Consider the following 144,179-nt stretch of genomic DNA (forward strand, 5'->3'; position numbering starts at 1 on the left):
TAGAAGGTCTCTAGTAGACCAAAAATACAGAAGGTAGACTTTATCAAATTTCATATTGTACATTATACCCTTAAGGCATGCATTCAGTGAAGAGATGGATAAATATAGGGAAAGTTTTCCTTCACCCACAGTGAAGGGTTCACCCACGAATTTATGATCATTACTCCTTCCCCCCACCCATATATGTTGGAGGTCCGAATGCTCTTCCGTGTTCCCAGACACCAATCCAAGTGCAATGAAGACCATTGGCTTAAGAAAAAATGAACTCACCCCAATTTGAAGACCTCAAACTCTCTTGGAAGTCAATAATAGACTGAACATTCCTTGGACAAAGCTCAACTGGCCCTATAGCTCCTGCAAACACAACACAAGTAAATTGAATTATTTGCAAAAGAGCACAAGGATAAACAAGAAGCTGCTTGATAACCTTACATTCATAATTCTTTGAGTTAGACACTGCGAGGAAGCCGCTGCAACTCCAAAGCCACAAGTGAAGCAGCATTAGCAACTCCAGGTATACTACAGCGTCTAAGATCAGATATAATGACTTCAATTCTGGTAATCTCTGGTATTGAAATTGATAATATCATTGCCTGAGACAAGTACTGCCTACACGAGTAACCAACAGCATGCAGCATGCGTAGCAACATTAAACCGGAAGCCACACGGCGCAATGAATCCAAGACCATAGTAACCTTTGGAAGATTAGTCAACAGACCCATAGTGCCTTCCCTCGGTGCTGCCTTGAGTAACAAAATCACACATTCAGATGCCAAATCTGCGACCTGTGCTTCATGAGATGCACACAACTCCAGGAACACACCAACATTACTGCCAAACTCAGCAATATCCTTTATGTAGTCCTGCTGCTCAAGTGCACTGCTTGTGTCAAACGAAATGTCACCTAACAATGCTGGTTCTTTAGAATAGACAAAGCCTTTTCTACTGCCAATGGCATGTAATAGGAATGCTTTACACAGATCAAGAGTTGGTTCAACAAAATCGTCCATCTCCTTTGCATTCACAAACTCCAGCAGATTGCCAATCTTCCTGACTACTCTTAATTGAGAGAGTATCTTAGTTTCCATTTCAGGGGCAGATGCCAGAGCGAGGCAAAGCTTAACATTGTTGACATTTGCAGTAGAGAGGTCACCAAGCAGAAACTCAAAGCACTGGGATACCATTTCTTGATGCAAAATATCTGAAATTTTTATGTAATTGAACTCAATAAGCATCACAAGAAGCTTCTGTGCATACATGGGAATAGGATCTTCATCCTGAACAAAACTGGTGTAGAGAGGGAGAAAATGAGCACGTGATATGCACTTTAGATCCTCTGTTCTTTGCCCATCTTCTGATGGTTCATCCAAGAAAATGACCATCACATCAAACATAATTTTCAGGCACAAGAATCTGGCATCTCCATCTTTGTTGCCTTTGTACAGCACAGTTAAACTCAGGAGTATTTGATGGATAAAAATGTTAGGCTGTTCAAGAACAACTGAGGGCTCCTCTGCAATAGACTCCAAAACTCGCAGGAGTGTAATTTGGAAGTCATCTCTGCCCTGCATCCGAGTGACATCAAGTATTTATCACATTCCCTCCAATTATATGAGGAATATCATGTCTGCATATAATTGTTCATACATAGAAGCCACCCAAGGAAGCCTCCCAATATGGCCCATCAAATTGAGCCACTAGGATGAGTGATCTGGCAATTCTAACCATGGGATGGATAGGGTACTGTATGGATTTGTCATGTGTCAAATTTCAGACCAAAACTCAATCATTTAACCAAATGTTTATGCATGTGGATAGGGGACCTTGTGCCTTCCTGTACACAAATTTGCAGCCCATATGATCTGCCACATGGCAGACACAGGGCCTTACGGCAAGGGTTTTTCCAGTGAGACATTCAGGAAACAAGTGCCAGTTTTTTCTAGTTGATTCTGAAATCGCAACAATAACTAGATCTTGCTTCATGCCTCAACCAATCATAATTTCCAAACTCAGTTAATATCTGGAAGGCTTGTTGAGTATTGAAAATTTGCCTGGTCAATCCAAGGCTTCAGTCATCTTATTTGTTTCTCTACTTTCAGAAATTTCATGAGCTATTTACTTCAGTCATCTTATTTGTTTCCCAAACCAGATAACCACTAGAAGCTTATGGGCAAATAGTGAGTTGACTTCTTTATGCATACTTGATATGCTAAGAAATTGTAAGCCAATATTAGCCAGGTACAGGAAGGATATGACAGTTGTGGCATATTGTACCTAAGAAGCAAACTGTAGGATGCAAGTTATGGACCCTAATTAGTCGATGTGTCAGTCAAATGGCAGACATGGTTAGATGAACTCTTCAGTTCAACTTGTTTGAATTGTTCAGAAATTTTTCGAAGGAAAAAAAAATTCCTCATAGAGGATATGGTCACAGACGATCATGCAAAACAAAATGAAGATTCAGACACTCAGCCAGCAAACTCAAACCTGGAAAGATGACTCCACAAGCTTGATGAGATTTGCCAATTGCTGCAAGACCTGATGAGTTACAACTCTGTTCTTGAAAGATGAGCTTCCAAGAAGATGGAGGACAACAGGGAACAAATGAAGATTTGTCTTTGGCATGGCACGACCAGTAAGAGTGGCAATCTGCCCATGGCGTCTCCCTCCCATAATTTGTTGAATATCTCCAGATATGGTATCCAGTAAGCCTGGAATGGTTGTCGCCACAACTTGCACAAAGGCCTCCATACACTGCTGCACATAGCTATCCTTTTCTTTCACCAATCTATCTACCATGGAGAGAAATTTTGCATTGCAAAAGAAATGGGGAAGCCACCTCCGACCATTCTTACAAAGGAGGGCCACGAAAACGAGCGCCTTTCCCCGGAGGATCTCACTTCCCTGCTCAATTAGAGAGATCAGACTAGGAACAAGATGTTTGTCCTCCAATAAAGGCTGTAGTTGCCTGCCAATGTTTGTGAACGTATGGCTTCCAAGCAAGGCCATGCTTAGAAGGTTCAAGCTGATTTGCTGCTCACGGGGGCTGCCTTTGACCAGCGCAGATGCAGTTTCCTTGAAAGAGAGCTTCTCTATTACTGGTTGTATGGTAGGGGCACTGAAACGAACCAGGCGCACCAAACATGATCCAGCAGTGAGCCTTGTGCTTTCCTGTTTCCCAGATGCCTTAAATATGTAGCAGAGGTTACTTATCACATCCTGGCTAGTAAAACGAGCTGCCCAATCCCCACCTTGGCTGCAAATGTTCTCAATAGTTCTTAAAGCATAGAGCTGAGTGAGATCATCCTCTCCCTTCCGTAAAATAGATGACACCAATGAAAACACTGGGCCAGAAACCTGCCGGATTGTTAAGCATATGTATGAATTACATAGTTTATTTAGGGAAATAATTTAATTTGATTGAAAGGATTGTTAAAACGAAACCCCTCCCAAAAAAGGAATCATAAAGGAGTAAAAAAATTTTAAATCCTGGAGAAAATTAGAGCATGGATGAATCATGATAGCCCAAAATCACAGTGTTTATTTTTAAAAAATGCATTTTGAGATTCAATTTCCCACACAAAACATTACCAGCCCTAGACATATGAATAACAAAACCTGTCATTAAGATTAGTGGCTAACCTGCCAGCCAGATGCAGACCTGCTGTCCTTACATGGAGACTCCAAAGGATTGCTGTCTCTTGAATGCTCATTTTGAGTGGATATGTAAAACAGAAGTTCACCCAAAGCAGCCATAGAAAATCTCCTAATTTTTTCCTGCCTGTCTCTGAGGCCATCTGTCAATGCTCCCAAGATTCCAGAACTGGCTAAATCATCTTCGATGGAGGTCGAATGCCTAATCAATAAACCAATCACTGAAGCAAGTTGGACACGCAACGCAGACACCTTTGACAGTCGGAGCATTCTAACAAGCACCAGCATTACTGGCCCATTTGTTAATATATTTGCAGCCTCGGCATTCCCACTTAGCATCTCAAGGTATTTGATAACATTCTGCTTCTCTGCCACAGGAGCATTACTATTCAAAATGGATGTAATTCGATTGTTATGTGTGTCACGCTGATCTCTGGGCATCTTCACAAAATCTGTTGCTGGCAATGCATCAAAAGGAAGTGACAGCAAAGCCTCTGAAGATTTATCATTTTTCCGGCTAGGCATTACAGGTCTAACAGCAAGGTCAGATGGATGCCATAGCACATTTGAGATGCTGTTAGATGATTTTGAAGAATCGGAATCAGCAGCACTTCCTGATCCTGGTTTAACCCTTTGAGCTTTTCTCTGAACACCAACACTAGGTGGTGTAGCAGCTACTTGAATGTGTTCTGAACAGGATTCCTGCTCAAGTGGTTGTGGATCATCAGAAATAGATACATTGGTCTCAGGAAGTGTATCCATTTGGTTCGTGCTATCATCAGTCTCTTCCATTTTCCCATGATCCTGATTTTGAATTGCCAGTTTCTCTCCAGGTGTACTATTGGGATTATCAGAACAATCAGGTTCATCTGGTGCTTCATCTTCGGTGTTCTCATTAAAATCAAGTTCCATGTCATTGTTCTCAATTTTAACTTCAGTATCATTCTCAGAGCCATTAGCCAAAGGTCTCCGGTAGTTTTCTTTCTCATTCTCTCTCTGCAGGTTTGATTTTGCTATCCTTGAGAGTCTTAGAAGATTCACACCTCTTGTGGCACTTGAAACATCTTTCTGTTTCTCCTCAACAACTCTTCCAGAAGTCTTGGCTTGAGTCTTCCGGCCATTGTGCACATTCTTAATTGGAGTTTCAAAGCCTCTTGCACCCACAATAGAATTCTCATCCTGTTTAGTAACCCCCTTTGAATCCTTTTCACGAAATTTGGGCAGCACCTTATTTTGAAGAGGCTTGTCTCCATTACGTTCGGAAAGATAATGTTTCATAGAAAGTTCAATCATATTACTGAAGGCAGGTTGAGGAGGTAAAGGAACTGGAGTCATTTTTGTTCTCCAAAAACTATGCCCACAAAGCTCAACCCACTGGATTCTTTCAGCTGGATCCTTTACTAGAAGACTATCGATCAAATTGACAAATGAGCAGGTTGGATTACCAGGGAGGGGTGGAATTGGATCAGAGAGGATAGATTTAACAAGTTGAGTGAACTCTTTCCCCACGAAGGGAGGCCTCCCAGCATAACACTCGTATAATACACAACCAAGTGCCCAGAAATCAGAAGCATAAGAATGAACTCCTCCATCCTGAAACAGCTCAGGTGCCATATAGCAGGGTGTTCCACGTTTTGCCTGAGGTAGCTAACAGAGACAGAAAAGATGGAAGGAAATAAACAGATGCCTTAACCAGAATTACAATAGACATGGTAACTAAAATGATTAGTATTTATAGAAGGCACTACACCCTAGTAGTTAAAGAGGAACCAACCAGGGAAGAAGGAGTTTTAGATATCTCACTCAATCTTCTTGCTATTCCAAAATCGCAGAGCTGCAATGCCCAAAAAAGAATGTAACAAGTCAATGACAGGCAGACAACATTGGAAAACTCACATGAAGGATACAAAAAAATAAAAAAGCAAATAACCACCTTTGTGCGTCCATTCTCATCCAGTAGTATGTTTGATGGTTTTAAGTCACAGTAAATGATTCCCTTTGAATGCAAAAACCTGAACGGTATTTGCCAAGTGCTAGACATCAGCTCAAAGAGAAACAGAGTAATGAAGTAATGAAACTATGACTCTCAACACCAGAAAATATTTCTTACTGCAAGCCTTTGACAAGGTCACGGGCAAGGTCATGTATAGAATCTTCGGGAAGCTGACAATCCTGTAACAAATTTACTTCAGATTTTGAAAACAACAAATCTTTTCATCTTAATAAAAGTTGCATAGAAAGTTGGCATTCATTTTCCAACCCAGGACACCCATTTTCCCACATTTTATGTTATTAAAAAATGATAATCTGCTCTTAAACTTAAACATAGAGGCAAGTAATGCCAGACTTCTTCCAGAGATTTATGGAGAAAGAATAAAGAATTTCACAGTTGGGGTTTGGTTTGATACAGAGACATCTAAACAGTCAGGAATGAACTTCACATGGTAAAATTTTGGGTTAAGAAAAACAGTAGCCTAAATATAACAGTTACGTTGATCAGAACAGATAGTGTTATGATTGATGTTTGAGATTTGGAATTTGGAATTTGAGATCTAAGATATAGATAAGGATGGGCTTTTAAGCAATTGTCCAATTTGTGTTATGGAGATCCTTGGGTTTTGAAGGAAAGTTGAAGAGTATGCATTTTGGACAGGGATAAGCCTTGAAAAGCTTCAGCAACTTGAAAGAGTGTGGCATCAACGACAAAACTGAGCATAAGCCATCTGCACAAAAATCAACTATAATCCCTTCACATACAGCACTCTTAAAAGAAGCCAAAATTAAGCCAAAAAAGCAGGTCTTGGCTATCAAAAATAGGCTTGCAGAGAAGTTATGCGGGTAGGACTTCAAATCACTCTCCTAAGTAAGAGCCAAGACAAATCTATACAAGAATAAATATACTTAGAACTACTCGAAGCAAGAACAGATTCAACTAAAACAAATACAAGCCAAACAAGCTAAAATCAAATACTATGCAACCAATCAAGGGACATTTCAATTTCCTACTATGCTAAGATGATATTGAACTGCTACCACAACTGCACCATCAGATATTGCTGCCATTTCTTGAATGCAACTACCTTAGTCACTCACTTATAACTTTATGAATACAACAAATATCAACAGATTTAAGCATGCCTTCTTGCATTCAAACAAATTCTGGCAAAATCAAGTAGCAAGTTGCCATCATTCTTCACACCAATTAACAAAAGGATATTAAAACAATAGTAAGACAGAAAAATTAAGAACCATAGGTACCTGCCGTAATAAGGCCATGAGATCTCCACCAACACAGTATTCCAATACCAACCATAAGTGGGCAGAAGTCTCATACCTAAGAGTTGCAAGAAATACTCAGACTGAATAATTTAGCTGAAATTTCAACCAGAAAATAGATCATCAAGCATTTGAATTATATCCACAATGAGCTCTGAATACATGATACATGGAATGTGTATGAATTTGAAGGATAATTTGTTTTATTATGTGATGATATTGCAATTCTGTATCCAGACAGATTATCTAAGAAGCGAACACCAGTCCGATGGCCTCTACAACAAAAGCATAAAATATGTATTGCGTGTTTTCAGTATTTCTGAATAAGTCTGTATTCCAGCATGCCTTACCATGAATAGAACTTCAGTACATTTGGGTGATCTAAAGAGTGAAGAATCTTAACCTGCAATGAGCCCCCAGGGGGGAGGAGAGGTCAGATAAAGGTACACTCATGATAAAACAGTGATTTGTAGATAACTTTTAAATGGATTTGAGTAGCAAAAGTATAACATAAAATGAAGATGACATGAAGTTAAAGTCAAGATGGCATACTAGTACAACAACAAACTCAGCCTTATCCAAACTTAATGGGGTCGACTACATGGATCCAAACAAAACAAAGAAGGGAAAACTACAGTGTAAACAAGAGAAGGAAAAAAAAAGGGAATGAGATGAGAAATGAAAAATGGAAAATAACACATGAAGGATAGAAAATAAATAGAAACATGAAAGATGAAGGATGAAAGTATGAGGAAAAAGGCACAGCCCAACGACTCAGGAGAATCTCAGCTAAATGGGGTCTGCTACATGGATCCTTGCCCTCTAATAGGCTCTATCCGAGGTCATACTTGGTACAAGACCTAGACTATGAATGTCCTTCCTCACAACTTCTCCTATGGTCATTTTAGGCCTGCCCCTAGCTCTTTTAGCTTCTTCAATTGGAATCATTTCACTCCTCTTTACTGGGGCGTCCCTAGGCTTATGTTGAATATGACCATACCACCGCAAACGACTCTCTCGGAGCTTGTCATTGATCGGGGCAACTCCCAAGTCAGCTCTAAAACATTCATTCTGTATTTTATCTTTCCTACTTTTTCCGCACATCCATCTTAACATCCACATCTCTGCTACACATAGCTTCTCAATATGACACTTCCTAACTGCCCAACATTCCGACCCATACATCATAGCCGGACGTAAAACAGTCCTATAGAACTTTCTTTTAAGCTTTAAAGGAATACGTCAGTCATACAATACTCCAGACGCACCTCTCCACTTCATCCATCCCACTTTAATTCTCTGTGAAACATCATCCTCTATGTCACCTTCTTTATTTATGATTAACCCCAAATACCTAAAAAGAAAGTGACCAACATACAAGATGATGATAGAAAGAAGAGTAAAAAAATGAACAATGCTCAAGGTTCAAGAAGTCCAAAATATTTCCCGGAATCACCAAATTTCAGTTAAAACTCTACACATTTCAGTGGATGGTTTCGTTTGACCATTTTGGTAGTCAAATGGCTATATTTTGGCCCAACATTTCATGGAAACCCTAATTAAGCATCTATAAACACAATGGGACCCTTAGGTTGTTAAAAAACACACTTAAAATGTTAATTTAGTTACGTACCCTAGTTTGGTAATGTACGGCATACCTTGGCTATATATTTCTCAAAATAGAGCCTATGCTCATGGTTAAAAGTATCCACCGATACGATACGATATGGACCGATGCATGTGTCCAAGCTTGCCACATAGTTGTCATGGCGTCCTGGCGCTGGAGAGGGTTGCATGGCGACCTACGCCATGGCGTCCCTCTTTGATTTCTTCTTCCTGTCTCTCTTTCCCTCTTCAATTTCTTCTTCCTGTCTTCTTTCCCTCTTCGATTTCTTCTTCCTGTCTTCTTTCCCTCTTCGATTTCTGAATTTTCTTCTTAAAACTTGAGAAACAATAGAGAAAAAATAAAACATGGCTTGAGTATACATCTATTAACACATTAAAAATAGATAAAATAAAAAATAAAACATGGTCGACATGCTCGCCATGGCAACGCCATGGCGGGCGACATGTCGATATATCGACGTGACACCCCTCCACCGACTTGGATCGCCGTGACGCCGTGACAACTATGGCTTGCCACAATGATCACATTTAAATCTCTCGGTGATCTCCACGAGGTAGCCCTTGGCCTTTCCCCCTACTTTTCCAGTCTCTGTGGAAACTAAAAATAAGAGCAGATCTCTCTGTTGATGGTGCAATATCCATAGTGGTTCTCCTGGTTTCCTCACTTTGCAAGTAGCTGCTCACTTCATCCAAAGATGGAAAGGGAGATTTTCCCAAGATTTGCAGGCGGAGAAGCTCATACTCTGGGTTAAGACCACCGAGCAAAATAAGGATCCTTTCCTTTTCTTGGCTCCTGTAGACCTTTGTCTGATCATCAGAATTGGACAACTGGAGGTTGTTATAGTGATCATATTCCTCCCACAAGCTAATAACAGAGTTATAGTACTCAGATATACTCCTACCACCCTATTTCATATGGATGATCTTTTGGAGGATTTGATACACCTTTGTCGCATCTCCAACTCTATCAAAAACTTTGGAGACACTGTTCCAGATATCTTTCGCAGTCTCCTTACTCATAAACCTCCTACCTATCTCAGGTTTCATGGAGAATATCAGCCAAGTCATAACAGTGGAGTTCTCAGTCTCCCACTTGAGATAGCCTGGATCAGTTGTAGCAGGAGCTGTGATAGACCCAGTAATGTATCCCAACTTTCCTCTACTGCATAGGGACAACTTCACAGACCGGGACCAATCCAAGTAGTTGGTATTGTCCAATTTCACAACAGAGATTGGGTGTTGGGGTTATCAAAGGAAGCCATGGTTGGGAAACCACTACTCAGGCTGCCAACTGTAGTTAGTCCACTGACTTCAGAATCTTGTCCAGACACAGTGGACATAATGGGCAAACACTTCAACAATCAATATAGTGTTTGCTCAAGTGGGGAGTACACTCAACCCAAACAAAGAAGGCAAACCAACACACAAATAGTGCTCAATCACCCAAATCACTAGGCTGAGACCAAGCCTAAAAAACAGCAGGCATACAGAGAGCAAAAAACTTGCATAACTCAAACCAAATCCTTCTAACAGCCAAGGGACTTCAGTTCATAACACCCAACAGATGTACCAAGATGCACACATTCCATTCTCAGCAAACAAATAACCATCCAATGCAACAATCTTCAAAGAAAGGTCAAATAAGAATAAAAAACAGAGCTTCCAATACCTGTACAGCAGCAATCTTCCAATCTTCCACTTTCATGAACAAGCTCTTAGGGCTTCAAAAAGGCACTCCCATACGACTTGAATGAGTCAAGTTCTAAGGCAAACCAATCTGCTAAAGGCAGAATCAAATCTGAAATAGCCCACTGCTGGCGGAAAAACAGGGTTTGCTGCCAATGCTTCACAACATTTGGAAGCTAAGCACTCTTCCTCTCAACAACCAAGAGATTAGGGGTCTGATATAACATCCCTAGACGATTCAAAAGTAATAGGTTTCATTCCAAGAGATGGGGAGGAGAAGGAGAACCAAGACAAAAGCTTCACAGGGCTAGTAGTAACTAGGCAGGCATCTTCCACAGCTTCAAAAACACTTCAACTGCTCCTAAACTCTCTCCATATGGACTTGGTGTGAAGAATACTACTCCCAAGACTGTAAGAGGTATAGTATCTCACATATACAGCCTCTAATGGAACCCCCTTTACATTTATAGGGTTCCAAAGAGAGGAGAAGACAACTACTGAGCTGAGCCAACTCTCAAACCAAAGATGCTAGCTCTGATACCAAGTTAAAGCTTCAATGGATCGATTCTAATGAAAGATTGAAGAGTTAACAGCAAGGAAGAAGGAAGGGAGAAGAAGAGAAGAGTTGGGAGAGAATCGGTTATGTGTGTTGAGTGATTCTCAACACACATATTACTTCATTAATAAACTCTTCCAAATTACACAGATCTCCCTAGGGAGGTAAAAGGAAATAAGAAAAGAACAAGAAAAATACACCTTGGTCATGTCTTATAACAGGACAATGACAGAACTACCCCTATACAAGATATTCTAACAACTCTAACAGAGAGAACTAAGCACATTGAAGTTGATTGTCATTTTGTAAGGAGTGTTGTTATGAACAAGATGATTGTTACACCATTTGTTTCTTCTACCAATCAATTGGGTGATATATTTACCAAACCTCTGTTTGGTCCTACGTTTTAGAGAATCTATTCCAAGTTGGGCATGGGTGACTTGTATACTCTAGCTTGAGGGGGAGTGTTAATGTTACAGCTATGTACCGTGGGGTACAATGTGGAATGTGCCACGATAGGTGAGTGGCCCTATCATGGCTGGGTACCTTAAGTTAGATTTGTATTGTCTTTTCCAGTTAGATTAGATTCTATTTTCCTATTCTAACTAGGTAACTAAATTAGCTCTACTTTCCTATTCTAATTAGGGAACTTGAGTTGTAATGTAGTTCTCAGTTTTACACATAATAAATATGAGTTTTAGGGGACTGCAGAGGTCACCGATTCTGTTCACTCCCTAGATAGAGTCTCCTTCTTCCATCGTTTTCTCCTTCTCTTCTTTCTTATTTGCTGTATTACCGGTTTATTAGTTTTGATACTGTAACAAGAAGGTAGATGATACACCAATAAACCAATTAATTCTTTGTAAACAACACTCCTCTTTTTTTAATTTATCTGAATGTAGATAAGATTAACTAAATAAAGAAATAAAAAGTTTGGTAGACAGTCACCACCACTAAAGAAAGCTCATATCAGCCTCTGTATGTGATATCTAGGCATCCAACCAAAGGCAAGGCATGAAGACAAATTGAGAGAGAAAGGAAACAAAACTATTGGACCCACAAACTAGGAGGAAGTTACATGAATGTTAGGGTTGGGAGCTGTCATTGATGGTGACAACTTAGTTCGTAGAGATATCTGTGCAGGTTTGATTTGAAAATGATCTCACGCTCTACTTCACTAACATTTAATGTTTCGAATAAAAAAATACCCTTTATCTTCCTTGAAGAAAGAACTAAGAAGCATTAACCAGGTAATTGGAAGAGGTGGAAAGCATTGACTGACTCAGGAGACTTATTAAAAGCATTTAGGGGGCGAATGTATGAGAAAATCAAAAAACACCACAGCCCTTTCATAAACTCGCCAAATGAAAGTAGAAAAGTGAGATTGGCAAATCGTACAATAAACTTCTTCACCATCTTTTTCTGAACCTTATAAGATGGCAGATGAGAAGGGGTTTGATTATTGGTTGCTTCTAATGGACAGCATGTAAGATGATTTGGTAACAGAAACTTAGAATGAATATGAAAATTTTGAGCAATGGAGCTATTTGCCATACCCTACCAGCAGTGACACATAGCTTATCATTTGATTAAAAAATGGAATTTTTTTGCCAAATATCTGCATTCTCTCTAGAGTTTTTTCTAATTCTAGTTTACGAGTTTAATATGACAAGTATTTCTTCCAATTACTTTACATTCAATGAGTGCACATCCAAGTGTTCTTGGTCATGGTTTTTGATATTCAGGAGACACTTCTATGAAGGAGGCTTCCACTCTAGTATGTTGCTTTTGGGTAGAGGAAGTAACAAGTACAGATCTAGAAAAGCTGTTATCCATAGGATCAGCACATATGCATTCCAGCAATCTGCAATGCTTGAAGACATTAAAAGATTCAACTTTACCAATCTCTAGTTGATATGTCTTAGTTCACAGAAGCAATCCTTGCCGAAGTAGAATATGTGAGAAAAGAGGTATCTAGAACTCGCTACACCCAAAGTTGAAAAAGAGATAAATGGGGATAATTCCATTGCATCGGTTACCAGAATAAAGATAACAAAGCTCATTCATGTATTTATTGGCGTAACATACTTGGATGTTGAGTGAAATATATCCCAAAGGTTCAAAAGATGGTACAGCTAGAAGCATTCAAATGTCAGGCAAGTAGTTCTTACCAGACTGAAAAAAGCATCATGACAAACAAAATTAAAATCAGTTGTCATGGAGTATGTTAAAAGTGAAATTTCTCTTCCCAATTATAATAGGACCAAATCCAAGAAGAAGACCCCTAGAATCAACCTACCTTGGTGCCTCATTTTAGTTACCGTACAAAGAAACATGGAAAACTTTTCTAATGAACAAATTATTTCAGAACTAATATCCAAGGATGAAGAGCCAAGATACCCTAGTTAGGAAAAATTTAATCATGGGACCAGACAACAAATCAACAACCTGCACCTCCTTGAGTTGCTCTGTTCCAACTGACCTATTTTGTAGAAAATAAATGAAGTCAAATAATATTTTCATTGGTAAAGTAAAATGAAGAGACAAATTAACATAAACAGCTCAACGGGGTGTTTGGTCGGTAGTACAGTGAAAACATCTGTTGATTTTATTTCTCTTCCGATACTTGTCACTCACTTCACTGCTAACTGTATGGACTAAATCCATTTGCCTGCAGTCTGAAGGCAGCTCAAAGTGGCACCGGTGGTATGGACCTAGAAATCCACAGAAGATTCCAAAACTAGGAAAACTCAGTTTGCCTGTGGCATGAATCTCAATTCTACGGCTGTGGGAGACCTTGAGAATAAACTCGCAATAAATGTGATCTCCCTAAATTAAATTATCTAAAATAATGAAAGTCATGACACAATAGAGCTTACAAATAAGCAATATAATTAACTGCAAACATAACGTTATCAATCAAATAATCAGCAATTCTATCGTAAGCTTCACCTACTGGATCTATCAGATGCAGAATCCAGAAAAATGGGAAGCTAACTAATTGGAAAGATTTAACTTCACTGAGAACTCAAAGGAGGAACGGAATTATTCAACCATGTACTGAAAGAAGACAAAAAATGCTTACTTCTTGAAGAACCTTGCTCTTCTGTGACTTATCAACGCTCTTGATGGCGAAATACTCAATTGTCTTCTTCTTCCTCCCTTTGTAAACAGTCTAACAATCAAATGCACAAACAAGAAGAAAAAATAAGTAAAAGTAGCAGAGACCTGGGAATTTAAAACTGAATTTACTCGACTGGATCAGTCAGAAGCAACAGTGAAGTAAACCCTAAAAACCAAAATTCGCAGATGATCTTTACCGAATATTTGCCCCGGCCGATAGCTTCGTAGATATGGTATTGGTTCATGATCAAAAGCTCGGTTGCGATCTAGAGTTTGGTTACTGAGAGGTAGAATATGTGTGTATCCGTCGTTACTCTCCCTCTCTCTCTCTCTGAGTTTAGTGGATGTGTGTGGAAGTGTGAACTGTGTAGGAGTGCCTGTGTTCGCCGGCAAGAGATACAGGGAGAAGAGTACAACAGAGATTAAAGATCCAAGAGAAGAAATGAAGAAATGAGAACAAGAAAGAATTAAGAAGAGCTTCGAAGCCTTCAAATGAACTGTGAGGAGTTTGAGGAATGAGGATAGCGTGGAAAGGGTTAGAAAGAGATTTTGAGACCTTAAAAATAGGCGGGAAATTTGAGAAATTGAAAACCTCCAAAAAAAAAAAAAAAAAAAAGGTTAAATAGAACAACATTAAAGGTGAAGAAGGTAAAATCCAACGACAAAAGTAAGGAAAACAAATTTTATGTCATTTTAAGAAAGGGGAAAATTTGGGTCTTTTTTTTTGGTGAAAAAAAGGAAAAATTGGGTCTTACTCATGAGGCATAGTTTGAAAAATGGGTTTTGACCGGGACAAATTGCCCAAGTTGAGTCAAAATTTTGGAAAACCTGGTCAAGAGTTGTGTAGACTAGGCTAGGATAAAAAATAACGAAATTGGATCATAAATCATTCGAGTCAAATAAGACTCAATATTTTTATCTGAGTCATGAAAAAATTCAACTAGTTTAGTTGCTTTTTAAAAAATCATAAAGTCGGTTCACTTAGAAACTATTAAGGCCTGATTTAATATGATTTCTATTTCAATTTCAGGGGGTGATTTCTATTTCTGAAATTGTTTGGTTTGATTTTTGCACCTTATTTCAGTGAAATAGAAATCAAGTGGAATAGAAATTCTAAAATAACTGAGGAGCTGTTTTAGAATTTCTATTTCATTTGATTTAACATTCTTGCTCTTGAATGAGCACATGGTTAATTTCATCGGCAAAGTAGTATTTTCATGTTAAAAATAAAACACCACCCTTCTTCTCCTAATGATCTCACCACCACCACTCCACTCCCGCCATTGCCACCGCCACCACCACCACAACCACCGCCACTACTTCCACAATCACCATAACCATCGCCACTTCTTCCATAACCACCACCACCACCGCTACCGCTACCCTTTCACCACCACCACCATCACCACTATTTCCATGTCACCACTATTCTGCCACCACTGCCACTACCCCGCCACCACCACCACCGTCCTTCCCAAATAAATATAGAGAATCTATTCTCAGAATTTGAACTATCAAGTGGATTTTTTTAATTCTTGAAATATTTCATATTGATACAACCAAAACAATTTCAATTTTTTGACCAAAAACCTATTTGTTGACTATTTCACGAAATCAATCCAAAATTGAAATAGAAATCATACCAAATCAGGCCTAAGTTGAGTAAAATAGAAATATGTATTCTAAAACAATAAGAAACCTTAACTCTGTGACTCATTTTTCTTGTTCAATGGTATAAACTCAAAATATGTTGATATATAATTCCTTGATTTTTTTTTTTTCCCACATTTTTTCTGTATTCTTCTGATTTTTAATAATATATACATATTTATTACATTAAAAAATAAAAAAAACGTGACTCTCCTTGACTGGGTTTGACAATGTCCAAACCGAGTCACCAGATTTTTTTGAAAGACGAGTCGAGTCAAAAAACCTACTTTTCCAATTATATTATGAGGTTGGTTCAGCCATTCTCATACGCCGGATGTGACGCTCATATGGAATCCAAAAGAGTGAGTGGATTCCACATGTGTGTCATCTGGCGTACGAGAATGGTTCTCGAACAAGAACTTGAACCATTCTCCTTGCTTATTGATTTACATGGAAGCTGTTGCTATTTTTTTTTTTTGGTAATAGGGAATATTATTGTCGAGGGGGGTCTGTACAAGCAGTGGCATCATTTACACAAAGATCATGAAGCCACCGGATGGAATCAGGCCAATCTATCGTACACACTAGAGACAGAGCCTTCCTGGCTAGGGCATCAGAGACAACATTCTTAGCCCTAGGAACGAAAGAAAAGGAAACAGAGGAAAACGAGGTAGCTAGCCTGCCAATATCCGCTACTAAGTCCTCCACTTCCAACGTCGGGGGACGATTATTCTCAATAAACATAACTACATCCCTACTGTCAGTCTCAATGAGAATATCCTCAAACCTCCACTCCAAAGCGATCAACAAAGCACCACGAATTGCAAGGATCTCCCCTTGAATAATGGATCCAAAGCAGTAGGGAGTGGAAGCTATTACTATATCGATTTACATTTATTGTGTAACCACACTTTCCTACAGTTTACTCAAATTTATTTTACGGAAGGGTAGAAAGTAAAAACTTCTTCCATAAACCAACAATGACCCTTCATGAGTGAAATTTGTCATCACTTGCGTACTTGCATTGCAAGTTTTCAACATTATTAAATTACAAACATAAGTAGGTCCCACTCCATAATTATCTCTCTAATCAGGTTTAGCAAAAGTAAACGATGGAAATTAATTAAGTTGCCTTAAAATGGTGAAGACAAGATTGGTCGATGAAGAGTTAGTAAAGTGAGAAGGAATAGTGAAGGAAAGTTTGAAAAGTTATTAATGGTTTTCAAAAATCAAAATGATTGAATAGTGCGGCAAAATTGCATCTTCTCCACGGATTGAGATCCTCTCCAGGGAGCCCAGGATGCCCAGGGAGCATCCAGCCGTTGGGCTGTGCTGCATACATCCCTAGGCGTGCGTCGAGATGTGTGTGGCATGGCCCAACCCTTGGATACCCCCTATGCACACCCTAGGTGCTGGCCTCCTAGAGAGGAGCCGGATCCTCTTTTCCACTCACCCTCTTTCGAAAGTTAACAAACACATGCAAATAAATGAGAAATAAAATTATTATTATTATTAGGGAAGCAGTTTTCTGTGCGGGAGTGTGGCCTACGTCAGCGCTCCCATGTGTCTATCTCTCTCCTCCTTAAAACAAGGGGGCAGAGGTGTCTTTTCACATGAGGAGGAGAGAGATAGACTAATGGGAGTGTGGCGGAGTGCTGGCGTAGGCCACACTCCCGGGCAGAGAACTTTTTCCCTTATTAATATTATTCTGTGTCACTATACCAAGTGAACCAATTCACTTCACTATGATTGTTTTACCCCTACAAATACATTTGGTAAGTTGGAATAGAAGGATTATTTTGTAAAAACACCGAAGCAAATCTCTTTTCCTACTCTCTGGCTCCAACTTTGGATTCCTCTCTCCCCTCCCCTGCCCCCTCTCTATCTCTCTACTCTTATGTTGTTTCAGCTTCCCCCAACCGAGAAAGATATAACGGAGTCCCACAGAAAGATTGACCGAAACACCTGCAAAACCTTGAGTCAAATTGAAGCACAAGATCAAAAGAAATGCAAAGAACATGAAGACCACTTGCAACCATCTAATCCCAATAACAAACAAACATACTCAAGTTTCCTACTTGGGACTGCAGTTTCCATTGGCTATTCAAGGTTATGATGCTCGACTAAATGAAGTGTCCCAACAAATTCCGCCAGTGACCAAGCCAGCCTTTGATCCCTTTTCCTTTGAATTCCAGGAGTGCAAAATCAATCCAAAGGGACCTAAACCCTCTGTTTATACCAAGATTTGAGATATTTGGATAAAAAATATGAGTGAGTGTTGGCGAGAAAAATCGCAACAACTCACACGCAGGGGAATGTGCACGTGGTGCAAATAGTGCGGGCGTGCCAGAACCTTTGCGCAGGTTCAAACGAGATCGAAACAGCCTGATCTGACTCCTAACCAAGCAAGTCGGTCTCCCTCTTGCCTGAGTAGCTCTAAGGTCTTTTGGGTTAAGCCAAAAACTGAATAAACTAACAGGTTAACAACAGAAAGAACTGCACCAATGAACACAAACAGGAATAAACAAGATTGAAAAATGAATGTATATTTCGATCATACCAGATATGAGCGTGGACTTTGCAAGTACATCTGCGTCACTCTAAATGCATGACCGTACATCCTCTCAATCCAGGAAAACGACAAAAACCAGCAAATGACAAAGGAAAGACAAAGAAAAACACAAAGTAAAGTAAAAAATAAAGCTTCTAATTCTTGTCAGGTGTATTTGTGTGTCTTTTCTGGATCAGTCGACCTCCTTATATAGGAGAGACTCTTCTGCTTATCAGTATGTGCAGTTGTTCTCCACCAAATCCACTTCTCTTCGTCCCATATTTCCAGCCTCAACCAGTGCTTGCCACGTGTCCCACCAAGCCTACATTACTCCTAACCGCTTGCGACCATGTGGGGTCCACCTTGCCTTGCGTTCTCACGTTCCTTGAGCGATGTTGCTCTCTGCCAGTGCCCTCTGAGCATCTGCCACGTAGCTCAACCCTTGGGTGATGGGATGGGATCGTGTTCCAAGTGATTTATCCCCATACGGCTGGCAGCCTAGCCGTCCATCCTGGATCCTTGGTCCGGCCTAATCTGGACCAACGGTTTTTAGGAGCAAATAGTGGGACCTTAGTGGGGGGAGACAGAGAGGGCGGGAAGGATGGGGAAAGACCTTTGCTTGGCTTTTGGACCTGATCTCGCTTAGCTTCGTTTGAAAGATGTGTACTCAATTTTGGGTAATGTTTTTTTCCCAAAAATCATTCAATCTCCCCCACCATAGTTTCAGGCGGCCCTCCTATCAAGCGCCACGATAGACCTCCACGATGATGGAGGTCCTGCAAGCCTTTTGTTTTTTTTTTTGTAAAAGCATCTGCAAGCATTAACCCTCCAGAATTTGTGTTATTTGGGTTCTCATGATTTCGACAAAGGACGGTGGGATAAATAAAAATAATATTTATTGCCAAAGCCACTGCCGCTGCCACTTGCTGCGATTAACCTCCATATTTTCTCTGCATATTGCAATTGGAGCTGAGGTTTCCTGTTGGCCATCCATCCTAGCAGAGTAGCAAAGATATGGGGAGGGAAAGTGGAAGGAAAATTAGAAGAAGATGAAGCAGGGCTAGTAGCTAGCCTGTCTGGAAAGGGCAAACCATTCCGTAAATGTGAAATTATATTTTTACCCCTCTTCCTTAGTTACTGATCAATACGAAAGTAAGGATAAGAAAAAAAATAGTGGAGCACTTCACTTCATTCTTTGTAGTGATGTATAGAAGGATCCAAGGGGTCAAACAGTTCTACACGTTATAGACCGGGCCCTCTTGGTAAAGGAGTCAACCAAACTGTTTCCCTCCCTTAGAACAAAAGCAAAAGAGCATGATTCTAAACAAGACACAATGTGAATAATATCTTGGACAAATAGGAGTCACTGATGTTAGAAGAGACGGTGTCCGTCATTGAGGATGGTAATTAGAATCTTATTATTTAATTCAATCACAACATGATCCCAACTCTCCTCAATAACATGTAGGATGTTTGATCGAATAGTCATTACTTCATCAACAATAATGGAGGAAAATTGAGACAGTTTAGAGGCAACATATAAAGGGTTCCCACTCTTATCACGAAAGATGAAGTCAAGACCACCATTAGAGCTATCAGATGAGAGAGATGCATTGGAATTTAGTTTTTTAAACTCTGTTAAAGGTGGATGCCATATACTCTAGTTTCCTTGTTGTTGTTGTTGCTGAGGAGGAACGATGATTGATGGATGCGATCTTAGCCTAGCAGCCTCTTGAAATTCATTAAAAGCCTCTTGTGCTTGTCTCAAAACATCAATTGGAGACGAAATATGTCTCTTGAAAATAAAGTCATTACGAGCACGCCAAATATACTAAACAATGCAACTGCAAAGAGAGACGATTAAACCTTCTTTAATTATTTTAACTCAAAACTCTATAACTTGGGTCCCAATCTCCCAACTAAGTTTGTCCTAGCTAGCCCAAACCCCTGAAGCCTATTCGAAAAGTTAAGGGCATGGCTTGGTTGTGTAGGAGTATGTCTATCAAACCCAAATAATTTGGAATAAATAAATTAAATTTTGATTATTGCATGAATTTATTTACGGGCTAATATATCCATTGATTTTCACCAAAAACAATTCTCAATTAGGGATAGGACCGAACATCTTGTTCATACGATTGTTACATTGTAAGTCACTATAAATGTGGTTTTCAGGGCATAAATGTAAATACACATTGTATGTGTGTATAGAAAAGAATCTGGTAAAAATTCTCACATGTGTTACTATTTGTCGTATAAGAAGAGATGTGTCACCAGTGACTCTTTGACCTGAGAGATCCTTATTGTTATGGTGCTACATTACGGGTTTGGTATACCAACGGTTGATGTCATAAACAATCCACTACCCTTGATTGGAGAATATCAGTTAGAGAGAAACTTTATGATCAATTAGATTGGAATCTGATACCAATGGTATTTTTGTAAATTATTTATAAAACTTATTTTCTATTTATCAAATATATTAGTAAATTATTTCAAACGATATTTGATTGCATTTCTTGTGTTCAATTATGATCACAAAATCTCTGATTAAAGACAGGTACGATGGATTGGGGTTTGACACTATGTAATTGCATCCCCTACAGCCCATCATGAGATATTGTTTAGCGGAATATCTTATATGCAAATTAAAGAATTTAATTATTCATGACATTAAGAAAATTAAATTGGTTGTTGGTCTTTCAATTATAGTATTTTATTGGATAAAATATTGACTATAATTAAAGGGACCACAAAATCCCCTTTAGATTCTATGTTTTTCCTCTTTAGAAGCAAGTTGGACTGCAAGTCAAGTTTCCCTCACCAACAAGTCCTAAAATGAATAAAAGAATTCAATACAACCCTAAGGGGTTATGATTATAAAAGCACACCACAATGGGAGGGGGGGTTGGCCGGCCTTGCTATCCGAACTTGCTCCCACCCCCTTGGCCAAACTATCTCTCTCTCTCTGAGTGGTGGTGTGTGGTTAGGGTTTTTGAAATCCTAGATCCTTGGTAAACGTTTGTGTTGGTTTTGCATTGGATTGAAGCTTTAAGAATTGAAGATCAACAATCTTCATCATTGCTCAAGTGTGGAAAAACTATTATCTGGAAGAGGAGCTACATTTGTGGTTATAAGATAACCTATGTTTTCCGTTAATTTTTTTGTTATGGGAAGAGATCTCAAACTTGAATGCAAAGCTTAATACCAAATATGATTCTGCTATGCATGCAGTAACCCAGTTGTTTCCCAATAGTTTGTTCAACCCACAAGCCAAGACATGGCTTGGATTCCTAGCCCAAAGTTGGGTTGGGCCGGGTCAAGCCGAGGTTGAGCCGTTGAGCTTCGCTTAACCATCCCCTATATATAGTTTATACTTAGGGTAAAAGATTGTCACACAACTAGTGTGCAGTTTCCCTCTCACATTAACCTTTTTTTATTATTATTATTTAATCTTATTTGTTTTGAAAATGTGAGTCCCATCTGGTTGATACCTACTTTAGGACACCCATTAGTGTGTCGTGCATATTCCTTCCCATGGTGGCAGTGTGGGGAGCCTCTCACTTATGTTTAATATATGTGAGAGGGTTCTCATGCCAACAGTATTGGGTGAGGGGCAATCTCCTGCACCACACCAATCACAACATGGGAAATGGATTCATCAATAAGAGGGCCCACATGGTTAGAGATGAAAGAGAGAGTATCAGGGCAAGATCCACATGGTCAGATTGTGAGATGGGGTAGAAAACGATCCCCATTGTTGGGTTGGCAATCTTTTTCCCTCAATTCGTCTAATATATTAAATAAATAACATTTATCTTCAAAAAAACTCATTTTTATGTAAAAATAGCATAAACTCTTAATTTGGTCTGAACGACCTCAAGCTAAGGGTGTCAATTTAGGACCAAAACCGTCCCATTAAAACCTAGTAGTGGACCGTGGTGTTAGATCTGATTTTGGTACCAAATAATAAATGGGACAAGATAGTTCAGTGGTGGGATTCCTAATGGTACCAAGTGAAACCAGAACCGTTAGTACGTTTTCAAAGGGTATATTTCATGTTCTTTGTATTTAAGTTTTATGGCTATAGTTTGATGTATTTGGATAGTATTTTCTCTTATGGTGTGTTTTGTTTTGGTAAAATCTTATGGAGGGTTCAGTTGATGGACCTTAGTTATGTTTCTATAAACTTGTTTAGTGATGGCATTAAAACCATATATGAGTTTGTTTATTAGTTATTAAGGGAAATGAACATTACCTGGTCACGTGCAGCACACAACTCCTATGCCTAGACATAGGGCAACGCAAAATGATCGTCGCTCCTCCATGGAAAGACAAGAATCTCCAAAGGCGAAGTGGTCATTTCACGCGGTTCTATGTCTAGACGCAGGAACCACGCACCGCACACGACCAGCTAGTATTCTCTTTCCCTTATTATTATTATTATTATTATTATTGCGTGGGGTGGTGGGGGAGGGTGGGAGTCCTAGACTAGATGAAGAACATGAAGTAACAAACTTGAAACCTCCTGAGGGCTAGGTTTTAACCCCAGTAACCTCAAGCCAGCTGTGCTCAGTTATCATCATGAGCTTGTTTACTTGGTCATCATTAATTCTTTGTATCATATTGAAAATTTTAAATGTGATTTTTGGGAGTTTGAAGAAATAAAACTATGAAATTCATCATGGTTTCGTATTCTAACTTGCTTTCTAAAGTAAGGGATACTTTCAATCTCATGATAGTGTAAAGATCCAAAAAACTAGTAATGGACCATCGCATTTTGAACCATTATTCTCCATTTTTTGTGGTGTTTTTTTTTTTTGGGCTAAAGGATTAGATAAAATTATATTAAAAAATAACAAGAATATGCAAGAGAGACCTAGGCATACCTAGAAGAGAAACAAATACAAAAAAACAGGAGGGAGAAACCCACCTTTGGCATGACCATCAACAAGGACCTACCATTCACAACAAGACTGCAAAAATTAACAGTAAAACTAGGGATGTCAATGGGTTGGGCCGCGCTTGGCCTTAACCCTAACCCAACCCTAACAGCCTTAACCTAAACCCAAGCCCAGCCTGACCCTGCTAGGGTCAAGCATACCCTCAACCCAGCCCGACCCTGGTAGGGTTTTCCCAAGCCCGGCCCAGCCCTGATTGGCCCTGAATAGTGAACAACCCATAATTGCCCAGTGAGCCCACTTAACACACATAGCCCCAGCCCACTTAACAAAATCCATTGTACAAATAATATATATGAATACATAGTCCCAACCCACTTAACAAAGCCCATTATTCAAATAATATATTGTACATACAGGGTTGTACTAAACCCAGGCCCGGCCCGACCCTGCCAGAGCCAGCAAAATACTAAACCCAGCCCGACCCTATCTAGAACACAGGTTCGGCCCAGCCCTATCCGGGCTCAGGGAGGGTTAGGGTCGGATTGGGATGGCCGGGTTTTTTTTGACACCCCTAAGTAAAACGGTATCTTGAGAGACCCAAGGTATCTTTGCAGTTCCTAGAACCGTATAGGAACTGGTACTGTTATGTTCCGTTAATAATCAAGACCGGGACCTAGGCTTGGTTCATTAACTAAACAGGACAATTCTAGATGGCACCTTTGTATCGGTACCGGTACGAACCTATCCTGAATGCCTAGAATCATCCTGATTGACATCTTTTCCTTCAGTTGATTCGGGATTTATCAAAAACCCAATCTAAGCTAATGCAGTGACACCCCTACGCTAAACTTTACGACTCCAATCTCCCCAACCCCAAGTGTTTAATAGGATTGTCAAGGGTTAGAAAGCAGGATCTTACCCCTCTACGAATCCAGCCCAACTATAGTGGATAAGAGTTAAGTGCAGACCATGTTGTTTAAGATCCAGTCCAAGTAAGGATATATAATATAATGAGGATCACACTAAAGGCCGTACCTAATGCACAAGATTCCAGGGTCAAATGTACGTAGTTTTACCCTTGTTTCCAAAGAGACTGTTTTCAAGACTTGAACCTGTGATCAAACATTTCAGCAAGTGACCACTTGACCAATGCGCCAAGCATGACCTCCTAATGAGGACCACACTAGGGATATAACCATATCATAAGATATAGTTAGGGTGTCAACTTCCAACTGGATCGACCAAATTAAAATTTTATCGGTCCGGCTTTGGTTTAGGTTTTTTTCTCTTTCAAAATTGATAAAAAATAAATTTTGGTAAATTGTCAATTATAGAGATTCCAGTTTAGTGAGGACCACACTACGATCCAGCCCAACCAAGGATATATAATGCATACTGTATCGATCATAAGATATAGTTAGGGTGTCAAATTCCAGTTGGATCGACCAAATTGAATTTTTACCGGTCCGGATTTGGTTTAGTTCTTTTCAAAATTGATAGAAAATGAAATTGACTATGCCAACCAAAATCGAAGACCATACCGAGGTAAAAATCAATAAAAAGCCAAAAAACTGGAAAAAATAAATTTTAACCTTTTTTTTTAAAATTATATTGAAAATTAAAATTGAATCAAACCGATTTGAGGCTGCTAACAAAAGCTGATTAAGAATCGTACTGAACCAAAACGAAACTGATCGAAATTAAAGTCTTCTATTCCGATTCGACTTGATCCAATAACTATCCGAAATTGAATCAGCCCAATCAAAACCAAATCAAACCAACCGATTGACATCTCTGTTGTATAACATCCATTTTACCCATACTAGGAGTGGTACCTTAATAGCATTGGATTATGATAATTGGAGCAATCTTGGATCGCAATTGTATTGCCTTGAATTTAATCGGTCCCCAAGGGACAATATAAATACATCATTGGTTTCCTATTCTGTTTTTATACAAAAGAGGAATGTACAGTCAAGTATAATGGATACAATCTACAACTAGGACTATGGATATGATACAAGTAAGGGTGTCAAACGGTTTGGTTTCGGGTATTCGGTTCGGTTCCATGACTTGAGAGTGTGATCCAAAATCAAACCGAAAACCGAGTCGGTTCTAGGACCACCAATCGAATCCGAACCTGCTCGGTTCGGTTCTATTACGGTTCTAATTCGATTTTGGGTTACAATTCTAATTCGGTTGCACACTTAAAGAGTTGAAGTTGATGAGTTGACAAGGGAAACTGAGAAAGGTAAATAGAGAAAACCTGGAAAGTGGAATATGAAAAGTCATTACGTTAGATGGTTATCAAAAATACAAACAAAATTCACTGAGTTTTTTACTTTCCCCTATGAAAAGTGGCATATAAATTTCATTTCATTTGATAGTTACCAAATAAACAATGAAAACATAGGAAAATGGAATATTTAAAGTCATTTGGTTAGATATGGTTACCAAAAAATTTAGAAGATATATGGATTTGGATTAAGTGGTTTATTCGGTTCAGTTTCGGTTCAAACCGACAGGTCTTGGCATGAAATCGAAACCGAACCGAACCAAATTAGAATACCATATACCATATACCAAAACCGAAACCAAATTGAATTAATTCGGTTCGACTCGATTCGGTTAATTCGGCTCGATTTCAGGTTCGGTTTTTGGTTTCGGTTTGATTTTGACACCCTTAGATACAACTAAGGATGAGGTTGACATTGAGGCATGCGTTGTCATGTTAACACTTCCCCTCAAATTGGAGCGTGAATGTTACGAATGCCCAACTTGGATAGCAAGAAACGGTACTAATCACGGCCCAGTGATTTGGTGAACAAGTCAGCAACCTGAGAGGCCGTTGGTATTTTGGTGGTATTAGTCAGGATGGTGCCTGCGCATGTGTTCCTATTGGCCAGTGCGTGCAGACTATAGACTGCTAAAGGCCCAAACAATGATCTTTTTCCAAATAATAATAATAATAATAATAAAGGGTATTTTAGAAAATACAAACACCTAAGAGATTATTTATGAACCCAAAGGGAAAGTGAATTATTCCATTTCGTTCGTTGTGTAGCAGCAAAATTTTTTTCTTTGAAAAGTCATATGCTTACCAAGCTATGGGTGGATTTATGATTTTTTTAAAATCAATCCGTCCAAGTAAATGGTCAGGCTGGGTAGGTAGAGAAAGGCCTATTTTTTGCTTTTTGGATCCTCTACTACCGAGCTGCCTGGCAGAATCATGCTACCCAGATACGGTGTTGCGCGCAATATCCACCTTACCCCTGCTCAAATGCCCTGTCCAAGTAGAGGTAAGGCGGTCATTATGCGCAACACCGTGTTTGAGCAGCATGGTCCTGCCGGGCAGCTCGGTAGTAGATGATCTGGATCCTGTTTTTGCACCCCTTGATGGCTTGTTTCCTTTCTTGTCCAAACACAAAAAAAACATGTTATCGTATAAATTTCATATATATTAGTCTCCACAGGACCACAGCAACGAACTGTTTTTCAACATTATTCTACCCATTGAGTTGAAGAAGAAAAATAAAATTAAAAAAAAATCATTTTTCCCAAATTTATTAAGTATAAATAACATTAAAATTTTCCATGGAGAAAGAATTCTTCCATTCTAAAATATGTGATTACGACTACTGCAGTTGAGAAGTATAGATCAAATGGATGACCACAGATATTTTGTTTTCAATATCTCAGTGAAGAATTAATATTAAAAAATAGTTTAGGTACACCAACCTCCCTATTGATTTCAAATAAAATTTATTATACAAATTTTTTTGTTTTTTTTTATATAAAATATATACACTATAAAATAGTGTAATAGTTTTATAAAATCTAACACTAATATTAGATATATATAATATATATATTAGTATTCCAATTCAGTTAAGTTTTGCTTTGAACCGACGTTTTCTATGTTGGAATCGGAATCAAACCAAATCGAATTCAATTCCAACATTGCAAAACCAAATTAGAATCAAATTATATTTATTTCCAATTTCGGTTTCGGTTTTCGAATCCAATTCCAATTTGACACCCTGTATCCTTAGTCCAACCAAGTTAGTCAGCTACATAGGATCAGCCTAAGGCTTCACAATTTCACATCATCTTTTTGAATTTTAAAACTTAAAACAATCAATGTTCATGTTTTTTTTTTTTTTTGGTAAGAACAATCAATGTTCATGGTAGCCATTGAAACGGGATTTTGTTCATTTAGAATTGGGAAACAGAAGGTAGCTAGGTTGAATGATGCCTGTGTCTAACGGTGAAATGATCACCTTGTCCCCGTGAAATAAAAAATCCTACTCCTGTTGAATGCCCTGTGTGCGCTCATTGCCTCCCTCCACACTAGCTAGTGCAAGGGCCACACAGCCTAGCAGCGATTCCCACCCTTAAATTGAATAATATCAAGTTTTTTTTTGGGGGCGTAAACAATTATATCAAGTTGAGTGGATCAATATTAATCCCTGAGAAAAAGAAGTTCTAATTTTACTTTTTCGCTTTTTAAAAATTACCCAAAAAAAATATTACATATTTTTTTGATAGACCATTTTAGTATTACACACTTCTTCTTTTAAATAGGGTAAAATACTTTCATTTCACGTGTACTCAAAAGGAGTTAGGCAATCACAATTCTTGAGGTTGACATAACTAATGACATAATGTTAGTCACTTTCAAATCATTTGAAAATCATTTTTTACCGTTATTTTAAGAACTTTGGGGACAAAACAAACACAATCAAAATAATTTGAAAGTAATTTTACCATTATAAAAAAAATTAGTAAGTAACCTCTACGGTTAAGTATTTCTTTAGCATTTTAAGAGAGAGAGACTAGTTCAAAACTACTAAAATACAATTCTTTTCAACATTCAAACAAAAAAATAAGTATATTTCATTAAATTAAGGGAAGCCTTTAAGCATTTGTTTAAGGGTCCATTTAAATTATCAATAGTTGCATCCACGTAACCTAATTTATGGGGATCCATTATGCGAACATACGTGTTTTGCTTGAGGTAAAGAAAAGTAGACTACAATTTAATAAAGGGATCAAGTAAGGATCCACTAATCAATAAAGTCAACAGAATATTTTTTCATAAAAATAAAAAGAGAAAAAATGCTACTTGGGTGTGTGCGTGCGGTGTGCTGCCCTTGCACCCAGACACAAGGGCTCATGAAATGATTGTCGCACCCCATTTAAAGGCGGAAATTTCAGGAGCTGCAGGTATCATTTCGCTCGCCCCTATGTGTGGTCATAGGGGCAAGTGCACCACTCACGCCCATGTAGCGTTCTCTTTCCAAAAAATAAAAGATTCTAAATCAAAACCACAAATTGTTGGCAAATAATGAATAGTTCAATCATTTGGGTCAAAGGATTCAATTGTGGTTCTATATGGTCTTCGAATAGCCTTGGTCGAATATGAAGACCAACTCAAGAACATATAAAGTAATGGTTGGATCAGTTTGACATCTTGACCTGGTCTGGTTTTTTTGGAACATTGATTGGAATGACAACCATTTGGAATAGGATTTTTCTCTTTGCAACCATGGTTGGTACACTGATGTTGTGTTTGGTATGCATTCTTAGAATAGATTTTGAGTTTAGAACGCATGTTGAAACCTAATTCTTCACTATTTTCTTGTTTTAGAATGTATTCTAAGCCCAAAATCTATTCCAAGAATGCACACCAAATATAACTTGAGGTTGTAAGTAAATAGAATTACCCTCCTACGTACATAGTGAGGTTGATAGAAATGGTATACCATACTATAATTAAAACTTCAATGACATCATATACATAATTGTTTTTATTGTTTATTTTGTTATATTTGGTCCCCATTGATGATTACAATATTAACATATCCATGCCTTTAAAATAAATCATAAAAAATTTTAATAGAGAAAATAAGAAAAAAACAAGAGATCTATACGATGCTCATGTAGAATGGAAGCTCTCACAACATGCGAATGGGAGCAAGAGTAGGGGCACTGCAAGGTTTGTATATAAGGGGCACACATGTTAGAAAGGAGAGACAGATTGTCAGAGGGCCGGCAATATGTACAACCTTTTCCCAATACGAAAATACAAAAACTAAGTGACACAATATAAGATAGCTAGGTTGGCTAGTTATCGTTCTAGCACAAACGACCCTCAAATCCACAAGGTAGAAGATAAGGGCGAGAATGTCAATTTTCAATATATTTCAAGTTGAAGATTACAAACCCTAAAAGACCTTATATAATAGGTCAACTACAATTCAAAATTAAAAAAAATGCACTAAAGTTCAAAATTCAAATATTGCACCAAAATTTAAATTTCAAAACTTTGACAAGATTTTCACCTTCGAAATGCGCCCAAACGGTCAAAAAACACATACTACTGTATCGTAGGCCAGAACCATGAAGAGCTCCTTGAGATCTTCGATTTGATATAGGATTCATCCCATTTTGCTCTAATACCTCCGACCACTTTGGGTGGACTTCTGCTAGTCCAACCGGCTCAAATAGTCATATGATATCTCCTCTACATCAGTAAGACAAGCCACCAACCATGGATTGAGGTATCGGTATCGGATTGGCCAGATCAGCATGCTATCGATTGAGGCCGATAACGATTCTGGTACAAGAATTGGTATCGGATCTAGATCACAAGTACTTTAGTTTTTGGTGAGTTTTTTTTTTTTTAAACAATAAATCCATAAGAAACTATTTTGTAAACTATTTTTAAGATTTTTATGTTTTTATTGTAAGCTTATTTCTTGAAGGTTATTGAAGCCTGTCTAAGAAGAGAGACTCATATCTCGAAGAATCAATTTGGTTTTATGCTAGGTAGATCCACGACAGAAGCTATCTATCTACTGAGAAGACTCATGGAAAGAAGTAGAGCTAGCAAAAAAGATCTTCATATGGTCTTTATTGACCTGGAGAACACACAAAGGGGTTTGACAGGAGAGTTGTTTCGATCCGATCCATTCTTGGGGTCCGAAAAAGACAAAAAAAGAGATGTCAGTGACCTAGCATGACAAAGCACTCGGGTAGGAAAGGGCCATAGCCCAACCGATTGATTTACTTTTTACCAACTTGATGTTGAAAAATCCATGATCTAGAAATTCATTTAAAAAACGCTGGTATCTCAACGGGTTGGTTTGGCCAATAGTGGACCTAGAAAGTCTATGACATAGTGTTATACTCGCACCCCGATCATAATTAATTATTATTTCTTTCCCGTGACGTGTAGTTATCACTGCCACGTATGCTGGTGAGCTGTTCTCACTGGTGGTCAAACCCAGCTACAAAATTATTGACCACAGTACGAGTTGCCTGGTGGAAACTATTCGGGGTCATGGGGGACCAACCATGATAAGGAAATAGTAAGTGCTAGCCCTTAATTTTATTTATTTATCCTTTCCCTCGATGCCCTTGAAGTGCGGGTCAAGGTTTGGACCGCCCGGGCTATTTTAGTTGAGTTGAGAATAATTCACTTATGGGCCCCACTTGCCTTGGAAAAACATGTGAAGAGCAATTATACCCATATCATGTGAGCTCATCTTTGAATTGGGTTCTTTCCTAATTATAACTAGTGGGCAGACCCATTAGCTTAAGCGGTCCATTGGGCTTAAGTGGTAATTTAACCTAAGGGTCCATCTAATTCTATTTGACCCATGGTTGGGTATTCCTTTCTCTTACCCAAATGGAACTGATGGGTCAACCCATTAAGCCCTCTTGACCCATTAAACTTAGAGTACCCATTTAACTTAAAGTACCCATTTGGCTTAATGACCCATTTGTCTTGGATCGACCCATTCAACCTATTTGACCCATTTGACTTGTGGGATCAAAAATGGGTTTTATTCTATTTCTTGTCCAACCAATTGGACCCATCCTTATTGGATTCTTTTCTAATTAAAACCAATGGGTCAACCCATTTAGCTATTGACCCATTTAACTTAAAGGATCCAAGGCCCATTTTCTATAAATAAGACAAAAGGGGGGAGAAGCATTCATTTTCATTACTTCTCCCATCTAACCTAAATCGTGGAGGAGAGAAAGAGGAGAGAAAGGAGAAAGAAGAAAGAAGGAAAGAAGAAAGAAGGAAGGAGAAAAGGAGGAAGAAGGGTGAAGAATCTTGGTTGGAGGCTTGAAGACCACTTCTTGGAGCCCTCAACGTGGAGCACCACTTCTTGGGGAAGGTAAGCCATTAAAACCCACCTCTCTTCATCTATTTTGGGTTTTGGGATTTGGGAAATGGGAGAGATTCAACCTAGGGTTCTCTTGGAACCCAAGAAATTGATGGAACCTCTAAACCTAGACTATGGTGGAGTTACTTCACTCCATTACAAGCTCTAAGCCTAAGCAATCTCTTTCCCTTTGAGAAATTTAAGATTTCTACCCTATTATGTTCTAAATTAGGTTCTATTTGCTTTTCCTCTTGAATCCTTGGGATTATATGGACCTAATGAGGTCTTAGAACCCTAATGGACCTAGGAGGAAGCTTCCTTGAAGCCTCCTCACCTTTAAACCCCTTGGAAAAGGAATCCCTGGTGAGAAACCTTTCAATTTTCGGTTCTGCCGGTATGTGGTTTTATATGTGGTTTCAGACTTGCAAGAAACCACCCTGAGATTACCTCCTTGAGAAGGCCCCTGGAAAACTAGGATTTATGTGCGGTTTCATTTCCTGAGAAACCACTCCTGCAACCGCACTGGACTGAGACTGTCCTGAGCCCCTGGTTTCCTAGGATTTACCTGTGGTTGCAGAAATTGGGCATGAAACCACTCCTGCAACCCCTCTACTTCTGAAACCTTATACTTAAATGATTTATGAGAGACCTTTTGGGGATCCGTCCCTTTACTTAAGTAACCCTATTTTCACTCTTTATTTAGGTTTAAAGTTTTCGTGTTGTAACGTGTTACTTGATTGCGGCGACAACTCATAACATCGGGACATAACACATATTGTGAGTGGGTTTGGTTGTTTGGGCTTGATATTATTATTGTATTGTATATTATGTCATCATTATAAATTATTAAGCATGCTTGTGCATATTGCATACTCATATATATGATTGTTATGATGTTGATTGGAGATGCTTTACTTTGATGGGTCTCGGTGCCGGTGGGTACCGATGCCGGAACCCCGGATACTATATACATTTATGAAGAAATTATGTTGAATGTCATATTGAACTGTATGCGCCGTGCCGTGCTGGTAACCGGACACTAAACCAGATGAAAAGTGGATGCGCCCGGATTACCTCTCGGGATGATAGGACTTGCATGTAGTATATCTGCGGCTAGGATTTTACACCCTTATGCTACGACCCTTACCAACAGGGGTTTAGGTGTTGGGTAATCAGTACACCGGATTCTGTGGAGGTGGAGAGGCTAGTCATGGTAGTATTGGTTATCAGGGGTCTGCCACTGAGTGGTCTTGGAGGCTTCGATCGGTGTAGGTCCCAGGTGACAATTGAGGTTTCATTGTGGCGATAAGTTAAGTGACCACTGTGTCTCCCGAGTTGTCACAGTAGCATATACCTCTGACTTACTTGTGATGTTAGGTGAAAAATTTATTTAACATATGCATGCATCATTGGACTATGTGAATTGTGTGTTTGCGCATTCCCATCCCCTCACTGGCTCAGTGGAGCTAACCCCCTCGTGTACACATTTTTTTAGATTATGATGCAGGTACGGAGGAGTCGAAAGCTGTGTTTGAGGAACATGGAGATGGGTGTCCTTGTGACGATTGCGCTTACGGGCTGTGAGAATTCTAGGGACTTGTTCCCCTTCTATTTATTTTAGGGCGTAGGCCCATGTATAAACAATTACTGTGATACCCTTGTTGATAGTTATTAGGTGGTAATGGAAAATAGATTAATTACAGTATTTATCATCTAGGCTGTGATCATCTTGTAACTATTTGATTTTATACGCTTCCGCAAAAATTATTGATCTTTTGGAATGTAATATTCCCCTTTCCGCACTCTGATATTATTTTGTTTTAATATTGGTTATGACTGTGCGTTGGGACACTGTGTCAGTGATCCTGGCAGATTAGTAGGATGACACGCGTCGTCCTAGTCACCCCTTGTATTGTATTTTATTCCTTGTTGGGATGGGGGCGTGACACAGTCCCTACAGATATACTCCGACATGTTCTTGTGAAGAAGGGGGTGTTGAGTAATTATATAGAGGTAATTAAAGATATGTATGAGGGTGTGGCTATTAGTGTGAAATATGTGGGAAACCAGGGCAAGGAATTTCCAATTACGGTTGGGTTATATCAAGTATCAGCCCTAACTTCTTATTTGTTTGCGTTTATCTTGGATGAGTTAACCAAGAACATCCAAGACGAGGAACCGTGATGTATGCTCTTCACCGATGATATCATTTTGGTGGATGAGACAAAAATATGGATTAATGCTAAGTTAGAATTGTTGAGATCGACCTTGAATTGTTTTACTTAATTTGCTCTAAATGGATCCATGTAGCCGACCCCATTTATTTGGGATAAGGCTAAGTTTGTTGTTATTATATTGTGAGTTTGTTTCTTATTTTGTCTATTATTTCACTAAAATTGGTATTTTTCACTTTCCTCGCATTTTTGAATATTCAATATCTTTTTTTTTTTGTTTTTTGATCGATCCAAGCCGATTCGAGGATTGATCCCTAAAATTAGTAAATTTTTTTTTGGCTTTTTGGCCAATCTAAGCCTATCCGGATCGGTATCCGATCGATATGGGAAAAGGATACCAATACCTTAAATCCTCAATCCCTACCACCTAGTGAATCTGGATCTACATACGATTAGTTGATGACAAGTGCCTTTTTGTTTTTTATTTCCATAAATATTCATCCATGCACTCTTAAGTCTTAATGGGAGTTTGGAACCTCTGCATATACTCTTAGAGAATGGCAAGTGTTCTTTCCCTTTCATAAATACCCTTTTATCTACTTTTTTTTTGGTGGTAAAAGAAGAACTATTTATTAGAACATGTCCAACGCTCGGATTCGAGATTACAGACCTCAGAAATCCAAGGAGAGGAGACTGGCCAAGATGTCCTACACGAAATAGACATGGCCCTCTGGGCCAGGGAGTCAACTATGCTGTTAATCTCCCTGGGAATGTGGTGGAAAGAACAGGAAACAAAATAGGTGGCTAAATGCTTGATGTCTAGGATGAGGTTCGCCACTTCAGCATGAGGCGGAGGATTGTCGAAGTGGAGAAAGAAAATAAGATCTTTACAATCTGATTCCACCATGATGCAATCAACGATATCCGAGATGCCTTGAAGCATACATTCCCCGATTGCTAAAGCCTCCCCTACAGAGTGAAGATATAGTCATAGGATCAGACACTGCAGCGATTGGTAAACCCTTGAAATCCCTAATAATGAAACCAATGCCTCCCCCATTCTTTTTGTAAGAAGCGTCTGTATTGAGCTTGAAGTGTGGACTTGAGGGGGGGGGACCACAAAGGCTTAATCCGGGGTATCTAGGATGGCATAGTAACTGGCTGGTGTCCGGATGAGGTCCTGGTAGTAGCGCTCTTGAATTCCTGGAAATCTTTGCTCACTTTTGCAATAACTTCCGAAGGAGACCAAACCTTCCCAGAGAAGAGGAGATCATTTCGGCCATCCAGATGTTCCAGAGGATGAAGCAAGCCAGGCCCAATGTTTCTTTTCCTACCAGTTTGTTCGCCTTGTGAATAGAAGCCAGACCCTGGATATGATGATGGAACTTTGGATCAGCGAGAGGAGGGGTAAATGACAGGGGGATCCAAACCAGACTGCCCTTGCGAAGGGGTAGTCCAGCAGAATATGGTTCGCTGTCTCCATTGAGATACCACATCTGGTGCAGAATGGATCGATGGGGATTTTCCTACAGGCCAAATTATCAGCAGAGGCAATGCCTTTCGCGCAGACTCACCAGAGAAAATTTCAAATTTTGGGCAAAGTGTCAGCAGCCCAGATGCACTTCCAGACTTGATCAGGAGTGGTCCTTACGGAGCCATGGATGGAAGAAGAGGCAGTAGTTGTGTTGGATATGTCCTTCAAGTTTGAAAGATGGTGATAGGTTGATTTTACTGAGAAAGATCTAGATTTTGCTACTCCCCAGATTTGATGGTCATATCTCTCAAATAAGCCCAGCTTAATGCTTGTGATAGTCGCTATATCTGCAGGGTGAAAAGTTCTCTCAAGGATGTCAATTCTCCAAGTTCTGTTTTGGTGATCAATCAAATCAGAGACGGAGTCAACTAAGGGATCCCTCAGATAGGGGTGGGAGATCTTCAGGTTTGGCGAGGTGGGGAGCCAGCAATCATCCCAAATATTTATGCTACTGCCATTTCCAACAATCCAAAGAAGCCCGGACTCAAGGACTTTTCTACCTTCCAGAAGACTTTGCCAAGCCCAGGAGGGGTTCCATCCAAGAGAGGCTGAAAAAACTTAGAGTGAGGAAAATAGCTTTGCTTTAAGTAGGATACCCATAGAGAATTTAGCTCTTTCCAAAGTCTCCGGGCCATCTTTCCCAAAAGGGCTTTATTGTGGGTTGACGGGTCTCTAAAGCCCAGCCCTCCTTTGGCCTTTGATTTGCACAATTTCTCCCAAGATAGCCAGTGAATTTGGTTTCCATGATCTGTTTCCCCCCAGAAAAAATTTGATGTAGCTTGTTTGATCTTCAGAAGGTGGGAAGCAGGGAGTTTGAAGTGTGAGGCAGCAAAGTTACTAATTGACAGAGTAACAGATTTAATCAACATCTCCTTACCCGCTGGTGAGTTGCGATAGAAGACGTTGTTTCCAAGTTCCAAGTTTCGAATTGACCTTCTTTGAAATGTCCCTGAAAAGCTACACCTTGGAGGTGTCGAAGGAAGAAGGAAGGCCGAGGTACTTCTTAGGAGCTTTCCCATATGGAATTTTAAAGATCCTTGAGATTAGATGCTGGAATTTCAATGGAGTATTTTGGGAGAAGGTAAGAAAGGATTTCTGTAGATTCAATTGTTGGCCACTGGCTCCATAATAGATCCTTAAGCATTCCTTCAAATTATGGGCTTTTAGGATGGACAACTCCATGAATAAGAGGCTATCGTCGGCAAAGAATAAGTGGGAAAGGGGGGCATTCCTGTTTCTGATTTTCATACCATGGATCAGCTGGGAAGACTAAGCTTGACTTATGATAGCACTGAGAGCTTGGGAACATATCACAAAAATGGTGGGAGAGAGGGGATCCCCTTGGCTGATTCCACAGGATGGAGAGATCTTCCCCCGAGCTGCCACATTAACCATGATATTGTAGGACATAGATGTAATAGAAGACATGACCAGATTTTTCCATTTCCTGCAAAAACCCAATCTAAGTTAGACATTTTCAATAAAAACCCATTCTAGGCGGTCATAGGCCTTCTTCATATCAAGCTTTAGGGCCAGGAATCGCTTCTTGCCTTTCCTTTTCTTCCTTAAGAAGTGGTAAGCTTCATGAGCTATGATTATGTTATCCGAAATGAGGTGGTTTGGCACAAAAGCTGACTGATCTGGTGAGATAATCCTGTCCAGGTAGCCACTTAGGCGTTTGGCTATGATCTTTGTTGTTATCTTCACCATCACGTTGCAAAGGCTAATTGGCCTGAAGTGGTCTGCAGTCTCTGGTTGATCCAATTTTGGAATAAGGCAAAACATAGTTGAGTTTGAATTAGCCGGAAGCTTCCCAGATCTAAAGCACTTGACCAATATGCCAAAAGATCCAAAGCTAATGATACACGTTAAATCAAGCCCATTAACCTTTCCCATACTAGCCTAGCCCAATCTAGTGCCCCTACACTAGAGTGGGCCCCATTAGACACATAACAACACATACCATCACCTAACTATTCCTATGGTAGTGGTAGTGTTGGATTTATGTGTCCATCAAACCTGGTTCGGTTTGATTCAATCCGGTTTTGCTTTGTATTGAACCTTTATACATTTTGGTTTGATATTATCACATGCAATATAAACTTTTTGAGCATTATGTGTCCGTAAGTTTTTACTTAAAATGGTAGTCACGACTAGGGTTTGGGCTGGGCACCCTTTTCATATAGTCGTCGCATTGGGTATGCCTAGACATGTGATGTCAGGGTACGAATGCGAGTACTCATATGATTAATGTGTGTATTAGCGAAGAATCTACTTTGTCGATTTTCTCATGTATTACTGTTAGATGTAGGAAGTGATAGACATGTGTCACCGACACCCTTTACCTGAGGGAACCCTGTCACTGCAAAGTGTGATCACATTTTTGGTTCATTAATGACTGAGACTTAAGTGAGTCAAAGCCGGTGTTCTGGGAATGCGTGAATTAGACTGAGTTACCCAACATGGTCACCACTACCTGATTGGGGAACACTAAGATTGAAGTTGTCTGTGTATGGTCGGATCGGAATCTGGATCCAGTGCCGTTTTGGAAATGCTTTTTGCAAAACCTATTTTACATAAAATAATAGATTATATGGAGTTATTTGAATAAAGTGTTTTATCAAGTTTTGCGGGACCCGATAAAATACACAGATACTCTTATATGGACATATGCTATGGAATGGAGTTTGGCAGTACAATTGTACATGCCCTAGATTCCATAATGATGGTGTTGATTAGTGGGGGGCGGGTTGTACATGATAATTTATTGTCATGTAGGGAGTTATTTGGAATTTGCTAAAACAATTGGTTCTTTATTTAATTAATGGATATGGTGCTAATTATAATTATCCATAAATTAAATAAAGTAATTAATTATATTATTCCCTATTAGATTCTGCTTCTTCACCAATTAGAAGCACTTTGAGTTTAAACAACACAACCAAACAAGGAGAGAGAGAGTCTGACTCTCAGTGGGATTTTATTTTTCCATCTAGGGTTTTAAACCCTAGCATTATTTAAACAACCAAAAACATAGAGGGGGGCCAGAGCCCCATGTTTTTGGCTGCCCCCCCTTCTTGGATGGTTTTTGGCTTCCTCTCTCTCTCTCTCTTGTGATCTTTTCTTCTTCTTCTTGCTCTCTACTTTGTTTGAGAGTTAGGGTTTTGGAAACCCAAACTTGTGCTTGAAGAACTGAAGAGCATCTAGGATTGGCTTGAAAAACCTTGGAGGTTCAGATCTGCTTGCTTGGAGTGCTCATCGGAGGAAGAACCATTGTCTATTGGAGAAGCAACACTTGAGGCTCATCAGGTTAGCAATTCTATGTTAATTCCTCTTGTTTTTAATTATTGATTATTCATGGGATGCGAAAAAAATCCGAATCGATTTGGTTCCGCTGCGCATTCGGGTATGGGATGGAATAGAGATGAATTTTTTCATCTCTTTTGGGTTCCATAATTCCATGGGACACAAAAGAGGACATGCCATTGGTTTATCAGACCAAACCCTAATTGGGATGTACCAGGGTTTCCATGGGCGACCATGGGAAACCCTAAAATTAAAATAGGGCGTCCATGGGCAACCATGGGTTAACCCAGCAGGTGCAATACCCTAATTGATTTATAATTGGTTTTCCAGGAAAACGATGACATGATCCCAGGATCGTAATTTGACCTACAAGTAAGTGGTCCAGGATCAACTAATTTACTAACCAAAAATGAAAAAAAAAATAAAATGAAAACAAAACACAAGTGTATTTTTGGGTCAACGAACACACTGTAAAAAAACAATCGCATTCAATGAGGCATGGAACAGAGCTTTAATTGATGGTGATGGATACATGCTGCCTTCTTCTCTCTTTAAAAACCAAAGAGTTCTCTCTCTAAGAGATGCACTGAACCAAACATCAAACAGTTAGTTCTCTGAGTGAGTGTCGAGTCTGAGAAGTTAAAGAGAATGAAGGAAACAACAGTGATCGTAGCAGGTGCTGGGCCTTGCGGAGTTACAATTTCTGCTTCTTTAAACCTTCAATCCATCCCTCACATAGTTCTCGAAAGAGATGATATTTTCTGTCCAATGTGGACAAAATTTTCTTACGATCGTCTCCACCTTCACTTAGCCAAAGGGTTCTGCTCGCTTGCCCATATGCCATTCCCTAAGGCTTACCCAACTTACGTTCCAAGAAAGTTATTTATTCAATATTTGGAAGAGTACATGGCCCGGTTCAACGTGAACCCAACTTATAACCGGTCCATAGAGTCAGCAACATATGATAAGGCTGCCGGAAAATGGTTCGTCAAGACGAGGAACCCCAAGACGGATGAGATTGAAGAGTACTGCTCAAGATTTTTTGTGGTGGCCACCGGCGAAACCACCGATCCGTTCGTGCCGGAGATCAAAGGGATGGTGACCTTCACGGGCCAAATCTTGCATTCCACACAGTACAGGACTGGAAAACCGTTCACCAACAAGAGAGTTTTAGTTGTTGGGTGTGGTAATTCTGGCATGGAACTTGCTTATGATCTAGCAGTCTTTAATGCTAAGACCTCCATCGTTGTTCGAAACCCGGTATAGTGTTTTCAAATTTTCATTTTAATTTCAATAATAGTGAATGTGATTTGGATCCAGATCTTCTATTGGGGTGCCCGTCCTGTTGCTGCACAGACACAAGGCAGCGCGCATTGATCGCCTTACCCCTGCCCGAGTGCCTTGCCCAAGCGGGGGTAAGGCGGTCATTGCACACGACCTTGTGTCTGTGCAGCGAAGGCAGGGCAGAGCAGCACATCTTAGAAGATCTGTGTTGATGTGATTTCAGTGATTCTTCTTCTTCTTTCTTCTTCTTTCATTCTTACTGTGTTGTTTGATTTATTTGGTGTGCAGATCTACATTGTAACCCGGTGGATGGCTTATATAGCGTTGGTGTTGTTCCCGCGTTTGCCCTTTGCCTTGGCAGATGCATTAATTGCCCTAATGAGCAGGTTGTGGTTTGGTGATAGAGCAAGTATGGGATCGAGAAGCCAATAGAAGGTCCTTATGAAAGGAAAGAAAAGTATGGCAAGGTTCCAATCATCGACGTCGGCACTACCGCTAAGATTAAGTCCGGGGAGATTCAGGTATACTTCCTTGTTCACAATGTTATTATTATTTATAGGGAAAAGGCTTTCTCACTCTTAGACGTACACAATCATTTTGCACACGGATGTGTCTGGCTGCAAGTACACGTCGTGCTGCGCAACTAGGTGCCTACTCTAAATTTCTATAGTTATCTTTCTCAAGTCTCTATTAGGGTTTAGGGTTTCTTGCTTAAAGCATTACACCCTATGTATCAAGTTTGGAATACCCAGACTGCTGCCTCCAGCTAGTATTTTGGGAAACTAGGATTTAAGTCAGATGGGCTAATTACTAGATTGCCCCTCACAGCCTGAGCCATAATATATGTAGGATTATATAAGAACATATAAAAGGATATTACCATAATAAAAGAATGTTCTTAACAGAACCAACCCCATCACACCATCGACAGGGAGCTTTTCCTTTTGATGTTTTTAAGGATTCTTTGATGTGGGCCACTTGGGGCGATAGTGATGGCAGTGATGGTTGGGGAGGCGGAGTTGAAAGTGAGGTTGAAGGAAAATTATCTCCTCCAGTTCCCTGCTCGGCCCAGTTCCCCAGTTCCTCTAATAAGGGGTGGTGGACCTCACCCGGGCAGGGCAAGGGTAGGGTGGTCATTCCAGCCCCCCCTTATTAGAGGAGCTGGGTAGGTCAGGGACCTAGAGGAGTTAAAGATCCGGGGTTGAGATTTGAGAGAGACAAATATGGAAATTTAGAGTAGGACTAACTTAAAGGACACCTTAAAGGTCAATTTTAAAAAATTGGGCACCCAAAACAACCTTTTCATAAAAATTGGGTACCTTTGGGGGTAATTTACCCCTTTTAAAATAAAGAAACAATTATTTAAAAAAAAGAATGTGAGAGGGGCAGTGTACCCGGATCCAGAGCCTCTATTGCCTGTCCTACCGTGCTGCACAGACACAACAAGGTGTGCAATGACCGCCTTACCCCGACTCGAGTAAGGCACTCGGGCAGGGGTAAGTCGATCATTGCACACCTCGCTGTGTCTGCGCAGAACAACGCAGGACGGGCAGTTTGGTAGTAGAGGATCTGGATACCAGTGTACCTTGCTTGCGCAGAGAACCCTCTCTCATATTTAAATAAAGGAAAAAGATTCCCGCACCCAAAGTGTGTGGATGCTTTCCCATGTGCTATCACATCACGATCACGTGGGTCTTGCATTAACACTTTGTCTCCTTTGACCATGTGGGTCTTCTAATACGGTGTTTGTATGAGGGATCTGGCTCTCCTCCAGCTGTGGTGGGAGCTGGAGGATCCAACCTAGCCAACACAGGAGGGGGTTTAGTCATTTCAAGGGGGGCCCGCCTGTGAAATGACCCAAACACGCCTCCTTTGGCTGGGCTGGATCCTCCAGCTCTTGCCACGGCTGGAGGAGAGCCGAATTGTTGTATGAGTGCTTTCGCACCGTGATTGATGTAGGATAAGAGATTTTTCTCACATATTAGATTCATATGAGTCTTTTTGTTCCCATTGTTGATGTTGTTGCTATTGGTGCTTGTGTAAACTTAAACTCAATAATGGTTAAACAGGTTTTACCAGGAATATCATGCATAAACGGTGATGAAGTGCTCTTCACAAATGGCAAGTCCTATCATTATGATGTGATTGTAATGGCTACGGGATTCCGTAGGACAGTAAAAAATTGGCTCAAGGTAACACTTTTAGTATATCCTAACATATTTTCTTAGGATGAATATTTTGTAACTAGATTTGTGTAGTTCGAGTTTTTAACATTCTTTTGATTGTCCCTTGTATTATTTCTAAAATTTCTTTAAGTTAGGGGTAAAAAAATGATTTAAAAAAACTTATTTGAAAATGTCTTACTGCTGTCATTCTCAAGAACTTTCATTGTCTTGCACATTTTTTTTACACGTGCAATAATATGATTTTATCCTCGTTGAAGGAAGAAGTGTATTATATACCAAAAGGGCAAAAAAGTAAGATTACAACAAGAATTTCCTTTTTCTTATGTCTCCATAACTATGCCTCATATTTTACTTATTGACCTGCTAAAAAAAATTGTTGGGGTAGGTGTATATGTTGGCAAGGGTGGTCATTTAGATGATGATTTTAAGGATCCAATTTCTCTACACAGTGGGTACAATGATTCCTTGCCCGTACTGTTGTTGGATGGGATTGACTCCCAAGCATGGTTCGTGATCTCAGTATTGGCAGAATCGGCTCGGATTGGGATCGCCCAAACTCGGGCAAATATGACACTTTTGTCCCTAATTTATTATAAAAAAAATTAAGTTTTTTACATTTTTACCCCTATCTATACAGCTGGATTGGACCGGTATTAGAATCTATCTCGATCGATACATATCCGATCCAACCAAAATCGGCCGATCCGATCTGATACCTCAAACCATGCTCCCAAGTCCCAAGGGAAAAGACTGCATCATCCAGCAGGGGATAATTTTACCCTATATTTTCTGTACCATGGGTACATGATACTTTTGTCTAATAATAATGCTTGTCTTGTTCAGGATGATTTTGGCCTTATCGGTGAGGATGGGATTGCCAAGGAAAGAGCACCTAAACCTTACTGGAAGGGAAAGAATGGCATGTATTGTGCTGGGATTGCAAGGAAAGGTTTGATTGGAGCTGGCCCAGAAGGTGTATACATAGCTAATGATATCAAGAAACTATTGTAAAGGCCACCAGTTGCAAGGAATTTTCTTCATTATTGAAGATTGGTCTTGTTTTTTTTTTTTTGCAGTTCTCAGTATGTTTATAGTTATGCCAATGTTGTGGTCATGCTATTTCTAAATGGATCATTTCTTATCCTAGGTAGAGTTTTTGGTTGTCTTCCTTTCTGGAGGACCTTCTCTGTATTGCACTGCAATTTTTGCCTTCTATGGCTTCTATATATAAACTCCCCCTTCCCCTTCTTTGAGGAGTTGTAGGGACTATTGTACAAAAAAATAAAGGTGGTTTGTCGACTGTGAGACTTCTATGCATGGTCTGCATGGAGAGACCATAATAACTTTTATTTTTGTGGAACTCAAACTATTTTTAAACAAGGATTTTTATTTTGTTGTAATCAAAGTTAGAGAAAAAGAAGTTCTAATTTTACTTTTTCGCCTTTTTAAAATTACTGAAATAAAATATTACGCATTTTTTTGATAGACCTTTTTAGTATTGCACACTTCTTCTTTTAACTAAGGTAAAATACTTTCATTTCACATGTGTACTCAAAAAAGCGGTAAGACAATCATAGTTCTTGAGATTGACATAACTAATGACATAATGTTAGTCACTTTCAAATTATTTGAAAACCTTTTTTTACCGTGATTTTAAGAACTTTGGGGATAAAACAAGGCGCAATCAAAATAATTTGAAAGTAATTTTACCATTATAAAAAAATTAATAAGTAAACTCTACGGTTAAGCATTTCTTTAGAATTGAGAGAGAGAGAGAGAGAGAGAGAGAGAGAGAGAGAGTATTTCAAAACTACTAAAATACAATTCTTTTCAATTTTCAAACAAAAAAAAATTATATTTCCCTTCATTAAATTAAGGAAATTTCCCTTCATTAAAGTAAGGAAAGCCTTTAAGCATTTGTTTAAGGGTCCATTTAAATTATCAATACGGTGTTTTGCCTGAGGTAAAGAAAAGTAGACTATAGTTTAATAAAGGGATCAAGTATGGATCCACTAATCAATAAAGTCAACAAAATATTTTTTTATAAAAATAAAGGGAGAAAAAATGCTACCTGGGTGTGTGCGTGCGGTGCGCTACCCTTGTGCCCAGACACAGGGGCACGTGAAATGATCATCGCACTCCATTTAAAGGCAAAAATTCCAGGGGTCGCAGCTATCATTTCGCTTGCCCCTATGTGTGGGCATAGGGGCAAGTGCACCACTCGGGCCCAAGTAGCGTTCTCTTTCCAAAAAATAAAAGATTCTAAATCAAAGCCACAAATTGTTGGTAAATGTTGTGTCAAGAAATCGTCGGGTGGTCCTGCGAGTGCCGTCACTTGCAAGTGAACCAAGGGGTCAACAGAGAGAACCGGTGTGGTTCCAGCCAAGGGCTCTCCGATGCCAAAGTTAGATCTCCTGAGCAAACATATGAATAGTGATTATTCAATATGAGTTTTGATGTCCTTTTTAAGGGTGGTGTACCTTTCCTTTTATAGTGGAGTATGATGATATGGAGAGTCCCAGTTTGATGTCGAGTGTGCCGTTGAGTGGATAGAAGCCCTGGGTAGCAGGACTCTACCCTGATTGGTCATCTCCCCATGGGAGGGAGTGTCCTAGTGGTATCAAGATCCTTGGCGGATAGATACTCGGTGTGGTGATAACGTCATGGGTGCTTGAATCTGTCTGGGGGACGTGACTTCTAAGCGGTGGCCTAGAGTCCTGGTGGTGGCATAAGTCTATAGTGACACGAGTGGGTCATAGACGAGTGGCCTCGGTGTCCGTGTTCATCACGTCTGCATCCACGATGCCGCGCCTGGGTGCAGGCTGTGCCTGGGTATAGGCTGCGCCTGGGTGTGGACGCGCTTAGGTGTAGACCGCGCCTGGGTGAGGCTGCACCTGGGTGTTGGCCGCGCCTGGGTGGGACCCTCGATTGGTTCTCCTTGGTTCTGGAGCAGGTCGCTTTGTGACACATGGCAGCCGCTGACTGGTTCGATGAATCTTGGATGTATCAGTAAATAATGAATGGTTCAATCATTTGGGTCAAAGGATTCAATTGTGGTTCTATATGGTCTTCGAATTGCCTTGGTCGAATATGAAGACCAAGTCAATATATAAAGTAATGGTTGGATCTGTTCGACATCTTGACCTGGTTCGGTTTTTCGGAACATTGATTGGAATGACAACCATTTGAAATAGGATTTTTGTCATTGCAACCATGGTTGGTACACTGATGTTGTGTTTGGTATGCATTCTTGGAATAGATTTTGAGTTTAGAACGCATGTTGAAACCTAATTCTTCACTATTTTCATGTTTTAGAATGTATTCTAAGCCCAAAATCTATTCCAAGAATGCACACCAAATATAACATGAGGTTGTAAGTAAATAGAATTACCCTCCTACGTACACATGGGCGGCCTAGCTTTTTATAGTGAGGTTGATAGAAATGGTAGACCACACTATAATTAAAAGTTCAATGACATCATATACATAATTGTTTTTATTGTTTATTTTGTTATATTTGGTCCACATCGATGATTATAATATTAACATATCCATGTCTTTAAAATAAATCATAAAAAATTTTAATAGAGAAAATAAGAAAAAAACAAGAGATCTATACGATGCTCATGTAGAATGGAATCTCTCACAACATGCGAATGGGAGCAGGAGTAGGGGCACTGCAAGGTTTGTATATAAGTGGCCCACATGTTAGAAAGGAGAGAGAGATTGTCAGAGGGCCGGCAATATGTACCACCTTTTCCCAATAAGAAATACAAAAAGTAAGTGACACAGTAAAAGATAGTTAGGTTGGCTAGATATTGTTCTAGCACAAATGACCCTCGGATCCATAAGGTTGAAGATAAGGATGAGAATGTCAATTTTTGATATATTTAAAGCTGAAGATTTCAAACCCTAAAAGTCCTATTGCTTCAGGAAACAATGCCGGAGCGCTCTGTTCCTGCAAGCTAGATAGAGTAAGCAGAGAGGACCGGGCTGTGCCGACAATTCCACTCCGATGCTTAAGTCAGGATCCTTAGTAATACATGAGAATAATTGAATTCAAATGATCATGGATGGATGTTACCTCCCTATTTATGGACGATCGTGGGCAGAATCATGCCCTAAAAGGACTGCAGAGTTCTCGGAGTGGAGTGAGTGAGTTTTGGAGTGATTTTGGGGATAATGTTTATCCCCTGACTTCCCTCGCGCCTGATTAGGCGGAATATGGCGATAATTTCGAGCCACGTTGGTTTGTGGCAAGTTTTTGATTAGCTGGGCGAAGTATTGAGGTCGTCCTTCCGTGGCACGAGTTGGGTTGCTAATACTTGGGAGTCATCGTAGCGATCCCTCGTAATGGCACGAGCTCTGTCCTTGTGCATGCGCTTAACGAGGTCTGTCATCCACCAGGCCTCGCCTACGTCGAACTTAGCCAGCTCACGCCTGGCCTTTGTGGCCACAGCTCGTTCCACGTGCACACGTCAGGTCTCCATTGATGAGGGAGATCTCCTGTCATATCAAGACCTTATATAATAGGTCAACTACAATTCAAAATTCAGAAAAATGCGCTAAAGTTCAAAATTCAAATATTGCGCCAAAATTCAAATTTCAAAACTTTGATAGGATTTTTCACCTTTGAAAAGCGCCCAAACAACCAAAAACCAAAAAATGCATACTACAGTACCATAGGCTAGAACCATGAAGAGCTCCTCGAGATCTTCAATTTGATATAGGATTTGCCCCATTTCGCTCTAATACCTCTGACCACTCCGGGTGGACTTCTGCTAGTCCAACCGGCTCAAATAGTCATCTGATATCTCCTCTACATCAGTAAGACAAGCCACCAACTATGGATTGAGGTATTGGTATTGGCTTGGCCAGATCAGCATGGTATCGATCGAGGCCGATACTAATTCTGGTACAAGAATTGGTATTTGATCCAGATCACAAGTACTTTAATTTTTGGTGATTTTTTTTTTTCACCAATAAATCCATAAGAAACTGTTTTGTAAATTATTTTAAAGATTTTTATGTTTTTATTGTAAGCTTGTTTCTTGAAGGTTATTGAAGCCCGTCTAAGAAGAGAGACTCATATTTCGAAGATTCAATTTGATTTTATGCCAGGTAGATCCACGACAGAAGCTATCTATCTACTGAGAAGACTCATGGAAAGAAGTAGAGCTAGCAAAAAAGATCGTTATATGGTCTTTATTGACCTGGAGAACACAAAGGGGTTCGACAGAAAAGTCGTTTCGATCCAATCCATTTTTGGGGTCTGAAAAAGACAAAAAAAGAGATGTCAGTGACCTAGCACGACAAAGCACTCAGGTAGGAAAGGGCCATAGCCCAACCAATTGATTTACTTTTTACCAACTTGATGTTGAAAAATCCATGACCTAGAAATTCATTTAAAGAATGTTGGTATCTCAACGGGTTGGTTTGGCCAATAGAGGACCTAGAATGCCTATGACATAATCCCTAGAGATATACTCCGACATGTTCTTGTGAAGAAGGGGGTGTTGAGTAATTATATAGAGGTAATTAAAGATATGTATGAGGGTGTGGCGACTAGTGTGAAATCTATGGAAAACCAAGGCAATGAATTTTCAATTACGGTTGGGTTATATCAAGTATTAGCCCTAACTCCTTATTTGTTTGTACTTATCTTGGATGAGTTAACCAAGAACATCCAAGACGAGGAACCGTGGTGTATGCTCTTCATCGATGATATCGTTTTGGTGGATAAGACAAAAGGATGGATTAACTCTAAGTTAGAATTGTGGAGATCGACCTTGAATTATTTTACTTAATTTGCTCTAAATGGATCCATATAGCCGACCTCATTTATTTGGGATAAGGTTGAGTTTGTTGTTATTGTCGTTGTTATATTGTAAGTTTGTTTCTTATTTTGTCCATTATTTCACTAAAATTGGTATTTTTTTCACTTTTCTCACATTTTTTTTCTTCGAATTCTTTAATATTCAACATCTTTTTTTGTTTTTTATATTTTGATCGATCCAAGCCGATTCGAGGATGATCCCTCAAATTAGCAAATTTTTTTTTTTTTGCTTTTTGGCCAATTTAAGCCTATTCGGATCGGTATCCGATCGATACGGGTAGAGGATACCAATACCTCAAATCCTCAATCCTTGCCACCAACTGAATCTGGATCTACGTACGATTAGTTGATGACAAGTGCCTTCTTGTTTTTTACTTCCATAAATTTTCATCCATGCACTCTTAAGTCTTAGTGGGAGTTTGGAACCTCTGCATATATGCTTAGAGAATGGCAAATGTCCTTTCACTTTCATAAATATCCCTTTAACTACTTTAAATGATAGTACATAGGACATTTGTAATCCGCCAATCGATGGTGAAACGTGTACGTACATACGTACAAAGGAACTCAACTCAAATTAATGACAAGAATGGTTTGAGGAATTGGTATTAGTGCCTCTTTGGTATCATATTTTTTTTTTTTTTTTTTTTTTGACACAAACATTTTTACAAGTGTTTGGTACAATTTATGACCCTATTTCTATATGCAAAACATCAAAACAATTGAAAACACCCCCAAAATGATGGATTACGGCCAAAATCTATTTTTCCTTCATTTTTTCGCTCTTTAATGAGCATGTGATCATTTGACCCATATATGAGGGGTAAAATAGATATTTGGTTGTTGAAATAGATATTTGGTCGTTAAAATAGAAAAGGCTAAGTCCCTTCTTCTTCGGAAAATTATCTCCCCAGTTCCTCTAATAGGGGGTGATGGACCCCAACCGGGCAGAGTGTTTGGGCAAGGGTAGGATGGTCATTCCAGTCCCCCCTTGTTAGAGGAACTATGGAACTGGGCCGGGCAGGAAACTGGAGGTGATAAAGATCCCTTATTCTTCTTCTTCTTGCAACGCCCAAGGGACTCGGGGTTACGATTGGTGGTGGTGGTCGTTGGGTTCCAACAGCCTTGCGCGACTCTGGTAGGTTAAACCACCCCCTTTATCCCTGACCCTCTCCTACGGTCCTACCCCTCAACTCAGGGGGCTGAATGTTCACGTACGTGAGCGATTCACCGCCGTTCAGATGGAACATTCCCACAAAATGGATTCCATCTGAAGGACTGTAAATCGTTCACGTACGCTCACGCACGTGAAGATTCCCTGCATTCTAACCCTTTGATAATGGGAGAAGGTAACTCGTGTCTTGTAGCTCTCGAAGCTGTGAAATCTGCTTCCAACTCATAATTGCGCGCTGTCTCTCTCCTTTTATTAAAAGCTTGGTCCACTAGTTGCAGGTGAAGATGGGCTCGCTGAAGGTTTCTCCGATGGGGTTCGGGACGTGGGCTTGGGGGAATCAACTACTGTGGGGTTATCAGAAAGAAATGGACGGCGACCTTCAAGCCGTATTCAATCTTGCAGTCGAGAATGGGATCAATCTCTTGGATACAGCAGACTCGTATGGAAATCAATAATGCATTTCCGTTCAATTCAATTATGAGAGCTTGGGGCTTGGGGCTTGGGTTTTGGATAAGAAATTTATTGAAGCAGTAAGGCCCATCTAACTATATGTGAAGTAAAATGAAGTTTTTCATTGGTAAGGTGATGAAAAATTAATGTTAATGTTAAGGGGGTGTTTGGAAATAAGGTTGATGTAAGCGGTAGGATAGAAACATGACACAGTAGTCCAACTGACGTACTTTGGGAAGAAGGAAAGAGGAGGAGGAGAAGACAGTGGAGTCGATTGGAGACGCAGGAGGGAGAATGGTTTTGAGGATCGAAGGGTTTCGCGGGTGGGGCGGAGTTGGTTGCAAAGGGTGTGGTACTGGAGAAGATGATGGGTGATGGGGGAATTTCTTCATCTCTACTAAAAATTGTTTACACATAATTATTTTCCCAAACAATTTCTCCATCTATTCTTTTATATGTTTAATAGTTACTAAACAGTTTTCACTTTTTTATAAAAAATCTTTTCATTAATGATTTTTTTTTAAAAATTAGACCATAAACAAAATGAAAAGTGATATTAAAAAGGCCCTTAGATTAAATTGATCGATTCGTACCGGTATTGGTAGAGATCAATATCGATTTCTACTTGATTCCATATCAGTGGATCGATACAGACAAGGGTAAAAATATAAAAAAATCAAGTTTTTTTCTTTAAAAGAAAACATGATCGATCCAAACCGTTACAAACCAATTCGGATCCGATTGTCGGTGGACACATATTAGGTACTTGACCGATATGCCAAAAGCTCCAGAGTTGATGGACCGTGTTAAATCAAGTCCTTTAACCTATCCCATACTAGGCTAGCCCAATCTAGCGCCCATACACTAGAGTGGGCCCTATTAGGCACATGACACCACGCTTCTATAGCCATCGTCCTCGACGACTCTCAGTCTAGGCAGTTTTCACTCTGATGGTAGGTTGCCCTTTCCTAGTGGCTTCACTCTGCTCCAGGGTTTTTGCCTGGTGGCAGGTAGCTCTTTCTTGACGGCTTTCATTCTACTTCAAGTGGCAATCTCTTAGGTAGTCATTTCCATTACTCGAACCAGTGACGTGGTACCCAATTTTGATACCAAATGTTAAGTACTTGATCGATACACCAAAAGCTTTAAAACTGATGGTATGCATTAAATCAAGCCCATTAACCTATCTCATACTAGGCTGGCTCAATCCAACGCCCATACACTAGAATGGGGTCCATTAGACACATAACAAGACATACCATCACCTAACCATTCCTATGGTGGTGGTAGGTGGTCTAGGATCCGAGTCATCCGATCAACTAATTTACTAACCAAAAATGGAAAAAATATAAAATGAAAACAAAACGCAAGTGTATTTTTGGGTCCAAAACAAAACAAACACACTGTACAAAAACAATCACATTCAATGAGGCATGGAACAGAGCTTTAATTGTTTAATTGATGGGGATGGATAGTGGGTTTTGAAGACTACAAAGATATTTGCTGCCTTCTTCTCTCTTTAAAAACCGAAGAGTTCTCTCTCTAAGAGATGCACTGAACCAAACATCAAACAGTTGGTTGTTCTCTGAGTGAGTCTTGATCGAGTCTGAGAAGTTAAAGAAAAAATGAAGGAAACAACAGTGATCGTAGCAGGTGCTGGTCCCTGTGGAGTTACAATTTCTGCTTCTTTAAACCTTCAATCCATCCCTCACATAGTTCTCGAAAGAGAAGATATTTTCTGTCCAATATGGACAAAGTTTTCTTATGATCGTCTCCACCTTCACTTAGCCAAAGGGTTCTGTGAGCTTGCCCACATGCCATTCCCTAAGTCTTACCCAACTTATGTTCCAAGAAAGCTATTTGTTCAATACTTGGAAGAGTACATGACCCGGTTCAACGTGAAACCAACTTATAACCGGTCCATAGAGTCTGCAACATATGATAAAGCTGCCGGAAAATGGTTCGTCAAGACGAGGAACCCCAAGACGGATGAGATGGAAGAGTACTGCTCAAGATTTTTTGTGGTGGCCACCGGCGAAACCACCGATCCGTTCGTGCCGGAGATCAAAGGGATGGAGACCTTCACAGGCCAAATCTTGCATTCCACACAGTACAGGACTGGGAAACCTTTCACCAACAAGAGTGTTTTAGTTGTTGGGTGTGGTAATTCCGGCATGGAACTTGCTTATGATCTAACACTCTTTAATGCTAAGACCTCCATCGTTGTTCGACACCCGGTATAGTGTTTTCAAATTTTCATTGATCGCCTTACCTCTGCCCGAGTGCCTTGTCCGAGCGGGATAAGGCAGTCATTGCACGTGACCCTATGTCTGTACAACACAGGCAGGACAGGGCAAACCACCATAGAAGATCTGTGTTGATGTGATTTCTGTGATTCTTCTTCTTTTTTACTGTTTTGTTTGATTTATTTTGTGTGCAGATCTACATTATAACCCGGTGGATGGGTTATATAGCGTTAGTGTTGTTCCCACGTTTGCCCTTTGCCTTGGTGGATGCATTAGTTGCCCTAATGAGCAGGTTGTGGTTTGGTGATATGAGCAAGTATGGGATCGAGAAGCCAACAGAAGGTCCTTATGAAAGGAAAGAAAAGTATGGCAGGTTTCCAATTGTCGACGTTGGCACCGCCGCTAAGATTAAGTCCGGCGAGATTCAAGTATAGTTCCTTGTTCACAATGTTATTATTATTTATAGGGAAAAGGCTTTCTCACCCTTAGATGTACATAGTCATGTGTGAAATGACCGATGCACCCCTGATCCTTTCTGCCTTTTCAGGGGGTGCGTCAATCATTTCGCGTATGGCTGTGTCTAGGTGCAAGTACACGCCGTGCTGCACAACTGTTCCTTTTCCTAATTAATTATTTTTAAACGTTGTTCTGGGTATAAGTCGTGCTACGCAGACACAGCAGGGTGTGCAATGACCACCTTACCCCCACTCTGGCAAGGCGCTCGGGCAGGGGTAAGTCGGTCATTGCATGACTCACTATGCCTGAGCAACACAACGTAGGACGGGCAGCCCGACAGTAGAAGATCTGGATACCAGTGTACCTTGCTTGCGCAGAGAACCCTCTCTCATATTTAAATAATGGAAAAAGAATCCCGCACCCATAAGTGTGTGGATGCTTTCCCATGTGCTGTCACATCTTGATCACGTGGGTCTTGCATTAACACTTTCTCTCCTTTGACCATGTGGGTCTTCCAATACGGTGTCTATATGAGGGATCTGGCTCTCCTCCAGCTGTGGCGGGAGCAGGAGGATCCAACCCAGCCAAAACAGGAGGGGGTTTAGTCATTTCAAGGGGGGCCTGCCTGTGAAATGACCCGAATACCCCTCATTTGGTTGGGCTGGATCCTCTAGCTTAGGGGTGTCAATTCCAGGCCTGGCCCGACAGGCCCGACCGAACCCGCCCGGTTAAAGCCCGACCCAGACCGGACCGATTCTTAAATGTGTCGGGCTTAAGCCTGACACGTTTAATAATAGGGTGGTCCCGGTGTGGGGTCCTAGCCCGTCGGGCGCTCGATCGGATCGACCGTTTTCAAGCTCGACCTAGCCCGCCCAGCTACAGCCCGACCTAGCCCGACTTTTTAAGCAAACCACCCTCCATTAATCCATTTAGCCCACCTGATAACCCTCTCCGTTTTCCTATTTAACTCCTTAAAACGATTAACCCATTAAGCCCAAATTAATGGGCAATTCAATTGATGGGTTTCCTTAACTCAGAAAAATGTTTATATTCTTCTCCATTAAGCTTCTCATTTCATAGAATCAGAACCAGACATACAAAAAGGGCTGGGGGTGTTCTTGCTCCAAAGAGATAACAAATAGCAGGACGAACCCAGTACCGTCAATGATGATTTAGCTGATAAGCATAAGCACTTCATAAATTTGAGTTAATTATAATTACAAAAAGAAACAAATCAGTAAATAAAAACTAATAAACATAAGTTCTTCCTTTTTTTGTGGTAGAAACTGACAAACATAAGTTCAGGAAAAGATTATGGTTTGAAAAATTGGATTTGGATTTGGGTCTTGAATGTGTTTTGGTGGAAACCCATTTCTTTTCTCTTTATTTTTTCAAGTAGAAATTTAATTCTGTAAAGGCCCGATTAAGACCCGGGTAAGGCCCGATGAAGAGTTAAACAGGCCCACAACCCGGTTAAGACCCGACTAAAGCCCGATTTTAGTACCCGATTAAAGACCGACACCGACCGAACCCCGATCGAGCCCGACATGGCCCGGACCGAATATTTAAATGGTCGGACATGGTGCAGCCTGCACAATTGGTGAGGCCCGGCTAGGCCTGACCGAACCCGACCGGTTGACACCTCTACTCTAGCTCCTGCCACGGCTGGAGGAGAACCGAATTGTTGTATGAGTGCTTTCGCACCATGATTGATGTAGGATAAGAGATTTTTCTCACATATTAGATTCATGTGAGTCTTTTTGTTCCCATTGTTGATGTTGTTGCTATTGGTGCTGGTGTAAACTTAAATTCAATAATGGTTAAACAGGTTTTACCAGGAATATCATGCATAAACGGTGATGAAGTGCTCTTTACAAATGGCAAGTCCTATCATTATGATGTGATTGTAATGGCTACGGGATTCCGTAGGACAGTAAAAAATTGGCTCAAGGTAACACTTTTAGTATATCGTAACATATTTTCTTAGGATGAATCTTGTTGTAACTAGATTTGTGTAGTGAGTTTTTAACATTCTTTTGATCGTCCCTTGTGTTATTCCTAAAATTTCTTTAAGTTAGGGGTTAAAAAAAACAAAGATTTTAAAAAATTATTTGAAAATGTCTTATGGTTGTCATTCTCAAGAACTTTCATTGTCTTGCACATTTTTTTTACATGTGAAATAATATGATTTTATCCTCGTTGAAAAAGTGTATTTATATACTAAAAAGGCAAAAAAGTAAGATTACAACAAGATTTTCATTTTCTTATGTCTCCATAAATATGCCTCATATTTTACTTATTGACCTACTACAAAAAATTGTTGGGGTAGGTGTATATGTTGGCAAGGATGGTCATTTAGATGATGATTGGTAGGATCCAATTTCTCTAAACAGTGGATACAAAGATTCCTTGCCCTTACTATTGTTGGATGGGACTCCCAAGTCCCATGGGTACATGATACTTTTGCCTAATAATAATGCTTGTCTTGTTCAGGATGATTTTGGCCTTATCGGTGAGGATGGGCATGCCAAGGAAAGAGAACCTAAACTTTACTGGAAGGGGAAGAATGGCCTGTATTGTGCTGGGATTGCAAGGAAAGGTTTGATTGGAGCTGGCCCAGAAGGTGTATACATAGCTAATGATATCAAGAAACTATTGTAAAGGCCACCAGTTGCAAGGAATTTTCTTCAGTAATTATCTTCAAATATTGCTAAAAATGAGCATTACTATGAAAAAAATTTAAAACAAATCTGAAAAGAGTGGTTGGATTTGTTTTTGTATGCTCAAACTTATGTATGTTGAATCAATTATCATCCAGTGTTGAGTAATGCCACCTTGTTGGATTTGTTGTATCCATCAAACCTAATTTAATGTTAAGTAATGTTATTTTACATTATATATTATCTGAGTGTTTACTTATATATTAAGTCATTCACAACTAAGGACAAAATTGGACATTTAGTTCACATTGCTATCACATGTGTGTGAGTAGGAATGAAGATTCCAAATACAAGTGTGAGTATGGCCTCCCATGTTGATAGTGTAGGGAAATTTCCTATCGTACACCAATCAAGATGTGGGAAATTGTTTCTTCTATTAGAGAGCTACATGGTCAGGGAGGTGACGTTGTGTTAGAGGGGACTTACATGGCTAGGATGCGAGAGGGCAGGGTTTAGCATCCCCATACTATTGGCGTGTAAGGATGGTTTACCCCCTCCTTCGCCTGATACTACAGGTGTACACGAGCGTCAGAGGGAATCCTCTCCCTTGAAAAGATTATGCATTATTAGTAATTTATTTTCTAAGAGTTTTATAAATTCTTTTCATGTTCAATTACTTGATTAGATTCTTTGTATATGTTCCAATGGATTAGGGTGGTGACATTAATAATTTTCATGCCTGTAGATCCGTTACGTGATAAAAAAATGGAGGGATTTAATTGTAAATATTCTATTTGTTTGGGGCATAACTATTATATCTATTTTTAGGTAGCGTTATGCGTAATTATATTTGTTTTAGAAATAAAGATCTATACATATAGAGAAGCTTAAGCAGAATTACTTAACAAGATTCTATCTCTTTACTTGTTTAACAAGATAGGGGAAGCTAAGTGTTTAAGAAGATTTAAGAGACTTTCTAGTCTCTACAATAAAGAGAGGGAGAGATTAGATGCAGTAGTCTTGTTATCCCCTCTTTCTCTCTCCTTGGTGTAGGGCTGTTGATCTTTTTCTCCTTAGTTTGTGAAGAGAATTTCTACTTGTGAATCAACAAGGCTCTGTATAGCAACGTTAAAAACAAATAAATATTTCTGGTATTTCTGTATTTTGTTGGAACCGAAATAGAATAAATCTTGTATGTGTCACCCAATCTGCTTTTTTATTTGTTTTTTAAAGTGAACTGGATGTTAAAAACAATTTTGAGAGTGTTTTGAGAAACACAAAAAAGTTGTGTTAAAAAATAGAAACACAAATTGAGACGCGCGATGACTGAACACATGATATTCACAAACTTTGCTGGTGACTCTCAAAGCTCTCGACCTTAGATGCTTTCATCTCTAATATGATATCGCAAGGGCAGGTGGAGCCAACCGGTGCGGAGGGGGAGCATGATGCAGCTGGCATAAGGCGTGACACATCCCCCATGACTCAACCCTTGAGAAGAAGCACGAGGCAGCGCACAAGGCCTGCTAATTTGGAGGATTACGTGTAAGATTGGGGTAGGTTGATGAGTAACGGTAGTATTAGTAGGGGGCCACATTAAGTGTGTAAGAGGATGTATTTAATGGGACCTGGGGTCATGAATGAAAGAAACGAGTTATTTGTCTTTTCTCTCTTTCTCTTTCACTCTCTTCTCTAATCTAAGGAGGTAGCTCCCTCGAAGCAGCAACCCTACCTACCATTGCTCTTACATTGGTGCTTTCATCCCCTTCCGCCATGGCTGAAGGTACTCGTTTCTGGGTCTTGGAAGACGCCGTCCAATCCCTTCGCGACTCCACCTCGTCTCACAATGGCCGGCTAGACTCCCTTCAATCCAATCTCTCCGACCAACAAAAGGCTCTCTTCGACCTTACCCTTCGTATCATTGCGATGGATGGTCGCCTGGTGCAGGCTTTGCGCAATCCACCTTCATCTCCAGAATCCTCGTCTGGCCCTCTCCCTCCCCTGTTAATCCAATCCTCATCGTCCCCTTCCACCATCCACACACGCACCATGCGTTTGGATTTTCCAGGGTTCGATGGCTTGGATCCCATGGGCTGGATTTTTAAAGCTGAGCGATTCTTCGAGTACCACGGCACCTCTGACGAACAGCGCCTGTTGATATCATCGTTCCACATGGATGGGCCTGCCCTCCAGTGGTTTCAATGGATGTACCGCGCCGCGCTCTTCTCTACTTGGGCGGCCTTTACCTTTGCGTTGGAAACCCGTTTTGGCCCCACCGAGTTCGAAGACCCTCAAGGCTCTCTGGCGAAGCTTACACAGTCCTCCTCGATTGACGATTATCACGCCAGGTTTGAGCTGTTGGCTAATCGCACCACCAACCTTCCTGCATCCTTTCTCATCAGCTGCTTTGTCTCCGGCCTGCGTGCCGATATACGGACTGAGGTGTTGGCGTTTCGCCCTTGTTCAATGACTCAGGTAGTGAGCCTCGCACGCTTTTAAGAGGCGAAGTTTCTGGATTCTCGCCGCCCGGCGTATCGTTCGGCCACCCCTTCAGCCAGCCGAACCTTACCACCTCTTCTTCCGGCCCCTCCGGAGACAACTCTTCTTCCAGCCTCGCCAGTCCCTAGGCCCCCGCGTATTTCGATTCATCGACTGTCGCCGCAAGAAATGCAAGCTCACCGTGAGAAGGGCTTATGTTATAATTGCGATGAGCGCTTTGCCCCGGGTCACCGCTGCAAATCATGACAATTGTTTTTATTGGAATATGATGACACTCCCCTTCAGATCGAACAACTGGAGGATGATACCCAACCGCGGGACTTAACCCTTCCAGATTCGGCTCCTCCGGCAGAGTCCGGCACATCGACGGAGATTTCATTTCATGCGATGGATGGCCACTTCTCCCCTACGACCCTACGGTTGTCTGGTTCCATTTCAGGGGAGCCAATTCAGATTTTGGTAGATACGGGCAGTACCCACAATTTCATTCAAAGTCGTATAGCTCAACACCTCCACCTGCTGGTTGAACCGGCCCCACACCTGTCTGTGTTAGTCAGCAACGGCGACAGAATCTCTAGCGAAGGACTGATCCGTAACCTATCGGTTAAGCTCTCTACTCACACCATTATTATTGATGTTCTAGTTTTGCCGTTAGTTGGGGCAGATCTGATTCTAGGGGTTCAATGGCTGGCCCAGCTGGGCCCTGTGGTGTTTGATTACAGCAAACTGACGATGACACTCACCAAGGACGGCCACCCTGTTACCTTGACGGGTCTCTCTACCTCGTCACCTGCTTCCCTTCAGTTTCATCATGTGCGCCGTATGCTAGACACTCATGCTTGCGAGGCAATTTTTCATATTGAGCTGCAACCACAGTTAACCGTGACCCTGTCATGCGTCGATGCGGACCTACAGGATCTTCTACAGTCCTTCAACTCTATTTTTGATGACCCCCAGGACCTGCCTCCAGCAAGGGAGTGGGATCATGCCATTCACCTCTAACCAGGCTCTCAACCTGTTAATGTTCGCCCATATCGATATCTCCACTTCCAGAAAACCGAGATTGACCGCCAGGTAAAGGAGATGTTACAATCAGGCATTATTCGCCCCAGCATTAGCCCTTTTTCCTCACCAGTGTTGCTGGTAAGAAAAAAGGATGGCACATGGTGATTTTGTGTCGACTACAGGGCTTTGAATGGCGCCACAATCAGGGATAGATTCCCCATTCCTACGATGGGTGAGCTATTGGATGAGTTGCATGGCGCACAATTCTTCTCCAAACTGGACTTACGTTTGGGTTATCATCAGATCCACATGCGTGCCGACGATTCTCACAAGACGGCAAACCGCACCCACGATGGCCATTACGAGTTTCTAGTTATGCTGTTCGGCCTCACGAATGCACCGTCAACATTTTAGGCGACAATGAATGACTTGTTCCGTCCATTCCTTCGTCGATTTGTGCTCATTTTCTTTGATGATATTTTAGTTTACAGTCCACATGGACTACACATATGGAGCACCTAACGACAACTCTACAGGTGTTACACAACCACTCTTTTTATGCCAAACGTTCGAAGTGTCTATTTGGACAGCGCTCGATCGGATACTTGGGGCATGTGGTTTCAGCCATGGGCGTGGCTATGGTTCCTGATAAAATTTCTGCAATTCTCCATTGGCAGGTTCCACAGACCTTGAAGGAACTTCGTGGATTCCTTGGTCTAACCGGATATTATAGGCGTTTTATCCGCCATTATGCTCACCTCACGGCTCCTTTGACTGATCCTATTGAAGAAAGGCGGGTTTTCTTGGAATTCCTCTGCCCAGTCTGCTTATGAGAAGCTACAACAGATCATGACCTCGGCGCCGGTGTTGGTACTGCCAGATTTTTTGTTACCCTTTGCAGTGGAGACGGACGCATCGGGTGTGGGCATCGGGGCAGTGTTGTCCCAAGGCGGTCACCCTATAGCCTTTTTCAGCAAGAAACTTTCACCTCAAATGCAGGCTGCGTCCACTTATGCAAGATAAATGTACACCATTACAGAGTCCGTCATGCGCTGGCGTCAATATTTGTTGGGTCGAAAATTTTTCATTCATACAGATCAGCAAAGCCTCAAGGCACTGATGACTCAAACTATATAAACACCTGAACAAAAGTGTTGGCTAGCCAAACTGCTGGGGTTTGTGTTTGAAATCATTTATCGACCTAGGAAGGACAACACTCCAGCCGACACACTTTCTCGTCCCCCCAGCACAATGACTACTCTCCTGGCTCATTCCAAATTGCAGCTTCCGTTCGTGGGTCAACTGCGGCAAGAGGCAACAACGGATCCGGAATTACAGCGCATCCAACAAGTTTTACTATCTAATCCTCAGTCTGTTAGGGGGTATTCCTTGCGTGATGGACTATTGTTTTACAACCACAGATTAGTAGTAGCATCGTCATCCTCCTTGCGCGATACATTGCTGCTCGAATTTCACTCTTCGTTAATTGGGGGACATGCTGGCTACCTACGCACCTACCACCGCATTGCAGCGACGTTCTTTTACGAGCATGCCAAATATACTAAACAATGCAACTGCAAAGAGAGACGATCTCACAATAAACCTTCTTTAATTATTTTAACTCAAAACTCTATAACTTGGGTCCCAATCTCCCAACTAAGTTTGGCCTAGCTAGCCCAAACCCCTAAAGCATATTCGAAAAGTTAAGGGCATGGCTTGGTTGTGTTGGAATATGTCTATCAAACTCAAATAATTTGGAATAAATAAATTTAATTTTGATTATTACATGAATTTATTTACGGGCTTTTATATCCATGGGTTTTCACCCAAAACAATTCTCGATTAGGGATAGGACCGAACATCCTGTTCATACAATTGTTACATTATATGCCACTATAAATGTGGTTTTCAGGGCATAAATGTAAGTACACATTATATCTGTGCATAGAAAAGAATCTGGTACAAATTCTCACATGTGTTACTATTTTTCGTATAAGAAGAGATGTCTCACCTGTGACTCTTTGACCTGAGAGATCCTTATTATTTTGGTGCTACATTACGGGTTTGATATACCAACGGTTGATGTCATATGAAATCCACTACCCTTGATTGGAGAATATCAGTTAGAGAGAAACTTTGTGATCAATCAGATTGGAATCTGGTACCAATGGTATTTTTGTAAATTATTTATAAAACTTATTTCCTATTTATCAAATATATTAGTAAATTATTTCAAACGATATTTGATTGCAGTTTTTGTGTTCAATTATGATCACAAAATCTCTGATTAAAGACATGTACGATGGATTGGGGTTTGACACTATGTAATTACATCCCCTACAGTCCATCATGAGATATTGTTTAGCGGAAGATCTTATATGCTAATTAAAGAATTTAATTATTCATGATATTGATAAAATTAAATTGGTTGTTGGTCTTTCAATTATAGTATTTTATTTGATAAAATATTGACTATTGTAAGTACCATGGTCCTCGAGGTGACGAGGTTTCCGTAGCCTTGTTGGCGACATGAATATTAATTTAGTGTACAGGGTGTCCTTTTGACACGTCATCATGGGGGTGGGGTCATCCATTACAATATGTTAAAAAAAATAGTGTGAAGTCGCCACCTAGGGTTAGGGCCCAAGACCCAATAGGTGTAGCCCTGTCCGTTATGCACGAAATCGGGCTACGAGACTTCATATGGTCTGGTCAGAGATTCGGATAAGGGGTTAGGTTACAAGCATGGGAAGGTGTTAGGTACCCATCTTGCCCGGCAGAAGTTGATCTCTCTGTCATAGACGCTACTAAATGGCAAATATTCTCTCCTTCTACTATGGCGGGGTCATGCTATGTACGCTACACTAATATCTACAATATGTACATTAGGACGGAAAAAACATTAATGACTACATTGGAATAATGAAAATGCTGTAATTATACCTCTATGAAGAGATACCTCAGATCTTGATAGTCCCTTGGCTCAGGGGAGACGGATAAATGGACCGACACCGACTTATTTAGGCAGAATAACGGCTCTTCTGGATGGCTTGGTTGTTAGCAATCGGACAGAATGGCAACTGTAATAGGGGACTCCGTTTGCTATCCGTGCACAAATGGGATAACAAACTTGAAGGAGAGGGGATTACTCTCTTGTTGGATGGGTAATCGAAGGATCTACCCGTTGCTTGAGGAACCTCACTTTATCGGACGCTTTGAAGAGAGAAAATTGGGCAAAAGAGGGGTGATTCTCACTTCTGAAGGGTCTCCCTACCCTGAGAATCCGTGAAATGAGGGGAGGGGGACCCTCCTATTTATAGGGGAGGGACCCCACACCCTAGCCCTGGATAGGTCCTCCAAGGCGCCGTGGGGGGTTTTTCCACGGCGCCATGGGTGACGTCAGTAGGCTGACGTCGAAAGTTGCCCCAGCGGTGTGGTTGTGTACCTTGTTGCCGTAGGGGCCTCCACGGTGCTGTGGGGTACTATCCACTGTGTCGTGGTCAGTGTGGTCCCCCTCTTTCCACCTTTTTGGGTGTTTGGGGTGTGTTTGGGGCCATGGGCCCTGTCTTTTTGGTCCTAGGGGTGCGGTGTCCATTGTCCGTATCCCGCTGTCATCATCGCCAGAGGAGGTGACAAAATTTCAATGTCTACAACTATAATTAAAGGGACCACAAAATCCCTTTTAGATTCTACGTCTTTCCTCTTTAGAAACAAGTTGGACTGCAAGTCAAGTCAAGTTTTCCCTCGCCAACAAGTCCTAAAGTGAATAAAAGAATCCAATACAACCCTAAGGGGTTATGATTATAAAAGCACACCACAATGGGAGGGGGGGTTGGCCGGCCTTGCTATCCGAACTTGCGCCCACCCCCTTGGCCAAACTGTCTCTCCGTCTCTCTCTCTCTGAGTGGTGGTGTGTGGTTAGTTTTTGAAATCCTAGATCGTTGGTAAACGTTTGTGTTGGTTTTGCTTTGGATTGAAACTTTAAGAGTTGAAGATCAACAATCTCCATCGTTGCTCAAGTGTGGAAAAACTATTATCTGGAAGAGAAGCAACATCTGCGGTTATAAGGTAACCTATGTTTTCGGGTAAATTTTTTTGTTTTGGGAAGAGATCTCAAACTTGAATGCAAAGCTTAATACCAAATCTGATTCTGCTGTGCATGCAGGTAACCCAGTTGTTTCCCAATAGTTTGTTCAACTCACAAGCCAAGACATGGTTGGGATTCCTAGCCCAAAGTTGGGTTGGGCAGGGTCAACCCAAGGTTGAGCCGTTGAGCTTCACTTAACCATCCCCTATATATAGTTTATACTTAGGGTAAAAGATTGTCACACAACTAGTGTGCACTTTCCCTCTCACATTAACTGTTTTTTTATTATTTTATCTTATTTGTTTTGAAAATGTGAGTCCCATTTGGTTGATACCTACTTTAGGACACCCATTGGTGTGTCGTACATATTCCTTCATATGGTGGCAGTGTGGGGAGCCTCTCACTTATGTTTAATATATGTGAGAGGGTTCTCATGCCAACAGTATTGGGTGAGGGGCAATCTCCTGCACCACACCAATCACAACATGGGAACTGAATTCTTCAATAAGAGGGCCCACATGGTTAGAGATGAAAGAGAGAGTATAAGGGCAAGATCCACATGGTCAGATTGTGAGAGGGTGTAGAAAATGATCCCCATTGTTGGGTTGGCAATCTTTTTCTCTCAATCCGTTTAATATATTAAATACATAATATTTATCTTAAAAAAAACTCATTTTTATGTAAAAATAACATAAACTCTTAATTTGGTCTGAACGACCTCAAGCTAAGGGTGTCAATTTGGGACCAAAACCGTCCCATTAAAACCTAGTAGTGGACCATGGTGTTAGATCTGATTTTGGTATCAAATAATAAATGGGACAAGATAGTTTAGTGATGGGATTCCTAATGGTACCAGATGAAACCAGAACTGTTAGTACGTTTTCAAAGGGTATATTTCATGTTCTTTATATTTAAGTTTTATGGCTGTAGTTTGATGTATTTGGATAGTATTTTCTCTTATGGTCTGTTTTTTTTTTTTGGTAAAATCTTACGGAGGGTTCAGTTGATGAACCTTAGTTATGTTTCTATAAACTTGTTTAGTGATGACATTAAAACCATATATGAGCTTGTTTATTAGTTATTAGGGGAAATGAACACTACCTGGTCACGTGTAGCACACGACTCCTACGCCTAGACATAGGGCAGCGTGAAATGATCATCGCGCCTCCATGGAAAGACAAGAATCTTCAAGGGTGAGGTGGTCATTTTACGTGGTTCTATGTCTAGGCGCAAGAACCACGCACCACACACGACCAGGTAGTTTTCTCTTTCCCTTATTATTATTATTATTATTATTATTATTGCGTGGGGTGGGGGGGGGGGGGGGGGTGTCCTAGACTAGATGAAGAACATGAAGTATCAAACTTGAAACCTCCTGGGGGCTAGGCTTTAACCGCGGTAACTTCAAGCCAGCTATGCTCAGATATCATCATGAGCTTGTTTGCTTGGTCATCATTAATTCTTTGTTGTCATATTGAGAAATTTAAATGTGATTTTTGGGAGTTTGAAGAAATAAATCTATGAAATTCATAATGGTTTCGTATTCTAACTTGCTTTCTAAAGTAAGGGGTACTTTCAATCTCATGATAGTGTAAAGATCCAAAAAACTAGTAATGGACCATCGCATTTTGAACCATTATTCTCCATTTTTTGTGGTGTTTTTTATTTTGGGCTAAAGGATTAGATAAAATTATATTAAAAAATAAGACGAATATGTAAGAGAGACCTGGGCATACCTAGAAGAGAAACAAATACAAAAAAAAGGAGGGAGAAACCCACCTTTGGCATGGCCATCAACAAGGACCTACCATTCATAACAAGACTGCAAAAATTAACAGTAAAACTAGGGGTGTCAATGGGTCGGGCCGGGCTTGGCCTTAACCCTAACCCAACCCTAGCAGTCTTAACCTAAACCCAAGCCCAGCCCGACCCTGCCAGGGTTTTCCCAAGCCCAGCCCAGCCCTTATTGGCTCTGAATAGTGAACAACCCATAACAGCCCAGTGAGCCCACTTAACAAATAACAAAGCCCCAGCCCACTTAACAAAATCCATTGTACATATAATATATATGAATACATAGCCCCAACCCACTTAACAAAGCCCATTGTACAGATAATATATTGTGTATACAGGGTCGGGCTGGCCCTGCCAGGGCCAAGGCCTCAACCTAGGCCCGGCCCGACCCTGCCAGAGCCAACAAAATACTAAACCCAGCCTGACCCTGTCTAGAACACAGACCCAGCCCAGCCCTATCCGGGCACAGGGTGGGTTAGGGCCGGATCGGGATGGTCAGGTTTTTTTTGACACCTCTAAGTAAAACGGTATCTTGAGAGACCCAAGATATCTTTGCAGTTCCTAGAACCATATAGGAACCGGTACTGTTATGTTCCGTTAATAATCAAGACCGGGACCTAGGCTTGGTTCATTAACTAAACAGGACAATTCTAGGTGGCACCTTTGTATCGGTACCGGTACGAACGTATCCTGAATGCCAAGAATCATCCTGATTGACATCTTTTCCTTCAGTTGATTCGGGATTTATCAAAAACCCAATCTAAGCTAATGCAATGACACCCCTACGCTAAACTTTACGACTCCAATCTCCCCAACCCCAAGTGTTTAATAGGATTGTCAAGGGGTAGAAAGCAGGATCTTACCACTCTACGAATCCAGCCCAACTATAGTGGATAAAAGTTAAGTGCAGACCATGTTGTTTAAGATCCAGCCCAAGTAAGGATATATAATATAATGAGGATCACACTAAAGACCGTACTCAATGCACAAGATTCCTGTGTTTAGCAAGGTCTGAGGAGGGTCAAGTGCACGCAGTTTTACCCTTGTTTCCAAAGAGACTGTCTTCAAGACTTGAACCTGTGACCAAACGTTTCAGCAAGTGAACACTTGACCAACGCGCCAAGCATGACCTCCTAATGAGGACCACGCTAGGGATATAACCATATCATAAGATATAGTTAGGGTGGCAACTTCCAACTGGATCGACCAAATTGAATTTTTATCGGTCCGGCTTTGGTTTAGTTTTTTTCTCTTTCAAAATTGATAAAAAATAAATTTTGGTAAATTGTCAATTATAGAGATTCCAGTTTAGTGATGACCACACTACGATCCAGCCCAACCAAGGATATATAATGCATACCGTATCGACCATAAGATATAATTAGGGTGTCAAATTCCAGTTGGATCGACCAAATTGAATTTTTACCGGTCCGGATTTGGTTTAGTTCTTTTCAAAATTGATAGAAAATGAAATTGACTATGCCAACCAAAATCGAAGACCATACCGAGGTAAAAATCAATAAAAAGCCAAAAAACTGGAAAAAATAAATTTTAACCTTTTTTTTTAAAATTATATTGAAAATTAAAATTGAATCAAACCGATTTGAGGCTGCTAACAAAAGCTGATTAAGATTCGTACTGAACCAAAACGAAACTGATCGAAATTAAAGTCTTCTGTTCCGATTCGACTTGATCCAATAACTATCCGAAATTGAATCAGCCCAATCAAAACCAAATCAAACTGACCGATTGACATCTCTATTGTATAACATCCATTTTACCCATACTAGGAGTGGTACCTTAATAGCATTGGATTATGATAATTGGAGCAATCTTGGATAGCAATTGTATTGCCTTGAATATACTTGGTCCTCAAGGGACAATATAAATACATCATTCGTTTCCTATTCTGTTTTTATACAAAAGAGGAACAGTCAATTATAATGGATACAATCTACAACTAGGACTATGGATATGATACAAGTAAGGGTGTGAAATGGTTCAGTTTCGGGTATTCGGTTCGGTTCATGACTTGAGAGTGTGACCCGAAATCGAACCGAAAACCGAGTCGGATCTAGGACCACTAACCGAATCCGAACCGAGCGGTTCTAATTCGGTTCCAAATCCGGTTTCAATTCGGGTCTAATTCGGTTTTGGGTTACGATTCTAATTTGGTTGCACACTTGAAGAGTTGAAGTTGAAGAGTTGACAAGGGAAACTGAGAAAGATAAATAGAGAAAACCTAGAAAGTGGAATATGAAAAGTCATTAGGTTAGATGATTACAAAAAATACAAACAAAATTCACTGAGTTTTTTATTTTCCCCTATGGAAAGTGGCATATAAATTTCATTTCGTTGGATAGTTACCAAATAAACAATGAAAACATAGGAAAGTGGAATATTTAAAGTCATTTGGTTAGATATGGTTACCAAAAAATTTAGAAGATATACGGATTTGGATTAAGTGGTTTATTCGGTTCGATTTCAGTTCAAATTGACGGGTCTTGGCATGAAATCGAAACCGAACCGAACCGAATTAGAATACCATATACCAGAACCGAAACCAAACCGAATTAATTTGGTTCGGCTCGGTTCGGTTAATTCGACTAGGTTTCAGGTTCGATTTTCGGTTTCGATTTGATTTTGACACCCTTAGATACAACGAAGGATGAGGTTGACACTGAGACATGCGTTGTCATGTTAACACTTCCCTTCAAATTGGATCGTGAATGTTACGAACGCCCAACTTGGATATCAAGAAACAGTACTAATCAAGGCCCAGTGATTTGGTGAACAAGTCAGCAACCTAAGAGGCCGTTGGTATTTTGGTGGGATTAGTCAGGACGGTGCCTGCGCATGTGTTCCTACTGGCCAGTGCATGTAGACTATAGACTGCTAGAGGCCCAAACAATGATCTTTTTCTAAATAATAATAATAATAAAGGGTATTTTAGAAAATACAAAAACCTAGGAGATTATTTATGAACCCAGAGGAAAAGTGAATTATTCCATTTCCTTCCTTGTGTAGCAGCAAAATTAATTTTTTTCTTTGAAAAGTCATATGCTTACTGGGCCATGGGTGGATTTTTTTAAAACCAATCCATCCAAGTAAATGGTCGGGCTGGGTAGGTAGAGAAAGGCCTGTTTTTTCTATTTGGATCCTCTACTACCGAGCTGCCCGGCAAAATTGTGCTGCCCAGATACGGTGTTGCGCGTAATGTTCGCTTTACCCCTGCCCAAATGCCATGTCCAAGTAGAGGTAAGGCGATCATTATGCGCAGCACCGTGTCTGGACAGCAGGGTCCTGTCGGGCACCTCATCAATAGAGGATCTGGATCCCTGTTTTTGCACCCGTTGATGGTTTGTTTCCTTTCTTGTCCAAACACAAAAAAAACATATTATCGTATAAATTTCATATATATTAGTCTGCACAGGACCACAGCAACGAACTGTTTTTTAACATTATTCTACCCATTGAGTTGAAGAAGAAAAAAAAAAAAAAAAAAAATCATTTTTCCCAAATTTATTAAGTATAAATAACATTAAAGTTTTCCATCACAAATGGAGAAAGAATTCTTCCATTCTCAAATATGTGATTACGACTAGTGCAATAGTTGAGAAGTATAGATCAAATGGATGACCACAGATATTTTGTTTTCAATATCTCAGTAAAGAATTAATATTAAAAAATAGTTTAGGTACACCAACCTCCCTATTGATTTCAAATAAAATTTATTATACAAATTTTTTTGTTTTTTTTTATATAAAATATAAAAACTATAAAATAGTGTAATAGTTTTATAAAATCTAACACTAATATTAGATATATATATATAATATAATATATTAGTATCCCAATTCAGTTAAGTTTTGATTTGAACCGACGTTTTCTATGTTGGAATCGGAATCAAACCAAATCGAATTCAATTCCAACATTGCAAAACCAAATTAGAATCAAATTATATTTATTTCCAATTTCGGTTTCGGTTTTCGAATCCAATTCCAATTTGACACTCTTTATCCTTAGTCCAACCAAGTTAGTCAGCTACATAGGATCAGTCTAAGGCTTCACATTGGGGGTGCTAGTTTGGCTCTGTCGGCCTGAACCCGCCTTGAGCCCGAACAGGGCCTGGGTTGAGATATTTGGTCCTGAGGGCAGGTTAGGGCTGGAAATTTATGACCCTGAGTCAGGGTCGGGTCAGGTTAGGGTTAAGGCCTCAAGCTAAGCTTCGCTCAACCTGGCCCGACCCTGATTTAAATTATACTATAAAATATATATTGATATAATATATACATTATAAACTTTAAATGTCACCTATATTTTTTTATATAATATATTATATATGAAGACAATAAGTGATATAATACTTTTTATTATATTGTTATTTTTTGCAAATTTGATAATGTTCTCCCCTGCCCATTCCAGCCCATGCATTTCTTCCCCCTTCCCCATGATCAGGGCCAATCAGGGTTAGCCTGGCCCGACCCTGAGGGCGGGTCAGGGTTGGATTTTTCTGGCCCTGAGTCAGGGTCGGGTCGGGCCTAGGCCCAGCTAAGGGGACTTAGGGTTGGGCTAGGGTTCTATAAAACCCGGCCCAACCCGACCCTATTGCAGCCCTACTTCACATCATCTTTTTGAATTTTAAAACTTAAAACAATCAATGTTCATTTTTTTTTTTTTTTTTGGTAAGAAGAATCAATGTTCATGGTAGCCATTGAAACGGGATTTTGTTCATTTAGAATTGGGAAAAAGAAGGTAGCTAGGTTGCATGACACCTGTGTCAAATGGTGAAATGACCACCTTGTCCCCATGATATAAAAAATCCCACTCCTGTTGAATGCCCTGTGTGTGCTCATTGCCTCCCCCCACACTAGCTAGTGCAAAGGCCACACAGCCTAGCAGCGATTCCCACCCTTAATATGAATTATATCAAGTTTTTTTTTTGGATAGACCTTTTTAGTATTACACACTTCTTCTTTTAAGTAGGGTAAAATACTTTCATTTCACGTGTACTCAAAAGTAGTGAGACAATCACAATTCTTGAGGTTGACATAACTAATGACATAATGTTAGTCACTTTCAAATCATTTGAAAATCCTTTTTTACCATGATTTTAAGAACTTTGGGGATAAAACAAAGCGTAATCAAAATAATTTGAAAGTAACTTTACCATTATAAAAAAATGTAGTAAGTAACCTCTACGGTTAAGTATTTCTTTAGCATTTTAAGAGAGAGAGACTAGTTCAAAACTACTAAAATACAATTCTTTTCAATATTCAAACAAAAAAAATTATATTTCATTAAATTAAGGGAAGCCTTTAAGCATTTGTTTAAGGGTCCGTTTAAATTATAAATTATCAATAGTTGCATGCACGTAACCTAATTTATGGGGATCCATTCTGCGAACATACGTGTTTTGCCTGAGGTAAAGAAAAGTAGACTACAGTTTAATAAAGGGATCAAGTAAGGATCCACTAATCAGTAAAGTCAACAGAATATGTTTTTATAAAATTAAAAAGAGAAAAAATGCTACTTGGGTGTGTGCGTGCGGTGTGCTGCCCTTGCGCCCGGACACAAGGGCGCATGAAATGATTGTCGCACCCCATTTAAAGGCGAAAATTTCAGGAGCTGCAGGTATCATTTCACTCGCCCCTATATGTGGGCATAGGGGCAAGTGCACCACTCGTGCCCATGTAGCGTTCTCTTTCCAAAAAATAAAAGATTCTAAATCAAAGCTACAAATTGTTGGCAAATAATGAATGGTTCAATCATTTGGGTCAAAGGATTCAATTGTGGTTCTATATGGTCTTCGAATAGCCTTGGTCGAATATGAAGACCAACTCAAGAACATATAAAGTAATGGTTGGATCAGTTTGACATCTTGACCTGGTCTGGTTTTTTTGGAACATTGATTGGAATGACAACCATTTGGAATAGGATTTTTCTCTTTGCAACCATGGTTGGTACACTGATGTTGTAGTTTGGTATGCATTCTTAGAATAGATTTTGAGTTTAGAACGCATGTTGAAACCTAATTCTTCACTATTTTCTTGTTTTAGAATGTATTCTAAGCCCAAAATCTATTCCAAGAACGCACACCAAATATAACTTGCGGTTGTAAGTAAATAGAATTACCCTCCTACGTACACATAGGGGCGGCCTAGCTTTTTATAGTGAGGTTGATAGAAATGGTATACCATACTATAATTAAAAGTTAAATGACATCATATACATAATTGTTTTTATTGTTTATTTTGTTATATTTGGTCCCCATTGATGATTATAATATTAACATATCTATGCCTTTAAAATAAATCATAAAAAATTTTAATAGAGAAAATAAGAAAAAAACAAGAGATCTATACGATGCTCATGTAGAATGGAAGCTCTCACAACATGCGAATGGGAGCAAGAGTAGGGGCACTGCAAGGTTTGTATATAAGGGGCACACATGTTAGAAAGGAGAGAGAGATTGTCAAAGGGCTGGCAATATGTACAACCTTTTCCCAATACGAAAATACAAAAAGTAAGTGACACAGTAGAAGATAGCTAGGTTGGCTAGATATCGTTCTGGCACAAACGACCCTCGAATCCATAAGGTAGAAGATAAGGACGAGAATGTCAATTTTCAATATATTTCAAGCTGAAGATTACAAACCCTAAAAGACCTTATATAATAGGTCAACTACAATTCAAAATTCAAAAAAATGCACTAAAGTTCAAAATTCAAATATTGCGCCAAAATTTAAATTTCAAAACTTTAACAGGATTTTCACCTTCGAAATGTGCCCAAACGGTCAAAAAACACATACCACTGTATCGTAGGCCAGAACCATGAAGAGCTCCTTAAGATCTTCAATTTGATATAGGATTCGTCCCATTTTGCTCTAATACCTCCGACCACTTCGGGTGGACTTCTGCTAGTCCAACCGGCTCAAATAGTCATCTGATACCTCCTCCACATCAGTAAGACAAGCCACCCAACCATGGATTGAGGTATCGATATCGGATTGGCCAGATCAGCATGCTATCGATCGAGGCCGATACCGATTCTGTTACAAGAATCGGTATCGGATCCAAATCACAAGTACTTTAGTTTTTGGTGAGTTTTTTTTTTTTAACAATAAATCCATAAGAAACTATTTTGTAAACTATTTTTAAGATTTTTATGTTTTTATTGTAAGCTTGTTTCTTGAAGGTTATTGAAGCCCGTCTAAGAAGAGAGACTCATATCTCGAAGAATCAATTTGGTTTTATGCCAGGTAGATCCACGACAAAAGCTATCTATCTACTGAGAAGACTCATGGAAAGAAGTAGAGCTAGCAAAAAAGATCTTCATATGGTCTTTATTGACCTGGAGAACACACAAAGGGGTTTGACAGGAGAGTTGTTTCGATCCAATCCATTCTTGGGGTCCGAAAAAGACAAAAAAAGAGATGTCAGTGACCTAGCACGACAAAGCACTCGGATAGGAAAGGGCCATAGCCCAACCGATTGATTTACTTTTTACCAACTTGATGTTGAAAAATCCATGATCTAGAAATTCATTTAAAAAACACTGGTATCTCAACGGGTTGGTTTGGCCAATAGTGGACCTAGAAAGTCTATGATATAGTCCCTATAGATATACTCCGACATGTTCTTGTGAAGAAGGGAGTGTTGAGTAATTATATAGAGGTAATTAAAGATATGTATGAGGGTGTGGCTACTAGTGTGAAATATGTGGGAAACCAGGGAAAGGAATTTTCAATTACGGTTGGGTTATATCAAGTATCAACCCTAACTTCTTATTTGTTTGCGCTTATCTTGGATGAGTTAACCAAGAACATCCAAGATGAGGAACCGTGATGTATGCTCTTCACTGATGATATCATTTTGGTGGATGAGACAAAAATATGGATTAATGCTAAGTTAGAATTGTAGAGATCGACCTTGAATTGTTTTACTTAATTTGCTCTAAATGGATCCATGTAGCCGACCCCATTTATTTGGGATAAGGCTGAGTTTGTTGTTGTTATATTGTAACTTTGTTTCTTATTTTGTCCATTATTTCACTAAAATTGGCATTTTTCATTTTCCTTACATTTTTTTCTTCGCATTTTTGAATATTCAATATCTTTTTTTTTTTTTTTGATCGATCCATGCCGATTCAAGGATTGATGCCTAAAATTAGTAAATTTTTTTTTGGCTTTTTGGCCAATCTAAGCCTATCCGGATCGGTATCTGATCGATATGGGAAGAGGATACCAATACCTCAAATCCTCAATCCCTACCACCAAGTGAATCTGGATCTACATACGGTTAGTTGATGACAAGTGCCTTTTTGTTTTTTATTTCCATAAATATTCATCCATGCACTCTTAAGTCTTAATGGGAGTTTGGAACCTCTGCATATACGCTTAGAGAATGGCAAGTGTTCTTTCCCTTTCATAAATACCCTTTTATCTACTCTTTTTTTTTTTTTTTTTGTGTGGCAAAAGAAGAACTATTTATTAGAACGTGTCCAGCGCTCAGATTCGAGATTACAGACCTCAGAAATCCAAGGAGAGGAGACTGGCCAAGATGTCCTACACGAAATAGACATGGCCCTCCGGGCCAGGGAGTCAGCTATGCTGTTAATCACCCTGGGAATGGGGTGGAAAGAACAGGAAACAAAATAGGTGGCTAAATGCTTGATGTGTAGGATGAGGTTCACCACTTCAGCATGAGGCAGAGGATTGTCGGAGTGGAGAAAGAAAATAAGATCTTTACAATCTGATTCCACCATGATGCAATCAACGATATCCGAGATGCCTTGAAGCATACATTCCCTGACTGCTAAAGCCTCCCCCTACAGAGCTGAAGATATAGTCATAGGATCAGACACTGCAGCGATTGGTAAACCCTTGAAATCCCTAATAATGAAACCAATGCCTCCCCCATTCTTTTTGTAAGAAGCGTCTGTATTGAGCTTGAAGTGTGGACTTGAGGTGGGGGGGGGGACCACAAAGGCTTAATCCGGGGCATCTAGGATGGCATAGTAACTGGCTGGTGTCCGGATGAGGTCCTGGTAGTAGCGCTCTTGAGTTCCTGGAAATCTTTGCTTGCTTTTGCAATAACTTCTGAAGGAGACCAAACCTTCCCAGAGAAGAGGAGATCATTTCGGCCGTGCAGATGTTCCAAAGGATGAAGCAAGCCAGGCCCAATGTTTATTTTCCTACCAGTTTGTTCGCCTTGTGAATAGAAGCCAGACCCTGGATATGATGATGGACCTTTGGATCAGCGAGAGGAGGGGTAAATGACAGGGGGATCCAAACCAGACTACCCTTGCGAAGGGGCAGTCCAGGAGAATATGGTCTGCTGTCTCCATTGAGATACCACATCTGGTGCAGAATGGATCGATGGGCATTTTCCTACGGGCCAAATTATCAGCAAAGGCAATGCCTTTCGCGCAGACTCACTAGAGAAAATTTCAAATTTTTGGCAAAGTGTCAGCAGCATTACGGAGTCGTGGCTGGAAGAAGAGGCAGTAGTTGTGTTGGATATGTCCTTAAAGTTGGAAAGATGGTGATAGGCTGATTTTACTAAGAAAGATCCAGATTTTGCTACTCCCCAGATTTGATGGTCACATCTCTCAAATAAGCCTAGCTTAATGCTTATGATAGCCACTATATCTGCAGGGTGAAAAGTCCTCTCAAGGATGTCAATTCTCCAAGTTCTGTTTTGGTGATCAATCAAATCAGAGACGGAGTCAACAAAGGGGTCCCTCAGATAGGTGTGGGAGATCTTCAGGTTTGGCGAGGTGGGGAGCCAGCAATCATCCCAAATATTTGTGCTACTGCCATTTCCAACGATCCAAAGAAGCCCTGACTCAAGGACTTTTCTACCTCCCAGAAGACTTCGCCAAGCCCAGGAGGGGGTTCGATCCGAGAGAGGCTGAAGGAACTTAGAGTGAGGAAAATAGATTTACTTTAAGTAGGATACCCACGGAGAACTTGGCTCTTTCCAAAGTCTCCAGGCCACCATTGTGGGTTGACGGGTCTCTAAAGCCCAGCCCTCCTTTGGCCTTTGATCTGCATAATTTCTCCCAAGATAGCCAGTGAATTTGGTTTCCATGATCTGTTTCCCCCCACAAAAAATTTGATGTAGCCTGTTTGATCTTCAGATGGTGGGAAGCAGGGAGTTTGAAGTGTGGGGCAGCAAAGTTACTAATTGACAGAGTAATAGATTTAATCAACATCTCCTTACCCGCTGGTGAGTGGCGATAGAAGACGTTGTTTCCAAGCTCCAAGTTTCGAATTGGCCTTTTTTGAAATGTCCCTGAAAAGATCCACTTTGGAGGTGGCGAAGGAAGAAGGGAGGCCGAGGTACTTCTTAGGAGCTTTCCCATATGGAATTTTAAAGATCCTTGAGATTAGATGCTGGAATTTCAATGGAGTATTTTGGGAGAGGGTAAGAGAGGATTTTTGTAGATTCAATTGTTGGCCACTGGCTCCATAGTAGATCCTTAAGCATTCCTTCAAATTATGGGCTTTAGGGATGGACAACTCCATGAATAAGATGCTATCGTCGGCGAAGAATAAGTGGGAAAGGGCATTCCTGTTTTTGATTTTCATACCATGGATCAGCTGGGAAGACTAAGCTTGACTTATAATGGCACTGAGAGCTTGGGAACATATCAAAAAAATGTGGGAGAGAGGGGATCTCCTTGCCGGATTCCACATGATGGAGAGATCTTCCCCCGAGCTGCCACATTAACCAAGATATTGTAGGACACAGATGTAATAGAAGACATGACCAGATTTGTCCATTTCCTACAAAAACCCAATCTAAGTAAGACATTTTCAATAAAAACCCATTCTAGGCGGTCGTGGGCCTTCTTCATATCAAGCTTTAGGGCCAGGAATCGCTTCTTGCCTTTCATTTTCTTCCTTAAGAAGTGGTAAGCTTCATGAACTATGATTATGTTATCCGAAATGAGGTGGTTTGGCACAAAAGCTGACTGATCTGGTGAGATAATCCTGTCCAGGTAGCCACTTAGGAGTTTATCTATGATCTTTGTTGTTATCTTTACCATCACGTTGCAAAGGCTAATCGGCCTGAAGTGGTCTGCAGTCTCTGTGTGATCCAATTTTGGAATAAGGCAAATCATAGTTGAGTTTGAATTAGCCGGAAGCTTCCCAGATGTAAAGCACTTAACCAATATGCCAAAAGCTCCAAAGCTGATGATACACGTTAAATCAAGCACATTAACCTTTCCCATACTAGTCTAGCTCAATCTAGTGCCCCTACACTAGAGTGGGCCCCATTAGACACATAACAACACATACCATCACCTAACTATTCCTATGGTGGTCGTAGTGTTGGATTTATGTGTCCATCAAACCCGGTTCTGTCTGATTCAATCCGGTTTTGCTTTGTATTGAACCATTATACATTTTGGTTTGATATTATCACATGCGATATAAACTTTTTGAGCATTATGTGTTCGTAAGTTTTTACTTAAAATGGTAGTCACGACTAGGGTTTGGGCTGGGCACCCTTATCATATGGTCGTCGCATTGGGTATGCCTAGACATGTGATGTCAGGGTACAAATGCGAGTACTCACATAATCAATGTGTGTATTAGCGAAGAATCTACTTTGTCGATTTCCTCATGTATTACTGCCAGATGTAGGAAGGGATAGACATGTGTCACCGACACCCTTTACCTGAGGGAACCTTGTCACTGCAAAGTGTGATCGTATTCTTTGGTTCATTAATGACTGCGACTCAAGTGAGTCAAAGCCGGTGTTCTGGGAATGCGCGAACACTTTGTGAGTGAAGGAGTTACTCAACATGGTCACCACTACCCGATTGGGGAACACCAAGATTAAAGTTGTTTGTGTATGGTCGGATCAAAATCTAGATCTAGTGTTGTTTTGGAAATGGTTTTTGCAAAACCTATTTTACATAAAATAATAGATTATATGTAGTTATTTAAATAAAGTGTTTTATCAAGTTTTGCGGGACCCGATAAAATACACAGATACTCTTATATGGACATATGCTATGGAATGGAGTTTGGCAGTACAAGTGTACATGTCCTAGATTCCATAATGATGGTGTTGATTAGTGTGGGGGGGGGGTTGTACATGATAATTTATTGTCATATAGGGAGTTATTTGGAATTTGTTAAAATAATTGGTTCTTTATTTAATTAATGAATATGATGCTAATTGTAATTATCCATAAATTAAATAAAGTAATTAATTATATCATTCCTTATTAGATTTTGCTTCTTCACCAATTAGAAGCACTTTGAGTTTAAACAACACAACCAAATAAGAAGAGAGAGAGTTTGACTCTCAGTGGGATTTTCTTTTTCCTTCTAGGGTTTTAAACCCTAGTATTATATAAATAACCAAAAACACAGAGGGGGGCCAGAGCCCCATGTTTTTGGCTGCCCCCCCTTCTTGGATGGTTTTTGGCTTCTCTCTCTCTCTCTCTCTCTCTCTTGTGATCTCTTCTTCTTCTTCTTGCTCTCTACTTTGTTTCAGAGTTGGGGTTTTGGAAACCCAAACTCGTGCTTGAAGAACTGAAGAGCATCTAGGATTGGCTTGAAAAACCTTGGTTGCACCATTGGAGGTTCAGATCTGCTTGCTTGGAGTGCTCATCGGAGGAAGAACCATTGTCTATTGGAGAAGCAACACTTGAGGCTCATCAGGTTAGTAATTCTATGTTAATTCATTTTGTTTTTAATTATTGATTATTCATGGGATGCAAAAAAACCCGAATCGATTTAGTTCCGCTGTGCATTCGGGTATGGGATGGAATAGAGATGAGTTTTTTTTATCTCTTTTGGGTTCCATAATTCTATGGGACACAAAAGAGAAGGACATGGCTTTGGTTTATCAGACCAAACCCTAATTGGGATGCACTAGGGTTTCCATGGGCGGCCATGAAAAACCCTAAAATTAAAATAGGGCGTCCATGGGCAACCATGGGTTAACCCAGGAGGTGCAATACCCTAATTGGTTTATAATTGGTTTTCCAGGAAAACGACGACATGATCCCAGGATCGTAATTTGACCTACAAGTAAGTGGTCCAGGATCAACTAATTTACTAACCAAAAATGAAAAAAATATAAAAATGAAAACAAAACACAAGTGTATTTTTAGGTCAACGAACACACTGTAAAAAAATAATCGCATTCAATGAGGCATGGAACAGAGCTTTAATTGATGGTGATGGATACATGCTGCCTTCTTCTCTCTTTAAAAACCAAAGAGTTCTCTCTCTACGAGATGCACTGAACCAAACAACAAACACAGTTAGTTCTCTGAGTGAGTCTCAGTCGAGTCTGAGAAGTTAAAGAGAATGAAGGAAACAACAGTGATCGTAGCAGGTGCTGGGCCCTGTGGAGTTACAATTTCTGCTTCTTTAAACCTTCAATCCATCCCTCACATAGTTCTCGAAAGAGATGATATTTTCTGTCCAATGTGGACAAAATTTTCTTACGATCGTCTCCACCTTCACTTAGCCAAAGGGTTCTGCTCGCTTGCCCATATGCCATTCCCTAAGTCTTACCCAACTTACGTTCCAAGAAAGTTATTTATTCAATACTTGGAAGAGTACATGACCCGGTTCAACGTGAACCCAACTTATAACCGGTCCTTAGAGTCTGCAACATATGATAAGGCTGCCGGAAAATGGTTCGTCAAGACGAGAAACCCCAAGACGGATGAGATTGAAGAGTACTGTTCAAGATTTTTTGTGGTGGCCACCGGCGAAACCACCGATCCGTTCGTGCCGGAGGTCGAAGGGATGGAGACCTTCACGGGCCAAATCTTGCATTCCACACAGTACAGGACTGGAAAACCCTTCACCAACAAGAGAGTTTTAGTTGTTGGGTGTGGTAATTCTGGCATGGAACTTGCTTATGATCTAGCAGTCTTTAATGCTAAGACCTCCATCGTTGTTCGAAACCCTGTAAAGTGTTTTCAAATTTTCATTTTAATTTCAATAATAGTGAATGTGATTTGGATCCAGATCTTCTACCAGGGGGGGTGTCCGTCCTGCTGCTGCGCAGACACAGGGCAGCGCGCATTGATCGCCTTACCCTGCCCGAGCGCCTTGCCCGAACGGGGGTAAGGTGGTCATTGCGCACGACCTTGTGTCTGTACAGCGAAGGCAGGGCAGAGCAGCACACCTTAGAAGATCTGTGTTGATGTGATTTCTGTGATTATTCTTCTTCTGCTTCTTTCATTCTTACTGTTTTGTTTGATTTATTTGTTGTGCAGATCTACATTGAAACCCGGTGGATGGCTTATATAGCATTGGTGTTGTTCCCGTGTTTGCCCTTTGCCTTGGCGGATGCATTAGTTGCCCTAATGAGCAGGTTGTGGTTTGGTGATATGAGCAAGTATGGGATCGAGAAGCCAACAGAAGGTCCTTATGAAAGGAAAGAAAAGTATGGCTAGGTTCCAATCATCGACGTCGGCACTACCGCTAAGATTAAGTCTGGCGAGATTCAGGTATACTTCCTTGTTCACAATGTTATTATTATTTATAGGGAAAAGGCTTTCTCACTCTTAGACGTACACAATCATTTTACGCACGGATGTGTCTGACTGCAAGTACACGTCGTGCTGCGCAACTAGGTGCCTACTCTAAATTTCTATGTTTATCTTTCTCAAGTCTCTGTTAGGGTTTAGGGTTTCTTGCTTAAAGCATTACACCCTGTGCATTAAGTTTGGAATACCCAGACTGCTGCCTCCAGCTAGTATTTATAGGGAAACTAGGGTTTAAGTCAGATGGGCTAGTTACTAGATTGCCCCTCACAGCCTGAGCCATAATATACGTAGGATTATATTAGAATATATAAAAGGATATTACCATAATACTCTTACAGTCTCAACCCCAGCTTCAACTCCGCCTCCCCAACCATTGTCGTAATCACCATCACCTTAACCTCTTCAACTGTGCCTCGCACCACCATGCTTTCTCCCCTTGTTGAAGCCAAGAGCTGAGTGCACAGTTCTCATCCCTCCCTCTGATACACTATTCTTTCTCTCTATTTCCTCTCTCTTTACTTCTCCTTCTTTTCCTTTGGTACGCTGTTATTACCCAATTCTATTATTGCCGAAGCAGTTGAGCCGTGACAGATTTGATTGAGTTCCTTACGAGTTGTTCAATGGTTCTGAAACGTAGATCGAAGGCTCTCTACCCTTAGGCAAATTAATCTCTTGCACCTCCAATCCTAATCTCATTCTTGTGAAGAACAATACCTGCAACAAGTCTGAAATTCTAACTTCCACCAATTTCCATATTTGTCCTCTCTGTCAAACATATAATCAAACAAAACATGGGTGTCTCTCACACACACATATAAACAAACAGAACATGGGTCTCTCTCATATATATCTCCTTCACCAAGAAGTAAGTAAGAAGAGAATAGTTTGGCTTTGGAATCCCATCTCTTCCCTCAGTTGGGAACCCAGTCCTGTACAAGCTATAGCCACTACATGAGTCATGGCTCTATAGATTATACAGTAGAGCCGTCCATGAACTCCACATCTCACAAAACTAAATATATAGAAGAAGAACACATGAATCAAAGAGTTACATGCGTGCTTCCTTGTCATTCTCATTCCCTACAGAATAAAAGAATGTTCTCAACAGAACCAACCCATCACACCATCGACAGGGAGCTTTTCCATTTGATGTTTTTAAGGATTCTTTGATGTGGGCAGTGGTTGAGGCGATAGTGATGGCAGTGATGGTTGGGGAGGCGGAGTTGAAAGTGGGGTTGAAGGAAAATTATCTCCTCCAGTTCCCTGCCCGGCCCAGTTCCCCAGTTCCTCTAATAAGAGGTGGTGGACCCCACCCGGGCAGGGCAAGGGTAGGGTGGTCATTCCAGCCCCCCCTTATTAGAGGAACTGGGGAGGTCAGGGACCTAGAGGAGTTAAAGATCCGGGGTTGAGATTTGAGAGAGACAAATATGGAAATTTAGAGTAGGACTAACTTAAAGGACACCTTAAAGGTCAATTTTAAAAAATTGGGCACCCAAAACAACCTTTTCATAACAATTGGGTACCTTTGGGGGTAATTTACCCCTTTTAAAATAAAGAAACAATTATTTAAAAAAAAGAATGTGAGAGGGGCAGTGTACCCGGATCTAGAGCCTCTCTTTGCTGTTCTATCGTCTTTGCCACAGAACCACGGCAAAGGTGTGCAATGACCGCCTTACCCCCACTCGAAGTAAGGCACTCGGGCAGGGGTAAGTCGGTCATTGCACACCTCGTTGTGTCTGCGCAGAATAGCGCAGGACGGGCAGCTCGGCAGTAGAGGATCTGGATACCAGTGTACTTTGCTTGCGCTGAGAACCCTCTCTCATATTTAAATAAAGGAAAAAGATTCCCGCACCCATAAGTGTGTGGATGCTTTCCCATGTGCTATCACATCATGATCATGTGGGTCTTGCATTAACACTTTCTCTCCTTTGACCATGTGGGTCTTCTAATACGGTGTCTGTATGAGGGATCTGGCTCTCCTCCAGCTGTGGCGGGTGCTGGAGGATCCAACCTAGCCAACACAGGAGGGGGTTTAGTCATTTCAAGGGGGCCCCGCTTGTGAAATGACCCGAACACCCCTCCTTTGGCTGGGCTAGATCCTCCAGCTCCTGCCACGGCAGGAGGAGAGCCGAATTGTTGTATGAGTGCTTTCGCACCGTGATTGATGTAGGATAAGAGATTTTTCTCATATATTAGATTCATATGAGTCTTTTTGTTCCCATTGTTGATGTTGTTGCTATTGGTGCTGGTGTAAACTTAAACTCAATAATGGTTAAACAGGTTTTACCAGGAATATCATGCATAAACGGTGATGAAGTGCTCTTCACAAATGGCAAGTCCTATCATTATGATGTGATTGTAATGGCTACGGGATTCCGTAGGACAGTAAAAAATTGGCTCAAGGTAACACTTTTAGTATATCCTAACATATTTTCTTAGGATGAATATTTTGTAACTAGATTTGTGTAGTGAGAGTTTTTAACATTCTTTTGATTGTCCCTTGTATTATTTCTAAAATTTCTTTAAGTTAGGGGTAAAAAAATGATTTAAAAAAAATTATTTGAAAATGTCTTACTGCTGTCATTCTCAAGAACTTTCATTTTAATATCAAAAAAATTCTTGTTGTAATCTTACTTTTTGCCCTTTTGAAATTAAAATGAAAATTTGAAAACACTATTATTGAAATTAAAATGAAAATTTGAATTCACTATACCGGGTTTCGAACAACGATGGAGGTCTTAGCATTAAAGACTGCTAGATCATAAGCAAGTTCCATGCCAAAATTTGAATTCACTATACTTTTTTGCCCTTTTGATATATAATACACTTCTTCCTTCAAAGGGCAAAAAAGTAAGATTACAACAAGAATTTCCTTTTTCTTATGTCTCCATAACTATGCCTCATATTTTACTTATTGACCTGCTAAAAAAAATTGTTGGGGTAGGTGTATATGTTGGCAAGGGTGGTCATTTAGATGATGATTTTAAGGATCCAATTTCTCTACACAGTGGGTACAATGATTCCTTGCCAGTACTGTTGTTGGATGGGATCGACTCCCAAGCATGGTTCGTGATCTCAGTATTGGTAGGATCGGCTCGGATTGGGATCGCCCAAACTCGGGCAAATATGACACTTTTGTCCCTAATTTATTATAAAAAAAATTGAGTTTTTTACATTTTTACCCCTATTTGTACAGCTAGATTGGACAGGTATTAGAATCTGTCTCGGCCGATACCGATCCGATCCAACCAAAATCGGCCGATCCGATCTGATACCTCAAACCATGCTCCCAAGTCCCAAGGGCAAAGACTACATCATCCAGCAGGGGATAATTTACCCTATATTTTCTGTACCATGGGTACATGATACTTTTGTCTAATAATAGTGCTTGTCTTGCTCAGGATGATTTTGGCCTTATCGGTGAGGATGGGATTGCCAAGGAAAGAGCACCCAAACCTTACTGGAAGGGAAAGAATGGCCTGTATTGTGCTGGGATTGCAAGGAAAGGTTTGATTGGAGCTGGCCCAGAAGGTGTATACATAGCTAATGATATCAAGAAACTATTGTAAAGGCCACCAGTTGCAAGGAATTTTCTTCATTATTGAAGATTGGTCTTGTTTTTTTTGCAGTTCTCAGTATGTTTATAGTTATGCCAATGTTGTGGTCATGCTATTTCTAAATGGATAATTTCTTACCCTAGGTAGAGTTTTTGGTTGTCTTCCTTCCTGGAGGACCTTCTCTGTATTGCATTGCAATTTTTGCCTCTATGGCTTCTATATATAAACTCCCCCTTCCCCTTCTTTGAGGAGTTGTAGGGACTATTGTACAAAAAAATAAAAGGTGGTTTGTCGACTGTGAGACTTCTATGCACGGTCTGCATGGAGAGACCATAATAACTTTTATTTTTGTGGAACTCAAACTATTTTTAAACAAGGATTTTTTTTTTGTTTTTGTTGTAATCAAAGTAAGAGAAAAAGAAGTTCTAATTTTACTTTTTCGCCTTTTTAAAATTACCGAAATAAAATATTACGCATTTTTTTTATAGACCTTTTTAGTATTGCACACTTCTTCTTTTAACTAGGGTAAAATACTTTCATTTTACATGTGTACTCAAAAAAGGGGTAAGACAATCATAGTTCTTGAGATTGACATAACTAATGACATAATGTTAGTCACTTTCAAATTATTTGAAAATCCTTTTTTACCGTGATTTTAAGAACTTTGGGGATAAAACAAGGCGCAATCAAAAAAATTTGAAAGTGATTTTACCATTATAAAAAAATTAATAAGTAAACTCTACGGTTAAGCATTTCTTTAGCATTGAAAGAGAGAGAGAGAGCAAGAGTATTTCAAAACTACTAAAATACAATTCTTTTCAATTTTCAAACAAAAAAAAAAATTATATTTCCCTTCATTAAATTAAGGAAAGCCTTTAAGCATTTGTTTAAGGGTCCATTTAAATTATCAATACGGTGTTTTGCCTGAGGAAAAGAAAAGTAGACTACAGTTTAATAAAGGGATCAAGTATGGATCCACTAATCAATAAAGTCAACAGAATATTTTTTTATAAAAATAAAGGGAGAAAAAACACTACCTGGGTGTGTGCGTGCGGTGCGCTACCCTTGTGCCCAGACACAGGGGCGCGTGAAATGATCATCGCACCCCATTTAAAGGCGGAAATTCCAGGGGTCGCAGCTATCATTTTGCTTGCCCCTATGTGTGGGCATTGGGGCAAGTGCACCACTCGCGCCCAAGTAGCGTTCTCTTTCCAAAAAATAAAAGATTCTAAATCAAAGCCACAAATTGTTGGTAAATGTTGCGTCAAGAAATCGTCGGGCGGTCCTGCGAGTACCGTCACTTGCAAGTGGACCAAGGGGTCAACAGAGAGAACCGGTGTGGTTCCGGCCTAGGGCTCTCTGATGCCAAAGTTAGATCTCCTGAGCAAATAGATGAATAGTAATTATTCAATATGAGTTTTGATGTCCTTTTTAAGGGTGGTGTACCTTTCCTTTTATAGTGGAGTATGATGATATGGAGAGTCCCAGTTTGATGGCGAGTGTGTCGTTGAGTGGATAAAGGCCCTGGGTAGCAGGACTCTACCCTGATTGGTCATCTCCCCGTGGGAGGGAGTGTCCCAGTGGTATCAAGATCCTTGGCGAATAGATACTCGGTGTGGTGATAACGTCATGCGTGCTTGAATCCGTCTGGGGGACGTGACTTCTAAGCGGTGGCCTAGAGTCCTGGTGGTGGCATAAGTCTATAGTGACACGATTGGGTCATAGACGAGTGGCCTCGGTGTCCGTGTACATCACGTCTACGTCCATGATGCTGCGCCTGGGTGCAGGCCGCGCCTGGGTGTAGGCCGCGCTTGGGTGTGGACGCGCCTGGGTGCAGGCCGCACCTGGGTGCTGCCCACGCCCGGGTGGGATCCCCGATTGGTTCTCCTTGGTTCTGGAGCAGGTCGCTTTGTGACACGTGGCAGCCGCTGACTGGTTCGGTGAATCTTGGATGTATCAGTAAATAATGAATGGTTCAATCATTTTGGGTCAAAGGATTCAATTGTGGTTCTCTATGGTCTTCGAATAGCCTTGGTCGAATATGAAAACCAAGTCAATATATAAAGTAATGGTTGGATTGGTTCGACATCTTGACCTGGTTCGGTTTTTTGGAACATTGATTGGAATGACAACCATTTGAAATAGGATTTTTGTCTTTGCAACCATGGTTGGTACACTGATGTTGTGTTTGGTATGCATTCTTGGAATAGATTTTGAGTTTAGAACGCATGCTGAAACCTAATTCTTCACTATTTTCTTGTTTTAGAATGTATTCTAAGCCCAAAATCTATTCCAAGAATGCACACCAAATATAACATGAGGTTGTAAGTAAATAGAATTACCCTCCTACGTACACATGGGCGGCCTAGCTTTTTATAGTGAGGTTGATAGAAATGGTAGACCACACTATAATTAAAAGTTCAATGACATCATATACATAATTGTTTTTATTGTTTATTTTGTTATATTTGGTCCACATCGATGATTATAATATTAACATATCCATGTCTTTTAAATAAATCATAAAAAATTTTAATAGAGAAAATAAGAAAAAAACAAGAGACCTATACGATGCTCATGTAGAATGGAATCTCTCACAACATGCGAATGGGAGTAGGAGTAGGGACACTACAAGGTTTGTATATAAGTGGCCCACATGTTAGAAATGAGAGAGAGATTGTCAGAGGGCCGGTAATATGTACCACCTTTTCCCAATAAGAAAATACAAAAAGTAAGTGACACAGTAAAAGATAGTTAGGTTGGCTAGATATTGTTCTAGCACAAATGGCCCTCGGATCCATAAGGTTGAAGATAAGGAGAATTTCAATTTTTGATATATTTAAAGCTGAAGATTTCAAACCCTAAAACTCCTGTTGCGTCAGGAAACGATGCCGGAGCGCTCTGTTCCTGTAAGATAGAGTTAGCAGAGAGGACCGGGCTGTGCCGACAATTTCACTCCGATGCTTAAGTCAGGATCCTTAGTAACACATGAGAATAATTGAATTCAAATGATCATGGATGGATGTTACCTCCCTATTTATGGACGATCGTGGGCAGAATCATGCCCTAATAGGACTACAGAGTTCTCGGAGTGGAGTGAGTGAGTTTTGGGGATAACGTTTATCCCCTGACTTCCCTCGCTCCTGATTAGGCGCAATATGGCGATAATCTCGGGCCACGTTGGTTTGTGGCAAGTTTTTGATTAGCTGGGTGAAGTATCGAGGTCGTCCTTCCTTGGTACGAGTTGGGTTGCTAATACTTGGGAGTCATCGTAGCGATCCCTCGTAATGGCACGAGCTCTGTCCTTGCGCATGCGCTTAACGAGGTCTGTCATCCACCATGCCTCGCCTACGTCGAACTTAGCCAGCTCGCACCTGGCCTTTGTGGCCACAGCTCGTTCCACGTGCACACGTCAGGTCTCCATTGATGGAGGAGATCTCCTGTCATATCAAGACCTTATATAATAGGTCAACTACAATTCAAAATTAAAAAAAAAGGCTAAAGTTTAAAATTCAAATATTGCATCAAAATTCAAATTTCAAAACTTTGACAGGATTTTTCACCTTTGAAATGCGCCCAAACAACCAAAAAACGCATACTACAGTACCGTAGGCTAGAACTATGAAGAGCTGCTCGAGATCTTCAATTTGATATAGGATTTGCCCCATTTCGCTCTAATACCTCCGACCACTCTGGGTGGACTTCTGCTAGTCCAACCGGCTCAAATAGTCATCTGATATCTCCTCTACACCAGTAAGACAAGCCACCAACTATGGATTGAGGTATTGGTATTGGCTTGGCCAGATCAGCATGGTATCGATCGAGGCCGATACTAATTCTGGTACAAGAATCGGTATCGGATCCAGATCACAAGTACTTTAGTTTTTGGTGAGTTTTTTTTTTTTCACCAATAAATCTATAAGAAATTGTTTTGTAAATTATTTTTAAGATTTTTATGTTTTTATTGTAAGCTTGTTTCTTGAAGGTTATTGAAGCCCGTCTAAGAAGAGAGACTCATATTTCGAAGATTCAATTTGATTTTATGCCAGGTAGATCCACGACAGAAGCTATCTATCTACTGAGAAGACTCATGGAAAGAAGTAGAGCTAGCAAAAAAGATCGTTATATGGTCTTTATTGACCTGGAGAACACAGAGGGGTTCGACAGAAAAACAGTCGTTTCAATCCAATCCATTTTTGGGGTCCGAAAAAGACAAAAAAAGAGATGTCAGTGACCTAGCACGACAAAGCACTCAGGTAGGAAAGGGCCATAGCCCAACCAATTGATTTACTTTTTACCAACTTGATGTTGAAAAATCCATGACCTAGAAATTCATTTAAAAAATGTTGGTATCTCAACGGGTTGGTTTGGCCAATAGAGGACCTAGAAAGCCTATGGCATAATCCCTAGAGATATACTCCGACATGTTCTTGTGAAGAAGGGGGTGTTGAGTAATTATATAGAGGTAATTAAAGATATGTATGAGGGTGTGGCGACTAGTGTGAAATCTATGGAAAACTAGGACAATGAATTTCCAATTACAGTTGGGTTATATCAAGTATCAACCCTAACTCCTTATTTGTTTGCACTTATCTTGGATGAGTTAACCAAGAACATCCAAGACGAGGAACCGTGGTGTATGCTCTTCACCGATGATATCGTTTTGGTGGATGAGACAAAAGAATAGATTAACTCTAAGTTAGAATTGTGGAGATCGACCTTGAATTATTTTACTTAATTTGCTCTAAATGGATCCATGTAGCCGACCCCATTTATTTGGGATAAGGTTGAGTTTGTTGTTATTGTCGTTGTTATATTGTAAGTTTGTTTCTTATTTTGTCCATTATTTCACTAAAATTGGTATTTTTTCACTTTTCTCGTTTTTTTTTTTTTCTTCAAATTCTTTAATATTCAACATCTTCTTTTTTTTTTTTTGTTTGTTTTTTGATCGATCCAAGCCGATTCGAGGATGATCCCTCAAATTAGCAAATTTTTTTTTTTTTTTGCTTTTTGGCCAATTTAAGTCTATCCGGATCGGTATCCGATCGATATGGGTAGAGGATACCAATACCTCAAATCTTCAATCCCTGCCACCAAGTAAATCAGGATCTACATACGGTTAGTTGATGACAAGTGCCTTTTTGTTTTTTACTTCCATAAATATTCATCCATGCACTCTTAAGTTTTAGTGGGAGTTTGGAACCTCTGCATATACGCTTAGAGAATGGCAAGTGTCCTTTCACTTTCATAAATACCTTTTTAACTATTTTAAATGATAGTACATAGGACATTTGTAATCCGCCAATCGATGGTGAAATGTGTATGTACATACATACAAAGGAACTCAACTCAAATTAATGACGAGAATGGTTTGAGGAATTGGTATTAGTGCCTCTTTGGTATCATTTTTTTTTTTTTTTGACACAAACATTTTTACAAGTGTTTGATACAATTTATGACCCTATTTCTATATACAAAACATCAAAACAATTGAAAACACCCCCAAAATGATGGATTATGGCCAAATTCTATTTTTCCTTCATTTTTTCACTCTTTAATGAGCATGTGATCATTTGACTCATATATGAGGGGTAAAATAGATATTTGGTCGTTAAAATAGAAAAGGCTAAGTCCCTTCTTGTCATGCCCCCATCCCAACAAGGGATAAAATACATTATAAGGGGTGACTAGGACAACGCTTGTCATCCTACTAAGCTGCCAGGATCACTGACACAGTGTCCCAACGCACAGTCATAACTAATATTAAAACAATATAATATCAGAGTGCGGAAAGGAAAATATTACATTCCAAATGATCAGTAGTTTTGCGGAAGCGTATAAAATCAATAGTTACAAGATGATCAAAGCCTCGATGATAAATACTGTAGTTAATCCATTTTTCATTACCATCTAATAATGATTAACAAGGGTATAACAGTAAATGTTTTTACATGGGCCTACGCCCTAAAATAAACAAAAGGGGAACAAGTCCCTAGAATTCTCACGGCCCGTAGGCGCAATGCGTCACAAGGACACCCATTGCCATGTTCCTCTAACACGACTTAGGCTCCTCCGTACTGCATCATAATCTAAAAATTGTGTACACGAGGGGGTTAGCTCTCCACTGAGCCAGTGAGGGGATGGGGATGCACAAACACACAATTCACATAGTCCAATGATGCATGCATATGTTAAGTAAATTTTCCACCTAACATCACAACTAAGTCAGAGGTATATGCTACTGTGACAACTCGGGAGACACTGTGGGTCACTTAACTTATCGCCACAATGAAACCTCAATTGTCACCTGGGACCTACGCCGATCGAAGTCTCCAAGACCACTCAGTGGCAGACCCCTGATAACCAATACTACCATGACTGGCCTCTCCCACCTCCACAGAATCCGGTGTACTGATTACCCAACACCTAAACCCCTGTTGGTAAGGGTCGTAGCATAAGGGTGTAAAATCCTAGCCACAACTACATGCAAGTCCTATCGTCCCGAGAGGTAATCCGGGCGCATCAACTTTTCATCCGGTTTAGTGCCCGGTTACCAAGACTGGCACGGCGCATACTGATTCAACATGACATTCAACATAATTTCTTCATAAATATATATAGTATCAGGTTCCGACACCAGCACCCACCAAGACCGAGACCCATCAAAGCATCTCCGATTAACATCATAACATTCATATATAAAAGTATGCAATATGCGCAAGCATGCTTAATAATTTATAATGATGACATAATATACAATGCAATAATAATATCAAGCCCAAACAACCAAACCCACTCACAACGTATACGCCAAGCACCAAGATTATCAGTTGTCGTCTCGATCAAGCAATAAGCCACAAGATGAATATATTAACCTAAACAAAGAGTGAAATAAGGTTAAACGAGCGAAGGGAAAGGATCCCCAAAAGGTCTCCCAAAATCACTTAAGTATAAGGTTTCAGAAACAAAGCGGTTGCAGGAGTGGTTTCATGCCCAAATTCTGCAACCACATGTAAATCCTAGGAAACCAGGGGTTCGGTGACAGTTTTAGTCAAGGTCGGTTGCAGATGTGATTTCAGAAAACTGAAACCGAGTGTAAATCCTAGGAAACCAGGGGTTCGGGACGTTTTAGTCAAGGTCGGTTCAGGATGTGGTTTCGTAAAAGCGAAACCGAGTGTAAATCCGAGCTTCACGGGGCCTTCTGGGAAGGTAATTTCAGGGTGGTTTCTTGCAGGTCTAAAACCACATGTAAATCCTAGCTAACCAGGGGCTTAGGAAGGTCTCTGCCAAGGGTGGTTGCAGGTGTGGTTTCTCAGGTCTGAAACCACATGTAAAACCACATACCTGCAGAATCGAAAATTGAAAGGTTTCTCACTATGGATTCATTTTCCAAGGGGTTTAAAGGTAGGGAGGCTTCAAGAAAGCTTCCTCCTAGGTCCATTAGGGTTCTAAGACCTCATTAGGTCCATGTAATCCCATGGATTTAAGAGGGAAAACAAAGAGAACCTAAATTAGGACATAATAGGGTAGAAACCTTAAATTTCTTAAATGGAAAGAGATTACTTAGGCTTAGGGCTTGTAATGGAGTGAAATAACTCCACCATAGTCTAGGTTTAGAGGTTCCATCGATTCATTGGGTTCCAAGAGAACCTTAGGTCGAATTTCTCCCATTTCCCAAACCTCAAAACTCAAAATAGATGAAGAGATGTGGGTTTCAATGGCTTACCTCCCCAATGTAGAAAAGCTCCACGTAGAGGACTCCACAAGGTGAGGTTCCAAGCCTTCAACCAAGCTTTTCCATTCCTCCTTCTCCTTTTCTCCTTCCTTCTTTCTTCTTTCCTTCTTTCTTCTTTCTTCTTTCTCCTTTCTCTCCTCTTTCTCTCCTCCACGATTTAGGTTAGATGGGAGAAGAAATGAAAATGAATGCTTCTCCCCCCCCTTTGTCTTATTTATAGAAAATGGGCTTGGGTCCTTTAAGTTAAATGGGTCAAATAGCTAAATGGGTACTTTAAGTTAAATGGGTCAAATAGCTAAATGGATGGATCCAAGATAAATGGGTCATTAGGCCAAATGGATAGTTTAAGTTAAATGGGTCAAGAGGGCTTAATGGGTTGACCCATGGTCTTATTTAGGGTAAACGAATGGGTTAACCCATCTTTGGGTCAAATAGAATCAAATGGGCCCTCAAGTTGAATGGGCCTCTTAACTAAATGGGTTTGCCCACAGGTTTCAAATAGAAAAGAACCCACTTGGGGATGGGTCCATCCACCATGGGATTATAAGCCCATCACACGCTCCCTTAAATAAGTGGGACCCACAAATAGAATATTCCCAACTCAACTAACATAGCCCGGGCGGTCTAAATCTTGACCCGCACTTCGAGGGCATCGAGGAAAAGGGTAAATAAATAAAATTAAGGGCTAGAACTTACTATTTCCTTTACCATGGGGTGTCAATGGTAAGCCCGTATCATGGTCAATAATTTGTAACTGGGTTTGACCACCAGTGAGAACAGCTCACCAGCACGTGGCAGTGATAACCATACGTCACGGGGAAGAAATAATAATTAATTATGATCCGGAGTGCGGGCATAACACTTCTTCTTTGGAAAATTATCTCCCCAGTTCCTCTAATAGGGGGTGATGGACCCCACCCGGTCAGAGTGTTTGGGCAAAGGTAGGATGGTCATTCCAGTCCCCTCTTGTTAGAGAAACTATGGAACTGGGCCGGGCAGGAAACTGGAGGTGATAAAGATCCCTTCTTCTTCTTCTTCTTGCAACGCCCAAGGGACTCGGGGTTACGATTGGTGGTGGTGGTCGTTGGGTTCCAATAGCCTTGCGCGACTCTGGTAGGTTAAACCACCCCCTTTATCCCTGACCCTCTCCTACGGTCCTACCCCTCAATTCAGGGGGCTGAATGTTCACGTATGTGAGCGATTCACAGCCGTTCAGATGGAACATTCCCACAAAATGGATTCCATCTGAAGGACTGTGAATCGTTCACGTATGCTCACGCACGTGAAGATTCCCTGCACTCTAACCCTTTGATCATGGGAGAAGGTAACTCGTGTCTTGTAGCTCTCGAAGCTGTGAAATCTGCTTCCAACTCATAATTGCGCGCTGTCTCTCTCCTTTTATTAAAAGCTTGGTCCAGTAGTTGCAGGTGAAGATGGGCTCGCTGAAGGTTTCTCCGATGGGGTTCGGGACGTGGGCTTGGGGGAATCAACTACTGTGGGGTTATCAGAAAGAAATGGACGGCGACCTTCAAGCCGTATTCAATCTTGCAGTCGAGAATGGGATCAATTTCTTCGATACAGCAGACTCGTATGGAAATCAATAATGCATTTCCGTTCAATTCAATTATGAGAGCTTGGGGCTTGGGGCTTGGGGCTTGGGTTTTGGATAAGAAATTTATTGAAGCTGTAAGGCCCATCTAACTATATGTGAAGTAAAATGAAGTTTTTCATTGGTAAGGTGATGAAAAATTAATGTTAATGTTAAGGGGGTGTTTGGAAATAAGGTTGATGTAAGCGGTAGGATAGAAACATGACACAGTAGTCTAACTGACGTACTTTGGGAAGAAGGAAAGAGGAGGAGGAGAAGACAGTGGAGTCGATTGGAGTCGCAGGAGGGAGAATGGTTTTGAGGATTTCACAGGTGGGGCGGAGTAGGTTGCAAAGCGTGTGGTTCTGGACAAGATGATGGGTGATGGGGGAATTTCTTCACCTCTACTAAAAATTGTTTACACATAATTATTTTTCCATGTATTTTTTTTATATGTCTAATAGGTACCAAACAGTTTTCACTTTTTTATAAAAAACCTTTTCATTAATGATTTTTTCTTTTAAATAGACCATAAACAAAATGAAAAGTGATATTAAAGAGGCCTTTAGATTAAATTGATCGATTCGTACGGGTATTGGTAGAGATCAATACCGATTTTTATCTGATTCTATATCAGTGTATCGGTACAGACAAGGGTAAAAGTAATAAAAAATAAAGTTTTTTTTTTTTTTTTTTTTTTTAATAAAGAAAACATGATCAATCCAAACCGTTACAAACCGATTCGGATCCGATTGTTGGTGGACACAAGTTAGGTACTTGACCGATATGCCAAAAGCTCCAGAGCTGATGGAACGTATTAAATCAAGTCCTTTAACCTATCCCATACTAGGCTAGCCCAATCTAGCGCCCATACACTAGAGTGGGCCCTATTAGGCACATGACACCACTCTTCCGTAGCCATCGTCCTCGACGACTCTCAGTCTAGGCAGCTTTCACTCTGATGGTAGGTTGCCCTTTCCTAACGGCTTCATTCTGCTCCAGGGTTTTTGCCTGGTGGCAGGTAGCTCTTTCTTGACGGCTTTCACTCTACTTCAGGTAGCAATCTCTTAGGTAGTCCTTTCCATGACTCGAACCCGTGATGTGGTACCCAATTTTGATACCAAATGTTAAGTACTTGACCGATACGCCAAAAGCTCCAAAGCTGATGGTATGCATTAAATCAAGCCTATTAATCTATCCCATACTAGACTGGCTCAATCAACTCCCATACACTAGAATGGGGCCCATTAGACACATAACAAGACATACCATCACCAAACCATTCCTTTGGTGATGGTAGGTGGTCTAGGATCCGAGTCATTCGATCAACTAATTTGCCAACCAAAAATGGAAAAAATATAAAATGAAAACAAAACATAAAATGAAAACAAAACACAAGTGTATTTTTGGGTCCAAAACAAAACAAACACACTGTACAAAAACAATCACATTCAATGAGGCATGGAACAGAGCTTTAATGGTTTAATTGATGGGGATGGATAGTGGGTTTTGAAGACGACAAAGATATTTGCTGCCTTCTTCTCTCTTTAAAAACCAAAGAGTTCTCTCTCTAAGAGATGCACTGAACCAAACATCAAACAGTTGGTTGTTCTCTGAGGGAGTCTTGATCGAGTCTGAGAAGTTAAAGAAAAAATGAAGGAAACAACAGTGATCGTAGCAGGTGCTGGTCCCTGTGGAGTTACAATTTCTGCTTCTTTAAACCTTCAGTCCATCCCTCACATAGTTCTCGAAAGAGATGATATTTTCTGTCCAATGTGGACAAAATTTTCTTACGATCGTCTCCACCTTCACTTAGCCAAAGGGTTCTGTGAGCTTGCCCACATGCCATTCCCTAAGTCTTACCCAACTTATGTTCCAAGAAAGCTATTTGTTCAATACTTGGAAGAGTACATGACCCGGTTCAACGTGAAACCAACTTATAACCGGTCCATAGAGTCTGCAACATATGATAAAGCTGCCGGAAAATGGTTCGTCAAGACGAGGAACCCCAAGACGGATGAGATTGAAGAGTACTGCTCAAGATTTTTTGTTGTGGCCACCGGCGAAACCACCGATCCGTTCGTGCCGGAGATCAAAGGGATGGAGACCTTCACAGGCCAAATCTTGCATTCCACACAGTACAGGACTGGGAAACCTTTCACCAACAAGAGTGTTTTAGTTGTTGGGTGTGGTAATTCTGGCATGGAACTTGCTTATGATCTAACACTCTTTAATGCTAAGACCTCCATCGTTGTTCGACACCCGGTATAGTGTTTTCAAATTTTCATTTTAATTTTCATTGATCGTCTTACCTCTGCCCGAGTGTCTTGTCCGAGCAAGGTCAGGCAGTCATTGCTCGTGACCCTATGTCTGTGCAACACAGGCAGGACAGGGCAAAGCACCATAGAAGATCTGTGTTGATGTGATTTCTGTGATTCTTCTTCTTTTTTAATGTTTTGTTTGATTTATTTGGTGTGCAGATCTACATTATAACCCGGTGGATGGGTTATATAGCGTTAGTGTTGTTCCCACGTTTGCCCTTTGCCTTGGTGGATGCATTAGTTGCCCTAATGAGCAGGTTGTGGTTTGGTGATATGAGCAAGTATGGGATCGAGAAGCCAACAGAAGGTCCTTATGAAAGGAAAGAAAAGTATGGCAGGTTTCCAATTATCGACGTCGGCACCGCCGCTAAGATTAAGTCCGGCGAGATTCAAGTATACTTCCTTGTTCACAATGTTATTATTATTTATAGGGAAAAGGCTTTCTCGCCCTTAGATGTACATAGTCATGTGCAAAATGACCGATGCACCCCTGGTCCTTTCTGCCTTTTCAGGGGGTGCGTCAGTCATTTCGCGTATGGCTGTGTCTAGGTGCAAGTACACGTCGTGCTGCACAACTGTTCCTTTTCCTCATTAATTATTTTTAAACGTTGTTTTGGGTATAAGTCGTGCTACGCAGACACAACAAGGTGTGCAATGACCACCTTACCCCCACTCGGGCAAGGGTAAGTCGGTCATTGCATGACTCACTATGCCTGAGCACACAACGTAGGACGGGCAGCCCGACAGTAGAGGATCTGGATACCAGTGTACCTTGCTTGTGCAGAGAACCCTCTCTCATATTTAAATAATGGAAAAAGATTCCCGCACCCATAAGTGTGTGGATGCTTTCCCATGTGCTGTCACATCTTGATCACGTGGGTCTTGCATTAACACTTTCTCTCCTTTGACCATGTGGGTCTTCCAATACGGTGTCTATATGAGGGATCTGGCTCTCCTCCAGCTGTGGCGGGAGTTGGAGGATCCAACCCAGCCAAAACAGGGGGGTTTAGTCATTTCAAGGGGGGCCTGCCTGTGAAATGACCTGAATACCCCTCATTTGGCTGGGCTGGATCCTCTAGCTCTTGCCACGGCTGGAGGAGAACCGAATTGTTATATGAGTGCTTTCGCACCATGATTGATGTAGGATAAGAGATTTTTCTCACATATTAGATTCATTTGAGTCTTTTTGTTCCCATTGTTGATGTTGTTGCTATTGGTGCTGGTGTAAACTTAAATTCAATAATGGTTAAACAGGTTTTACCAGGAATATCATGCATAAATGGTGATGAAGTGCTCTTCACAAATGGCAAGTCCTATCATTATGATGTGATTGTAATGGCTGACGGGATTCAGAACGTCAGGATGAATCTTGTTGTTAAGTTTTAAGGCTCAAGGTAACACTTTTAGTATATCGTAACATATTTTCTTAGGATGAATCTTGTTGTAACTAGATTTGTGTAGTGAGTTTTTAACATTCTTTTGATCGTCCCTTGTGTTATTCCTAAAATTTCTTTAAGTTAGGGGTTAAAAAAAAAAAAAAGATTTTAAAAAATTATTTGAAAATGTCTTATGGTTGTCATTCTCAAGAACTTTCATTGTCTTGCACATTTTTTTTACACGTGAAATAATATGATTTTATCCTCGTTGAAGGAAAAAGTGTATTTATATACTAAAAAGGCAAAAAAGTAAGATTACAACAAGATTTTCCTTTTTCTTATGTCTCCATAAATATGCCTCATATTTTACTTATTGACCTACTACAAAAAATTGTTGGGGTAGGTGTATATGTTGGCAAGGATGGTCATTTAGATGATGATTGGTAGGATCCAATTTCTCTAAAGAGTGGATACAAAGATTCCTTGCCCTTACTATTGTTGGATGGGACTCCCAAGTCCCAAGGGCAAGGACTCCATGGGTACATGATACTTTTGCCTAATAATAATGCTTGTCTTGTTCAGGATGATTTTGGCCTTATCGGTGAGGATGGGCATGCCAAGGAAAGAGCACCTAAACTTTACTGGAAGGGGAAGAATGGCCTGTATTGTGCTGGGATTGCAAGGAAAGGTTTGATTGGAGCTGGCCCAGAAGGTGTATACATAGCTAATGATATCAAGAAATTATTGTAAAGGCCACCAGTTGCAAGGAATTTTCTTTAGTAATTATCTTCAAATATTGCTAAAAATGAGCATAACTATGAAAAAAATTTAAAACAAATCTGAAAAGAGTGGTTGGATTTGTTTTTGTATGCTCAAACTTATGTATGTTGAATCAATTATCATCCAGTGTTGAGTAATGCCACCTTGTTGGATTTGTTGTATCCATCAAACCTAATTTAATGTTAAATAATGTTATTTTACATTATATATTATCTGAGTGTTTACTTATATATTAAGTCATTCACAACTAGGGACAAAATTGGACATTTAGTTCACATTGCTATCACATGTGTGCGAGTAGGAATGAAGATTCCAAATACAAGTGTGAGTATGGCCTCCCATGTTGACAGTGTAGGGAGATTTCCTATCGTACACCAATCAAGATGTGGGAAATGGTTTCTTCTATTAGAGACCTACATGGTCAGGGAGGAGACAGTGTGTTAGAGGGGACTTACATGGCTAGGATGTGAGAGGGCAGGGTTTAGCATCCCCATACTATTGGCGTGTAAGGAGGGGTTACCCCCTCCTTCGCCTGATACTGCTGGTGTACACGAGCGTTAGAGGGAATCCTCTCCCTTGAAAAGATTATGCATTATTAGTAATTTATTTTCTAAGAGTTTTATAAATTCTTTTCATGTTCAATTACTTGATTAGATTCTTTGTATATGTTCCAATGGATAAGGGTGCTGACAATAATAATTTTCATACCTGTAGATCCGTTACGTGATAAAAAATGGAGGGATTTAATTGTAAATATTCTATTTGTTTGGGGCATAACTATTATATCTATTTTTAGGTAGCGTTAAGTGTCATTATATTTATTCTAGAAATAAAGATCTACACATATAGAGAAGCTTAAGCAGAATTACTTAACAAGATTCTACCTCTTCACTTGTTTAACAAGACAGGAAGCTAAGAGTTTAAGAAGCTTTAAGAGACTTTCTAGTCTCTATAAAAAAGAGAGGGAGAGATTAGATGCAGTAGTCTTGTTATCCCCTCTTTCTCTCTCCTCGGTTTAGGGCTGTTGATCTTCTTCTCCTTAGATTGTGAACCTATCTTAAGATTTGTGTTCTCTAAGAGAATTTCTACTTGTGAATCAACAAGGCTCTGTATGGCAAGGTTAAAAACAAATAAATATTTCTGGTATTTCTGTATTTTGTTGGAACCGAAATAGAACAAATCTTGTATGTGTTGGGTAATTGTATTACAATTCCTTACAAATAATTGAAATAACACGAATTGCAATACAATAGATTAAGCAGTAGAAACTAGGCTTGATCTTTGACTGAAATAAGAAGACCAAAGCTTGGATTTGATGTAGAACCACACCCGCAACAACTTGAACAAGCTTGAGGTTGAGTCACACTTGTGGTGCTGCCTTTAAGGTAATTGATGCCTCCTACTGCCAATGAGTGTTTTGCACTACTACCCCAAGATAAAACAACCTCCAACTAGAAGATGAAGCAGTCCTTCTAGTCCCTTGAAGGAGCCAAGAGCTTCAACACAGTAACCCTCTAACACACTTAGAAGAAAAGAGAGAGAGAGAGCGAATAATACTCTTAGTGATTGCTAAGTATGGGCATGAACATGTATTCAAAGATGTCTCTTACAAAGCAATTGGTTGGGTTTATATAGGCCCAAGACCAATCCTTGCACTCCCTTGGAATTCCCAAGAATAACCATCCACTTATGACTAAATTAAAGAATAAGATTTATGGACATGAATTGGAGGTTAATTCCAAATTCATGGTCATTCCCCACTAAGGGTAATGAATGACCTTAAAATTCATTCATTCTCTACTAAGACCATAAATGCCTTAAAACCCCATAAATGGTCATTCTCCACTAAGGACCATAAAGGCCTTAATACCCCATAAAGGGAGAGACATCACCTATGACCATGAATTGAGAAATCAATCTCATTCAATATCCTTAATCCACCTTCCCACTCATGATAGTGACCATGAATAGACTTTAGGGTACCCATAGAATATTACAACCTTTGGAATTACTTCTTTGATCACATGGGTCCCACACCATAACAAAGCAATCAAAATATTTTGAAACTTAAAATAAAATAAAATATATATTAAATATATTTTAAATCTAACAATCCTCCACAAGTTTTAAAACGACACGAGACACATATGCTGTGACTGAATTAGACACTATTGGACACATTATTGTAGGTGTCTTCCGAACTTGAACCTACACTAGGTCTAATGGACCGAACTACAGAGTAGAGATGGAGTCAGACTCCTTGAACCTTTTCTCATTGGTGTAGCTGACCGTCCCATCAACCATATCCCATAGGTCGACTCTTGCGCTACCCATCATAAAATCACTTTGGACTTTTGAACCGGCCATATCCTTTATCTTGAACTCGTGAATGTTTTAGAGAACTCGCCTATAAGTTCTCATCGACGGCGGCCACACCCCCTACATTCACTTAGGTTAGTCCTTGGTGTGCACCACAACTGACACACCCCCACATTTCCTAAGATTAGACTAATTAAGAGCTTTACCGCTCAATCTCTTTCTTTGTGGTAGTACTACTTTCACCATCTACAGCTTGAAATGAATATTTATACAAATAGTAGTACAAAACCGGTCAATCGATGATTTTGTTTGTACCCCTTGAACCTAATTCAGGCATTTAGCCTCTTCACATTGGTAGGGTGTCCATCACATGACCTATGGATTAGGCATTAATCCCATTCCTGTAGATGCACTACACAAGTTCTTGATAGACATATGCTTTGTGAACATGTCAGTTTGGTTACTTTCTGACTTCACATAATCGATAGCTATCATTTCTTCATTTATGTACTGTCTCACAAGGTTGTGTCTGAGGCGTATGTGCCTCCTCTTACCATTGTATATCCGGTTCTTGGCTAGATGTATAGCCGCTTGGTTATCACAATGTAGTGATACCGATGGCGCCGGTTTTTACCACAATGGAATATCCGTCATTAAGTTTCTAAGTCATTCGACTTCCGTTCTTGCCTTTTCCAAGGCTATGAACTCAGCTTCCATGGTAGAGTCTGTCCCACAAGATTGCTTTGTGGACTTTCATGAGATTGCACCGCCTGCTAGTATAAACACATATCTAATAGTAGCTAAGGACTCTTTTGTATCCAAAATCCAATTTGCATCACAATACCCTTCCAAAACCGCTGGTTTACCACTATAGTTTATAGTGCCCTTTAGGTACCTTAGTAACCTATCAAACGCGCTCCAATGTTCCTTACTTGGATTGTGAGTATGTTGACTCAACTTTCCTATCGCAAGGGCAATATTTGGACGTGTACAATTCATTAGATATGTGTTCGAACCAATAATTTGAGCATATCTTTTTTTATTCACTGGTTCACTTAGGTTCCTTTTCAAGTGACACCCCATATCAAAAGGTGTTTTAACTGCTGAAACTTCATGGTACCCATACTTTTTAAGTATGTTTTCTGCATAACGGGCTTGGGATAATGAAATATGATTTCCTTGCTTGGTGATTTTGATCCCAAGGATCATATCAGCCTCTCCTAAGTCTTTTGTATCGAAACTAGACATCAAAAGTTTCTTAGCTTGATTAACCATTTCCAAGTTTGTTTCCATTATAAGCATATCATCTACATATAGTAGTATGAATACACCCCTACCACCATGAAACCTGCTATATAAGCATCTTTCAGCGTCGTTTACAACGAACCCATTTGAAATTAGAACCTTGTCTAATTTTTCATGCCATTGCTTCGGTGCTTGCTTCAATCCATATAAGGATTTCCGAAGTTTCCAAACCTTTCGCTCTTGGTCAATTACAACACAACCTTTTGGTTGCTTTATGTAAATTTTCTCCTCTAAGTCCCCATTAAGAAATGCTATTTTCACATCCATTTGATGGATGACAAGGTTATATATTAACGCCATTGCCAACATAACCCTTATCGTGGCAATTCTAGACACCGGGGTAAATGTGTCAAAGTAATCAATATTAGGCTTTTGCCTAAAACCTTTGACAACGAGTCTAGCCTTGAAACGATCAAGTGACCCATCACTTTTTAATTTCTTTCAAAATATCCACTTGGTTTTCAAAGTTTTGGACCCGAATGGCAAATCCACCAATTCCCAAGTGTTATTCGCCAAGATTGAATCTAGTTCACTCTTTATTGTCTCTTTCCAAAAGACGGCATCCAATGATGTAATAGCCTCTTTGTATGTAAGAGGATCCTTGTTTACTAAATAGACAAGCCACTCATCATCTGTATATTTGGATCTTTTGAGTCGCTTGCTCATCCTAGGCCGACTTTCGTCATCATTACTCAATTCTTAATTGGTAACCTTTTCATTTGACTCAATTTCCCCATTAGTCAATTGACTATCATTACTTATAGGTAAGATGGACTTAAAGGGAAATAAATTTTCAAAAAACTCAACGTCTCTTGATTCTATGATGCTATTTGGTTCAATAACATCATCCATGACTTTGATCACCATGAACTGGTATGCCGTACTATTTGTAGCATAACCCAAAAACACACAATCACATGTTTTTTGTCCTAATTTTCTTTTCTTGGAATCCGATAACAACACCTTAGCCAAATAACCCCAAACCCGTAGATGTTTTAGACTTGGTTTCGTACCAAATCATTTCTCAAATGGAACCATACCAGTCTTGCTATAGAGTTCATCATCTCTTTAAGAGACCTATTTTTCCTTTCGGCAATCCCATTTGATTCTGGTTGGTATGGAGCGGTTGTTTCATGGATAATTCTATTTTCCTCACAAAACTTATCAAGGTTAAAGTACTCAGCTCCTCTATCGGTTCTAAGTCTTTTAACCTTTTTACCAAGTTGATTTTCAACTTCCATTTTGTAAGACATAAACGCCTTTCCGGCCTCATCATTTGATTTGAGTAAATATACCATGGTATATCTAGAGTGGTCATCTATGAAAGTTATGGCATAGTTGTTTCCTCCCTTAGACTCATATGACTTGTAGTCACATAAGTCACTATGGATTAATTCCAAGAGATCACTCTTCCTATCTATAGTCTTGTGAGGATTTTTTGTTAACTTTGCCTCTACATAAGTTATACACTTGTTCACGGGGGGTTCCACCTTATCGGTGATCATGCCTAACTTGCATAGTTTGGTGATATATTTCACACTACTATGACCCAACCTACCATGCCACAAATCAAAAAAGTTAGAAGAGACAATCATGTAAGCAGAAGAAGTACTAGTTTTCTCAATTACAATATTTCCAACACTTAGTACAAACAACCCCTCACTAAGGTATCCCTTCCCCACAAAAACATTATTTTTAGTGATAATCGCCTTATCATTTTTAAAAGCCAATTTTATTCCTACTTTATTAAGCAAAGGAACTGAAATTAAATTGCGCCTAATATCCGGCACATGAAGAACATTGGTGAGAACCATAGTCTTCCTTGAAGTGAGTTTCAAAGTCACTTTTTCTTTTCCCATAACAGGAGCACTTTGGAAATTCCCCATAAATACCTTTTTATCCTTTGTATTCATGGAATAAGAGGAAAACATCTTCAGATCACCACAAATATGTCTTGTGGCACCGGTATCCAATACCCAATCTTTTATTTTTTCAACCAAATTTACTTCTGTGACCATAGCAATAAAGACGTTGTCTTCAACTAGGTTCAGCTTTTCAGAATTTTTCTTCCTGAACCGACAATCTTTCTTGAAGTGTCCTAGCTTACCACACACAAAACAAGTAAGTTTCTTCTTTTTGAAAGAATGCTCATCATTGTCTTGACGATTCTTCCTTTTCTTGTTTTGTTTATTGGTCTCTACCAAGTTCGCTTTTAGGCGTCTTTCCCCAAGGTCTTTTTCACCCTTGTCCTTATGCCGGTTCTTCTCCTCAATTTTGATCCTTACAATCAATTGGTCTAGAGTCAACTTCGTCTTCTTGTGTTTCATAGACGCCTTAAAGGCATCCCAAGAAGATGAAAGCTTTTCAATCAAGGCACCGATCACAAATTCTTCCTGTAGAACCATCTTTTCCTTTGTTAGCTTTTCAACCAAAATTTAAAATTGATCAATTTGGTTTGAGACGGTGTCACTATCTGTCATAGCAAAGTTTAGAAAGTTAGCCACCAAGTACTTCCTTGAACCAGCATCCTCAAGAGAGTACTTTTTTACCAACATATTCCAAATCGAACATGCATACTCCAAAGAACTATACACATGGTATAGGTCATTTGATAATGCATTCAAAATCCAATTCTTGCACTGGTAATCCGCTTGAATCCAAGTCACCCTTTTGCCCTCATTTTCAGGGTCATTATTTTTTTCCGGCATGGGTTCAGTCAAAGCAAATACCACCCCAATTTGGGCTAATGCAAACAACATCATTTGCCTCCATCGTTTGAAGTTTTGACCTCCAAACTGTTCGATCTTGTCAAATTCAGAGATAATCCTCATCTTACCCAAATCCGGGATAAGCTCCGTCACCGACGGGATAACATTGGTGGGAATTGAGTCAATGGTAGGAAAAAGAAGAATCTTCTTACCATTGCGGCTAACAGGAACTCCGTCTTCTTGGTTGTTGATTGCTCCTTCAATACTTGTGTTTGAAGGATTTCCTTCATTGGCAGCTCCATCAGCGGTGTTGTTGTTCGAAGCATCACCATTGTTGCTTACAACTCCAAGATTAGCCATGAGATCTTATAATATCAATTACCTTAAATTTGTTGGGTAATTGTATTACAATTTCTTATAAATAATTGAAACAACACGAATTACAATACAATAGATTAAGCAGTACAAATTAGGCTTGACCTTTGACTGAAATGAGAAGACCAAAGCTTGGATTTGATGTAGAACCACACTCACAACAACTTGAACAAACTTGAGGTTGAGTCACACTTGTGGTGCTGCCTTTAAGGTAATTGATGCCTCCTACTGCCAAGGAGTGTTCTGCACCACTACCCCAAGATAAAACAACCTCCAACTAGAAGATGAAATAGTCCTTCTAGTCCCTTGAAGGAGCCAAGAGTTTTAACACAGCAACCCTCTAACACACTTAGAAGAAAAGAGAGAGAGAGAAAATAATACTCTTAGTGATTGCTAAGTATGAGCATGAACATGTATCCAAAGATGTCTCTTACAAAGCAATTGGTTGGGTTTATATAGGCCCAAGACCAATCATTGCACTCCCTTAGAATTCTCAAGAATAACCATCCACTTATGACCAAATTGAAGAATAAGATTTATGGACATGAATTGGAGGTTAATTCCAAATTCATGGTCATTCCCCACTAAGGGTCATAAATGACTTTAAAATTCATTCATTCTCCACTACGACCATAAAGACCTTAAAACCCCATAAATGGTCATTCTCCACTAAGGACCATAAATGCCTTAATACCCCATAACGGGAGAGACATCACCTATGGCCATGAATTGAGAAATTAATCTCATTCAATATCCTTGACCCACCTTCCCACTCATGATAGTGACCATGAATAGACTTTAGGGTACCCATAGAATGTTACAACCTTTGAAATTACTTCTTTGATCACATGGGTCCCACACCATAACAAAGCAATCAAAACATTTTGAAACTTAAAATAAAATAAAATATATATTAAATATATTTTAAATCTAACAGTATGTGTCACCCAATCTGTTTTTTTATTTTCTTTTAAAGCGAACTGGATGTTAAAAACAATTTTGAGAAACACAAAAAAGTTGTGTTAAAAAATAGAAACACAAATTGAGACGCGCGATGACTGAACATATGATATTCACAAACTTTGCTCGTGACTCTCAAAGCTCTCGACCTTAGATGCTTTCATCTCCTCTTGTGAACTACTCCACCACTCAATCACAACGAAGGAACGCCTGCATTAGAAGGAACTCCTTCGCACTCCTCTAGCCATTGTTGTTCTTGCTAAGGATCCTAGGTATGTAGAACTCCTCTTGTGAACTCCTTTGAACTCCTCCATCACCACTTGATTGCAGCGAAGGAACGTCAGAGTGGAATTCGAAGGACCTCCTCAAAGGTATGAGTTTGGGGAAAATTTCTCACTCAAAGGTAGCTCAACCCCAAATTTACCTTCTCAAATTTCAGGTAAATGTTTTGTTTATGTGAACTCTTTTTCTTGTTTTAAACTATTGCTTTGCTTTTCATCGATTTGATGCCTTGAAATTTGAGGAATGGATGTTAGGGTTTTTTTTAAAAAAAAATAAGATATTGCTTTACCTTTGGTGTTGTGGCGCTACAAGGATTTGACCTTATACATTTAAATGTTAAGTTCTTATGTTTTTCGCGATTGAATTAGTCTAAGTTTACTGTTGTTTCTTCATCGATCTCTTGATTATGATCTAAGGGAAGAACAATTTAGTTCTCGCTCTCACGTGTAAGCCAATGGGTAATTAGAATGCCTAATATTCTCATTGTTTCTAAAGATTTAATCAAAAAATTGTTTAAAGTGCAATTGATAGCTCACATCATGTTGGATTTGGAGATCTAAAATATTATAAAATGGATGTTTCACATTGTGGTAGACTTTGATGAGCTATTAGATTTTGTTTTAACATTTCCGTTGGCCCTCATTTGTGTCTACATACCCAACCACATCGATTCTCTTGTTTAGAAAGCAACAAAGTGTTTGATGGGATGCTCTGGTACTGTCTAGAATGACATATTCCATTACAGGAGATGTTAGTGCTCCTCAAGAAACTCATCAACCAGTAATGTTTGATTGGGAAGGGTTGTCGCGTTTGATTCATTTTGTAGAATGACAAATTCCACTATTGTAATAATTTTATTTTCTTATGGGAAAGTCTAAAGATTAGGAACTCATGATCTTTGCTTACCAAGGCATGATCCATTATGGGGCTGCGAAAGGGTCAGGTTGGGCTGTGTCGGGGAGAAAATTATGAATTTTATGTAAAATAATAGTATAATAAAATATAGAGTAAACATCTAGTAGACCCCCTGAGGTTTGTTGACCTATCTTGTAGCCCCCCTAGGAACTAAAACCTTATGAACCCAGAGAACAGACGGAAAACTCGTTCCATTATAGTCCACAGTTAAGTGATGATGTCATCATTTTATATCCCAAAAATACCCTTGTACATGTTTAATGAAAAAATTAAAAAGTGGAATTTACATTTATATCCTTATATCATCTTCAACCTTAGCAAAGAAGACCGTTGTAGGAGTTGCAGGCGATCTGATTAAGAGCTTGTCTATTTAATAGCATCTGTCCATGTGAAATCTGGAGCTAATCTATATTAACATCATTTACCCCATGTGAAATCTAAAGTTCCTTTATGTCAGCTTCATCCCTACGTTAAATCCGAAACTCTGACTTCTCTCTCCGGTCACTGAAATTCCGATCACTAAATTTCAGCGACAGAAGAGTCTTTAAGGTGAGTAAAGTAAACCCCTTAACCTCTATTATTCCTGGAACTTGGTTGTTTATTTTGTTCACCTCATCACATCAACCGTAAGAGAAGAGAATGGAACCCTAGGTTGGTTATAATTTTCCCTAACTGAGAAAGAATTTTTTTTTCCTGGTTAATATTCCCTTCTCATTCCAGATTTTTGAATTTGTCCCACTTTGATTCCATCGACTAGAGTGAAAAATTGGAACTCTTGACACTTATTTTTGAATTTTTTCCACTATTGCAGATAAGAATGGCCTCAGCTTCTAGTACAAACAGTACCTCAAGTTATATCAAATTTGAGAACAAGAAATGCCACTGTGGACGTAGAGCTATAGTAAAGATATCGGAATCGAAGAAAAATCCAGGAAGGCTATACTACAAATGTGAAGTGGATGGCTGTAACTTTTGAAAATGGGTGTACCCAAATGATGCTCCAATAAGGTCAGCTCCGTTGATAGAGTCGGCAAGGAACAACCCTGTTGCTAACAACCCTGTGGTTGGTGGAAGTGAAAATGAACAGTTCCAATTGAAGAGCACAGTGAATCAAATGCACAAGATGCTTGTTGTAATGATGTTTGCTGTTCAATTTATATTAGTGTTGTTTGTTATTAACTTTGTAGTGATGATTGTAAAATAATAGATGGAAGTTGTATTCCATTTTGTTTGATGTTCTATGGATTGGAGTCTGGTTGATTGTCAAAGATGAAAATAAATAATAGGTGGTAGATCCCCTCCCAACATCTGAATCCCTTCAAAGGTTTTAAAAACATCAAAACAAGTCCATGAATGAAGAGTAGTCCACACTTCAGGACTACATAGCTAATCCCCTATTCTCTTATGGCTACTATCATCCAATGCCATGTGAAGAGAATATAAAGGGCTACAACACTTCCCCACTACACTCAAGAACATCTAAAACCATAATCTTCACTTCGTAAGCCATGGTTCCTCTACAACAACAACAACAAGAACACCAACAACACCTAACAACAAGAACACCACCAAATAGGAGCCAAGCTTCACACCTCAAAACCAAAATGGATTTGGCCTCTATGGGTCATGGCTCAGAGCAATTCTCACCCAACTCAGTCAATGATGCTTACTACACTCCTACCAACTTCCCTGAGAAGACCAGCACCACCACCACCAAGCAACAGCTACAGCAGCAAGCAAGCTGAAGCAGCAGTAGCAAGCAAGCTGCAGCAGCAGTAATAGCAAGCAAGCAAGCTGCAACAACAACAACAAGCAAGCTGCAGCAGCATCAATAGCAAGTAAGCAAGCTGCAACAAAGAATGGCAAGCAAGAAAGCAAAGAATAACAAGAAGCAAGTCAAGAAGCAGATAGAAGAATGTGCAAGAGTAGCAAAGAACCAGCAAAGAGAAGAAGCAAGCAAGCAATGCAATGAAAAGCAAGTAACAAATCCTAGGCATATGCACATTAATATCCCTATTGAAAATAACTTAAAATTAAAACCATACTAATATGCATTCAATCCCATGGGAGCACTTGATTTAACAGCATTTATCACACCAAAGTGTTAATACAAATTATGAAAAAAAGAGTCAAACTTCCAAAGTACCACAACCAATCCAAAGTACATAATACAAACACAACATCCACTTCAAAGTCATAATACAAACAACTCCAATAAAATTCACTACAGCACAACACTAAACTAAATAAAAGAAAGTCTCAGTTCTTCTTCTTTGCTGTCTTTCTCTTTGCTCTAATCTTTGTTGCGGCTGCATCCATTTTGGCTCGTGTCCTTGCTTGGCTACTCTTCACAGTGGTAGCTGAAGAAGACTATGACCTGTTCACTCTCTGAGAGTTGCTGATATCACCCTGACTCATATTATCATGAGTTCTCTAAATAAGCAATAAATATATATGTTTAGTTAAACATGCAAATACAAGTGTTACAGGTATATATTAAAGCATAAATAGTTATAGTTATACCTTCACACCAACAGTCTGACTAGTAGATGCCCTATTGACCTTTACTGGAGGTCCCTTACATTTTCTCTTATTATGACCTACCATGTTGCATCTGCTACATCTGAGGCTTGTTGATCTCTGACTGGATTCCCCAGTAGGTGCTTCATCAGGATCTTTTCTCCTACTTTTTGGTGGTCTACCTTAAATCCTCCTCAGCCTTGGAGGCTGAACCACACCAACAGGACCATCTTCTCTCAAATCAGTCAGATCATCTAGATGATGGATCATCTCCCTATATGCTTCCATGTATTTGTCCACGGTGTAATATGCATCACAGTAGTCTTCAATTTGATACCTCTTCATTACAATTGTTGATGCAGCATGCTTGCAAGGTAGTCCAGTGACATCCCAAACTTTACAAGTACATGACCATTGTCTCAATTTTACCACAAACCTTCTTCCAGTAAGATCTATTACCTCAAATTCATCATCAGCACCACCATGACTAATGCAATCCCTTGATGCTTCCTAGATTTTGATTATTTTCTTCCTCACCATTAGTGTAAGTGTACCCTGGAAGCTTTGACCCTTTTGAAACTTATGATACATTTCATCCAAGATTTTCAATCTAAGGGTATCAATTAAGGTGAGAATGGGTTTTGTCCTAATGGTTGATACCCATTGGTTAAATGACACTAACATGTTGTTGGTAATATGGTCACTCTTTGCTCCAGTATCAAAAGCATGTCTAGCCCACATACTTTTAAGATCTTTCATCAACCACTCATATGCTGTATTATCCATGGTTTTGATGGCATTCATTGCACTTTCAAACTGATTCACAGTACATACTGAAGATGCAATCCAAAAGTGTTTTCTAAATGCATCACCTGTATATTTTTTCTTAAAATTCTGATAGAGATGGCGACTACAACACCTAATGTAGGCATTAGGGAAGATTGAAGCAATAGCATCTGCTAGACCCTACAAACATAAACATGCATTTTATATATCAATTACATATTATTAATACATTATTAAGCAATTGACATGATTTAATAAGAAAGTATAGTACACACCTTTTGTTTGTCTGACATGAAAGTCAATATCCTATTAGCATCATCCGGGTCTATGATATCATGTAACAAATTCAGAAAAAACAACCAACTTTCTTTGTACTCAACCACCACTACAGCATATGCAACAGGGAACATCCCTTTGTTCCCATCCATTGATATTGCAGACAATAGCACTCCACCATACCTGCCCTTGAGGTGGCATTCATCAAGACCTATAAATGGTCTGCAGCCCTTCAAGAAACCCTTTCACATGCTCTGAAACAAATAAAAACTCTCAAAAACACAGGATTGACTGTGTTCAACTCATACACTTGGCTACTCTTATACTCTATTATGAATTTACTCCCAGGGTCTTTCTCCAGAACCAATCCACCATATACAGGTAACCGAGCATAGGATTTTGAATAGCTACCTTCATTGATTTCTTGAGCAATCCTACGTGCCCTGTACACCCGTTGGTAAGGAAGTTGAATATGATATTTCTGAAGCAGAAACTCATTAATGGTAGTGGGTTTCATTTCATGATCAACCTTGATAAGAGGAGCAATTTTTTTCCCAACCCAACGAATTGTAGCATGCTTGATTCACTGTTTTCGTTCACATATGTGCTTACTTTCATAAGACTTTATCTTGTATGTCACACCATCAACAATGGGTGATGCATGGATTCTCTAAATACAACCCTCTGCTGCACATTCAACAGTTACTCTAGTTCTCTCATTTCTCTTGAATTGCATTTGAAACCCCTCTTGCACCATAAAATCTTGGAGGGCAACCCTGAACTTGGTCACCTTATCAAATACCTGACCTAACTGCAATTTCACTTTTCCTTCATCTTCATTTACATCTATATTGGAAAACTGTCCATAAAATTCTTCAGAATCATACCCATCTAAACCATCATCACTCATATCTTCTTCTATTTCATATTCTACATCATCTTCATCACTCGAACTATCTTCTTTTTCACTTTCTTCATCCCATTCATTGTCACTATTATGTGCCCATTCATCATCAGTACCATCACTCTGGCTACCAACATCAACATCTTTTGTCAAACCCATTCTGGTACATGCTACTTTCTCAGCAACCTCATAATTATCCTTCAACCCCATGGGAGTTGCATCAGTTCTATTAGGGCTCCCTGTATATCTAATGGCAACACTACTAGCCCTTAAATTATCATTACCAGCAGGCTTAGCATTAGCAGTAGCAGCAGCAGTCCCATTACCACTACAAGTGGCACTAATAGTAGCCCTAAATACAACTGGACCCCTTCTCACTGGTTGTTTTTCCCTTCTAGCTGACCGAGGTTGTTCTCTATAAACAATGTGATTGGGGTGCCCATTGATTGTATACACTCCTTCAATGTCAGACAGGCTATGTTCCAGATCATAAACAAACAATCTAATTGTATTCACCCTAAAGTCATCATATATGTTATAGACCTCTGCATCATTTGTTAACAATTTTTCATCATTATTCGGGAGTATAGCTTTCACCTTAAAGGTCACATCATGTCCTGTAGGGACATGTTTGATTACTCCATTGTATATGTCCGAGATTATGTCCAAGTAGCCATATGTATCCTTGTCAATAAATTTTGTGTCCTTTACCATTCCAATTGTACTCAACTTCATGTAACACAGACATTGCTGTACAATTGACAAAGTGAGCCCAAATATGCCTCTTGCAATTCTGCAAAGCACAAACCATATATAACTAGATACTCTACAACTTTTAATCTAAGCTTACAACATTTATTCAAATTGTACTTTTGGACAATCCAATCAGTACAAAAAGACCAATTATAAAAAATTTCAATCTAAGTCAAAATTTAGCCGTTTCATGCTTTTATCCATTGCCTTGGTCATTTTCTAATGGCGGTAAATATAATAAGAAGCCACCTGGGAAAAGAATCAAGTACTAATAATCATCCAATGAGGCTAATTAGTTTTTCAAGGATCCCTATAAGCCTACTACTTTCGCACTTTGCAATACTAGGACAACAACTACAAATGTTTCACCTAAGATGCTAAATTGATTTACAGGTTTGTCTAGCCTGTTTAGTATTTAACCAGATACGGCCTTGGGGAACCAACACAAAGCAGAGAAATTTTCAGCACCGAAGCTCCAAAGATCCTTCCGTTAGCAATCCTGAATGTTGAAAAATGGCCCAAAATTTCCTTGCTTTTGGATTTTAAGCATGAAACTAGTGTCACTTAACAATAAGAAGCTCAGTGATGTTAAATAAAAAATAACTGTAAAATTACTTTCATTAGATTGAAAGATAATTGTCAAACCCATTCTGGTACAGAATCAAGTAAAAGCTCACAGAGAAATGTAATAGAGCATCATACTGAAATAGAATGAGAGAGTGAGAGAGAGACAGAGTACCTTAGTGGATGGTGGAAGAGGGGACACAGAGCGAGAGAGAAATAGAAAGAACTGAGGCTCGAGGAAGTCGCAGTATAATGGTGGTCCTTCACAGTCCTTAAGTGAACGAAACAATAGAGGTGAAGAAGAAGATGGCAGTGGTCCTTCATAGTCCTTCCTCATGGCAGTGGTGACAACGGCGGTGCACAACAGAGGAAGAGATGAAGAAGATGATGGCAATGGTGAAAACGGCGTTGTTCTCTTTCAAACCTAACAGAGGAAGAAGAGAAAGAAGAGTAAAGAGGAAAGATGATGGATTAGGGATTAGGAGAAGGGTAATTTGGACTTTTACCTTTTTATGGCTTGCTGACATCATCCATTCACCCGTTTTCTATAACGGAACGAGTTTTCCATCCGTTTTCTGGGTCTATAAGTAAGGTTTTAGTTCCTCGGGGGGCTACAAGATAGGTCAATAAACCTCAGGGGCTCTTCTAGATGTTTACTCTAAAATATATTATACCATTTCTTATCTTTATATCAAGGTTCTAAAACTCGGGTTTCGACCAGCCAGAAATCGAGTTCGTCTCGATTTCGACCATATCTCGGTCGAAACCTGGGATTTTTTTCCATTGATGGAGAAACCAAGGTTTCGACCCCAAAACAAGGTTTTTTAGGTCTGATTTTTTGCAGGTTGCCTATTTTTCACATATTAAACACAATCCATGAATTACATTCACCAAAAAATCACTAAAAATAGTACTTGTGGTTATTGACCCAAGTTTACTAACGTACGCGCTGATACAATACAGACACTAAAATGGTATTATAAATTTATAATTAGTTCACATAATTATAAAGTACTTGAACCATGAATAATACATTGAATCCAAATAAAACATTAAGATGCCCCTCTTCAATTCCATGTGGAGTTTCTTAGTGGGTCTAATCCACGGGCAGCGTACCACTTAAGATTGCGAAGCCGTTCCTCTGAATGCACAACATACTTATCCCATGACATGTTATGAGACCAATTGGTCTGATAGTCCATTACCAATTGGAAAAAGAAAAGCACAGGGTTGGAATTTAATGTCAAACTCTTTATTGATCTCCCTAGCCCACCTGAGAAGCTTTTTGTCATACAAGGAGATACCTCCATAAACACTGCTCTCCTCCTTGAAATGATCCTCTTTTCAAGATCTATGAACCCCCCCCCCCCCAAAAAAAAGAAGCAAAATCAACAAAACAACATAGCATACAATTTGAACAATTACTGTGGAATAGAATCGAATAGAACGAAAGGAATACCAAGAACAATTTCATTTCTGCCAAATATTTCTTCATCAGATCCTTTTCTCCATTTTGAACAAAAAATCTTTGGAAGGATGGACGACTTTGATCCAGAATAGAATTTTAGCTAAAAGAAAGAAATAAATAAGGAGAAGAAGATGCAAAGTAAAGAATAGGAGAAGAAGATAGGAATAGAAGATAAGATTGTCATTGGTTTGAATGGGAAAAAGAAGGTAGGAGTAGAAGATAAGGCTGTGTAGTATGGTTCTGCACCTAAAAGTAAAGATGCTTGGTTTGTGAATTATTGGCATCATGTTCAGTTCAGCTAAAACCAAGGAAAAAGCATGCTATTTAGTCATGGTTTTGACCGTTTCGACTTGCTTTCGATCGAAACCAGACCGAAATGCTCGAAACTAGGCCGAGTTAAGGGATTTTTAAAAGTTTCAGTCCAACTCGTCTCGAAACCTATCGAAACTGAGACAACTCGACGGTTTCAACAGGTTTCGGTCGAGTTCTTGATCACTGCTTTATATTAATATATTTTATAATTATAATATATATTATATCAATATATCAATATATATATATATATATATATATATATATATATATATATATATATATATATATATATAATATTTATATTGATATAATTTATATATTTTACAGTATAACTTAAAATAGTACTGGGCCGGGCTCAGTTCGATGCCTCAACCTTGGTCCGACTTGACCTTGACTCAGGGCAAAAAAAATTTAGCCCTGACCCACCCTCAGGGTTAGAGTATCTTAGCCCAAACCTTGTTTGGGCTTAGGATGGGGCAGGGTGGGTTCGGGCCGATAGTGCCAAACTTGCACCCCTAGTCCATTGCCAACTGAGCTACCCTTTGGGGTGAAAGTGGAATTTGGTGATGCACCAATTAATCACATTCATGTGGATCATTAGCTTAAGCATCGACAAATCTTCGCAAACTAATTCTATGATCATCAGATTTGAACTAGGAGATCAGGCATTCAAGCTTAGGATTTTATGACCCTAACCAGTTGGCCAATAGGCTGGAAATCCAAGCTCAAGCTTAGAAAAAGATTATATAGGCCTCAAGATTATATTGGTTGGAAATCCAAGCCCAAGCTTAATCAAGTATCCTCTCCAGTCTCCACACTACATTGCCCCATGTGGAATGGAATCTTTGACACCAAGTGAATGAGATCATGGGAGAGGATGTTAGATGATTTCATATATAAGGGTAGGGGTGTAAATGAATAGCAGAAATTTGTTTCTGTATCCGTGTCCGTGTCCATTTAGCATTATCTAAATCCGTTCGAAAACTAACTGGATGTGGATACGAATAGGCTATAGCTATCCGAAAAGCTATATTTACATGTAAAAGGATAAAATATCCGATCCGTATCCGTTTAGCACTATCCGAGCCGAATCCGATCCGTTTACATCTCTATATAAGGGGCTCACATATTAGGGAGGAGAGAGAGTGTGAAAGGGCACAGGGCATCAACATCATGGGCATCATTGCCCCTAAATGTATTTCATTTTATAGGAGTCTGGTACCTACATTCCCATGATAGGAATCGGTCCTACACGCCCAATTTAAATACCAACAATTGCCACACATGTTAGATTAGATAGACGCAAATTTTGTGGCCAAATAGACCCCTAGGCACCTTTCTTACACGTCAAGTTTTAGCTCTGTTGGAATGTGCCACATAACAAAACATAACTTTGAAAAAACTAGGTCTATATAAGCGTGTAAATTGTTAATCAAAGTACCTTAGACATGCACCGACATACGTATGGATAAATGCATGACAATACACGTATAAAGGTATTTGATTGAATTTGATTGAAATTTGACATGTGACTACCGTGACCTCTCTATCCAATGATCAGAGTAATAACATCATCCATCCACATGGCATTATTTAAAATGAGTATGTATGAAAGGTTCCTACCACCGGCTTGTAGGAATCACTTTTCCTATTTGTGATTATTTCAATGTGTTTTAACATTTATATCATGAGGTAAAATGTCTATATTCATTCTAAAAATTACACGTCACCCCCTGGTTTTCAAACAAAACTTAGATCACCCTCTGGTTTTTGAAAAAACTCAAATCACCCCCTCTATAGTAACAGTGTTAGTTTGTTGTTAGTTATTGGTATGAAAGGACTATTTTACCCTTGTACTAAAACATTAGAATTAAATTTACAATACTACCCTTCCTTCATCTTCAACATTGGTCAAGGGTAGTTTAGAAATTTAAATTTATTTAACTGGCTGACATCATCACTTAACAGCATAAAACTAACGATAGGGACTAATTTGTCATATTAGAGTCACTGTTTTGTCTAGTTTTGTAAAACTAAACTTGTTTTTGTCTATTTTTGTTAACTCAAACATAGGGTGGACAGTTTTGTAAATGAAAACCCAAAAGTAGCTAATCATGTAATTTTCCCTATTTTTAATATCAAATACCTTTCAAAATGAGAAGGGATGCCCTAATAAGTTTGTTAGGATGACCCAAAATATCTATCATGTGGTAGATTGAATGTAACTCAAAATTCATAGACAAGTAAACCTTAAGGTCCTCTTCCTACATGTTGAGTTTCAATCTAAACAGGGTTTGCCAAATGGTAAAATGAAGTTATGAAAGTCTAGGGACTACAATAGGATGTATGGACATACAAGGACAAGTATTTTACCAAAAAAAAAAAAAAAAGGACAAGCAAACCTTATGGTCCTCCTCCTACATGTTGAGTTTCAATCTAAATAGGGTTTAATAATGGTAAAATGAAGCTCTGGAAATCTAGAGACTACAATAAGATGCATGGACATACAATGATAGTTGCAACTAAAAGGATGCAAGGACATACATGGGTGGGTATTTGATTGAAATTGAATATGAAATTTTCCATGTGACTAGTTCATAAGGTGTAACAACTTATCCAATTGTAAGTTAGTCAAAACCAAATACCCATGTGGGTAAAAAATGTGGACCATCTTACTATGCTTATTAAGAGTCAAGATGAACCGTTCTAATGAACTTTATCCAAAAAACATACATATTTTCTACATGGACCATCGTTTCTATTGAAGTATGACCTCGAATAGAGTTTATTGGAGGGCAAGGATCCATGTAGTCGACCCCATTTAGTTGGGATAAGGCTGGGTTGTTGTTGCACCATCATTTCTTTTTTCTGTATTGAGAGTTTTCCACCCCTTTTTTATTTGTTGAATAGATGATATTTCATTAAGTCTCAAGAAAGGTATTTGAGTGACACCCCTATGGGTGTATTTAGAATTTGACATCTTCATTTAATTGCCCTTTATCTTATACTCTAAAGTTCTTAATGTTAGGTGTATAATCGAATTTTCAAAAATTTGAAAGTTATATATCATCATGTCATTATCAAAAGGAGTAATTGTCATGCACATTTTTTGAGTTAGGCATTGTAGACGTTGAATTTTGTCATCCCGGTAATGACGATGGTAGGACACAGATATACATCGGTATCTTTCTCAAGAAGGACTCTATCCCCTGCACCCAAGTCATATAACCCTCACATTCTTAAAAAAGATTTAAAAGACCATTTTACCAAATGCTGAAGGAGGTACTGCTCACCTTCCCCGACCATGACGGTCCCACTAGTTGGTTAGTGGGCCATGGGGGTTGTAGGGGGCAGGCAGCCCCCTGCCGATAGGAATGTAAATGGATAACCGAAAATCCGAATCCGTATCCGTTTAGGGACAATTGTATTCGTTTAGAGATATCCGAAAAAAAATCCGTCCGAAAAAAAATTCAAATACTTAATAATAAAAAATTAAATAAATAATCATCTTGAGGGTTTTTAAAGATTCAACAGGTTCTAGAATATGAGGAAAAGAGAATCATGATCTACGAGATATGGATATAGAGTGAATTGTATCCGCTAGGGAGAGGAAGGTCCAGGTTACACAAGGCAGAGATGTAAATGGATTGTCAAAAATCTGAATTCGATCCGCATCCGAATCCATTCAAATCCGTTTAGAGGTATCTGTATTTGACCAAGGAATATCTGGATCCGATCACATCCGATCCATTTACATCCCTACCTTCCTGGGGGTGTAAAGAGGAGGAGCCCCCTGACAGGAAATTTTATGAAGAGTCAAAAGGGAGAAAAAAACCAAAAAATTCGAGCCAATGGGAGGTGAACCTTCACGGCGCTGTGGTATCTTAATCGCGGCGTAGCAGAAGCTCATCTGTGGCGCCGCAGTAAATTCTTTGCGACATCGCCAAAAGGGGGGGACCATACCGTAGCGTCATCTCAGACGTTATCACCATGACGTAACCACGATGCCGCATATTTTTTACTGCGATGTTGTGGTTGCCTATGCGACGCTACGATTGATCAGATTACCCCTATAATTAGAGGTGACCCCCAGCCTTATTTTTCAAACTAGTCCAAGGGCGAGTTTCACCCCCATTTCTCCCTAATTTTGTTCCTCTTAAGCTCTCCCACATCCTCTTTAGCAATTCCTAGTAGCTCCGATCATCCTTTCCCATGGGTAGATCCTTCGGTTACCTTGTTTGAAGGTTGTTTTGTTCAAATCCTTGCTTTCAGGTTGGTTTGTCTAAGTACAAATAGTGAAATCTCATTTGCTTAGTCGTTACTTTGCCCGAAGTCTTAGTAATAAAAGGTCCATTTTCAATCGTTACTCTACCCGAAGTTCGAGTAGTGAAATTCCTATTACAGCTGTTAATTTACCTGAAGTCTAAGTAGCAAAATACCTTTTACATAGCCATTATTTTGTCCAACAAGAGGGGGCAAGCCGATCGTTCGTCTCCACCTGAGTTGTGTGGACACCTCATATTTCATACCTTTTGCATTTCTTTACTTTGATTAATTTGGCTTGCGGGTATACATCTTTAATTTTCCCTTTATTTTGGATATAATGTAGTACATAGTAAATAATTTTTCATGCTTTTCTTCCTTATGTTTTGATGCATCATAATCTAGCCTTGTATATTAATATAGGATGTGTTATTAAGGGAGAATTTTCGAAATCTAACATCTAGTAGAAAGACCGGTTTAATCGGATGAGATGAGGTGTTAATATCTTCTCACACTCGTAACCTGGCCACTTACCTAGATTCTTTGACTAAATCATATGAAATCACGTAGCCCTTTTCGCTCACCCCGAATGAGGCTACACCCATTAGATCCTAGACCCGAATCTTAGGTGGTGACTTAATTTATTTTAATTTATGAAACATGATCCCAATCATGGTTTGAGGTATCAGATAGGATTGACCGATTTTGGTCGGATCGGATCGGTATCGATTGTGACTGATCCGATCCAGCTGTACGGACAGGGGTAAAAATGTAAAAAAAATTAATTTTTTTTAATAAGAAAATAGGGACAAAAGTGTCATATTCGCCCAAGTTTGGGTGATCCCGGTTCGTATCGATCGATCCGATCCCAATCCTATCCGATCCAGTCGATACCGAGATCACGAACCATGATCCCAACCCCCTATGTTGATACATCGAAACTAAATGCCATCTATAACTCTTGTCGCCAAGGGACCACGAGAACCAATAGTTCCCCCCCTATGTTGATACATCGAAACTAAATGCCATCTATAACTCTTGTCGCCAAGGGACCACGAGAACCAATAGTTCCCGTCCGTAAGCGGAGAAACCCACATTCAGAGGCCTCGGTATCTACAAACATGTACAATGATAATATTTACCCTCATTAAAAAGATTGGACGTTGTACCTAAAGGGTTAAAAAAAAAAAAAATTACAAATTACTTAATAGGTGTCAATAAGAAAATACCTTATTACAAACTTATATTAGAAAAGGGTAAAGCTGTTTGTAACCGATCCGGTTACAAACCAGTGTTGTAACCGGACATATTTACCCACCCCCACACCGTTCACCAACATTTTAAGATAGGGCGTTTTTTGTAATTTTCTTCTCCATCTTTTTCGCTCCTTCTTCTCCATCTCCAACTCCAGCTCCAGCTCCGGCCCCTCCCTTCCCGGGGTTCTGCAGTTCGGCTTCCTCTCTCCCTCCGTCCCTCCCTCCTACCCCTCTCTGCTCTCGTACGGCTTCCTACGCCCATCCTAACCCCATTGTCACCTGCAACTTATCGGTTTCGTACAAGATGAAACAACTGATAACCCCTGATACTTAGAACGAGAAGAACGACATGGTGGTGGCCGGACAACTCCCATTACCATAGTTCTATTCGTTGTCCCTGTCTTTATGATTCTTCACAGTTGTATCGTGTCTGGGTCGCATCACCGTTTCGTACGCGTTTGAATTGATCTCCGTTCCACTTCTCTCTTCATCTTTGGTATTTTCTCGAAATATTGTACAAACTCCTCCGTGCTCCCATCGCAACTCCCCGTCCTCGACCCTACCCTCCCCCTTAACTCCATGCCCCCTTCTCCTCCACCCAGTTGAAACCTCTGCTATTGAATATAAAAATCCTTAAGTTTTTTTTCCTTGTTGTCAAGTTTTTCCTTCATTTTTTAACCGACCAAAGATGATCCAGACCATACTCCTCAGAACCCAATCTCACTCACGCAGATAACAAGTGGAGATGTCCACCAAAGCTCACATTTTTTTTTCTTTTCAATTTTGTATGCGTTTAGTTCACTTTTTGAAGGAGCACACCCAGAATGAAGATCGAGGAATCCATCAAATTTTCTCTTTTTCTTCCCCTATTTTGACTTTCTATCACTAGTTGGCCAACCTGAATCACATTTCCACCATTAAAGGCTAGCTTCAGAAGAGAGTAATTTCTTCTCTGTATGTCTATCTTTGACACTCCTCACTCTCTCCCTAGAGTTTCACAATTTTAAGTTCTGCAACAACATTCTCACTGCGAGTTGAGAGGGTTTTCACGTCGACGACATAATCGGGGAGGAGGAAGAACTAAAAAAAGAAGGTTTAACAACTAAATGTGAAATTACAGTATTTGTCCCTCAATCCAAGTCAAAACACATTAAGTCGAAGGATAAAGAAAGTCTGGTTACAAAGTCTATTTGTAACCTTCGTCTGTACCCATTAGAAAATAGCTAAATACGCCAACTCAATTGGCAACAAGCCAACTCCTTAAATAAGAAGTTATGAGTTCAAAGTTCAAACCGCCTTGCAGCTTATCCCCATCCCCTCCCTCCCCCTATTAAAGGCTTAAAGCTCTCCACTTCCGAAAAAAAAAAGGGAAAATTATATGATTAGCTAATTTTGGGTTTTCATTTACAAAACTGTCCACCCTATGTTTGAATTAACAAAAATAGACAAAAACAAGTTTAGTTTTATAAAACTAGACAAAACAGTGACTCTCCTTCCTTCCTCGGCAGTTCTCCTTTGAAAAAATCTCTTTTTTTGTTCCTCGGTTACTTAGGGTAGCAGAGAATGGCGGTGGCTGGGACAAGGGTAGGGTTGTAGGGAATGGAGGATGCCTAGACGAGAAGGCAACGACAAAGGTAAAAATATCTAAAAAAGTACGTGTGGGAGGGAGAGATACTATTTTGTCCAATTTTGTAAACCTTAATTTGTTTTTGTCTATTTTTATTAACTCAAACATAAAATGGACAATTTTGTAAATAAAAACCCAAAAATAGTTCTTCATGTAATTGTCTCAAAAAAATAAAAACCAAGTACGGGAAGTACGAACACCCACGGACAGTTCATGCCAACTTAGTTTGGCACGCACACTTCACGGACGGTCCATGCCACCTGCTTATTCAAGTTTGAATAAAAAATTGATAATTGCACAGTTTAAAATACGAGAAGAAAAACCCTTTCTTTTTTTTATAATTTTTCTAATGACTCTTATTGTTTTTTAGGATAGAAACTGTTATTCAGATTAATATCTTTTTATTTTTGGGTGTGTGTCACTGTCAACACGAACAGTTCGAAAAATACCGTCCACCCATGACAATATATTAACTAATTACATTGTCACTATAGGGCAACAAGAAATGATCCAATAGCATGGAAATGCCACTACTTATGCCCTTTTTGTTTTGTTGTAAGATTTTTCTTGCAAATGACGTTTTAATGAAAATGTTTCTATTATTTTTCAATATATTTTACATCAAAACAAACAATAGAAAATCCTATTTTACATAAATATTTTTCTTTTCTGTCTTTTTACATGAAAACAAATAGAACCTTATTAATGCTTGTTCTCTACTATTCCGATGAAACATCTCTAATTATTAAGAGGGGTTGGTAGGCAATTCGACTCTTCTACTTCCGCCTGCCCCTACTACTGTGTGTGCCCCACACACAAGTAAGGTAGAATGTGCCACCTTAAATGGATTCTTTTTATATTAGTCATGCTGTATATCACCCTTTATGTATTACTATGCATGCTTCATGCACAACCATGTAATATTGTAATCCTAACTATATGGTAAAAGAATATATATATACATATAGACAAGGAGAGGGATAAAAAAAATGAAGGAATCACGAGCAATTGTAGTAGGAGCTGGGCTACTTGCATATCAACTTCTGATTGTTTAAACCATCAAGTTGATGTCTCATATGGAAGAAGAGAGCTTTTATTAGTCTCCACTTTCACCTACCAAAGCAATTCTTACCCAATATTGTTTGTACATAGGAAGATGGTGGGTTCAAGGTTATAAGGCACACCTGTAAGTTAGATGAGATTGAGGAATATAGAGCTAGATTTCTGGTAGTGGCCACCGGTGAAAACAACGATTTTCACCGGAGATGAAAGGCCTTGATAGCTTCAGAGGGGAGGTTTTTCATTCAAAAACCATGTTTTGGTTGTTAAATGTGGTGACTCCGGGATGGAAATTGCTTATGATCTATCCAACTTGGGTGCAAAGTCTCCGTTTTGTTAATTATTCGCATAGCTAGTTTATTAAGTCTCCTTTGCTTTCTGTCAATTTTTGAAAGGAGAAAGTTTTCGTTTTCCTCCATTGTTGGAATAGGATTCACCCACTCATGTAAGGTCATTATTTTTATAAATTGTCAATAATGCCAACCATACTATTCTCAATGTGCTTCCCAAGAGAGAAAATTTTGCTGCCACCTCGGTAGCAGAAAATTAAGTTCATACTATATTGGTATGTGGTCCCCCCCCGGTCCCCCCTCCCGGTTGTTTTCATTTATTTATTAATTTTTTATTTAACTCCCTTTCCTTCATCTGCTTCGTTTTCTAATCCTTTATTCAATATGTATATTTTTATTTTAACCTCATTTCAGTACAATCAAATCGGTATCTGATCTTCTACCAAAAAAAAAAAAATCTGTATCTGATCTGACTCGAGACATTGACACGGTACGGTTGTATCGGCCAATCCATATCACTAATCTGATACAGGACATTTACATGGACAACCCGCCATGATGTCATATCATCAAATCGCCATGGCACCAAATCGTCGTATCGTCGCTATGGTGCCATATCGCCATCGCCATCGCCATCATATCGTCATATTGTCAAATCATTATATCGTTGTAGATACTGCATTTTGACACGTCAGGAGAATGTTTCGGCTAAGATGATCTAGGCCCAGCTGGCATCTGTTGTGATTGATTGGCAAAAATTACCCCTACTCTACTTCTACCCCTAGACTCTAGATTGTTCCAAATAGAGCAAAGACCCTTAGGATAGCTTTTCTTAATCATTTTAAGCCTTGGTGTGAATTTGACCCAAATCCAGTATCTTTTGCGAAAATGATCATTTTGTCCCTGGTATTTTCTCGATATCTGAACCATCTCGATTTTAGCCAAAACCATTTGTTCTAGTCTTATTTGTCTATTAAGAACATTATGAACATAAAATTTCGTTCAAATCTGATATCGTTTGGTATTTTTTCTGTTTGGAAAATGATCGTTTTGCCCTTGATATTTTCTCAGTATCCAGATCATCCAATTTGGCCAAAAGCCCTTCGGATGACCTTATTTGGTCATAGTAAGTTTGCAAATAAAATTTAGTGAAAATAGAGAGCATTTGGGCCTCGCTTAGCGTGAAACATCATTTAGATGGATTCTTTGATTTTTGTGCCACATTTCGATAGAATTTGGTCATGGATCACTGTACGGATGGAAAGTAATCATCCAAATGTTCGCGAAGATACGTGACGTGTCAAAAACGGTCACACAATTTAGGAGAAATCAATGTTTTAATTCTTGGCCTCTAAAATGGAATCTTGAATAATAATAAAATATATTTATATTTTTGGTCAACCCGGGTCAACTCGAGTTGATCCGCCCTAATCCAGAGCAACCCCCAATCCGGTCGGGGCATGGCCGAGGCGTGCCTTGTGTGCACGTAAGACATGGTTTGCCAGGCCTACACGCAACACGGGTAGGGCAATGCCCTGTTGTGCCGCACGACCAGGGCCTGCAGCATTTCGATCCTCTCCAATGAGTTAGAGAGCCCAATGAGCCATCCAACGGTTGGGCTGGCTGTCCGCACGTCAGGATGCACGCAAGCACACACAACCGACACACACCCAACATGCCCAGCCATTGGATGCTCATTGAGTGCGCGCCTCATTGAAGAGAATCAGATATGGGTGCCGTGTTTGAGTTAAAATAATACCATAGCGTACGGGTCAATCGTAGCTACGAATTCGAACACTGAGGAGATATACGCTACTCTATTTAATTAACTTAAAAGTAATGCAAAGTGGACCAAATTAAAGTGTTAAATTAAACTAATTAAACTAATGAAAATTAATGCATCCTAACTCATAAGCATCTAACAAAATTAAAGGATTAAATTGGCGTCCTAACAACAGAGCATCTAACCTATCAAACTAAAGCGAATTGAAAGGAATAACAAAAACGTAGCCACACTTCATAATCACATAAAAAGAAATAAGGGAATAAAAGTGCATCCACATACCACAACCATATAAAAAAATAAAAGAAATAGAGGGAGAAGAAGAAGAAGATAGAGAGAGATAGAGGAAAGGGAGAATGAGACTAAGGGTTTAGAGAATGAGATACCTTGATGTGCTTGAATACTTGAATAAACTCTGGCTTCCTCTTCTAAATCTCCAGTGTCTTGTCATCAACATAGGAACTTAGACTAGGAAGCTTTTAAGCTAAAACTATTACAACCATTAAACTAGACTTATGAAATCAAAACTAAGAACTTGAAATCAAAACTAAGAACTTAAGCCAAAAATAGGAAAAGAAAGAAAATTTCACTAAGTGAATGAAATAAAAATTACACTAAAAACTGAATTAAAATTGAACTAGAAACTAACTAAAACCTGAACTAAAAATTACTAACTCCTTACAACCCGGAGGGTAAGGGGTATTTATAAGAGGAAGAGAGGAGAAGAGAGAAGAGGTAAGGTGTAGGAGAAATATTCCCTAAGAAAGAGAATATTCTCTTCTCCTCCTCTTTACTGATGCTTGAATCCTAAGAAAAAAAAAAAATAGAAAGAAGAAGAAAAGAAAATTGTTTTACACGTAGGCTTCATTTACAGAAAAGTAAACTTCCAATTCTACAACAGTCTTCGTTTTTTGTAGATATCTTATAAAGCAATAAAATCAAAGCATCTTTGATTTTTCCACTTTCCATAGGTGAGAGAATATCTTTCAAAATAAATCTATCCCAAATAGAATTCCGAAGTGCCCTTGAGAAGTTGGAGGAGAGAGAGAGTAAGGGTGATGACTAGGATTCCTTCAGAATAAATAAAATACCCATTCTGTCCTTCAGAAAACGTGGAGCATGGGGTGTTTATATAGGTCTCACCATTGTGTTCCTTGCGAAAAATCACACAAAATAGACCCAAATTTCATCCATTCGGAGTTGGGAGCCAAGATATCTCAAGTTGAAGTTGGAATGTCGAGCCTTCCAAATGGAATCTTTCGGGTACAGTAAAGTAACTTCTGATAATTGCATTAAGGCCCCTAAAATCCGAACTTTCGCTTCACTTTGTCCCCATCCGACTGTCAATAATTATAAATAAACCCCTACGGACCATTTTCACGCGTCGTTACGGAAGCGGCCATAACTTCTTCGTTTCAACTCGGAATTAAGTGCCGTTTGAACCATTGCGAAGCTGACTCGATGGGCTATGCATCCATTTACACTTCTAAAAAGCTTAAAAACATCTCCTTAGCATCATCTCCTTCATTTTCACAAGAATTCACCTAAACCACGAAAAGCACAAGAAAGCAGAGTAACTCTGTCCAATGTGGTAAAATGTATAATTTATGCCCTAAAATTTCACACATAAATGTGCTCATCAGATTCCCCACACTTGAACGTTACTTGTCCTCAAGTAAAACAAAAGAAAAACTAATCTAGAATGCGAGAAAATCCTAACTCACTTTCGTAGGAATCACGATTGCACTTAGCATGTGCAACAAGCCTTGAACCCCTAAGTTACCCCTAGTGGACGAGTTGTGTCTCGTGAGTGTTTGCGAGTGAATACACCCAAAATTCAATTGTAAATGAATGATGTAAATTTTAATCATGGTATAAGTAGGACGAGTGCACATAATCCTAAAAAGTGCTCAACTAAAGATCAAAGAGCCCAAGGTTCCCCCCACTTGAATTTTATTACCCCACATCAATTCAAGTAACAAGCATGCATCAAGTTCAAGGGATCTCCTCATATTTTTCGAACACTACTCACCTTCAAGTAAACCCCCATAGCATCGATGGAACCAAAGACTTAGGCATTGAGTAATGTTGACCATACTTCTTTTTTCGGGCATTAAGGCAAAAGTTTTTTTTTTCTCAACCACAAACTCGATTTCTACTCCACTCATTGTTCTCTGAATGACATGGTGGAGCATACACAGACACCCAAATACTTGGTAGCTTCGCTTTTGCATATATCCATAAGACATTGAGACATTGATGCAAGAGTTTTTTTTTTGAGTTTCCTTCCAAGGAATTTCGATCAAGTCACCCCTGCTTCATGAGGCACGATTCCTGTCTAGTCCCAAGGAATTCCACTTTCTTTTCTATTCCTTGTTTTTTTCTTTTTCTTTTTTTCATTCACTTCCACTTTCATGCCTTGCCTTGCCACAAACAAATTGGTCTCAACTACTAGCCAAAAGATCAAAGGGTCCATAAAACACATAGAGGAATCTAGCCATCAAATGAAATAACGCTCATATTTTTCAATTCAATCCCTCTCACCGGATACAAACCAATTACCGTCCTTGAAAAGAGATTTTTATTATTTCGCATGCTAGGATACCTAATTCCTCTTTCTCTCGTTTTGTAATCAAAGAGACATATGCACAAAACCAAACTATTGTCACAATCAAAATTTACCAATTAAGCCCAACATCCCCCACACTTAATTCATGCGGTGTCCTCAATGCATGCATAACGAAAGAATAAGGACAAGGGAGGAGATGAAGGGGCTTACAGGATATAATCAACAAAGAGAATCATGAAGAGTCATGAGCTCTACAAAAGTGCTAGGAAGAACGAAATCTCAATCCATGGCAGGTAAATGGAGAAATAGCTTGAGACCAGGAAAACACTCGACCATGAATTTTAGTAAAGCGAGAAATAATATGAAAGTTAAGAACAATGAGAAATATTCAATAGAAAAATCTATCCTCATGGGACAGTGGAAAATGAAGGCATTAAAACTCGGGCCATAAATTCGTCCCTCCTCTCCCGTTTGCGATGTAGAACACCTATCATTCTTTGAAAAACCAATCAAAAACGGATCAGAATAAGCATAAAAGGATTATGAATAACCTCATCTAAATAATCATCAAAAATTGGAGGTTTACTCAAATCAATCCTGGCAATACAACTATCCGCTCTTTGCATAACTTGGTTTGCCAAATAAGGATCATGGAAATATGCTTGAAAGGCATTATGACTAACATTGTCCTCCTCAATAAAATCGTCAAACCTAGGAGGTTTGGACAAATCAACATGTGAGACAATGAAATCCTCAAAATGACAATTATCTAAGTTTTCCAAAGAGAGAGGGGAGATCGAATTTCCTGGCTTTCTATGTTATCATGAAAATCGATTCTAAATCAATAAATTCACTAGGCTCACTAAAATCGAAATTTCAGGCAAAAGGTGAACTTCCTCGGGTAGCTCATCAAACCTTGCTTCACTAATATCTTTAGGAGACTCAATCTCAACAAATAAATTGTCATGAAAAGCATCTTGTTGGGAGTGACTCTCATTAACCTCAAGCGGGGTGGTGGACTTTCAATATCATTAAGCGGGGATGGGGAGGTTGGTGACTAGGTAATGTACCCGTTTCCTCCTCTTGCACCATGGTTATCGGTTGAGAGAGTTGCTTCTCCATGGTATTTTGGCTTGTTGTGAGAAGGTCTATGTATTTCTCAAGCTCATTCGGCCTCCTCACCCATGTTTTGAAACTCAAGGGGTTGATGATATGGTTTAAGGAGAGGTGGCCCATTGAGATTTAATGGAGGGTTGGGCATTGGAGGACCAAACTGACCATGATATTGAAAATTGGGTGGTCGACTTGATTATTCCATTGATCCCACAAAAATCGGGATGATCACTCCACCCCGATTGTAAGTGCCAAAAGAATTGTATTGAAATTGAGGACTCACATTCTCATCACCATAGCTACCCCCATAAAGATTAGGGCATCCTTCCATAACATGGATTGTCGGGGAAGTGACCAATCAAAATTTCCGAAAGCCCATAGTTGGGTTGGGGAGCAAAATTGTATTGGGGTGGTGCAAAATTATTCTCTATCTCACTACTTTTGGCTTCCCTAACTTTGTTTAAACATTTCCTCCAAAATCATGGTTGCCTTAGCATAGGTCCATCTTTCCCCCAAAGTCTTATATGGAAGTGTATCTCCCATTATTCTAAATTAACCACCTATCCCAAATTTCATCCAATTCGGAGTTGGGGAGCCTAAGATATCTCAAGTTGAAGTTGGACTGTCCATAGCCTTCCAAATGGAATCTTTCGGGTACGATAAAGTAACTTTTGATAATTGCATTAAGGCCCCTAAAATCCGAACTTCCGCTTCACTTTGTCCCCATCCATTGTCAATAATTATAAATAAACCCCTACGGACCATTTTCACGCGTCGTTCACGGAAGCGACCATAACTTCTTCGTTTCAACTCGGAATTAAGTGCCGTTTGAACCATTGCGGTGACTCGATGGGCTATGCATCCATTTACACTTCTAAAAAGCTTAAAAACATCTCCTTAGCATCATCTCCTTCATTTTCACAAGAATTCACCTAAACCCTGAAAAGCACAAGAAAGCACCGAGTAACTCGTCCAATGTGGTAAAATGTATAATTTATGCCCTAAAATTTCACACATAAATGTGCTCATCAGTCTGCATGCCCCTATGTTGTCCCCTCATGGCCACCCCTGCGACCCCTTGCCGACCTGCCTTCATGCTGTCCCCTCGCGGCCATGCTCGCGCCAGCCTGCTTGTTGTGTTGTGCACGTCCATGCCTGCATGCTTTGCCGTGCTGCACATGCCTGCGAGTACCAGGCCAAGCCGCGCGCCCATGGCTGTCTGCCTCGCTTTTGCCCATGGGGCTGTTAAGGCATTTCATCAAACACCTTTGACGGTTCGTATTTAAAACCCCCTCATTTGGAAGCTTTAGAAGAGGAGGAAAATCTTGAAAAAAAAATCGTGGATTGGAGCCCCTCATCCCCACCTTTGATGCAACTTACAACACTGTCGTACCCTTCTCTCATATTTTTTTTTTGAAATTTCTCAAGTACCCTTGGTTCACAAACTTTGCCATTTGGAACAATTATTCTTGGAGTGGCTTTTGGTGGATTTCGATAGTGAGTTCCGACTATCCAGGGTGCACAGTGAGCTAAGACACTCTCACACTACATGGGTAATTTTCAAAAATTTTAAAGTTATTTTACTATTTATTTTGAATTTTCTTAGCAAAAACATTGAAAAATTATACATGTCCACCACTGTGTTTTGTGTTCAGTGATGTTCTTGGGGTCTAAATGTTTTTATTTCAAACACTTTTACCTCTGTGATCATTTTAGCAATTTGTGAAATCTGAAGCTACAGAGCATGATTTGAGTTCTGCCTTCCTACTAAGGTTAAAGTTCATTTTTGACTTAGTATATCCATGTTTTGTTTGAACCAATTTGGCCTCAAAGCCCGTATTTGGTAATTTTCCCTTTTTACCTTTGTTTTGGCACTTAAAAAATTATAAAAAATGCTATAAATTTCAGAAAATTCTCTCAAAATATAGAACAAAGATATCATTTCTAAATTTAATTCAAAAAAACCAAAAAATTATATAAATAAATATGCATTTGCTGCTTTTATGGTTTACAATCATGTTGTATGATAAAATCCACTTTTTATTAGTCATTCCATGGTTAAATCATGTTTTGACGGTTTTGATGTATTTGTTTAATATATTTTCTATTTTTTCCATAATTAGGACTAATATGCATCATTAAATTATTATGACATGCCCATGATGAATTTCGTCTATCTAAGTGTTTTCATGTAACATATCCGCATGTGGAGACATCATTCATATTTTTGTCTATTTTTAAAATAATTTTTTGCTATTTTCTAAAATTGCATTCCATTTTTACCATTCATGCATATTTCCGCTAGAAAATTAGAGGAAATTGTTTTTTGATATTTTTTTAATCCAAGGAAAATTACTGGATGTATGTGGTGCTTTACATGACCTAGGTACGCCACTTCCCCTCAATAAGTGATGGCAGCATGTATGATGTTTTTACATTTCTCCTTTTTAAGGGCATATTGGTAATTCGATAAATAAAATCCAAAAAATACAGTAAAATTACAAAAAATCATGAAAATTGTTTTTGATGCATTCCATCCTGTTTCAAATAATTTTGGAAAATTCACATATGCATACATGCCCATCCAAGCTCTCCATGCATAAAACTGTATTTCTCTACCCTACAGGGGTATTTTAGTAATTTTGCTAGATTTAGGGAAAATATGGGTTCTAACCCCTAAATGATGCATCTTCTGGAAATACAATATTTTTGAGCATGTGGGGGTGTTTTTAAGTCTTTTTGGGTAGAAAAAAAGACATTTCTAGCCGTACTTACCACTCAAGGGTATTTTGGTCATTTGGCTACTGTTTTATTGTTGCACTTCATGAAATGTTTTCCATTAATCTTTAACAGCATATTAGGTCTAAATTTTGGTATTAAAACTATTTACCATGCATTTAAGGCATCTTAGGGTTTTTCCTATTGTTTTTGGCTTCAGGAACATCTTGTTAATTACATGCAAAATTTTTTTTTTTGTTGGATTTTCACATTTCTTGCATTCCTTATATGTTTTTTATACTATTAAAACATATTTTGTGATCTCTTTGCATCAAAACACAGTTTTATGCATCTATTTCTTAGTTTCATCTCAAATTAGATGTTGCTATTTTCCTTATTATACCAAATCTAGATTAGGTGTTTAATCATATTTTTCATGTTGACCCCAAGGTGTTAACCATGGAGTTAGGATTTTGAATTTAGGAAAATGCATTAAAATAAATCAATTAAGATCTATAATGTATTTAATCACCTAACTTAGAGTTAGTAATTAGGTTTAAGCCATTAATTCTGATGAGCCTAATTAGGTACATAAATCTTAACCACGATACATTAAATCTTTCAAAAATTAGTTCAATTAGGTGCATAAAATGTATAAACAACAAGTGTCTAGGAAGACCAACTGTTGGCCTGGTCAGGTGGTTGTTGGGTGCCTAACACCTTCCTAGCCCGTAACCTGACACTTACCTAGAGATCAGGAGTAGAGAAGCTATTGAGTCTTGGAGTTAATTTAACATCCCTTCTACGAAAAAAAGACACTATTTATGGGTCTTAGACCCCAAATGTAGGTGATGACTTCTTGTCATATAAAAAATTCTCTTCTGCCCACACGAGTTTAGGTTAATTTTTCCCCCAATTCTTGGTACCTACAATCACCAAATCGCCGCCATTTCATCAAATAGAAAAAGCATCATATCGTGCTATGTTGATCATCATATATTGGTATCAAATCATTTGGGAACGACACCGATTTTACTAATATTTTATTATTTTTAATCTTTATCGGTATCGGCCAAGACCGATACATAAAACCATTGTGCCAAAATGGATTTAAAATAAAAAATGAATTTTGAATAAAAAATAAATAAGAAAAAGAAGATGAGAAAGGGAGTTAAATAAAAAAAAAATTAAATAAAGAAATGATTCTTGATAAAAAGAGAGAGAGAGAGATTTGACATATTTGGGTACATTTGGATTCAAGTCTTGTGAAAGATGACCCTACACCCATCTCCCAATTAGTCAAATGCCACCTCTAAACAAACACACAAGCATGGGGAATTCATGTACTTGTCTTGGGCTCAAATGTGGTTGGTGGAGCTGATTTATTTGGTTTTGAAATTTAATATGTGACTAATTCAAACCATGACCTCTTTCCAACAGTCAAAATAACCACATTATTCATCTACATAGAAATATTTAAAGTACATAGTATTTATTTAAGTAAATTCTAACATTGAGTTTTCAGAGGTAAAATGTCTGTATTCATTGAAAAATAAAATAGTAGAATATGTATATCAAATATTTTTCAAAATTTATGATACTAAATGAGAAAGGGATGCCCTAATAAGTTTGTTAGGATTGGGCCATATATCTATCACGTGGCAGGTCAAACGCCCAATTTATATGACAAGAAACCTCAAGGTCCCCTTCCTACATGATTAGTTTTAGCCTAAATAGAGTTCTTTGAGTGGCAAAGTAAAGCTTTGAAAATCTAGGGACTACAATAGGATTTATGAACATACTTGGAGATGGATGAAAAATTCAAGAATGCAAAGACATATATGATTGGGTATTTAATTGAACTTGAGTATGAAATTTGACCTGTGACGAATCTGTAAGGTATACAAAATCAATAATCCGGATGAAGTTATCAAGAAGGACCATTCCAATGATTTTTTTCCAAAAAGCATAAAAGTTTTAAGGCATTTTGATCAGCCAACATGTAAGCATATGGAGTACATGATCTTCTTGTGAATACAAGTCTCTTAATTGATCCTGCAAACTGTTCATTCGATGTGTCATACGAAATATTGTAAAATGAACCCGGTAACCATACTTAATTGGAAAAAAATGGAACCCTCTTGCGTAATTTCAACTTATTCAACAATTTTGGAAATAAGGTTGAAATTTTCATGTTAACTACCTTCCTAAAGTAACATGGTACATATAACATGGAAACTTGTTTATAATTAGGTGAGATCAATATAGTGCAGCCCACATAGCAAGTTGTTGGTACTCATACTTTATGAGCAAGTATGAGTAGGTGGGTATATATATATATATATATATACCCACCTACTCATGTCAAGTTTTAATAAAAAATTAATAGTTGAAAATACAAGAGAAAAGAATCCATTATTTGGTGAGCCTTAAACTTTATTTCATTGTCATTAATAATTTTTTTTAATAGAAATGATCAATGACATTATTACTTTTTTTTTTTTGGATAAATTACACGTCACCCCCTGGTTTTTAAACGAAACTCAGGTCACCTCCTATTTTAGACCTCAATATGACAAATTAGTTCTTACCGTTAGTTTTATGCTATTAAGTGATGATCGATGTCAGCCAGTTAAATAAATTTAAATCCCTAAACTACCCTTGACCAATGTTGATGATGAAGGAAGGTTAGTATTGTAAATTTAATTCTAATGTTTTAGTACAAGGGTAAAATAGTATTTTTACACTAATAACTAACTTAACAGACTAACACCATTACTGTAGAGAGGGTGATTTGAGTTTTTTCAAAAATCAGGGGATGATCTGAGTTTCGTTTAAAAACTAGGGGGTGATGTGTAATTTACCCTTTTTTTTTTTTTTTTTTTTTTTAATGTTCGATGAGAATTAGGGAAATGCAGTCCACACATGACAACATCTTAACTAATTTACGTTGTCATAATTCATTAATTGAATAATCCATGTTGAGTATCACACTAGTGGGTTAGATGATATGCTCCTATCCTATGCATGTTTCATGCCAACATGTAATCCTATACTAGAAAATCTGACCTAAAAGAATATCTAAAGTGATAGAATTGACAATAACACTAGCTTTGCCTATAAATCTACAATGTGGGTTTTGAAGTAAGTGTAATTGAGACAAGGAGAGAGGTAAGAGAGTTAAGAGAGTTAGAGAGTTAGAGAGTGATCAAAAAATGAAGGAAACAGTAGCAATAGTAGTAGGAGCTGGGCCTGCTGGTATATCAACTTCTGCTTGTTTAAACCTCCAATCAATCCCTCACATTCTTCTTGAAAGAGAAGATTGTTATTGTCCCATATGGAAGAAGAAAGCTTATGATCGTCTCCATCTTCACTTACCAAAGCAATATTGTGAGCTCCCTCACATGTCTTTCCCTGAATCTTACCCAAAATTTGTACCTAGAAAGCAATTTGTCCAATACTTGGATGAATATGTGAGTAACTTTAAGGTGAATCCGGCATGTAATCGAATCATCGAGTTGGCGACATACGATGAAGTTGAGAAGAAATGGTGTGTCAAGGTTAGGCACACCAAAACTGATGAGATAGAGGATTTTAGAGCTAAATTTCTTATAGTGGCTACTGGCGAAAACAGCGAACCGTTCATTCCGGAGATGAAAGGCCTTGAGAGCTTCAAAGGGGAGATTTTGCATTCTACTCAATATAAATCTGGGAGTAAGTATAACAACAAGAATGTTTTGGTTGTTGGATGTGGTGACTCTGGGATGGAAATTGCTTGTGATCTAGCAAACTTTGGTGCCAAGACTTCTGTCGTCATTCGTAGTCCGGTAAGACAATTTATGGCTGTGTTTGGTGTGTATTTTTAGAATAGATTTTAGATCTAGAACGCATTTTGAAACTTTACTCTTCTCTATTTTCTCACTTTAGAATACGTTCTACACCTAGAATATATTCCGTGAATGCATACCAAATCCATCCTTGGACTCTCAAGATGAGAGAGTTCCCAAACTTACTCACCATTAGGCATACTTGATTATACTTGGCTGTGAGTTCTTATGAAAAGGACCTTACACCCATCTCATAATTAATCAAAAGGAAAAATATTGTCACAATGTCACTCTGCAGAGTTATGGGTATGCACTTTATCATTCCACCTGTGGACCCCACACACTATCTTCTTATAAATACACCTTCACTATTAAATTAATGATTAGGTTTTCCATCCCCTTTTGGTCGGAAACTACACTCTGGCACCGTAACAAACTCTCTACCTGAAATAAAAGTCGCCTCCTGACAAAAGCACATGCTAGGGGGATTTTCGTAGTCATGGTTTGGGTAGGAATCGATGGAATCAGTCAATTCGAATCAGAATCGACTAACCTTGGTTTCGATTATGTTTCATTTTTTAACCCCTCTTTTGACGTGGCAATGGATGCACTTGGCTCTCTATATATATTTTTCTTTTTAATTCTTCTATTTTAAAAAAAAAAATCAATTAAACTTGCTTCTTAATTTTTATTGTAACAATTGCAAATCTTTTGAATAAAAAAAACTTTAATAAATTATAAGGGAGAAAGTTCTCTCTCTCCTCTCCATATGAAAAGATACCTCTAATTCTCTTGTTTTTAGGATGAGAGAGATAGACACATGGGAGTGATGACGTAGGCCACACTCCAAAACTACTTCCCAAATCATAAATATGTGAAAATCTTTATTATATTTTGGGAAAAAGAATTATGTTCGGGAGTGTGGCCTACGCCAGCACTACCATGAGTCTATCTTTCTCCTCCCTATATGAAAAGGCAGTTCTGCCCCCTTGTTTCAAGGAGGAGAGAGATAGACACATCGGAGTACTGGCGTAGGCCACACGAATTTTTATCCTCTGTTGTTCCGCTTGTTTGCTGCTCGAACAGCACAGTGTTGTCCCCTTACATAGGGTGTGAAATGACGACTTAACCTCCCTCGGCCAATGTGTTCAGGCAAGGAGGTTAAGTCGTCATTTCACCCCTATGTGAGGGGACAATAGGTGTTGTTTGGGCAACGAACAGCAGAGGATAACGATCCAGGCCACACTCCTTGATAGAAAACTGCTTCCTTTATGTTTTTTATTCTATTTTCTAGGGTTTTGGGCATTTCAGCTGTAAAAGAGGGTTAATTAAAGACTGACTGGTTTTGCTTTTCTTGATTCGGATTCGGATTTGGATTAAATCCGGGTGGTGCAGCTTCACGTTCTGACCCGATGGATGGTACAATTCACGTTGTTTCTGTGGAAGTATCTTCCCCTTCACTGGGTGGATTCATTGATCGTCGTGCTCAGCATGTTGTGGTTCGGTGATATGAGCAAGTACGGCATAACAAGGCCCAATGAAGGTCCTTACTATATGAAGGACAAATATGGAAAGTACCCAAACATCGATGCTGGTGCCATTAAGAAGATTAAGGCTGGCGAGATTCAGGTACACTTCTACCCAGCTTATCCTTATACCGATTTCCAAACAGTATTGATTCAAAAGAAATTGGCCAATTCAAAACCAAGATTTATTCAATCTTTGATGGACCAGGTTTTACCAGGTATAACTAGCATCAATGGTGACGAGGTGTCCTTCACAAATGGAAAGTCTTATCATTTTGATGTGATTCTGTTTGCCACTGGCTTTCGTAGAACAACTAAGAAGTGGCTCAAGGTAACAATTCCGTATCCATATCATTCCCTAATTCACTTAATAAACCGGCCCGATTACGGTTTGGTGTTCTTCCAACCCAATTGGTCAAACCAAACCTGACCTTTGTATATGAGCCAAGAACATATCAATTAGTTCAACTCAGGCCAGGCTAGGTTGGGCCATTGATGAGTTTTGAATGAAGCTGAGCCTGATCCTCGAATTAATATAGCTCAGATTTGAAATGGACCGTCCGAGTTGAACCATTGTATGGGCATAGGTCTATATGGTTTTATGCAAAAGCATTCAATATTGAGGATATTAATTCAATTAGTAAACTTTTTTTTTTTTTTGCACTATCCTATTCAAGGGCCCATAGGCCAACTACAAGCTAACGGGAAGGCTAAGACAAGCCCACAATCTACAACTAGGGGGGAGGGGGGAGGGGGGAGGGGTAGGAAGGTGCCTTTTTTTTTGGCACAATATGCAGTCCAGGAGAATCGATCCCTTGACCTCCTGGGGGGCATGCACCAACAGTTGTTTGCTTCAATTAGTAAACTGGCCCATACGGTTTGGTGTTCTTCCAACCCAATTGGTCGAACCAAATCTGACATTGGTATTTGCTTGATTTTGTTGAAAATTCGATTGGTCACACCATTTATATGAGCCAAGAACGTGAAGTTCAAGTTAGACGGATCATTATCATCTCCTATTCCCAGCCCGGTACAGCTAGTGGTCCAGTTCCTCTCAAAGGAAGGCGGAAATGACCACCTAACCCCCTGCCCAAACACACTGCCCGAGAGAGGTTAAGTGGTCATTTCTGCCTCCCTATGAGAGGAACAGGACCACTGCACCGGGCAGGGAACGGGACAAGAAAAATTCCAACTCAGACCATGCTAGGTTGGGCCATTGATGAAATTTGAATGAACCTGAACCCAAGGGCCAAGGCCCAACTTTGTTTTTTTTTTTATAGGCAATATAGAGTTGGGATCAGGTTCTCGTACGAAAACGCCTCACAGGCGTACAGATGGAATCCACCATGTGGGTCCCACCTGGGGTGGATTCCATATGTATGCCTGTGAGGCATTCTCGAGAACCAGATCCCTTCTCCTTAATATAGCTCAGATTTGAAGTGGGTCGGTCCAAGTTGCCCCTCCCTTGTATAGACATAGGATTTATGATTTGAAGAAAGTTTTTCGTGGCCCTGTCTCTCCAACCACCACCCGATGATTGGACTCTTGGGTAGATGAGTTTCATCATTAACTCTTTCCCTTATTGAAAAAACGTAAAAAAAATACTCATCCTTAGTTCAATCCTAAGATCTGCGGTGACTTAAGATGTTCTCTCTTAACCGTGTGTGAAAGGAAATCGATCCTTACGATTTCATGCAAAATTATGCAATGTTGAGGATAGTATAATATTTTTGTAATTTTTCAGGGCGATGATTACCTTCTGGGAGATGATGGGATTGCAAAACAAAGTTTTCCTAACCATTGGAAGGGAAAGAAAGGTCTCTACTGTGCCGGATTGGGAAGGGCCGGTTTGCGAGGAGCTGGCATGGATGCCCAAAGCATAGCTAATGATATCAAGACACTCAAGTGAAGAGGCCACAGCCCAACACAGCCCCTTAGTTTAAGCCTATATAAGCTACTTTTAATGAACAAAACTTATGTTCTTAGGTTCTCAATCTATCTAGTTGCTTATGTGAAAGCATGGAGCAAATGCTGAAAGCCCATAACCTTCCCAAATGAGTTGTGTCTTCTATCGAAAGCTATTGTATTCTCTGTTTGTGCACATGGGCCTTTTGATAAATAAATAAATAAAAAAAAAAGTTAGAGCCCTTGATTTCTACATGGCCTATTTAGAAAGGGGTTGTCTGAATGACACTAATATCTACCACGTGGCAGTTTAGTTGGAACACAAATTTTATAGATATGTATTCTAAAATCTCTGGATCAGGATCGTCTCCAGGGAGTTCAACACCCAGGGTACTGCCGGGGGGGGTATTCAACGGTTGAGCTGTGCCGCACACATCTCGACACATGCCTAGGGATGTGTGCGGCACAACCCAACGGCTAGCAGCACCCTGAGCATGCTATGTTCCTGGAGACGAGCTAAATTCAAAGTCTCTTGCTCACATATCAAATTTAAGTTAAACAGATTCTATTAAGTGAAAAAATAAAACTTCAAAAAATTCAGGAGTTATGCCAATATAGTGGGTGTTTAATTGAATTAGACTCTAAAGTTTGATAGATCACTCATCTAGACCATATTCTCTGTAATCAATGTCCTAAATACCCATATCATCCTACATGAAAAATGAGGGCCATGCAGGAAGCCCTTCCTACTTGAGCAGCTAAAAAACTTTTTTTTCTTCAAATAAATATACTTGGCAGGATTGTTACGATACTCATTTCCCCCCCCCCTAAGGGAAAAGGATCCCTGCGACGCTAATGTGCAGATTCCATCCAACACCATCTTACATTCCATGCCATGGACCCTGCACTCTCTCTCCACATCAAATGCCCGTGTAAAAGAAATGTTTCTCAAAATGCTTTATTGGTGGGAAACTACACTCTACGCCGTGGAAACCTCTCCCGTTTTTGTAATAATTTCATCCTATCTTAGACGGTTGGAGATGCTTTTGATTAGGAACATAACATCCCAACCGTCCATCGAAGCGCTTCATTTGTGTTTTTCTTTATTATCTTGGGCTTTATGTTCCCAAAATGGGAGAAGAATCTATAGGCTGCCACGCCACCACCTCCCGCAATATATCTAAATTGCCCGCTATGAGGTGTCAAGAAAACCCAACTAGTTTGAGCCCGCCCGAACCTGCCCCGAGCCTGAATAGGGTCTGAGTGGGCCTGTGTTTAAGCCAGGTTCGGGCTGGGTTTAATGTTTTGCTGGCCCTAAGTCAAAGCCTCGGGCTGAGCCGGGCCTAGCCCTGCCCGACCCTGTTATGTGTATTTTTGTTTCTAATATTTTTCATGTATTAGTATTTATTCAGAATTCAGTTTTTTTGGTTTTGATTGCAGGTGTATGTTAAGTCTCTACACACAGATACATGGGATCAACACTATATAATGATTTTCTAAAGTTTCTAAATCCCTAATTCCAAAATCCTCGACCCATCTCTTATTCTCTTGTTTGCTCTTTGCGAGAAAGGCAGAAAACGCTATTCACCGATGGCATTATCTCCCTCTATTTCGGTTCCGATAGATTTCTTTCGACTATCCTGGCTCTGGCGAGTGTTCTTCCAACTATCCCTGTTCTGTCAAGGTAGGTAAAGTAGTAAATAGTGTTTTTCTTCTTCTTCTTCTATTTCTGTCTTATTTTTTTGGTTATCAATGCTGTTGCTCAGTGCTCAATGCTTCTTGTTCTACTTTTTTTGTCTTTTGATTTTTTAATGAACTAACGGTGCAACTTCTTCTTCTACTTGTGTATGTTGCCTCTTCTTCTTCTTCTTCTACTTGTTGATACTGATTTTTTTTTGTAAATTTTTATGAACTTACCGGTGCTTCTTCTTCTACTTCTTTCTTTTTTTTTTTTTTTTTCATTTTAAACGATGGTGTTGCTGCTTCTTCTTTTTCTACTTGTTTTTTTTTTAAACGATGGCGTTGTTGCTTCTTCATTTTCTGCTTCTGTATTATTTTTACTTGTTTTTAACAATTAAATAATGGTTTGATTTTGAAACTTGTACTTAATCACGTTACAAGTTGATTTTGCTATCAGAACTTGAAAATAATATTATTGTTGTTATCAGTTTACTGTGAATCTGTTGCTATTAGTTTACTGTTCTGAAACTCTTTCTTAGCTTCTAGCACAATTGCAGGCAATTCAGGGCTAATACAGGAGGGGACAACCCAACCACCAATTAGGGTCAATCAGGGCCGGGTTGGGTTGGGCTTGGGGTTAGGTTTAGGACTCTAGGGTTGGGCTAGGGTTTAGGGCAGGCCTGGCCCAGTTCGACCCCTTGACAACCCTAGTGGTGATGGCAATGGCGGGGTGGTGGTGGCATGATGCTGGTGAGACCATTTGGAGAAGAAGAAGGGTGGTGTTTTATTTTTAATATAAAATTACTACTTTGCCCAACAAATTTACCATGTGCTCATTAAAGAGCAAAAGTGAAATCATTAAATTGAAATTCTGAAACAGCTCCTTAGTTATTTCAGAATTTAAATTTCATTTGATTTCTATTTCACTGAAATAAGGTGCAAAAATCCAACCAAACAAGTTCCGAAATAGAAATCACCCCCTAAAATTGAATAGAAATCATACCAATTTAGGCCAAAAAAGTTTGATTTTTGTTGTGGCCTATTCTATTTCTAACTGAGATGCCGATGCCAACAAATAACCACTTGGCAAAAAATAACCAGCTTTGTAGTTTATGGAGGGGTTTTCGAATCGTTATCCCCTTCAATTCGCTGCCCGCTCCAATTCCCTCCAATTCCTCACATAGGAGCAAAAATGACCATCCTACCCCCTACTCGAACACATTGCCCACACACTACCCAAGGTGGGGTAGGGTGGTCATTTCCGCTCTTATGTGAGGAATTGGAGGAATTGGAGCAGGCAGAGAATTGGAGGTGATAATTATTTGGGGGTTTTCTGAGCAGCGGCATAGTAACGTGCAATGTCTTTGTAAATAGGGGCAAAGAGGTCATTCCATGTGTGTGAGAGGGCTACATATTATTACCGTTGGAGATTATGAAAGTGGGCATAAAATGGAAATCGCCGTAACAATTTTATAAGTTGGATTTCTCCAACGGTTGGGATTTTAAATTTTATAAGTTGGATTTGTCCAACGGTTGGGATCTTAAAGCAAGAAGACCGTTGGGGGTTCTGGGGATTGGGAAGTCTCTTCATGCCCAGCTTAAAAAGAGAGAGAGACAAATAAGACGAAGAAGAACGCAGAGGGAGAAAGAAAACGGAGAAGGGAAAGGAGGGAGACCGAGAGAAAGAACGAAGAGGGGAGAGGAAGAAGACTGCGTAATCTTCGCGTGGGTAGAGAATTCGAAACCCACCATCGCCTTTCTTGGAACCGCCGGTCGTGTTCTGGGATTTTTGAGACAGATCAGGAAACTTCAGGAATGGCATCAAAACCAGTTGTTACACAGCAAGTTAGAGGTATTCCGCTTCTGGATGTTAGGGCTTTTCATGGACACTCTAGTAAACTTTTTTAAATTTCCTTGTTGATTGGATCGGGATTCTGTGACATCTTTTGATTCACGGCTTTCAGGATTTCCAGTTTCAAAAGATGGCCTGCAAATTTTGCTTTGATTTCACTAGTTGTATAGGTTCTCATCTTGTATCTGATTTAGTAAACTTTTTTAAATTTCCTTGTTGATTGGATCGGGATTCTGTGACATCTTTTGATTCACGGCTTTCAGGATTTCCAGTTTCAAAAGATGGCCTGCAAATTTTGCTTTGATTTCACTAGTTGTATAGGTTCTCATCTTGTATCTGATTTGTTTCTTGATTAGTTCTCGATCTGTATATTTTGTTTTTCGTTTATTAGCTGATTCCACGCTGTTCTTGGTAAAGGATAATGGGAGATATGTTGCAGATTTTTGAATTCCCTATGTGTAGTTTGTATATGCTGGATCTCTTGGTTTTGCTTTAGGGTTAGATCTAACTTTTCAGATACCATATTCCGCAATCATTCTCTGTTTTTTATATATTTTCTTTCATAAACATATTCTCTGTTTTCTCTGATCTTAACGAGTCATGGATATATACAGGTGCAGCAATTGCCGGGGGAGGAGGCAAACAGAAGATTCCTTTGGGCATAAGAAATAACCGGAAAGCACTTGAAGATATTGGGAATTTGGTTACTGTTCCAGTCATCGATGGGAAACCAAAGCAAGAGTTCTCCCGTCCCCTAACGAGGTACCCTCTCTTCCACACCTCTCTCTATCTCTTTCTCTCTTGCTACCCCAGATGGTTAATTTGTTCTTACTTGTTTTTAGGAGTTTTTGTGCACAATTGCTTGCAAATGCACAACCTGATGCAGCAGAGAATATTAAGGTAAATCTCTAGAGCACTTAAGCTTTCTAAATCTGATTTTAGGCAATAATACAGTGCCAATAAATTCTAACTATATATTGAATTCGTCATATCTGCAGAAACCAGCTGCAAAAGTTGTTAATGGAGCAGTGGAGAAGAAAGGAGCTGTGCCAGCAAAGCCAGCTCGGAAGAAGGTCAATACAAAGCCAAAGCCTGATATAGCAAGGGAGGTAAGCCCAGAGCACAAAGAAGATACAAGAAAGGAGAAAATTGCAAGCCAGAAAACATCAAGGCGTAAAGCTCAGACCCTCACAGCAATCCTAACAGCTCGAAGCAAGGTAGTTTTTTTTTATCTAAAATATCTCATGCTACTACATTCCCATTTCCATAATCCGTTTTTGGACATAACTTTTGAATGATTTCTCAGTTTTTCTTGTCATATTCTTAATGGTTCCTCTTCAGGCTGCTTGTGGTCTAGTCAATAAATCGAGTGATCCCATTATCAACATTGACACAGCAGATGTAGACAATCATCTAGCAATGGTTGACTATGTGGAAGATCTATACAAGTTTTACAAGCTTGAGGAGGTACTTCCTTCTTCAATTTCTCTGTCTGTTGGATGTTTGTGAGTTTGTGTATGTGATATGTGGATCTTTTTAATCCTCTTGTAGAATTCAAGTCACATTCAAGATTACATGGGCATGCAACCTGATATTAATGAGAAAATGAGAGCCATTATTGTGGACTGGTTGATAGAAGTTCACTGCAAATTTGAACTTAGACCAGAAACTCTTTATCTCACTATCAATACAGTTGATCGATTTCTTTCCAAGAAAGTAATCCCAAGGAGGGAACTGCAGTTAGTTGGAATAGGTGCCATGCTTATAGCCAGCAAATACGAGGAACTATGGGCTCCAGAGGTACATATTTATGGGATTTAGTCAGTTGTTGTGTGTTGATTTACTTTGTTGTAGTTAAAAGCTTGAGCTTTTGGGATTATGGGATTTAGTCAGTTGTTGTGTGTTCTAAACAATGCTTTTGGAGGGCTTCACAGGTAGCCGACTTTGTCAGCATTTCAGACATGGCATACACTGGAGAACAGATTTTGGCCATGGAGAAGGCAATCTTAGGAAAGCTAGAATGGAACTTAACAGTGCCTACACCATATGTGTTTCTTGTTCGTTTTATTAAGGCTGCTATGGCTGATCAAAAGGAGGTAATAGATCGACCCTCCTATTAATTTTTCTGTCTTTCAATTACTAATAAGTTATTAACTAATTCCCCTTCTTCTTTCTCTTCAGATTCAGATAGAGAATTTGGCCTTCTTTATGGCAGAGATAGGTCTGATGAATTATGTAGCAATAATGTATTGTCCATCCATGCTGGCTGCTTCAGCAGTTTATGCTGCAAGATGCACCCTGAACAAAAGCCCCTTTTGGAATGAAACTCTCAAATTCCACTCTGGATTCTCTGAAACACAATTGATGTATGTGGACAATTCTCTCCCTTCTTTAAAACCTTTGTTCTATATATTTGCTTTTTAGTTTACAATTTTCATTTTCTGGTACAGGGATTGTGCTAAGCTCTTGGCAAAATTCCACTCAGTCGCCCTAGAAAGCAAGTTAAAGGGAGCTTACAAGAAATATTCAAATCCTGATTATGGTGCTGTTGCTTTACTTCCTCCAGCCAAAATCCTTTTGACTGGATGATCAAGTCAGAATCTTAGTTCACCATTGTTAAAAAATACTTCATTAGCAGAACGAAAAAAATATTTCAACTGTTACTATATTAATCGACATTGAGAGGGTGATTTAGATTCATGTATTGATTGATTACTTTTTAATAATTTTTTAGAAAAAAATTTCAATGGAGATTTTTTTTTTCCAAGTGATCATCGTATTCTTACTTCAACTCATTTGGGTGTGTGGAAAAGCTTGCAGCTTGGCTTCTAAGCTGCAAGCAAAGTTTGTATAAGATTTGAAGGAGGAAAGCTCTGAAAAGCTTGCAGCTTGGCTTCTAAGCTGCAAGCAAAGTTTGTATTAGATTTGAAGGAGGAAAGCTCTGAAATCCTAGCTTTCGTATGTGTGTGTGTTTATGGCGGCACAACTAACCATTAGATATAAAATGGAAACCAGTAAGAATATCCAAAATCTAGAAACAGCTATAGTGAGTGGGTACACTTGGCCTCAAATGTGTACTCGTGGGCTTTGTTCAATCAAAATCTCCCCTAAGTTTTCTTGGCAGTCACTATTTTATTCATGAGATCCACAATATTCTTTCGGCTATGTTTGGTTGCAAGGGGAATTAAAGGGAAGGGTAGTGAAAATTTTCAAACCTTAAAAAGAAACTTTTGTAATGAAACATTTTACATGTAATTTTTAAATTTCATACCATATTTAGTAATGAAACATTTTACATGTAATTTTTATTTTACTTTTTAAACCAAAGGGGGTAAAGTGAAATTTAATAACCAAATATGGAATGATTTGGAGCAAGTGATATAGTCACATGGGGGATTAAAGGGAAGGGAAGTGAAAATTTTCAAACCTTAAAAAGAAACTTTTGTAATAATTACCCCATGTAAACTACTTAAATTTCATACCATATTTAGTAATGAAATATTTTACATGTAATTTTTATTTTACTTTTTAAACCAAAGGGAAGTGAAATTTAATAACCAAATATGAAATGATTTGGAGCAAGTTTAAAAGTTTCCAATTTAAGTTTAAAATTTTCTAAGTCCCTTCCCTTTAATCCCCCTTGCAACCAAATGGACGGAGCCTTGCATACAAACCTCAAAAAAGAAAACAATTTCTGTTGCATACATTTTTTTTTGTATAAATTTGAGCAAGGAAACATTGCCAAGGATGATTTCATACTCAATATCAGTTGTGGATAGTCTCTACACTTTTTATGACCCTCATTTTATATTGGCTATATATCTCACAAAAATCTAATGGTTTTGAATGAGGTTTGTTGCTAATTGAAGTGGAAAGAGAGGCTCACAAAAATCTAATGGTTTTGAATTTGCTAATTGAAGTGGAGAGGCTCAAAGAGAGGCTTAAGTCAGAATCTTAGTTCACAATTGTTCAAAAAATAAGGTTTTTGCCCTTTGTGGAATAATAATTTAGTCTTGGCTACCATGCATATTGTGGAATAATATAACATTTTTCTTAAACATAGATATGCTCAAACTTCAAATCCTTAATATAACAAACCAGTACTGAAGAATTGTAAATTTCAATACTGAAAAGTTTTACAAACTCGATCATCAACTACACACATTTTATACATTCTGACTTCTCAAACATATTTTCCCTATATATGAGTTATTCTTCTACTAAAAGCACGCCCAATACATTAAAATACGTACCCAACGCTTATAGTTTCTTCTAGTGTGACCTTTGGTGTCAATTCAAGGAACAGAGGAAGTTCCCCACTAAAGCATATATAGTGATTGGGACACTAGCTAGAAAAACAATTGGTAAGGAGGCCCAGAGACGAACATCGTAGCGAAATAAAGTCAGGGCAGCTTCAACAAAGGCATCCGTGGTAGTTTCGTCAAGAAAGCCACATCTGATGATACCACCG

At 39.4% G+C, this 144,179-nt stretch overlaps 5 protein-coding genes and 2 pseudogenes across 10 annotated transcripts; 6 read left to right on the top strand and 1 right to left on the bottom strand.

Annotated features, from left to right (window-relative positions):
• Nucleotides 1-250: 250 nt before the first annotated feature.
• On the bottom strand, nucleotides 251-14,213 carry LOC122658847 (serine/threonine-protein kinase RUNKEL). The gene is made up of 11 exons (XM_043853981.1): nucleotides 14,119-14,213; nucleotides 13,884-13,973; nucleotides 7,281-7,333; nucleotides 6,913-6,988; nucleotides 5,765-5,826; nucleotides 5,588-5,666; nucleotides 5,429-5,488; nucleotides 3,643-5,301; nucleotides 2,488-3,357; nucleotides 428-1,565; nucleotides 251-354 (listed from the first exon to the last, which is right to left on the bottom strand). The coding sequence occupies exons 1-10, from the start codon at nucleotides 14,164-14,166 to the stop codon at nucleotides 450-452; spliced, it is 4,113 nt and encodes a 1,370-aa protein (XP_043709916.1). The 5' UTR covers nucleotides 14,167-14,213; the 3' UTR covers nucleotides 251-354; nucleotides 428-449.
• A 24,630-nt stretch (nucleotides 14,214-38,843) lies between these two features.
• LOC122659917 lies at nucleotides 38,844-42,725 on the top strand (annotated as a pseudogene).
• Nucleotides 42,726-50,744: 8,019 nt separating this feature from the next.
• Nucleotides 50,745-54,695, top strand: LOC122659914 (probable indole-3-pyruvate monooxygenase YUCCA10). Its single transcript, XM_043855078.1, has 4 exons — nucleotides 50,745-51,387; nucleotides 51,591-51,824; nucleotides 53,681-53,803; nucleotides 54,346-54,695. Exons 1-4 carry the CDS (start codon nucleotides 50,776-50,778, stop codon nucleotides 54,511-54,513), a joined length of 1,137 nt encoding a protein of 378 aa, XP_043711013.1. The 5' UTR covers nucleotides 50,745-50,775; the 3' UTR covers nucleotides 54,514-54,695.
• Nucleotides 54,696-77,209: 22,514 nt separating this feature from the next.
• LOC122659916 lies at nucleotides 77,210-82,028 on the top strand (annotated as a pseudogene).
• Nucleotides 82,029-92,949: 10,921 nt separating this feature from the next.
• Nucleotides 92,950-111,087, top strand: LOC122659534 (probable indole-3-pyruvate monooxygenase YUCCA10). The gene is made up of 4 exons (XM_043854638.1): nucleotides 92,950-93,578; nucleotides 93,794-94,027; nucleotides 94,889-94,990; nucleotides 111,076-111,087. Exons 1-4 carry the CDS (start codon nucleotides 92,967-92,969, stop codon nucleotides 111,085-111,087), a joined length of 960 nt encoding a protein of 319 aa, XP_043710573.1. The 5' UTR covers nucleotides 92,950-92,966.
• A 20,987-nt stretch (nucleotides 111,088-132,074) lies between these two features.
• LOC122659915 (probable indole-3-pyruvate monooxygenase YUCCA10) lies at nucleotides 132,075-136,239 on the top strand. Its single transcript, XM_043855079.1, has 4 exons — nucleotides 132,075-132,745; nucleotides 134,141-134,374; nucleotides 134,480-134,602; nucleotides 136,016-136,239. Exons 1-4 carry the CDS (start codon nucleotides 132,134-132,136, stop codon nucleotides 136,178-136,180), a joined length of 1,134 nt encoding a protein of 377 aa, XP_043711014.1. The 5' UTR covers nucleotides 132,075-132,133; the 3' UTR covers nucleotides 136,181-136,239.
• A 3,330-nt stretch (nucleotides 136,240-139,569) lies between these two features.
• LOC122657309 (G2/mitotic-specific cyclin S13-7-like) lies at nucleotides 139,570-142,362 on the top strand. 6 transcript variants are annotated; one of them, XM_043851966.1, is made up of 10 exons: nucleotides 139,570-139,708; nucleotides 140,323-140,470; nucleotides 140,551-140,608; nucleotides 140,707-140,817; nucleotides 140,854-140,925; nucleotides 141,050-141,175; nucleotides 141,260-141,508; nucleotides 141,643-141,804; nucleotides 141,890-142,074; nucleotides 142,159-142,362. In XM_043851966.1, the coding sequence occupies exons 1-10, from the start codon at nucleotides 139,672-139,674 to the stop codon at nucleotides 142,295-142,297; spliced, it is 1,287 nt and encodes a 428-aa protein (XP_043707901.1). In that variant the 5' UTR covers nucleotides 139,570-139,671; the 3' UTR covers nucleotides 142,298-142,362. The 6 variants fall into 6 exon arrangements, with proteins under 6 accessions (XP_043707901.1, XP_043707898.1, XP_043707902.1 ...); XM_043851963.1 differs by having other exon boundaries at nucleotides 140,707-140,925; XM_043851967.1 differs by lacking the exon at nucleotides 140,854-140,925.
• Nucleotides 142,363-144,179: the final 1,817 nt, after the last annotated feature.

Source organism: Telopea speciosissima, chromosome 4, assembly GCF_018873765.1.
Source record: "Telopea speciosissima isolate NSW1024214 ecotype Mountain lineage chromosome 4, Tspe_v1, whole genome shotgun sequence".
NCBI classification, from domain to species: Eukaryota; Viridiplantae; Streptophyta; class Magnoliopsida; order Proteales; family Proteaceae; genus Telopea; species Telopea speciosissima.

Excerpts from the sequence above, each read along its gene's own strand:
- LOC122659914 (XM_043855078.1), top strand. The coding sequence starts at position 50,776 with ATGAAGGAAACAACAGTGATCGTAGCAGGTGCTGGTCCCTGTGGAGTT. Across the intron at positions 51,388-51,590 it reads CCATCGTTGTTCGACACCCG|ATCTACATTATAACCCGGTG; the intron begins GTATAGTGTTTT and ends TTTTGTGTGCAG. Across the intron at positions 53,804-54,345 it reads CAGTAAAAAATTGGCTCAAG|GATGATTTTGGCCTTATCGG; the intron begins GTAACACTTTTA and ends TGTCTTGTTCAG.
- LOC122659534 (XM_043854638.1), top strand. The coding sequence starts at position 92,967 with ATGAAGGAAACAACAGTGATCGTAGCAGGTGCTGGTCCCTGTGGAGTT. Across the intron at positions 93,579-93,793 it reads CCATCGTTGTTCGACACCCG|ATCTACATTATAACCCGGTG; the intron begins GTATAGTGTTTT and ends TTTGGTGTGCAG. Across the intron at positions 94,028-94,888 it reads TTAAGTCCGGCGAGATTCAA|GTTTTACCAGGAATATCATG; the intron begins GTATACTTCCTT and ends ATGGTTAAACAG.
- LOC122658847 (XM_043853981.1), bottom strand. The coding sequence starts at position 14,166 with ATGAACCAATACCATATCTACGAAGCTATCGGCCGGGGCAAATATTCG. Across the intron at positions 7,334-13,883 it reads AGAGCAAGGTTCTTCAAGAA|GTTAAGATTCTTCACTCTTT; the intron begins GTAAGCATTTTT and ends GGCTCATTGCAG. Across the intron at positions 5,302-5,428 it reads CTAAAACTCCTTCTTCCCTG|CTACCTCAGGCAAAACGTGG; the intron begins GTTGGTTCCTCT and ends TGTCTCTGTTAG.
- LOC122657309 (XM_043851963.1), top strand. The coding sequence starts at position 139,672 with ATGGCATCAAAACCAGTTGTTACACAGCAAGTTAGAG. Across the intron at positions 139,709-140,322 it reads TGTTACACAGCAAGTTAGAG|GTGCAGCAATTGCCGGGGGA; the intron begins GTATTCCGCTTC and ends GGATATATACAG. Across the intron at positions 140,609-140,706 it reads ATGCAGCAGAGAATATTAAG|AAACCAGCTGCAAAAGTTGT; the intron begins GTAAATCTCTAG and ends TCATATCTGCAG.
- LOC122659915 (XM_043855079.1), top strand. The coding sequence starts at position 132,134 with ATGAAGGAAACAGTAGCAATAGTAGTAGGAGCTGGGCCTGCTGGTATA. Across the intron at positions 132,746-134,140 it reads CTGTCGTCATTCGTAGTCCG|CTTCACGTTCTGACCCGATG; the intron begins GTAAGACAATTT and ends CGGGTGGTGCAG. Across the intron at positions 134,603-136,015 it reads CAACTAAGAAGTGGCTCAAG|GGCGATGATTACCTTCTGGG; the intron begins GTAACAATTCCG and ends GTAATTTTTCAG.